Source organism: Anomaloglossus baeobatrachus, chromosome 9 (assembly GCF_048569485.1).
Source record: "Anomaloglossus baeobatrachus isolate aAnoBae1 chromosome 9, aAnoBae1.hap1, whole genome shotgun sequence".
Taxonomy (NCBI): domain Eukaryota; kingdom Metazoa; phylum Chordata; class Amphibia; order Anura; family Aromobatidae; genus Anomaloglossus; species Anomaloglossus baeobatrachus.
Window position 1 is genome coordinate 36,036,442 of NC_134361.1, and position 103,896 is coordinate 36,140,337.

General features: G+C 50.9%; 1 protein-coding gene across 1 annotated transcript; it reads left to right on the forward strand.

The window, feature by feature from the left end:
- The first annotated feature begins 23,924 nt into the window (after positions 1-23,924).
- On the forward strand, positions 23,925-93,937 carry NOP53 (NOP53 ribosome biogenesis factor). Its single transcript, XM_075324845.1, has 12 exons — positions 23,925-24,148; positions 25,663-25,727; positions 25,978-26,074; positions 35,331-35,527; positions 35,626-35,696; positions 36,246-36,341; positions 55,395-55,499; positions 56,437-56,601; positions 88,740-88,915; positions 90,351-90,417; positions 90,576-90,652; positions 93,874-93,937. Exons 1-12 carry the CDS (start codon positions 23,937-23,939, stop codon positions 93,935-93,937), a joined length of 1,392 nt encoding a protein of 463 aa, XP_075180960.1. The 5' UTR covers positions 23,925-23,936.
- The last annotated feature ends 9,959 nt before the right edge of the window (positions 93,938-103,896 follow it).

Below are 103,896 nucleotides of genomic sequence, written 5' to 3' on the forward strand. Positions count from 1 at the left end.
TGAGTATACTGGTGGAGGACATTATACTATTTGTAGGACTATGGAGGGTGCATCACAATATAAGGACTATGGGGGTTGCCTTATAATATATAGAGGACTATGGGAGTGCATTATAATATATGGAGGACTATTGGGTGCATTATAATATATGGAGGACCATGGGGGTGCATTATAATATATTGAGGACTATGGTGTACATTACAATATATGGAGGACTATGGGGGTGCATTATAATATATGGAGGACTATGGTGTGCATTATAATATATGGAGGACTATTGGGTGCATTATAATATATGGAGGACTATTGGGTGCATTATAATATATGGAGGACCATGGGGGTGCATTATAATATATTGAGGACTATGGTGTACATTACAATATATGGAGGACTATGGGGGTGCATTATAATATATGGAGGACTATGGTGTGCATTATAATATATGGAGGACTATTGGGTGCATTATAATATATGGAGGACTATTGGGTGCATTATAATATATGGAGGACTATGGTGTGCATTATAATATATGGAGGACTATGAGGTGCATTATAATATATGGAGGACTATGAGGTGCATTATAATATATGGAGGACTATGGGGTGCAGTATAATATATGGAGGACTATGGGGTGCATTATAATATATGGAGGACTATGAGGTGCATTATAATATATGGAGGACTATTGGGTGCATTATAATATATGGAGAACTATGGGGTGCATTATAATATATGGAGGACTATGGGGTGCATTATAATATATGGAGAACTATGGGGTGCATTATAATATATGGAGGACTATTTGTAGGTGCATTATAATATATGGAGGACTATGGGGTGCATTATAATATATGGAGGACTATGGGGTGCATTATAATATATGTTGGACTATGGGGTGAATTATAATATATAGAGGACTATGGGGTGCATTATAATATATTGAGGACTATGGTGTACATTACAATATATGGAGGACTATGGGGGTGCATTATAATATATGGAGGACTATGGTGTGCATTATAATATATGGAGGACTATGGGGTGCATTATAATATATGGAGGACTATGGGGTGCAGTATAATATATGGAGGACTATGAGGTGCATTATAATATATGGAGGACTATGGGGTGCAGTATAATATATGGAGGACTATGGGGTGCATTATAATATATGGAGGACTATGAGGTGCATTATAATATATGGAGGACTATTGGGTGCATTATAATATATGGAGAACTATGGGGTGCATTATAATATATGGAGGACTATGGGGTGCATTATAATATATGGAGAACTATGGGGTGCATTATAATATATGGAGGACTATTTGTAGGTGCATTATAATATATGGAGGACTATGGGGTGCATTATAATATATGGAGGACTATGGGGTGCATTATAATATATGTTGGACTATGGGGTGAATTATAATATATAGAGGACTTTGGGGTGCATTATAATATATGGAGGACTATGGGGTGCATTATACTATATGGAGGACTATGGGGTGCATTATAATATATGGAGGACTATGGGGGTGCATTATTATATATGGAGGACTATGGGGTGCATTATAATATATGGAGGACTATTTGTAGATGCATTATAATATATGGAGGACTATGGGGTGCATTATAGTATATGGAGGACTATGGGGTGCATTATAATATATGTTGGACTATGGGGTGCATTATAATATATGGAGGACTATGGGGTGCATTATAATATATGGAGGACTATGTGGAGGTGCATTATAATATATGGAGGACTATGGGGGTGCATTATTATATATGGAGGACTATGAGGTGCATTATAATATATGGAGAACTATTGGGTGCATTATAAAATATGGAGGACTATTTGTAGGTGCATTATAATATATGGAGGACTATGAGGTGCATTATATTATATGGAGGACTATGAGGTTCATTATAATATATGGAGGACTATGGGGTGCATTATATTATATGGGGGACTATGGGGTGCATTATAATATATGGAGGACTATGGGGTACCTTATAATATATGGAGGACTATGGGGGTGCATTATTATATATGGGGGACTATGGGGGTGCATTATAATATATGGAGGACTATGAGGTTCATTATAATATATGGAGGACTATGGGGTGCATTATATTATATGGGAGACTATGGGGTGCATTATAATATATGGAGGACTATGGGGTGCATTATAATATATGGAGGACTATGAGGGTGCATTATTATATATGGAGGACTATGAGGTGCATTATAATATATGGAGGACTATTGGGTGCATTATAATATATGGAGGACTATGGGGGTGCATAATACTATATGGAGGACAATGCAGGGACAGTTATATTATATGGAAGGCAATGTGAGGGCCAGGAAAATATTTGGAGGGATAAAAGGGAACCTTTATATTATTTAGAGGGCTATTTGAGGGCTGTGTTGGGGGCCATTATACAGTGTAAAGAGGGCTATTATAGTGTATGTAGGTTCATTATACTGCATTGAGGGCTGTGTTGGGGTCACAGTTGGGGATCATACTGTGTTGGGGTCACCAAACTTTACTGGGGTAGTTCAGGGAGGTACAGTAGGGTCATTACTCTGCGTGTGAAGGAATTCACTGTGGGGTATCATACAGCGTTTGTGGGGCACTTTTGTTGGCATCATACTTCATGGCTGCAATGCAAGGGGAATCTCGGGGCTTCAATATGAGAAAAATGACTTTGTAAGGGCTGTAGAGTTGTGAGATATGCTCTTATGTGATCCAGCTGAATATATATTTTTTTGTGCTGGGTGGGTGTGCAAATTGCAACTTCTGCTATGGGGCCCCATGGTATCTATGTACGCCCCTGTATAGAGATATTGCAGACTTGTCATTTTAGACTGGACAACCCCTTTAAGTAAAAGAAAAACGTTACCATAAGTGGACAACCTTTTTAATTGCTATGTAGCTGCAAACTATTGCTGCCAAATGGATGATCCATATGGGAACTCGTAAAAAAATATAATCAAATACTCAATGTGTATGTGGCACCCCTGAGGCTCTGGTCGCCACAGGGTACTGCACTCCAATTAGGGTGTAGTACTGATCATGGATTCGGGGGAGAAGTTCCTTCCCTCGCCGACCACACAAGCTTCCAGAGCCAAGTGGTACCTAGGATTCCGGGTCCTTGGTCACGGTCAGACTCAAGGGAATCCACGCTACTGGCATAGGGAACAGTACTCTACCTAGTACGGAAGGGACTCTAAGTGCTTCAAGCCACAGGTACCCACACTACAAAGCGCAGGAAGGAAGGTCCCAAAGACTACTGGACTGGTTCTGACCTCCCACGGATCCGGGATCAGCTAGAGCCTATCACGGTGGTGACCGGTACTCTGGGGCTGGCGACTGAAGTTGTGAGTAAAGACATCTTGATCCCGCAGTGACTGTGTCGGCTTGTCCTTCCTGGCGTCGCCACCCCGCGTTTAGGCGCCAACCACAATTTATTTCCCTCATCATCCACCCGGGGCCTGCTCCGCCTGTGGGGAGCGACACCATCCCCGCTGCCATAACACCTGCCCCGGTGAAGAATTCAGCAGCGGCGGCTATATACCACAGGAGGCGTCACGACAAACTTTCCCCAATCACCCTGCTTCCCCTTCGTTTTCTGCATGCCTCGAGGCAACGGAACCGGGCAAGGCCACCCATGACATCGCCTGACCCGACCTGCGACTGCCCGGCAACGAGTAGGTTAACCACCTGCCATGTGGGGCACTACATGTGCACGTGGCCTTAATGGGGAAACTAAATTAGGCCACGTGCACACATTGAGTATTTGGTGAGTTGTTACCTCAGGATTTGTAGCCAAAACCAGGACTGGGTGAAAAATGGAGAAGTGGTGCCCGTGTTTCTATTATACTTTTCATATGATTGTTCCACTCCTGGTTTTGGCTACAAAAAAACCCCAAAACATTACTATGTCCTATACTGCCTGAATGTATTCCACAAGGACATAAGTTTTCTATACAACTGCCGATCAAGGGTTTTGACAATCTGTAAATATGGATAGTCCCTCTGACGTTGATTGCACATCGTACCCCAATAGTCCGGCTTCATTTTAGGGTCCGTTGTACCTCAGTGCACTGATACAGAGCCACTCCCGGATGCCAGCAGCACATACTGTTACTGAAATCTCTGTTTCTTGCTGATTTTTCCGTTCCAGCCCCGGAATATCGCTGTGTTTTTCTAAGGAATAACATGTTCTATAACTTTGGCAGCGATCTCGTGAATCAGAGTATGACTCACACTCTCCATAAGGAAAACTCTCCACAGCAGGTAGCAAAAGGGGGCTCCCTAGCTCAAATAATACTGTCCAAAAATGCATATACTGTATAGTAAAATCCTTTTCTTTTTTGCAAATTTTTTTCCCATTTTTGGTAAAGATAAGCGATAACAGAGTCACGAATGAAGCGAACAGATCATCCAGATTTTCCTGACAAATTGTCTGAGAGTCTATACACACCAATTTTTTTTCCAGGAATTTTTTGAGCGGGTCCTCTCCAAAAAAAGAGCCTTTTCATTTCTATGTAAAAATAACTCGATGTTCATGTGTTCAGGCTTTTCAGAGTCTCTTAACAGCTTCAGGTTTCCAAAAACGCCAAGTGGTGGAAAAAAAAAGGGACTCGATCATTCTTCAGGCATTTCCCGCTATGGAGACGCTCCAAACTTTACAATAATAGGCAATGGTAGGGCTGCCAACTTCACTTTTTTTTATTTTTTTTGGACAGAATGTAAAAAAAAATCACGGAGAGATAACATTTTTTATGGACATATTGAAAATCTTAAATAAACCATTATGATAAGTGATTCATGTCTACAGCCCATCATTCTGATATGTAGACGTTAGCTGCATTCACTGTAAACTGATCAGAATTACGGTCAAAATAATCTGTATAAGTTTATTCAGCTTTAAAAAAAAAATCACGGAAGTCTTAATTTTTTTTACAGACAGGACAAAAAAGTGACTTATTTTTATGGTCTGTCCTGGAATTTTTGGATGGTTGACGACCCAGCTCAATGATAAGGCTAAATTGAAGAAGCCATAGCCTCTTTGCCTGTTTTGTAAGCATTTCCAAACGAAAACATGCTAACATTTCCTTCATTGATCAATTGATGTCAAAAACTGTCTGAAAACTGCCCAAAAAACAGCAAAAAAATGCTCATTAACAACGTGGACAAAAAAACACCATGAAACGCCCCAAAAAAATAGCAACAAAAACACTTACAAAAAACGTCAGGATAATACAGTGATGATGTTTAAAAAAAATGGCTTCCGCTTGAAAACCTTGTCGCTTTCTCCCACAGGTTACATCTTGTGTTGGAATGGATTTACTTTCTTTCAATGCTGAAAGGGTTACAGACTCTTTCCTTTGTGTCTGAGATTACTCATAAGCCTTTATCATAGCTGCAGCATCTTGTCATCATGCCCTTCTGCTATATTTACCCAATCCTGGCTTTACTCCATGCCGGTGATAAAACTTCTATATTGACAACTTTGAAGGAGCCTCTCTCTGAAGTAGCTGAGGTGTTTTAGTTGCAGCTGTAAAGTTTCCTGCTGGAACTTAAGAGTGTTGTTTGTCGTGTATTTCCCCACTCCATATGTCTTACTTTCCTTGTGTTGTTTTATTGTAGTAGTGGAACTAGTGTCTTGCTGGTACTCACTAGTCAAGGTAAGTTCAGGGTCAGCGAGGCCCTAAGAACCTGACGGCGTACGGGGGGGGGGGAGGACCCATCCAGGGATGTTAGGAAGCTCAGAGATCAGTCACAGGTGAGTATAAGGTGGTGACCCCCCCTCCCTATCGCCATTGCCTTCCTCTATATCTTCCCTGTGTGTTGCACCGCACGCCGGGTGGTCCCTCAACCTAGCGTGACAGCGCTTGTACTTAGATTATATGCCCAATTCTTTTCTCTGACAGAGAGGTACACATGAAAGTAGAGAGACTTATCCAATATTAATCTTGCCAATGATGATACTCAGACCGTTTTTTTGCATACCTGAAAAATCATTGGAGAGGGAACGAGTCATAACACTTTTGAAAAATTGAAAACTAATTGAAAAATTAGACAGACTTCATACAGAAAAACTGGATATTTTTCATCCATATGCCAGAGAGCCACAGGGCATAAAGGAGGATGCTTTGCACAAAACCTAACAGAGCTGCACTCTGCATTGCGTACATGAAGCTGTGCAGTATATGGAACCGTGTATTACAGTATCCAGATATTTTGTCTCAACATGTTCAAGTAACAGTTATTATTTTTGAGGAACGTTTTCGCGCACAGACGTGCTGGGACAAGGGAGAGGATTAGCGATCAGTAGATGGCACAGATCATAATTTACGCTTATTATATACTGGGCTACATCCACCCTGAACATATCATCTGAAGACCAGACACTTTAGAAGTTCTATTTACCAAGCATTGAGCTTGGACCTCAGTATTTCTCCAAAATTGGCTTTTTGTTGAATTTTGCCTAATGAAAATATTTCCGATGATGGCCTACGGACACACAGAGTAGGTCTCATATTCTCGGGAGCTTCCGATACTAGATGTGGATGACCTAGCCCATCCCTATATTTCATTTTCTTTAATGGCTGGGCTGCCGTGTAATATTGCAGAAAATATATGGTGCAATAATGATTATAGGTAATGTTGGTCATAAGAGCGGGTGCAAACTGATTTGCAAGCTTAATGTTGCTGTGTGGCCCTAGCCTATACCAGCATAAGGAGCAGTCACCATTGGTGTCACTGTCACGCGTTTTAGGTTAAAGGGAACCTGCCACCAGTTTTATGACCTATAAACTGCGGCCTTCACCAGTGGGCTCTTATATACATCATTCTAACATGCTGTATAGAACATAAAAAACACTTTATAATACTTACCTAGAAGGTCGCTCCGGTGCTGTCTGGCCAGATGGGCAGCGCTGTTCTCCGGGACCAACGCCTCCTCTTTCGGCCATCTTGGTCCTCCATCTTCTGAAGCCGGGTTCATGACGTGTCTACATCATACACAGTCGCTGGCACTGAGGTCCCGCGTAGACGCACTTTGATCTGCCCTGCTTAGAGCAGATCAAAGTATTGTAGTGCGCCTGCGCAGGACCTCAATACCGGCCTGTGTGTATGACGTAGACGCCTCATGCACCCAGGCTTCAGAAGACGGAGGACCAAGATGGCTGAAAGAGGAGGTGCTGGTACTGGGGAACGGCGCTACCCATCTGGCCAGACAGCACCGGAGCGACCTTCTAGGTGAGTATTATAAAGTGTTTTTTATGTTCTACACAGCGGCCTGCGCTCTTATATACAGCATGTTAGATTACTGTATATATGAGCCCACTGGTGGTGGCCGCAGCTTATAGGCCATAAAACTGGTGACAGGTTTCCTTTAAAGCTACACAGTGACATCAAATAGGATCACAGGGCAATCCTGGGGGTAAGGCGACCACAAAAATTTTGTAAAAGGTTAGGACTGATTGTAATTTCTTGGAATTTGCTTGGAAAATGTTGGAAAAATAGTTTCATCTGGATTTAACTGAGCTGCAGTAACAGACGCAACCACTACAATGCGTATAGCATTGAGTCTGGAGCACTGCCACCCTTCTGGATCTGCGGGGGTACATGGCCTGCACTTCTTACCTTGACAGTCTGGAAATTGTGAATAGAGAATTACAGCCGGATAAGTAAATAACGACATTTCACGCTGTGATCGTATTCTGTGACTGAAGAACAGTTTTTGTCGTTGTGAGAATGGATTTCAATGTAGTCTCTCATACAGTCCTTAGCAAAAGAAAACCCAAAACCCCACCCGCTCCTGCCAGGGCTGCCCCAGATTCCACAGCGAAGTGCAAGTATGCCAGGTCATGGGATCAGCAGATTAGTGAGGAGGAATGAGACAGCGGCCTGCCATGTCTCCAAAACAAGAAAACAGTGTCATAGGAATATTGAAAACCAAGCAGGGGTTACAGGTTTCTGGAGAAATCAGGTATTCTGTAAATTTCTGTATTTTGAAAAGAGAAAACTAAAATCTCAAACTATTATCTGGCCAGCTGAGTCAGCCCAGTAATGATGCCTCCCGCTGGTAGCAGGCCAGATTTATCAGTTAGGCCGGAGTCACACTTGCGAGAGACTCGCGCAAGTCTGGCATCGCATCACCCGGCACGGCTGCACACTATCCTGACAGGAGCGTCTCAGCTACGTAGAAATACATGCAGCCGACCCGCTCCTATCAGCAGAGCATGTGGCCGTGCCGGGTGATGCGATGCCAGACTTGCGCAAGTCTCTCGCAAGTGTGACTGCAGCCTTAGGGGTGCTTTACACGCTGCGACATAGCTAGCATCGGCTAGCGATGTCGCGTGCGATAGCACCCGTCCCCGTCGGTGGCACGATATGTGGTGATCGCTGCCGTAGCGAACATTACCGCTACGGCAGCGGCACACGCACATACCTGCTCTGTGACGTCGCTGTGACCGGCGAACCGCCTCCTTTCTAAGGGGGGAGGTTCGTTCAGCGTCACAGCGACGTCACTGAACCGCTGCCCAATAGAAAAGGAGGGGAGGAGATGAGCAGCCGGAACATGCCGCCCACCTCCTTCCTTCCTCCTTTTCCGGTTCACACAGGTAAGGAGATGTTTGTCGTTCCAGCGGCATCACACATAGCGCTGTGTGCTGCAGCAGGAATGACAAACAACATCGTTACTGCAGCAGCAACGATATTTGGGAAGAGGGGGCATGTCACCGATGAGCGATTTTGAACGTTTTTGCGACGATTCAAAATCGCTCATAGGTGTCACACGCAACGACATCGCTAAAGCGGCCGGATGTGCGTCACAAATTCCGTGATCCCAACGACATCGCTTTAGTGATCTCGTAGCGTGTAAAGCGGCCTTTAGGTGAACTTTTTTACACCACATTGGCAGCCATATTGCTGGTCAGACTTAGGCTGCTGTAATTTGGCTATATATATATATATATATATATATATATATATATATTTATGTGTGTGTGTGGTGTTGTGCAGTGGGGGGAGGTGTGCACCCCCCATCGTGCTCCATCCCCCATGCTGCGCACCCCCCATCGTGCTCCATCCCCCATGCTGCGCACTCCCCATCGTGCTCCATCCCCCATGCTGCGCACCCCCCATCGTGCTCCATCCCCTATGCTGCTCACCCCCCATCGTGCTCCATCCCCCATGCTGCGCACCCCCCATCGTGCTCCATACCCCATGCTGCGCACCCCCCATCGTGCTCCATCCCCCATGCTGCGCACTCCCCATCTTGCTCCATCCCCCATGCTGCGCACCCCCCATCGTGCTACATCCCCCATGCTGCGCACCCCCCATCGTGCTACATCCCCCATGCTGCGCACGCCCCATCGTGCGCCATCCCCCATGCTGCGCACCCCCCATCGTGCTCCATCCCCCATGCTGCGCACCCCCCATCGTGCTCCATCCCCCATGCTGCGCACTCCCCATCGTGCTACATCCCCCATGCTGCACACCCCCCATCGTGCGTGCTACATCCCCCATGCTGCGCACTCCCCATCGTGTTCCATCCCCCATGCTGCGCACTCCCCATCGTGCTCCATCCCCCATGCTGCGCACCCCCCATCGTGCTCCATCCTATATGCTGCGCACTCCCCATCGTGCTCCATCCCCCATGCTGCTGCACACTCCCCATCGTGCTCCATCCCCCATGCTGCGCACTCCCCATCGTGCTCCATCCCCCATGCTGCGCACTCCCCATCGTGCTACATCCCCCATGCTGCGCACTCCCCATCGTGCTACATCCCCCATGCTGCGCACCTCCCATCGTGCTACATCCCCCATGCTGCGCACCCCCCATCGTGCTCCATCCCCCATGCTGCGCACCCCCCATCGTGCTCCATCCCCCATGCTGCGCACCCCCCATCGTGCTCCATCCCCCATGCTGCGCACCCCCATCGTGCTCCATCCCCCATGCTGCGCACCCCCCATCGTGCTCCATCCCCCATGCTGCGCACCCCCCATCGTGCTCCATCCCCCATGCTGCGCACTCCCCATCGTGCTCCATCCCCCATGCTGCGCACTCCCCATCGTGCTACATCCCCCATGCTGCGCACTCTCCATCGTGCTACATCCCCCATGCTGCGCACCCCCCATCGTGCTCCATCCCCCATGCTGCGCACCCCCCATCGTGCTCCATCCCCCATGCTGCGCACCCCCCATCGTGCTCCATCCCCCATGCTGCGCACCCCCATCGTGCTCCATCACTCATGCTGCGCACCCCCCATCGTGCTCCATCCCCCATGCTGCGCACCCCCCATCGTGCTCCATCCCCCATGCTGCGCACTCCCCATCGTGCTCCATCCCCCATGCTGCGCACTCCCCATCATGCTCCATCCCCCATGCTGCGCACCTCCCATCGTGCTACATCCCCCATGCTGCGCACCCCCCATCGTGCTACATCCCCATGCTGCGCACCTCATCGTGCTCCATCCTCCATGCTGTGCACTCCCCATCGTGCTCCATCCCCCATGCTATAATAGTTCTCCTATTATACTCAGAGAGGAGTATAATAGGAGGACTATAATAGGAGGAGTAGTCCTGGGGGGAGAGGAGTATAATGCCGGCTCCCTGCACATGTGTACTGGGAGCCGGTGTACGCTGGTAACTATGATACACATCGGGTAACTAAGGGACCTTAGTTACCCGATGTGTATAATGGTTACCAGCGTTCACCGGCTCCGTCACGATCCTAGCATCGCAAGGTTATGTCTGGCGCTGCTGGGATCGTGACGGAGCCGGTGTACACTGGTAACTATGGTACACATCGGGTAACCAAGGGACCTTAGTTACCCGATGTGTATAATGGTTACCAGCGTACACCGGCTCCGTCATGATCCCAGCAGCGCAAGGTTATGTCTGGCGATGCGTGCGGAGGGCCGGGGCGAGCGGCCAATCCATGCGGAGGGCGGGGCCAGGCCGAGGCGAGCAACCAATCCATGGGGGGGCGGGGCAAGGCCGCTGGGGAGCCGGTGTACACTGGTAACTATGATACACATCGGGTAACTAAGGGACCTTAGTTACCCGATGTGTATAATGGTTACCAGCGTTCACCGGCTCCGTCACGATCCCAGCAGCGCAAGGTTATGTCTGGCGATGCATGCGGAGGGCCGGGGCGAGCGGCCAATCCATGCGGAGGGCGGGGCCAGGCCGAGGCGAGCGACCAATCCGTGGTGGGGGGCGGGACAAGGCCGCTGGGGAGCCGGTGTACACTGGTAACTATGATACACATCGGGTAACTAAGGGACCTTAGTTACCCGATGTGTATAATGGTTACCAGCGTTCACCGGCTCCGTCACGATCCCACCAGCGCAAGGTTATGTCTGGCGATGCGTGCGGAGGGCCGGGGCGAGTGGCCAATCCGTGTGGGGGGGCGGGGCCAGGCCGAGGCGAGCTACCAATCCGTGGGGGGGGGGGGCGGGGCCAGGCCGAGGCAGCGGCCAATCAGACGCTTGTCACCGTAAGGACACAATTTTGGAGCAAGACAGACAGACAGACAGAGACAGAATAAGGCAATTATATATATAGATATATATATATATATATACATACATACATTTGCACTTACTGTATCTGTACCAGTCACACAGAAATCCTTGTTGCCACCCTCCGGGCTTGATGTCTACACCAGGTGGGGCGGAGCCAGGTGGTTGACTCCGCCCACCGCAGAGTTCACAGGCCTGGAGGCGGGAAAACATGGCAGTTGGGGTTGCAGTTGTAGAGGGAGTGAGAGTGGAAGGAGAGGAGAAAGGACACGCACAGGCGGACCTGGGACCAGGCCCGCCAGTGGGACTGATAGTGTCTGGGTCGGAGCCCAGGCACCTCCAGCAAGGTCGGCAGACGGTGGTGGCCGTCTGCAGGAGTTGGGAGTATGGTCAGTGGAACCGTAGGACCGGGGTCGGGCGGTGGCCCGCCGGTACTGAACCGGGGAGCCGATTGGAAGCCAAGCACCATGCAGGGTACTCAGACCCAGACTAGGCTAGTAGCCGCCCTGATAGTCATATTCACTGATTGCGGTCTGGACCTTAGGGGTTCATTCCCACCCAAGTCCCGATTGAAGGCAACAACCCAACCTTCCAGGATAAGTGCCACCGCCAAGGGCAAGAGATTCAAAGGGCCAGCGTCTGTGGGCAAACGGGCTCCTACGACACTTACACGCCGGGGAGCGGACTACCAGTGTCCAGGCACAGGAGTCGACATCTACATAACACAGGTGCAGGGAAACGACAGCCATCACCAACCCCTCCAGGGAGAACACTGCAGCCGGCTGCGGGCCCCGTCCATTCTGCCGTTTGGTTTACCAGAGACTCCGTTATCTTGTGTCAGAGTGAGTACACCAGTGCCTTCGGGCCGCGCACCGCACTGCACCCGCGTCCAGTACGCCCACGCTCCCTCGCCCCCAGCACCTTTCCCGCGGGCCCCCGGGACCATCGCCCCTGCCCACGGAGGGGTTAACACCGAGCTGCATAACACCGTCCCCGGGAGGCCTAGTCAACGGCAGCGGTGGTGTCCATCTTACAATCACCACAACCCGTGGGTGGCGTCACGAACTTTACCAATTCCACCAACCAACCACCCGAACCCCTGCGTGCATCGCCACTACCCCCTTTCAGAGCGGTGTGACCCCCGGGTCCGTGAGAGGCTCGAGCCACCGCCTGCAGTACGCGAGCACGGACCCGAGCGGCTCAGCGGCCGCAGCTGAGGCCGCGGGGCGGTACACATCAACTATCGGTAGACCAGGGCTTATGGCCATGGGCTGAAAGATTGTTCATCCACCAGCCGTCATGCTTAAAGAGATTGTCCCCTACTTTTACATTGATGACCTATCCTTAGGGGTTATTCCCATCTTAATAAAAGATGTCTCTTTTCTTCTTTGCATATACAGTGTGTCCACCCATATCCTGTCCACCGCCATTAACTTGAGAATGGCGGCAGCTATAGGCATAGAAGTGGTGTCTAGGTATAGTAAAGTAGCCATGCGCTACGCAATGAAATCACCTATAGCGCCACCTGGTGGAAAACAACAGAGTTAGCATTTTTATCTCGAAAACGGAACGAGATAGAGAAAAAGCGTGAATTACAAAGTTGTAGGTCATCATCAATTCAATACGAATCGACACCTTACATACAGAAATGCTATGATATGATATATATATGCCTATAGCTGCTGCCGTTCTCAAGTTAATGGTGGTGGACAGGATATGGGTGGACACACTGTATTACAAGTGCTAGCCATCCTGTCTCTTTTCTTCTTTGCGTCTTAATAAAAGGGTATTGTTAGATACTGATTGTAACTACAAGTTATTGTACAATATATTGCTTATTATAATCTTCAGCCGTTCTTAAGATATTGGCACTTCTCTTTTGTTTACAGTTCGTTGCCTTGGAGACCGTCCACCACTGCTACACAGCAGATTGGGTGCAGCGCTTACATGCTCTTTTCTATTGAGCTTGTAGTGACTGTTTTGAAGGTTCGCGCTCTTACCTCCTTATCCCGTCCAGCTTCAGCATAGTGCTTACAAAGTAGACAGCAGCAGTGGTCGGTTTCCCAGGGACCAAGCTGTTATCAAAACAAAACAAAAAAAAGGTGTTAGTATATCAAGAATACCTGCAACCAAATCTGCATGTTCTGGCAGGGAAAACGCTGAGACAAAAATACGCAATTTTGCTGCTTTTTTTAATGTGTTGGTTTTTTTTATTGCTTTCAATGCTGAAAACGCAGCCAAAAACGCACAAACAGTTGAGATACTGCGAACATTTTCTGCAACCAAATCTACAAGGGAAAAATATCCTGAATGTGTGCACTGCGCTTCAGGATTCTCATAGACTTTGTTAGCAAAAGGATTTTCTTGCAGATTTGTGAAAATCTGTAATCAAACTTCCAGCAAAAAAAATGTGGAAAAAACGTAACGTGTGCACACAGCCACACATCACTGGAACTATGCTCTCTGCCACTACATCATGCTGCTCTTAGATTACCTGCTGGCAGAGTCCCTTTAATATCAGGATTATATGGACATTCTGACATGGATTTTCAAAGTAAGTACACCAGCCTCATCAGTGGGAAATGTTCTATTTAATAATGCATGCAGCTTGTCTTGTGAAATCTGGTAACAGATCTGCTGTAATCAGCGAGAAGTCTTCAGTGTAGGAGGAGAAAAAGGGGTTAAACCCGCGCAATCCGCCAAATAAGATGTAGAGATGTTGATAGATTAATCTCTCTTTTATTCCATAGGTCTACGCGTTTCGAGGTATAGAGACCTCTTCCTCAGGACCAGAAATGTTGATTTTCTGGTCCTGAGGAAGAGGTCTCTATACCTCGAAACGCGTAGACCTATGGAATAAAAGAGTGAATAATCTATCAACATCTCTACATCTTATTTGGCGGATTGCGCGGGTTTAACCCCTTTTTCTCCTCCTACACTGAAGACTTCAGCACGTGGGGCCGCGGAAGCCATTATCCTATGCTATCTATGGTGGTTGTGACCCTTCAAAACCACATTTGGTGAGTGTATTAATCTATATACTAACCTGTTACTTATCTGGTAAAACCCTATCAGCGCTTCTGTTTTCTAGCACTTTTAATCAGCGAGAAAAAAAGAAACATTTTATGAGTCCAAAGCTGTCAACAATTTCTTGCTATTTAATCTGAGAACTGCATAATGTAGGGGCAGAGACCCTGATTCCAGAGATGCATCACTTACTGGACTGCTTGGTGTAGTTTCACTACAATCGGTGTTTTATCAGCAGAAGATTATCAGTGCAGGACTGATTGTCACATGCCAATTCAGCTAATCTGCCATGAAAGAGCCTAAACCTCTATCCTCCCGATTTATACACCCAGGTTTGACAGCTCCAGATTTCCAATGTACATAACACTTCATAATGCCGCCCTCGCCTGCTGAATCCGTCATATACACTCCTAGGAGATCTTTCATCCCGCTATTCACCGCTTCCCCCCATTGTCCTCCTCGGCATTTTTTCTGAGTGTGTAATTATTGGTGAGTCCTGTGCATTTAATTCCAGAGATTTTCTATGGGCATAACCTAGTGGTGACCCCTACGTGCCTGGGTGTGCCCCATATATAAGGGTGGGGGGGGGGATGGTTAAGGAAACCCTGAGTAAGTGTAAAGATTGCAGGGGGGGGGAGGTGTTATTTGCGCAGAGAGGAATGTTCATATATGGCCCAAATCTGGAGAACTTCACACACTCCTCACTGTAGTCATGCAACACTTGGCCTCTACATTCAGTGCAGTAACTCTTTATATGCCGCATCTGACTGCAACCAGATGTCCTCTCAATGGTGTATGAGAACAGGTAGCGTATACTGTATATACAATTAAAGAGAAACTAACAAAAAAAAGCTTTGTGTTGTAACTTTTTATGCTCTGTTGACTCAAGTATCTCTGGGTTGTGTCCTAGTAATAGATGCTGCAGTCAGCGGGTGATTATCCCAAAATTCATTACTCCTGTCCCTTTGATATTGATCTCCATTGTTGGCGTCTGGGTATACTCTTTTGGATTTAAAGGGGTTTTCAAGATTTATATATTGATGACCTGTCCTTACATCATCAATATCAGATCAGTGAGGAAGTGACACTCGGCGCCTCGACCGATCAGCAATGAAAAAGACTTTCTAATGTGAACAGGTGCAAAGTGAGCATGAAACATAGTAACAAAAAGGAGACAGTTGCACTTTGTAGCGCTAAAATATGTGAATATTGGAATATAGACTACTATGAAAAACATATGTGTCAAGCTGCCACCAGGGGGAGCCGGAGCTCTGCAGCAGAAGACACTACACGGAGCAACAAGAACCAGGAAGTAGATACACAGTGTGTGCTCGTACACTGCCTCACAGCACAGCTGGGGAGCAGAGCTGTGTGGTGTGCGAGGAATGGTCAGGCAGGTCGGGTCAAGCACAGTACAGGCAGAAGGAGGACCGGAGGAAAGAGTAGAGGTCAGGCCGAGGTCAGTACCAGAGGAAGCAACCGAGTTGGGAAGTAGCAGAGGGGACAGAGAAATGGGGGGACGACTAGGGGACGGAACACAGACAGGACATGGGGGCACAGGCACAGACGGATCAGGATAACACTTACAGGACCAGCACTCACAGGCAAAGCAGCGCTAAGCTTATAGCCGGCGCTGGTTCACTGGAGATGTCAGTTTTTAAAGCATCTAAGCTCCAGAAGTGAGGCCCGGGAGAAGGCTCCGCCCCCTAGCCATGTGGACACGGAAGCGGAACCGTGACAATATGAAAATTGAGATACTTAGCACACAAAAATGGCCAGGTTTATGTGAGCCCAACAGCCAACCTCTTACTGTTGGGTTCCTATCAATTTTCTACCGATCAGCAGTTACCAACTTACAGCCGGATGTAAACAATGTAGGGAGCAGAACACCAAAACTCTGAACCCTTGTGTAGTGGCTGCTCCTATACAAGTAAATGGGGGCTGCACTACCTAACGTGCCCACTACACAGTATGTGGAGCTATGCTCTTCTAGCTCCTCTCACTTTTGGTGGGGTGCTAGCTCCTCTCACTTTTGGTGGGATGCTAGCTCCTCTCACTTTTGGTGGGATGCTAGCTCCTCTCACTTTTGGTGGGGTGCACAAAGTCGGACCCACTCTGATCTGGTATTGAAGACCTGTCCTAAGTACAGCTTATCAATTAGTCCTGGATAACCCCTTTAAGGGCCTGGTTACAATATCCATTTTTATAGCAATAACCTAGGTTTACGAACCATCTAGTCTTATACATGAAATCCATGCAAGAGATTGGAGAGATATGTAAGGGGAGAGGTGAGCCAGGCAGCCACTTATCTTCCTCCCTCCATATATCTCATTTTAGATACATTTACAGGATATCCGATATATGTATATAGGGATATGGTCAGTAGCTTAGGCTATTAATGGGCGGCATGTGGCTCAGTGGTTAGCACTGCAGTCTTGTAGTGCTGGGGTTCTGGGTTTAAATCCCATCAAGGACAACATCTGCAAGGAGTTTGTATGTTCTCCCTGTGCTTGCATGGACATCCTCTAATATTCCAAAGACATACTGATAGGGAATTTAGATTGTGAGCGCGAATGGGGAAAGTGGTGTGGAATTAATGGTGCTGTATAAGTGAGTAAATATTATTATATTATTGATTCATCAGGCAGTTTTCTTTCCTAAAACCCTGTTTGAAATGGCACAAGAATCTTAACTTATAGTTGTGCGAAACCTTAGCTTCTTCTGGTGTTTCAATGGTGCTCCTAGCCAGCTCTGCAAAAGAGGGCAGACTTTAGACAGGAGGACCATTACAGACAATGTGAACATAATTTATGCCAAAAAAGTGTCAAAATTAATCTAGAAATGTACTACACGTGCCTGGCTTTATACATTACTGTGGGTAAATGTTGCTCTAAATTAATTAAGATGTGCATACTTGTAAATGAATATTGGTGTATTCTTCTCCAGCGCACCCTTCACCAATGCCAGGTGAATTGGAGCCAAAGAGCAGGACACATATGTAGCCACCTCTCCGTCAGTCTCCCCCTGCTTTGCCTGGGAAAATAAGGGTCAAGGTACCCCAATCTCTCAATAAATGGGACCTACGGTAATTTACAAATAATAATAATAATAATATTTATTCATTTATATAGCACTACAATTCCACAGCACTTTACATACATTGGCAACACTGTCCCCATTAGGGCTCACAATCGAAATTCCCTATCGGTATGGTCTTTGGAAGGAAAAAGGAGGAGATCCATACAAACACGGGGAGAACATACAAACTCCTTGCAGATGTTGTCCTTGGTGGGATTTGAACCCAGGACCCCAGCGCTGCAAGACAGCAGTGCTAACCACTGAGCCACCGTGCAGTTCTAACCACTGAGCCACCGTGCAGTGCTAACCACTGAGCCACAGCGCAGTTCTAACCACTGAGGCACCGCACAGTGCTAACCACTGAGCCACCGTGCAGTGCTAACCACTGAGCCACCATGCCGCCTGTATATAACATTTTCCTTACTATTGTAGATAGAAAAGTTCCTCTAAAAATAATATTACAATGCAATGGTGCACCCTCCTAACCAATATTGCATAGTATGAGTGTACACTGTGGAACATATCAATCACTAGAGGGGGGACATTTTTTATCTTGGAGAAGCAGAGCAGGTGCGCCCCATATAAAGTAAAAAGTTAGAAATGGAAATTGCACATTTTTTCCTTGGATAAGGTACAAGCGCCCTCTACTGCCAAGAGTTAGGACTGAACCATTGGCACCAAAATCAGATGTGGGTGTAACAGGGGTTGTAAAGGAATTTGTTTTTTGGATCACAGATCTTCGGGCATGCCCTATCAGGAACAAGAAGAAGAAACAAATATAGAATAGTTCACAGGAGACGAGACCCGAGGAGGTGAAATGTGTTACTTAATATCACTCGGGGTCAGAAGAAACTTTTGTTTTCATTTGGCAAGAAAAAGATTGTTGGAGCAGTTAGCAATTGTTATAGCGCCCTCTGCTGGACTATGAGCTGAAACCAATAAGAGATGGTAGAAAGAAGCCGATAAAATAAGAATTTGGCTAATAAGTCACGTTATAATCCACGCAATGTATGGGAAATGATATATGTAGCAGAAAAGATACCTAAGGGCCTCGAAAGGACTTACAGGTGTCACCATTGTCTCATCCATAAGGCTGCTTTCACACATCCGGTTTTTGCTGAGCGGCCCAATCCGGCTCAAAAACCTATGCAACAGATGTGGCGAAAAAAACGCACCCTTTGCATAAGTTTTTACATGCGGCCGCAGGGAGCAGTGGCTCCCCAGAGAAGCTGTCTAGGTTGCAGGTGGTGGTCTGGACCTAGAGGAGTCAGACCCCCGGTCGCAGGGGATTGAGGCAAGGTGCCTGGACCTGATAAAGTGAACGGTCAGCAGCCTGGTCCTATCACCGGTCCGGGACCGAAGGCACGGCGGGTACACGGACCCTAGATCGGGGAGAAGCTTTCAGGCAACCCGGCAATTAACCTGCGGAGAGCGGAGCCTTTATGGACTGTTTCCACTAGCTCCAGAAGCAGGGCACTAGCGCAACGATGGGGATAGGGCCTTCCATTTAAGAAGCCCACAATACTCCCAAGCGTGAGCCCTGAGAGCAGACTCACACACTTAGCCACAGTTGGGTGCGGGGCCCGGCAAGTTCCAGACTACTGGGTCACTACAGTGAATCTAAACTTTGTGCCAGGAGGCAGGTCACGGATCACCAGGCAGCACTGCGGGGGACGGGACTCGGACGAGCTCCCCGAGAGAGGCAGTGGCACCTAGAGACTTGGTTTACCCGGTTGTCAGCGTCTGCTTATTAGCTGAGTGAGTACATGAGTAATCCCCCCCCGTCACGGCACCCAGTATCATCTTCCAGAGCCCCGGGGCCTACCCCTACCCATGGAGGGCAACGACACTTGGTTGCCCCATTCCATCACCCCGGGTACTCGCAACGGCGGTATCCCCAATTACCGCACACCACGGGTGGCGTCACGAACTATAACTCCCCTGTAAATATCCCCATTACTTTAGAGTATAGCCCCTAAGCCCCCCGGGTCCGGAGACCCTCGATCCACGAACGGACACCACCCCCGGATCCGAGCGGTTCGATCCGCTGCTGGGGCGGCACAAATGGATTCTCAAAAAAACAAACAACACATAGATGTCCTCCGAGTTGATTCCCTGGGCTGTCTACTTTTCAAGTACTGAAAGCTAGAAGCTTGGAAAACCTCCATCATTTTTTGGCATATGAAAAAAATGGGTGACACATGGCTGGTAAAAACAGACACACAGACCAAAAAGGGATGAAAATCGTTTTTTGGGGGTTTTTGAGGACATGAAAAAAAACAAAACATCGACAAACGTATGAATTTGTGTTTACCAATATTGCAACTGGCAACTTAGTGACATTTCAACCCCATGCCCGTCCTGCTCAGGAGTCCCCCTATTCCACATGAGACTGTCCATTTGTGGGTGGGGTTGTTTACCATCCTCCCACTCCCCTTTTTAAAGCTCCGCTGTGTCTATTTTTTTCAGCCCTCGAGGGGTGCTTTTGAGTCCCTTGCACCCGATCTTATACTTACCCTCAGGTGTTTTTGGGGACACCTCTCCGGTCGCACGGCACCATATTGTGCCTGTAACTTCGGATGGGCCAAAAGTCAGAAGTTCCGTCACAAGCTCTCAGTGCAAGTCTATGACAGCCAGAACGAGACTCTCATAGACTTGTTTTGAGTTATAAACTCCAGCTGCTCCATGAAATACTGTAGGGGAAGAAAAAAACGGAGGGAGGTCAAAATGAGCCCAAAAACTCCAAATATACTGGAGGTCTGAGGCAGGAATAAGTAGTATAAGAATAGTCCTGTAGTGTCAGGTACAGAATGCTACTAGGTAAAAAGTTTTTTTAGGGGAGGAGGAGCCCTTAAAAAAACCTTTTCTTTAGGCCCCTTTCACATGTACATGAAAATCACGCACGTTTTTCATGGATGTGTCAAAGGTGCGTTTTGCCCTCCGTGAGCCGTGTTTATGGCTCATGTGTGTTCTCCGTGTGTTATCCGTGATAACAGACGGAGAACGGGAACTTTCTCCTCACCTGTCCCTGGCGTCGCTGTCCGTGGTGCTGATCTTCGGTCTCCGGTCCTACCGACTCCCCGCTGCTGCTGCTTCCGGCCGCAGTGGAGTGAATATGCAATGAGCATAATGAGCGGGGGTCGGAAGCAAGTGACAGCAGCGGCAGAGACAGCAGGGCTGGAGAAGGTGAGGAAAGATTTGTTTTTTTTTCTCTCGCAGATACATGTGTTTTCTCCGGTACGTGTCACACGGAACACATCCGTGTGGTCCGTTTGCATTTCGTGTGACACCCGTGATACCGGAGAGAAAACATGGACATGTCTATGTGTGGAGCACATGGGCACACATATGCTCCACACGTACGCACGGTCCATGGCAGAATATGCACGTGAGCGCAGACCTATAGATTTTAATGGGTCTACGTGTGCCCGTGTCTCCGGTACGTGAGGAAACGGACCAAACACATACCGGAGGCACAGACGTGTGAAAGAGGCCTTACAAATGGTGCAGCACTTTATATCCTCTAATAGGACTGTACGTACAGGACAATTCTTATACTATTTATTCCTGTCTGGGTCCTCCATTATATCTGGAGTATTTGGACTGATTTTGACCTCCCTCCGTTTTTTTCTTCCCCTACAGTACATTCCCCTAATGAAACCTCACAACAGAGACAAAAACGCTTTTTTGAAGGGATACCACTCTTTTTTGGATAACAGTACAGTATAGGAATACACTTGCATACGGGAGTCCACACATGGGGCATGGTAGGGGTTGCACTATACAGCCACCTCCATTGGTGCCTATGAAATCTATGGAATTTTGAATTGCTCCATCTTGAACTGGATGCGATCTACACAATTCTGTTGTTCCTGCCATTGTTTACACTAATGGGTTTATGCATGATATTCTCAGCCTGACAACTGTGTGTTTATAGGAAGACTTACACCCTATTGATTACTATGTAATTTTCCTCATAACATAGGCCTCCATCACATTGAAGACTATATCAGAACTGACAGAGACAAACCTGGGTGCAGCGCACATACGAGGAGTATTGTACATAAGCCATACCCCTCCTCAGACCTCCATGGATATTGTTTAGGAATCCATCTGTACGGGATGTACTTCAATGATGATGGCAGTCTTGTGTATTGAGCCTATTAAGTAGTGTGGTGACAGCAACGGTGTCCGCCGGTGTCAGTGTGTGCGGCTTGTGTCTGCAGTCACATCTGCCGAAGAGGAGCCTGCAGTGACGAGAGGTGAAGGATTGCAGGGGTCTGCACATTTTATAAAAGAACACTGTGTATAGTAGTGGAAAATGTATTTCAGAATTTTATTTATACAGGTAAATATTGAACGCGTCACCACTTTTCTAAGGAAATATATTTGTAAAGGTGCTATTGACATGAATTTCTCACCAGATGTTGGTAACAACCCATCCAATCCACACAGGCAAAGAAATCAAACCATAGATGTCCATAAATTAAGTTATGTGTAATAATGAGGGAAAAAGTATTGTACAAACTTACTGAAATGTATTTAATACTTTGTACAAATGACTTGGTCGGTGATGAAGCTTCCAGACGCCTCCTGTATGGAGAAACCTCTTGCCTGCATTGCTCAGGTGGGATTTTGGGCCATTCTTACACAAAAACACTGTTCACATCCTGAAGGTCCCATGGGCTCCCTCTTTGGACTCGGAGCTTTAGTTTCTTCCATACATTTTGGGTTTTTTTTACTTTCTTTCAAATTCTCTATTTGTTTTACTTTCCTTTTATTTTGCCATACTCTAGAATTTTTAAAGGGATTTTTTTATATAAAAAAAAAAAGTGAAAAAAATCCCTGTTAATATATATATTTATATATAAATATATATATGTAAATATATATATATATATATTTATACTTATATATAAATATATATATATTTAAAGGGATTTTTTCACTTTTATATATATATATATATATATATATATATATATATATATATATATATATATATATATATATATATATATATATATATATAAAAAAAAGTGAAAAAAATCCCTTTAAATATATATATATATATATATATATATATATATATATAAATATATATATATATATATATATATTTAAAGGGATTTTTTTCACACACACACATATATATATATATATATATATATATATATATATATATGTGTGTGTGTGTGAAAAAAATCCCTTTAAATATATATATAATATATAAGTATAAATATATATATATTTATATATAAATATATATTTAAAGGGATTTTTTACACACACACACATATACATATATATATATATACATATATATATATACATATATATATATATATATATACATATATATATATATATATATATATATACACATATATATATATATATATATATGTGTATGTGTGTGTGAAAAAAATCCCTTTAAAAATTCTAGAGTATGGCAAAATAAAAGGAAAGTAAAACAAATAGAAAATGTGAAAGAAACTAAAAAAAAAATACACATCCGACATGTTTACGTGTTTTGTTGTGAGACATCTATTTTGGGTTTGTGCCGCCCCATGCCTGGGATATTCAGGATTTTTTCCGGAAAAATCCGGACATTGACTTATATGATTCCTGTGGTAAAAAATGCTAACGTTTTTTTTTATTATTATTTTTTTTCCCTCTTTTACCTGTTTGCGACTTTTTATCACTTATTTTGTGTTAATGTTTCCCCTCTCTGTGTAATTTATGCACTTTTTTGTGACATTTTAGCACCGGAAACGCAAAAATAGAGAACTTTTTATTTCATGCAAAATTCATGAACCATTTTGAAGAGTTTGGCGCAAAATAAGTCAATGAATGCCACAAGACAAAACAATAAAGCTAAAACAACCCCACAAATGGTGATTTGAGGCCTCATATGTATATTGAAATGACGCCATTAACTAAAATAAATATACAATTTGTCTCAAGAACACGTTTGGCTGCAGTTATAGGAAAATGAAAAGATATTTGGATTTTGGGTTGCAGTGAGGAGGGAAAGCCGCATGGCTGAGGGGTTACCTCATCGCGTGGATCTCCATGGAGACTGACCTGTAAAACCACATGCAGCGCTATAATCGCCTAATGGACTAGTCCACTCTGGGAGAGGGGGGGAGATGCCACCCCCTGCTAACAAGACATATACTCGTCTCCTGTACAAAGATGGCCGCCATCCCGCTTCAAACGCCTGCGCGGTGACGCATTTCCGGTCCGTAAGTCAGCTCAGTCTTTTAACTCCAATATGGCGGCTGCCACAACGTGCGACGGAGGCGGCGTGGAGATGTCCTCGGATTTTTTGGGGTTCACTGCCTTTTCCAAGAGCGGGGAGAAGAAGGACGGGCCGAAGAGGAAGAGGGTGAACAGGAACAAGAAGAAGAACTGGAAGAAGCACAGCGATGTCCGCGACGTGGAGGAGTTCTTGGACGACGTGCGGCTGCAGGAGAGGACGGTCGGGTGAGGAGGGGGACGATGGCAGGGGCTGGAGAACTAAAACTCCCAGACGTGGAGGAAGGGGCACGGCATGCTGGGAGTTGTAGTTCCATCTTTTTGGGGGGGATACAGCTCACTTATACCCCTCTCCCCCCCCCTATTAAAGGGAACCTGTCACCACTTTTTTGGCCTATAAGCTGCGGCCACCACCACCGGGCTCTTATATGCAGCATTCTAACATGCTGTATATAAGAGCCCAGGCCGGGGGTATAACATAAAAATCACTTTATAATACTTAACAGTCGTGCTGCGGTGGAATTAAATCACGGAGGCATCTCCGTTCTCCGGTGCCGGCGCCGCCTCTTTCGGCCATCTTCGTTTTCCTTCTTCTGAAGCCGCGGTGCATGACGCGTCCGATGTCATCCACACTCGCCGGCATTCAGGTCCTGCGCAGGACAGATCAAAGTATTGTAGTGCGCCTGCGCAGGACCGGCAAGTGTGTATGATGTAGACACGTCGTGCACCCAAGCTTCAGCAAGAGGACTAAGATGGACGAAAGGGGAGGCAACGGAGACTCTGTGACTTAATTCCACCGCAGCGACCGTTGGGTGAGTATTATAAATGTGTTTTTTATGTTCTCACATAAGCCTTGGTTCTTATATACAGCATATTAGAATGCCGTATATAAGAGCCCGGTGGTGGTGGCCGCAGCTTATAGGGCAAAAAACGTGGTGACCGGTTCCCTTTCTCTTTGCCTACCAGGATCGTCTATAGTCCCGTGGGCGGTCCCAGACTCAGGAGTCACACAGCCTCACTCATTTCCTGACTTAAAGGGAGTTGTCATCTTTTGGGGACTTTTTTTTTTGGCTAAAAACAAATTTTTGCTATTGGGGTTCATGAAAAGATGTTGCACTGTCTGAGACTGAGCTAACTGTGTCTCCATCAGTTCATTTGGACCAGGATATTTATTTATTTTTTTGTGCGTAGTGAGCAGATGGTTTATATATATATTATTTACAATTTTTTTTTTTTAGGTTTTTATGAGCATAAAAATATATTTCTTGTTTTTAGTCTCCCACCCACCCAAAAAAATGATTTGAGGTGTTTTTGTTCCTGCACCAGCACCCTGCATGGTTTAAAAACCAGCTAATGAGGAATGCACTGTGCTTGTGGGCAGTCAGTCTAGTGGAAGCCCCGCCCCCCGGACTCTTTGTAGCACCCACTACTTCAGACCCATGTCCCCTGGTCTAGAGTTACACATGACTGGATGTGTCACCCAGATTGAATGGAGCTCTAGTAAGAAGCTCTCGCCGGTCCTGTAGCTATAATCACTAGGATGGCGGGGGGCAGCTGTGTTGTCTTGGATGAATCGGCGCGGTCATTCAGTTTGATAGCCGGACACTCGCATCGACTGACTTGTGAGAGTTCCTACCCCCGGAGTCCCCCTTTATGAGCGCTCGTCACTTCTGCCTTCCTGTACTCTATACTCTGTCAGTCGTCTGCATTATGTCTGATCTGGTGTCTTCTCTCTCACCCAGGGGTCTGCTGTCCGAAAAGGCCAACGAAAATCTGTTCTTTGTGGACACCGGCAAAAAAAAGAAAGGTGAGAGGTCACTACTGGGGGGCCACTCCTATGTTAATGGATCGTTCCCCCCCCCCCCTTTTATTGGCCGGCTTGGTGTAAGCATGAGTAACAGAACAATTAAAAGCATTGAGCTTCATGGATCGTCCTGCTTTATCAGAACCACCGTTAATGAGCTGACACCCTGCTCCAGGTGACATCTACACTAGACATTACTGACATACACATCATCAGTTTGGTGAGAATTGAACGTTCATTATTTCTTTTGCAGCCCCTAAACCGGATCCCAGAAAGCTGAAGAGGCGCAACAAACCTCTAAGGATCGACCTCAATCTGCGGCCGGACTCCAAAGTACCAGTCCCTAAAGAGTGAGTATTGCTACTGAACCTGCCATTATTACTTGCAGTATTAAAGGGAACCAAACATCATGTTTTCTTTGTCGCTCCATTGGGAGACCCAGACAATTGGGTGTCTAGCTTCTGCCTCCGGAGGCCACACAAAGTATTACACTAAAAGTGTAAAGCCCCTCCCCTTCTGCCTATACACCCCCCGTGCTCCCACGGGCTCCTCAGTTTTTATGCTTTGTGCGAAGGAGGCTGACATCCACGCATAGCTCCACAGCTTGGTCAGCAGCAGTAAGGTGCAGCCAGTGCAGTACTGGCACTATCGGGCACAGGCTGTACATACCGTTAGTGGGCAGCTCGGGTGTTTAGGCTGTGAAATCCAGCTTTATAAAGTTTGAAAATTCGTGCACATTTTGATTGACGTGTGCAACCTCTCTGCTAATGTCCGGGCGTGTTATGGACGTTTATCCCCCCCCCGCCTGTTCCTCCCTCTCACTGGCCGTATGTAAATTTCTCTCCAGAAACTTGGCGCCTGCGCATAGCACTTATCTCCGGCGTCATGTTTCTGAAGCCCGCTGTACTTAGTATTTTGCAGGAGAGGGCAGCGCATGCGCCCTCGCTGCTTCAGATCCCGTTGTGACTGCGGGATCGTGCGTGGTCACAACAGGACTGCAGAACAGCTGATGAAAGGACGCGATTACCTGCAGCTACAACACCGTTCCAGCACAGCAGCCGCCTGGGACGCCACAGGAAAAAGCCGACAGCAGGATTCTTCTCACTGTCCCGCTGGTATGTTTTGGAGGAGGAGGAGCTAATCGCGTCCTCCCATCAGCTGTTCTGCAGTCCTGTTGTGACCACGCGCGCTCCCGCGGTCACAACGGGATCTGAAGTGACGGCGCATGCGCCGCCCCCTCCTGCAAAATACTAAGTACAGCGGGCTTCAGAAACATGACACTGGAGATGAGCGCTATGCACAGGTGCCAACCCCGGCGCCATGTTTCTGGAGAGAGAAATTTACATACGGCCAGTGAGAGGGAGGAACAGGTGGCGGGGGGGGGGGGGGGGTGGGTAGGGAGGATACACGTGCGTAACACGCCCGGACATTAGGAGAGAGGTGCACACGTCAATCAAAATGTGCACGAAATTTCAAACTTTATAAAGTTGGATTTGGCTGCCTAAACACCCGAGCTGCCCCCTGATGGTATGTACACACTGTGCCTGATAGTGCCAGAACTGCACTGGCTGCAGCTTATATAGGAAAATCCTGATGTTTGGTTCCCTTTAAGGCCTCTTTCACACATCCGTTTTTTCCCCATCAGTCACAATCCATTTTGTGACTGATGCGACGGATCCGTTGGGGATTGTGGTACAACTGATGCAACGGATCCTGTATAAAAATAACACTCAGTCATAGTGTTTTGTTTTTTTTTTTTTTTATTATGCCAAAGGTTAGTTGGTATTGAAAACCTATATAATCCCATCCCAGAGAGAGACTTTGTTTCTGACCAGAGTGGTTTTTACACATCTGAGCATGCCCTGTTACAAAAAGACGGATTCCGTCACTGGAATCCATCATTTGATGGATTGCGACGGATCCAGTGCCCATAGGCTTGCATTCTAGCAAACGATGGATCAGTCGCTGTCCCGTTTTTTTTTTTTTTTTTTGTTTTTTTTTCAACGCACACAAAAAAAAGTTCCTGTGGACGTCAGCCGGACAAACCTTTTTTTGATGGATCCGTTGCACGACAGCTGAAACGTGAGGTCATCCGTCGCTAATACAAGTCAATACGAAAAAAACGGATCCAGCGCTGGATCAGTCTTATTTTTTATTTTTATTTTTTTTCCACAAAACGACTGATGGCCTAAACTGTTCCCATTCCAGGACTGGAAGCAAAGTTTCTTTCAATACTAATTATTCCATGTCTCGCCTGTCACTGGATTACGTAGCTGTGCACTGTGCCTCTTTGTCCACTAGGCGGCAGTGTCGGATAACCTGATGCAATCATGGACCAGGCTGCAGTATTCTGCGGTGATTTGGGTTGGGGCTGCAGCGAGTTTCTACAATCTTTTATATGGGAAAAAAAAAAAGTCAAAGGTGAACATGGCAAAATCTCTGATCATGCTTGAAATGTTATGAGCGCTAGTGGCGGGAGGAAAAAGAAAGCAAATTGGGACCGTATCGCCCAGCCTGCTTACGGGCTCCACTTTTAAGCTCCTAATATCACAAGATGAGTGATAAATGCATGATGCCTTGGGGTCAAAACAATGTGACCCCCACCCCCCAATAGTCGAAGAATGGCCGTTCTGTGTATGAATGCAGAGGTGGCTGTGTAGTACTTGGTTGGTAAGGAGCCCCTTACACAATGGTTGGAGAAGCGCACGTGTGATCCTCTGTTTTTGTGATTGACTTGGTCCCAGCATTTGCACATTTATCACCCATCTTGCGGCTTTATGTCCTCTCAGGGGTCTGCCATTTTATGTTCAATCTATTTTTATTGTAAACATATCATATTATACATATACAGCATGTAAAACTGAATGACTGACATGTCAAACTTTTTATAAATTGCATAGTAAAGAAATCATGTTTTCTCCATCTGTCTCTATCTCAATTTGACTGAATAGTGAACACTTTACAACTATAGTCCTCAATAGACCTCTTCAACTTGGATTCCAACGAGAACCCAGGAAAAGGGAAGGAGAAGAGAAGAGAGAGAGAAGAAAAAAGGAAAGAAAGGGGGGGAGAAGGGAGGGAATTAGAAGGGGAAGTGGGGGGGAGGTAGGTAGGTAGCAGCGTGAGTAAGCTGGGAAGACGAAGGCAGACACACAAGGGAAATGGTGGGTAGTTTGATTTTATTAGGGTGGGGGAGGGGCACTCTCTATCGTATGAGAATCAGGTGATCCTACATTCTTGTCCGGTTCACCCTGACCATGCTTTACTCCACCAATCTAATAAGATGTTATGGCTCCGTCAAAACAGTTTAACAAAATCTGGAGAATCGTTAAATAGGATCCATTCTCCCCAGGTCCTGCAAAATTTGTCTCTAGTGCCCGCAATGTCGGCAGAGAGCTCCTCCATCCTACATATGTTTGCCATTTCAGAGTACCACTCCGAGATGGGAGGTATCGTGGAGGACTTCCAGTACCTAGGTATGACGGAGCGCGCCGCCGCCAGGCAGAAGCGGAGTATGTCTCTCTTATGATAAGCGATTGAGTGTGGTAACATAGAGAGGAGGGCTATCTTGGGGCAGTTATTCACTGCTTTCCCAGTTATAAGCTGATAATTAGCAAGAACCTTTCCCCAAAACTGTTTTATTCCATCACACTCCCACCAGATATGCGTCATGGTACCGACATCTTGCCCACATCTCCAGCACATCGCAGACACTGAAGGGAATATAATATGTAGTTTAGACGGAAACTGGTACCAACGTGTCAAAATCTTAAAATTTTTCTCCTCTGCAGAGCACGTGACTGACAATTTATGAGTAAATAAGAAACATTTCTTCCACTCATCGGGAGAGAAGTGTTGCTTCAGCTCCTTTTCCCAAGCTAATTGGTAGCCTCGTTTGCCTGAGACCCCAACTCTGATAAGAATACCGTACAGAAGGGAGATTGTGTGTTCAGGCGGGATATTTTTAGTAAACAGTTCCTCAAAGGCACTACAAGTGCCTCGGACTCGATCAACTGTTCTCCCTGGAGAGACAAATGCCCGTAGTTGGAGAAACTCCAACCATTGTGAACCTCTAGACGGAAGCTGTGTCCGAAAGGTTTGGAATGAGGGTAATTTACCATCAATCAGTATGTGCCCCAAGCGGATGTCTTCCTCCGCCCTCCAGCCGAAGTAGCTTCTCTGTTTATATCCAGGGTGAAATGATGGAGTATGAAATAAGGAAGCGAGGGGACTAACTGACTGTGGAGGCGACATTTTTTTGGATACTATGTGACTAACTTTGAGCGTTTCTTTGATAAAATTTGAAAGCATCCCCACGCTAGGAAGATCTGAAGGAGGTATCCAAGGGAGGTGTTTGAGAGGAATCTCCATTCCTTCTTGCTCTACCCGTATCCATTGCTTAGAGTCACTGTTGAAATGCCAGTCTAATATACGGGTCAAGGCTGCAGCCTGCATGTAGACTCTGAAATTAGGAAGGCCTGCTCCTCCACACTCCCTTGGAAGGGTAAGAGTGCGTAAGTTGATTCTTGGTTTAATTTTACCCCATATGAATCTGATAATAGCAGATTGAAGGGTACGAAAAAAACTACTGGGAGGAGAAATGGGGATGGTTTGAAAGTAGTACAAAAAGCGTGGCAGGATATCCATTTTAATGACATTCATCCTGCCCATCCAAGATAATTTCAGTCCCCCGTAAGACTTTAAGTTCTTGATTGTACCTTCTAGTAGTGGTAAGTGATTAAGTGTATATAGTTTGGAGAGGTCCGCTGGGATTGAAATACCCAAATATTTAATGGCCGAAGGTCTCCATTTGAATGGGAAGTTAGACATTGCCCGGGAAACTTCAGTTTGGGTCAAAGAGATATTTAAGGCTTCTGATTTTGACAGATTAACTTTAAAGTTACTAAGGAGGCCGAATCGTTCGAATTCCATCATTATAGACGGGATCGATATATGAGGTTGAGAGATGTATAACAGGAGATCATCTGCATATAATGCAATTTTATGATTGGCATCCCCGATCTTGAGTCCTTTGATATTACTATTCCCCCTGAGAGCGTTAGCTAAGTGTTCCATGATGACTACATACAAAAGCGGGGATAAGGGGCAGCCTTGTCTGGTCCCGTTTCGTACAGCGAAGGAGGAGGATAAAGCCCCATTAACCCTGACCTTAGCGGTTGGGTTGTCATATAAAGCGCCAATTTTCTGTATAAATCGGGGTCCCAGTCCCAACTGACCCAATGCTGCCCTCAGAAATCCCCAATGGACTCTGTCAAAGGCTTTCTCAGCATCGATGGCTAGGAGACCCAGCGGGATCGAATTGCTTTTAGCTTTAGCAATAAGAGACAAAGTTTTAATTGTATTGTCTCTTGCTTCACGGCCTTTGACAAACCCCACCTGGTCTGTGTTAATAACGGAGGGCAGGAAAGGGGACAATCTATCAGCCAAAATCTTAGAGTAGAGTTTTAGGTCCACGTTTAATAATGAGATAGGGCGATAGCTTGCAGCTAATAATGGGTCTTTCCCCGGTTTGGGGATCACGCTAATGTGTGCTTCCAGAGACTGAGGGGTTAGCCTTGTGTCTTCATCAATAGAATTAAATGTTTTGGCCATTATCGGGGCTAATTGGTCCTTAAATAATTTGTAAAAAGCTGGGGTGAACCCATCGGGGCCAGGGGATTTACCTGATGGAGTAATTTGAATTGCGTTACAGATTTCGGATTCTGATATATCCTCCTCTAGGATCTCTATAACATTGCTATCTAGGGAAGGCAAGGCTGTCTCCTGTATATATCTCCCGATTCTATCTGCTAGGTCAGTGGGTGGGAGCTCCGCATATTGCCCTTTAATATTATATAGGTCTTCGTAGTAGGACCGAAAGACCTCCAGGATCTCTGTTGGATCATATGTTTTGTCTCCTTTGGTGTTGATACATGGAATGTATGAGGTGTTGGCCCGGGGGTGCAGCAGTCGTGCCAAAGGACGACCACATTTGTCAGATGAATTATAATAAAAATTTTTGACTCTCTCTCTATGGTAGAGAAATTTCTGGTCCAATAGGGTTTTTAGGTTAGTTCGTTTAAGGACAAGGTCAGCCAGAACTGTGGGGGTACGTGTCAGTTTATGTGTATTTTCCAGCTCATGTATCTGTGTTAACAAGTTATCAATCTCTTCAGCTCTTTCCCTCTTGATCCTAGAGCCGTGCTTAATCAGTATTCCACGTAAGACACACTTCAAGGTCTCCCATTGGGTAGGCTGAGAAGTTGGGTCAGAACTATGGACTTGCGTAAAGGAGTCAATTGAATCTCTCAACTCCGTTAGGCAGAGATTGTCTTTGAGTAAATTGTTGTTTAACCTCCAGGTCCATGAGCGCTGGGGGAGGGAGGGTACCTGAAGGGAAAGGTAGACTGGGGCATGGTCGGACCAAAAGATTTCCCCTATCTCTGTAATGGGATGCCAAGCCAACGCTCCGTGGCTTACCAGAAAAAGGTCTATCCTGCTGTATGAGTTGTGTGGTGGGGAATAATATGTGTAGTCCTTACCTTGGGGGTTAAGGATTCTCCATACATCAATCAGTCGGAGGGCGTGAAAAGTCCGCTTTAGGGCACTAAGTTCCCTAGTGCGGACACTGCTGCGTCCAGAGGAGGAGTCCATGGCTGGGTCTAGAGTAAAATTGAAGTCACCGCCGACCACCAATGTCCCCTCTGCAAAATCAGATAGCTGCGTCAGAAGGGCCCTACAGGTAGAAATCTGATTAGTGTTAGGTAAGTACCAGTTTGCGATTGTAAACATCGAATTTGCGACCTTCAGTTTAAGAAATATATAGCGACCCTGCTCGTCTATACAGGAGTCGACTATGGTGTGCACTAAGTGTTTATGAAGTGCTATCGATACTCCTTTAGATCTGGCCTCTGGGTTAACACTGTGAAACCATACTGGATAAAATCTATCTCGTAGTATGGGTACATGATCCTTCTTAAAATGCGTCTCCTGTAATAGAAGAATCTGAACCTTTTTTTTGTGCATAGAATACAGGACCTGTGAACGCTTTTGAGGAGTATTAAAACCCCGTATGTTAATAGAGCAAAAATTGAGGGTGGTCATGTTGGTCCAGGGGCTTGAAAGCGTGAAGGGATCCGGGAAAGATAGGGGAAGGGAGACAGAGAGAAGTGGGCAAAGATAAAAAAGGGGAAGGAGAGAACGGGGAGAGAGAAGGAGGAGAGGAAGAGAAAGAGAAAAAGAAGACAGAGAGAAGAGGAGAAAAAAAAAAAAAAGGGGGGGGAAAGGGGGGGTTACTTCAGGAATATAAGAGAAAAAGGGAAGATGTAGAAGATTCGAGAAAGCACAATACCAAACAAAGGACTAGTTATACAAATAACCTATCTATGAAATTTTACTCTTAGAGTGAGCAAAGGTTAACCGTGAACAATTGGGGGCCAGTGTGTTCTACACCTGCCTGCAGCGTGTAGAGCCCCAAGGGAACGTGAACTTTCAACGGAGGCATGCTCCCCGCCGGACCGGCCCCCGGCCCAACTCAGTTATATATGTGAACTTTAATGTACCCAACCCATCGATCCTAAAACACTATAAACTCTATATAGATATGAAATCAAAATTATCAATCCCATCTTTAGGAATAATGGTGCGTGACAACGCCTGCACAGACCAAAGTGCCCTAAATGGCAAAACCATCGTTCTCTCCCCACATTTCAGTGGATCCCATTTGAGGCAGTCCAGGGACTCTCAGTCTCCACTTGGTGATGGTGCTCCAGTCTTTACTCCACTCCGCCGCCGCGGGCCCCGGTCTCTCTTACGGACCCGCTGCGACCGAGGAGCCTGTGCCTCCACCCCTGGAACCCCGTGGACGTATGGCCATTCGGAAGCATTTATATGCACCACGGGTATCCCAAGGGCCACACAGAAATCCGGGATATCTCTTGGAGACTGTAACACATGTGAGGAACCGCCATGCCGGACTTGCAATTTAAAGGGGAAACCCCATGAGTAGAGGATGTTTCTCTGTCTCAGGGCATCTAATACGGGCCTTAGAACCCTGCGCTTTTGTAATGTGTGCCGAGATAGGTCCTGCAGCAAATGAATCGGCGTATTCTTGAATAAAATGGGATCCTTCTGCCGTGCCTTTCTCAGGATTTCATCTTTTATCTTGTATTTATGGACTTTGCATATTATGTCTCGTGGACTAGAACCTTCAACTGGTTTAGGGCCCAGAGATCTGTGTGCCCTGTCTAATTCCAAACGGGAGTCCCGTGGAAGGCCCAATATAGAATTAAAAAGGTGCCGCAGTGACTCATCTATATCTTGGGGGGCGAGGGTTTCTGGGATGCCCCTTACCCTAATGTTATTTCGCCTTCCTCTGTTTTCCAACTCATCAAGCAGATCTGTTAAATGTTCTATCTGTTGGGCTTGTGTAGATAATGCTGTTGCCTGTGCCTTCAGTTGCAGTGAGATAGATGTAGTGCAGGATTCAGACGCCGTCACCCGTTCTGACAGTTGTTGCACCTCCCCCCTGATTGAAGCCGATTCTGCTCTGTAAGAGGCTTCTAGTCTGGAGATGTAGTTTTCCATTTCCTCTCTAGTGGGGATGGTCCTTATTCTGGCTTTAAGGTCATCCCACACACAGTCCTCTTGCATTCCTTCCTGTATACTCCCATCCCCCTGACCAGACTGTGATGGTCTGAACACAGCAGGGACTGAGCCTTTTTCTGGGGAGGAGGGTGTCTCCACTGTCAGGGCACTGCTTTGTATGGGTGACAGTGACCTATGGACTGAGGGGAATCCCATCTCTGATTGTGTGTAGTGCTGTTTACTTTGAGACATTGAGGGATGATCAGGAGCAGGTGTAGCAGTCCCAGCGTTAGCTTCCACACAGTGCTTAGCAGTGTTCAGGCAGCTAGGGAGCTCACATACAGCAGCGTGTGAGAGTGGAATGTCAGTGGGGCTGGGGATTTGAATGTCCCGCCTGTTCACAGGGATCTCCACGGGGCTTGCATTGTTCAGAAATCCCTGCTGCAGCTGCGAGGTAACCTGATGCCTCTCACCCTCTGCCTGATTTTCTGTACCACCAACCTCTGTGTCTGCGATGCCTGTCATCCCTGTGCTGTGATGAGGAGCACGCTCTCCACGTGTGCCTGCCGCCATTTCAGGTAAGGAGGGGGCCCCCTGATGTTGCTGTCTCGTGCGTGCTCCAGCCTCCCGGTTCACTCCACTCTGCTCCTGGGAGCCTCCGTCTCCCAGCGATGTCCCCTGGGCACGTTCTGTGTGGAAACCAAAGTGCAGGGAAGGCCCTGCAGATTCTTCAGCGGCCGCCATGTTAAGCTCCATCTGTGGCAGGCCCTGTCCGGAAGAGCTTCTCAGGAACCTGGTAATACTTTCTGAGGGAGGCACCGGTGAGTCCACCATTATCCCCCCGCCGGTCCCCTTCTTTTTGGCCGGCATTTGTGGCTGCAATGCTGGGTGGGTATGCAGAATGGAGCCTAAAGCCAGTCCAAGCGTGGGAGAGAGATCACACAGCGTCCTCACTCCTCCATTGCCAGGCCACGCCCCCAGGGGTCTGCCATTTTACTGACGTCTTCGATCTCTCCGCAGCGTTTCATCGCACCAGGTGCCCAATGGACGGAAGCTGAGAAGGAAACAGGAGCGAGAGGGGCAGCTGGCAAAGAAGGGGGTCCTGCCTCGTGCGGACAGACTTCTCCTGGCACAAGTAGACAGACCTATCCCGACACACACAGACGAGGCCAACAATAACCCAAGCAGAGGCTTCTTTGACCTATGGGGGGAGAGAAGTAAGCCGGATCACTGGTTGTTACGATCCAGCCATTCACTGTGTATCATATTAACTTTTTTTTTTTTTTTTTTTTTTTTTTTTTCCCGCCCTTCATAGATCCCTTGGATTCCGCATCTCAAGGAAAAGACCCCTGGTATTTAGAACAGACCAAGAAGAGTCGTGTGAAGGTGAGCTTGGTCTGAACAGTGCGTCGTTCCTGTTATTCCTCCCAACCAGTTCTAAAATTTGTGGGGGGTTTTTACGGTGTAAAGACGCTTGTCCCATTCAAAAAAATAAATGGTCTTCTAGGACGCTCAGCCTGTGGTTGATCTTCATGGTAGCTATGGGGGACGTCAACAGACCACCAGCTGATGGTATTCCATAGTTTCACCATGATCACAGGGTGCAGAGGGGCCTTGGTCATTGAACGTGCTGGCATTCATGCCATTTAAATGCTGTGGTGAGTTATAACAGCAGCATCTAAATGGTTAACAGATGGAGTTGAGCTAGACACAGATGCTGGCTATGAAATATGGAGGGAGCTCGGCTCCTGAGCCTGTTCCCGGATGTCTATTCACGTGCTGAATGCATAGGTTATAGCTCCACTGTCTGCTCGTTCTGCACAGGGAGAAATTTGCAGCAGATCTCTATGTAATTACATACATCACGTGTGGACGCACGTTTTACTGTCTGTGACTCTTGTTTGCTGTTGCACTTAACCACATCTGTCTCCTCAGCGGCCGGAAAGACTCAACAAAAAGCCATCCGAGCTTCCAGCCATTGACATTGCAGCTCCTGGGGCCTCCTATAACCCGACCTACGAATCGCACCAGGTCAGCAACATCAATCCTGGTTAAATATGTTTCTATTTGTAATTTGCGGTGATAATTTGGCTTATTCTTTGCTTCATTGTGTGTGTGTGTGTGTGTGTGTATATATATTTATTATTTATTATTATTATTAATAATAATTATTATTATTATTATTATTATTATTATTATTATTATTATTATTATTATTATTATTATTATTATTATTATTATTATTATTATTATTATTATTATTAAAAAAAAATATATATATATATATATATATATATATATATATATATATATATATATATATATATATATATATATATATATATATATATATATATATATATATGCGCCACTTGATCTTTAATCATTAAGGGCAGGTTCACACTGGTTGGATTTGACACCCCTTTTTGTGTATCCTGAAATCTGACCACAATCCTCGTCTCCCAAATACATGTAAGGCCTAAAACACGTGCATTTTCTTTGTCGCTTCATTGGGAGACCCAGACAATTGGGTGTATAGCTTCTGCCTCCGGAGGCCACACAAAGTATTACACTTTAAAAAGTGTAACCCCTCCCATCTGCCTATACACCCTCCCGTGCATCACGGGCTCCTCAGTTTTAGGCTTTGTGTGGAAGGAGGCACACATCCACTCATGCATTCTCATTTTAGTTAATCGGTTGGAAGAAAAGTGGGGCCCCCGGCATGTTCCCTTCTCACCCCACTACGTCGGCGGTGCTGTTAAGGTTGAGGTACCCATTGCGGGTACAGAGGCTGGAGCCTCATGCCGTCTCCTTCACCATCCCTTAGCGGCTCTGGGAGAAGTGGGATCCTATGCGGTCATCCATTCACTGGGACCGTGCTCCCTCCGCAGCCCCTGTGGGAATCTGCCGGACAGGAGTTGATTTATCCTCAGGGACCGGGCCCTGCATCACTAAGGTACTCTGTAACCCCATCGGGGATGTGCATGGAGCGCCTTCATGCCGGACGCTGCAGCAGCTGCTTATTTGTGACGGCCGGCGGACTTCCGCGCCGACCGCGCCTGTTTGTCGGCCGCGGTCTTAAATTTAGTCCCCGGCTTCAATTGCGGCCTAGTAGACAGGCCCGGGGGTGGGAGTTTTGCTATCAGGGGTAAGGGCAGGACTGCCGACCTGACGTCGGTTGTGAGGGCCGGAGCATCCTGTATGTTTCCTCCCCCCTCACTGATTACTGTGGGGACTCCAGATTCCCGCACTTTTCTAGCGCCGCCCACGGCCCCACTCCTCCCCAGAGAGCTCCGGCAGCCATTTTTTTGGCATTCTGCCTGTGGAGGATTTCCAGGAAAGAGCTCTGCAACTCTGGGAGACCTAAGGCAGGGAATCTGGAGGACACACACTCCGCTTTTTAGCGATCGGTAAGCCACACCGGTAACCCGGTGCTGGTCCCCTTAGGGTGCCGGAATAGATACTATATATATATATTTTTATATATTTCTGTTTGGTCGGGCTGTATACCCTTTCCCATATACCCTCAGTGATCACTCTCCTAGGAGACAACAGCATGTCGTCCACAAGGAGCAAGGGTGCCAAGGCACAGGGTTTTTCTTTGTCGCTCCATTGGGAGACCCAGACAATTGGGTGTATAGCTATTGCCTCTGGAGGCCACACAAAGTATTACACTCAAAAGTGTAAGGCCCCTCCCCTTCTGGCTATACACCCCCAGTGGGATCACTGGCTCACCAGTTTTGTGCTTTGTGCGAAGGAGGCAACACATCCACGCATAGCTCCACTTTTTAGTCAGCAGCAGCTGCTGACTATGTCGGATGGAAGAAAAGAGGACACATATAGTGTCCCCAGCATGCTCCCTTCTCACCCCACTGTATGTCGGAGGTGTTTGTAAGGTTGAGGTGCCCATTGCGGGTACGGCGGCAGGAGCCCACATGCTGATTCCTTCCCCATCCCTTTTTACAGGGCTCTGGGTGAAGTGGGATTTACCGGTCTCCAGGCACTGAGACCGTGCTCCATCTACAGCCCCTGGAGAAGATGCTGGATGGAGCGGAGTACATCAGGGACATGGCCCTGCTTCCTCAAGGTACTCTGTGTCCCCGTGCATTTGGCGCTCACACCGCAGCATGCTGGGTGTTGTAGTGCGCCGGGGGACATCAGCGCTGCGGCGCCTGTGCCATGGCCTCATTCAGCTTCGCTGAAGCAGGCTCACTTATGGGAACTGGTCGCGCCGGCCGCTGGGACTGCGGCGCGGCTGGCACTTGTAGTGCGCCGGGGACTTCAGCGCGGCCTGCGCTTTTACGGCGGCCGCGCTGATAACTAGAGTCCCCGGCTTTTGCGGCCTGCTTCCGTTCGTTCCCGCCCCCAGACCTGCCAGTCAGGAGAGGGGCGGGACGCTGGCCACTTCCAGGAATCGGTCGCGCCGGCCGCTGGCAGCGGCGCGGCTGGCACTTGTGGTGCGCCGGGGACTTCAGCGCGGCCCGCGCTTTTACGGCGGCCGCGCTGATAACTAGAGTCCCCGGCTTTTGCGGCCTGCTTCCGTTCGTTCCCGCCCCCAGACCTGCCAGTCAGGAGAGGGGCGGGACGCTGGCCACTTCTATGAATCGGTCGCGCCGGCCGCTGGAACTGCGGCGCGGCTGGCACTTGTGGTGCGCCGGGGACTTCAGCGCGGCCCGCGCTTTTACGGCGGCCGCGCTGTTAACTCGAGTCCCCGGCTTCTGGGCCTAGTCTCCCTTCGTTACCGCCCACAGCCCTGACAGTCAGGGTAGGGGCGTGACGCTGCATAGAGCAGCGCTGAGAGCTGGGGTATGTTTTGCATACTCCACCCCTCTCACTGTGTGCACTGTGAATCCGGATTCCCGCACTTTCTCAGGCACGCCCACGGCTTCCTTCTCTACAAGGACGCTGGCAGCCATTAGTGTCAGTTTCTGTACGATACAGAGACAAGTGTGGAAGACCCTGGCATTCTGATAGTCACACAATCGCTGTAACAGGCGTTAAGCAGCACCTGTGGTGCTAACCCCACTAGTGCAGAAGTGCACTTATAGATATGCTTGTACTATATACATTGCACTGTTTGGTCGCACGTTGTATATACCCTCCTGGATTATGCGGAGGAGTTATCAGCATATTCTCTGTGTAAAACAAAGGTGCAGAACCACATGTTTTTCTATACAGCTGGTACAGCATGTACGGCTATACGGCCGGCAGGTTACATAGACTCCCATTATATGCACTAATGGCCAGGGGATGAGGACGGTGTCTGCAGTATTTACTGACAGTTTTTCTGAGACTATGGCTATGATACTAGAAGCCTAGCAGTCCGGACATGTCTCTCACAATATGGGCACTGTTGAATCATTGATCCATGGCCCCCCTCAGTGTGAATAACTAACAGCTCCGGGAATGTCACACGCATCCCAGAGTCACGGCTCTGCACGGACGTCAGTCCCAGACAGCCTAAGTGGGCTCGCTATGAGCGGCCTCGGTTTCATCAGGGTCCTAACAGAAGGACTCGCTGTGTAATGAGGCGGAAGTAGCGGCTCAGGATTCTGATCCTGAGACCGCTCTCAATCTGGATACACCTGATTGTGACGCCATAGTAAATAATCTTATAGCGTCCATCTATAGAATGTGGGTTATTTCTCACAGCTCCTCCAGTGGAGGAGTCAGCTTCACGTATTTTTCTGGACCACTCTGCCTTCAGAGAGGCAGTCCAGGAACACCACGCTTATCCAGATATGCGCTTCTCCAAACGGCTTAGGATACACGTTATCCCTGTCCCCTGACTTGGTCAAGGACTGGACCCAATGTCCCGAGCGGCATCCTCCAATCTCCAGGCTTGTAGCTAGATCCATAGTTGCAGTGGGAGATGGAACTGCAAACTCAAAGATGCCACTGACAGACAGATGGATCTCTGGTCGAAAGCCATCTATGAGGCTGTCGGCGTTGGCTCCGGCATTCTCTCCCTTGGGGCACTCCAAGCTATTTCAGCTTGTCTTACACAGATTGACACGGTTACACGTACATCTGTGCCGCAGGTGGCATCCTTAACCTCTCAAATGTCTGCATTTGTTTCTTACGCGATTCAGGTTGTCCTGGACTCTGCGAACCGTGCGGCGGTAGCCTCCGCTACTCCGTGTTTTTAAGCAGAGCCTGGTCTACTCGTTAAGTGAATGGAAGGCAGATCTGCTTCCAAAAAAGGTTGCCTAACCAGTTGCCTTTTTCTGCTGACCGACTGTTTGGTGAGCGTTGGATGTAACCATTAAACAGTCCAGGGGTAAGGATTCATCCTTTCCTCAGCCCGGACACAACAAACCCCAACAGAGCAAGAGGCAGTCGGGGTTTTCGGCCTTTTCGAGGCTCGGGCAGGTCCCATTTTTCCTCGTCCAATGTGGACTCAAAAGGATCAGAGGAGCTAAGATTCTTAGCGGGCTCAGTCTCGCCCAAAAAAAGCGACAGTCTGAAAACCCGCTTCCAAGGCGGCTTCCTCATGACTTGCGGCCTCGGTCGGTAGCAGGCTCTCCCGCCTTGGCGATATTTAGCTGCCATAGGTCAATGACCATTGAGTGTGAGACATTCTGTCTCACGGGTACAGGATAGAGCTCACTTCTCGTCCCCCAACTCGATTCTTCAGAATTTCTCCACCTCCCGGCCGGGCCGCTGCTCTTCTGCAAACAGGGTGCACTCTATAGGCAGAAAGAGTGATGACCCCCGTTCCTCTTCAGGAACAAGGTCACGGTTTACCCCAAATTCTTTGCGGTACCTATAACAACGGGCCGTTCCGTCCCGTTCTGGATCTAAAAATGCTCAGCAAGCTCGTGGACACCAGGCGGTTCCGGATGGAATCCCTCCGCCATGTCATCGCCTCAAGGTCCCAAGGATATTTCCTAGCATCGTTAGGCATCAAGGATGCTTATCCACACGTGCCGATTGATCCAGAGCACTAGCGTTTCTACGCTTCGTTATAGGAGACGAACACCTTCTGTTCGTAGCTCTACCTTCCGGCTAGCGACAGTCCAACTGGTCTTCGCCAAGGTCAGGGCAGCAGTAGTCACAGTCCTGCACTCTCAGGGTCACTCTGTGGTCCCGTATTTAGACGATCTACTTGTCAAGGCACTCTCTTAGGAAACATGCCAACACTGCCCGAACGTTGCGCTGGAGACTCTCTAGAGTTTTGGGTGGATCATCAACTTTTTAAAGTCAGATCCGACCCCGACCCTATCGATAACATATCTAGGCATAGAGTTTCTTACTCTCTCAGCGATAGTGAAGCTGCCGCTAGACAAACAGCATTCACTACGGGCTGCAAGCTCTTCTTTAAGAACCAGTCGCACACATTGAGACGCCTCATGCACTTCCTACGTAAGATGGTAGCAATGGAGGCAGTTCCTTTCGCGCAGTTTTACTGCGTCCACTACAATGGGACATTCTCCGCCAATGGGACAAGGAGTCGACGTCCCTCAACAGAGTCGTCGTTCTTTCTCAGGCGGCCAAGGAATCTCTACGGTGGTGGCTTCTTCTCACCTCTTGGTCAAAAAGAAGGTCCTTCCTATCCCCGTCCTGGGCGATAGTTACGACAGACGCGAGTCTATCAGGGTGGGGAGCAGTTTTTCTCCACTACAGCGCTCAGGGTACGTGGACTCAGCAAGAGTCCACTCTTCAGATCAATGTTCTTGAACACAGAGCAGTGTATCTTGCCCTACAAACCTTCCAACAGCGGCTGGAAAGCAAGCATATCCGACTTCAGTCGGACAGCTCCACAGCGGTGGCATACATCAACCACCAAGGAAGAACGTGCAACCGGCAAGCCTTCCAGGAAGTCCGGCAGGTTCTGATGTGGGTGGATGACACGGCATCCACCATATCCACAATTCACATCCCAAGTGTGGAAACTAGGAAGCTGACTTCCTAAGTCGCTGAGGTGTGGCCGAAAGAGTATGGTCTCCTCACCCGGACGGGTTTCAGGAGATCTGGCGCCGCTGACAGAGGCCGGACGTCGATCTAATGGCGTCACGGCACAACAACAATGTGCCAGCTTCATGGCACGGTTTCACAATCATCGAGCTCTGGCGGCAAACGCCTTAGTTCAGCATTGGTCGCAGTTCCAGCTCCCTTAGGTACCACCTCTGGCATTGTTGCCCAGAGTACTGCGCTAGATCAAGACCGACTGCGGCCGCGCCATCCTCGTCGCTACAAATTGGCCGAGGATGTTGTGGTACTCGGTTCTGTGGTGCCTCACGGTAGGCTAACCGGGGGCACTACCAGACCAATCAGACTGGCTGTCTCAAGGGCCATTCTTCCATTTGAATTCTACGGCCCTCAACCGGATGGTGTGGCATTGAGTCCTGGAACCTAGTGTCGTCAGGATTACCTCTGGACGTGGTTGCCACCATGAGACAGGCTAGCATACCAACGTCCGCCAAGATTGACCACAGGACGTGGAAGATGTTCTTATCTCGGTGCTCGGCGCAGGGTGTTTCTCCCTGGCCGGTTGCATCGTCTATGTTTCCTTCCTTCCTGCAATCTAGGTAGGAAAATGGGTTGTCGCTCAGTTCCCTTTAGGGACAAGTCTCAGCGCGATCTGTATTTTTTCAGAAACGACGATTTCCTCAGGTACGCACGTTCCTACGGGGAGTTTGTCTTCTCAGCACTCCGTACAAGCGGCCGTTAGAGCCTTGAGATCTGAACAAGGTTCTAATTGCTCTCCAGATGCCGCCTTTCGAGCCTTTGAAGGATGTCTCCCTTCCCGTTTTTCACGGGAAGTGGCCTTCTAGTAACGGTCTCGTCTCTTAGGAGAGTTTCCGAGCTAGCAACGCTCTCATACAAACTCCCTTCCTGGTCCTTCACCAGGACAGGGTAGTTCTGCGTCCGGTTCCGGAATTTCTCCCTAAGGTGGTATCCCATTTTCATATCAATCAGGATATCACCTCACCTTCTTTGTGTCCTCGTCCAGTCCATCAATTTCAGAAAGATTTGCATCTGTTGGTTCTGGTGAGAGCACTCAGGTTCTACTTCCCGCATGGCGCTCCTGCGCCACCCGGATGCACTCTTTGTCCTTGTCGCTGGTCGGCGTAAACAGTCGCAAGCTTCCAGATCCACCCTGGCTCGGGGGATCGAGGAACCAATTCTTGAAACCTACAGTTCTACTGGGCTTCTGGTTCTCTCAAGGCCGAAGGCCCATTCTACCAGAGCCGTGGGTGCATCCTGGGCATTACGGCACCAGGCTACGGCTCAGCAGGTGTGTCAGGCACCCACCTGGTCGAGTCTACTTACTTTTACCAAGCATTATCAGATGCATACCTACGCTTCGGCAGACGCCAGCCTAGGTAGATAAGTCATTCAGGCGGCGGTTGGCCACCTGTAGGAGAGGGCCGTTTGACGGCCCTATCATGAGGTATTCTTTTACCCACCCAGGGATTGCTTTTGGACATCCCAATTGTCTGGGTCTCCCAATGGAGCGACAAAGAAGAAGGGAATTTTGTTTACTTACCGTAAATTCCTTTTCTTCTAGCTCCAATTGGGAGACCCAGCACCCGCCCTGTTTTCTCGGGGTTTTTCTGTTTTTTCGGGTACACATGTTGTTCATGTGGTATGGTTCAGTTCTCCGATGTTTCCTCGGATTGAATTGGTCTTTAAACCAGTTATTGGCTTTCCTCCTTCTTGCTTTGGCACTAAAACTGGTGAGCCAGTGATCCCACTGGGGGTGTATAGCCAGAAGGGGAGGGGCCTTACACTTTTAAGTGTAATACTTTGTGTGGCCTCCAGAGGCAATAGCTATACACCCAATTGTCTGGGTCTCCCAATTGGAGCTAGAAGAAAAGGAATTTACGGTAAGTAAACAAAATTCCCTTCTTTTGCAACCTGTACCTCTTGTGGGGCTATGTTACCTGCGGGTTCCACCTACCCTCACTGTGAGCAATGCTCAACCCCTGTTTTGCTTGCTCAGCCGGAGCCTCGGTCACTAGTGGGCCCCTCGGCTCAGGTAGAACCCCTTGCTCCCCCTGTCCAGGCGGCAGGGACAGAGTTTGCAGTTTTTGCTGAGAAACTCTGAGTCACTCTCACAATCCATGGCTCAGTCTATGGACAAATGGTCTGCCAAGCTGCTTGAAGCTTTGCAGTCCAGACCGGTCCTTACACAGGCCCCGGCCCCTGTTGGATCGTCGCCTCCAGGCCCCTCTGTCCGCGCCGCAGCATGTTCCCAGGGGGGGCCCTAGGTCTCATGTGGAGGACTCCGGCCCGGACCACAGTCCCAGACCGGCTAAGCGGGCCCGCTGGGAATCTTCCCCGACTTCTTCACGCTGCTCGGGTTCCCAGCTTGAGGACTCTCTGGAGGACGAGGCGGACGTCGCAGCTCAGGGCTCTGACCCTGACGTTGCCCTCAATCTTGATACACCTGAAGGGGACGCCTTAGTAAATGACCTTATCTCGTCCATCAACCAGGTGTTAGATATATCTCCCCCGCCGCCACCTGTAGAGGAGTCGGCGTCTCAGCAGGAGAAACACCAGTTTCGGTTCCCTAAACGTACACGGAGTGCGTTTTTCGATCACTCTAACTTCAGAGATGCTGTCCAGAAGCCCAGAGCGGTTCCGGACAAGCGCTTTACTAAGTGCCTTACTGACACACGTTACCCCTTCCCCTCTGACGTAGTTAAGGGTTGGGCTCAATGTCCCAAGGTGGATCCTCCAGTCTCTAGATTGGCGGCTAGATCTGTGGTATCGGTTGCAGATGGCTCATCGCTAAAGGATGCCACTGACAGGCAGATAGAGCTCCTGGTGAAATCCATCTATGAAGCCACGGGCGCGTCTTTTGCCCCGGCTTTTGCAGCCGTGTGGGCACTCCAAGCTATCTCAGCTTGTCTGGCTGAGATTACTGCGGTCACACGTAATTCTGCTCCGCAGGTTGCGTCTTTGACTTCTCAGGCGTCAGCCTTTTTCTTCCTACGCCATGAACGCAGTTCTAGACTCTGCTAGCCGTACAGCGGTGGCATCCGCTAACTCTGTGGCAGTCCGCAGGGCCATGTGGCTGCGCGAATGGAAGGCAGACTCGGCTTCCAAGAGGTTCTTAACCGGTTTGCCGTTTTCTGGCGACCGCTTGTTTGGCGAACGATTGGATGAGATTATTAAGGAATCCAAGGGAAAGGACTCCTCCTTACCCCAGTCCAAACCGAAGAGACCTCAGCAACGGAAAATACAATCGAGGTTTCGGTCCTTTCGTCCCTCCGCCAAGCCCCAATCCTCTTCGTCCAGCAGGCCGGAGAAAGGCCAGAGGAACTCCTATGCGTGGCGGTCCAAGTCACGCCCCCAAAAGGCCGCAGGAGGCACTGCTTCCAAGGCGGCCTCCTCATGACTCTCGGCATCCCCGAACCGCATCCTCGGTCGGTGGCAGGCTCTCCCGCTTTTGCTACGCCTGGTGGCCACATGTGCAAGACCGATGGGTGAGAGACATTCTGTCTCACGGTTACAGGATAGAGTTCAGCTCTCGTCCCCCGACTCGTTTCTTCAGAACCTCCCCGCCCCCCGCTCAGGCCGATGCACTTTTTCAGGCGGTGGACGCTCTGAAGACAGAAGGAGTTGTGATCCCTGTTCCCCCCCCAGGAACATGGTCGCGGCTTTTACTCCAACTTGTTTGTGGTGCCAAAGAAGGACGGCTCGTTCCGTCCCGTTCTGGACCTCAAACTGCTCAACAGACATGTGAGCACCAGACGGTTTCGGATGGAATCTCTCCGCTCGGTCATCGCTTCGATGTCACAAGGAGACTTCCTAGCATCGATCGACATCAAGGATGCTTATCTCCATGTGCCGATCGCACCCGAACATCAACGCTTTTTGCGTTTCGCCATCGGGGACGAACACCTTCAGTTCGTGGCTTTGCCTTTCGGCCTGGCGACAGCCCCAAGGGTGTTCACCAAGGTCATGGCATCTGTTGTGGCGGTCCTACACTCTCTCAGGGCTACTCGGTGATTCCCTACTTAGACGATCTTCTGGTCAGGGCACCCTCTCAGATGGCGTGTCAAAACAGTCTTTCCGTCGCTCTGGCGACTCTCCAGCAGTTCGGGTGGATCATCAACTTCCCAAAATCCAAGTTGACACCGACCCAATCACTGACGTACCTTGGGATGGAGTTTCATACTCAGTCAGCGGTAGTCATGCTACCGCTGGACAAACAGCTTTCGCTGCAGGCAGGGGTGCAATCTCTTCTTCGGGGTCAGTCACACCCCTTGAGGCGCCTCATGCACTTCCTGGGGAAGATGGTGGCAGCGATGGAGGCAGTGCCCTTCGCGCAATTCCATCTGCGGCCACTCCAGTGGGACATTCTCCGCAAATGGGACAGGAGGTCGGCTTCCCTCGACAGGAACGTCTCTTTCCCTTGCAACCAAGACGTCTCTTCAGTGGTGGCTCCTTCCCAACTCTCTGTCGCAGGGAAAATCCTTCCTACCCCCCACCTGGGCTGTGGTCACCACGGACGCGAGCCTGTCAGGGTGGGGGGCGGTTTTTCTCCATCACAGGGCTCAGGGAACCTGGACTCCGATAGTCATCCTTTCAGATCAATATTCTGGAGATAAGGGCAGTGTATCTAGCCCTATTGGCCTTTCATCGGTGGCTGGAGGGCAGGCAGATCCGTATCCAGTCGGACAACGCCACTGCCGTTGCATACATCAACCACCAAGGCGGCACTCGCAGTCGTCAAGCCTTCCAGGAAGTCCGATGGATTCTGCAGTGGGTGGAAGCCACAGCTTCCACCATCTCCGCAGTTCACATCCCGGGCGTAGAAAACTGGGAAGCAGATTTTCTCAGTCGACAGGGCATGGACGCGGGGGAATGGTCTCTTCACCCAGACGTGTTTCGAGAGATCTGTCACCGCTGGGGAACGCCGGACGTCGATCTCATGGCGTCACGGCACAACAACAAAGTCCCGGCATTCATGGCCCGGTCTCAAGATCACAGAGCTCTGGCGGCGGACGCATTAGTTCAGGATTGGTCGCAGTTTCGACTGCCCTATGTATTTCCTCCTCTGGCGATGCTGCCCAGAGTGCTGCGCAAAATCAGGTCCGACTGTCGTCGCGCCATTCTCGTCGCCCCAGATTGGCCGAGGCGGTCGTGGTACCCGGATCTGTGGCATCTCACGGTGGGTCAACCGTGGGCGCTCCCAGACCGCCCAGACTTGCTGTCACAAGGGCCGTTTTTCCATCTGAATTCTGCGGCCCTCAACATGACTGTGTGGCCATTGAGTCCTGGCTCCTAGCGTCCTCAGGGTTATCTCAAGATGTCATTGCCACCATGAGACAGGCCAGGAAACCAACGTCCGCCAAGATCTATCACAGGTCTTGGAGGATCTTCTTATCCTGGTGCTCTGATAATGGTTTTACTCCGTGGCCCTTTGCCTTACCCACTTTTCTTTCATTCCTTCAATCCGGAATGGACAAGGGTTTGTCTCTCGGCTCTCAAGGGACAAGTATCAGCACTATCCGTATTTTTTCAAAGGCGTCTAGCCAGGCTTCCGCAGGTCCGCACGTTCCTGCAGGGAGTTTGCCACATAGTCCCACCTTACAAGCGTCCGCTGGAACCCTGGGACCTTAACAGGGTGCTAACGGCTCTTCAGAAACCACCTTTCGAGCCGCTGCGGGATGTCTCTTTATCACGTCTTTCGCAGAAGGTGGCATTTCTAGTGGCAGTTACATCGCTCCGTAGAGTGTCGGAGCTGGCAGCGCTGTCATGCAAATCCCCTTCCTGGTTTTTCACCAGGATAAGGTGGTTCTGCGTCCGGTCCCGGAATTTCTCCCTAAGGTGGTATCTCCTTTTCATCTCAATCAGGATATCTCCTTACCTTCATTTTGCCCTCATCCAATTCACCAATGTGAAAAGGATTTGCACTCATTAGATCTGGTGAGAGCACTCCGGCTCTACGTGTCTCGCACGGCGCCCCTGCGCCGTTCAGATGCCCTCTTTGTCCTTGTCGCTGGCCAGCGTAAGGGTTCGCAGGCTTCCAAGTCAACCTTGGCTCGGTGGATCAAGGAACCGATTCTTGAAGCCTACCGTTCTTCTGGGCTTCCGCTTCCTTTGGGGCTGAAAGCCCATTCTACCAGAGCCGTGGGTGCGTCCTGGGCATTGCGGCACCAGGCTACGGCTCAGCAGGTGTGTCAGGCAGCTACCTGGTCTAGTCTGCACACTTTCACGAAACACTATCAGGTGCATACCTATGCTTTGGCAGACGCCAGTCTAGGTAGGAGAGTCCTTCAGGCGGCGGTTGCCCACCTGTAAGAGGGGGTCGTTTTCGTCTTTTTTTATCGAGGTATTCTTTTACCCACCCAGGGACTGCTTTTGGACGTCCCAATTGTCTGGGTCTCCCAATGGAGCGACAAAGAAGGGAATTTTGTTTACTTACCGGAAATTCCTTTTCTTCTAGCTCCTATTGGGAGACCCAGCACCCGCCCCTGTTCCCTTCGGGCTGTTGTTCTTTTGTGTACACATGTTGTTCATGTTGAATTGTTCTTTTGGTTCATGGTTTCAGTTCTCCGAACATCCTTCGGATTGAATTTACCTTAGACCAATTTATAAGTTTCCTCCTTCCTGCTTTTGCACCAAAACTGATGAGCCCGTGATGCACGGGGGGTGTATAGGCAGAGGGGAGGGGTTACACTTTTTAAAGTGTAATACTTTGTGTGGCCTCCGGAGGCAGAAGCTATACACCCAATTGTCTGGGTCTCCCAATAGGAGCTAGAAGAAAAGGAATTTACGGTAAGTAACAAAATTCCCTTCTTTCGGGTCCGTGTTCCGTTTTTGATGTCCGTTTCTCCGGTGCGTGTGACATCCGTGTGATGGCGTATGCTCGCCGTGCGTGTGTGTTGAATGTCCGTGTATGCGTGAGATACGTACGTGTCATGTCCGTTTGTCTTGATCCGTTTCACCATATCAAAAAAAAAACACACAGATGGTACGGAAAGCACACTTTAATGCTATGTGTCATGTACGTGCAGGCAGACCCATTGATTTCTTTATCGTTCCTATGGGAGACCCAGACCATGGGTGTATAGCTACTGCCTCCGGAGGACACACAAAGTTACTACACTCAAAACGTGTAGCTCCTCCCTCCTAGCATATACACCCCCTGCTAGCCAGACCTAGCCAGTTTCATGCTTTGTGTCAGGAGGATCACACACACATGCATCCTTTTTTTGATTTTTCATTTTTTTTTTAAAGATTTGGAAGAAAAGCGGGTCCACTGGACCCCCGGCATGTCCCTTCACACCCCCCTGGCGGCGGTGCTGTTAAGGTTGACTTCAGGGCAGAAATCCCTTCATGCCGCGCTCCTTCAACATCCCTTAGGGGCTCTGGCTTGAAGTTAGAGCCAACACGGTTCTCACTGCCTTGCAGGAGACCGGCCTCCATCCGCAGCCCTTGTGCAGGACCCTGCTGGACGGAGCACTGGACCCCCACCCCACCAGGGACTGGACCCTGCGTCTCAAAGCTAAGTATAGAGACGTTATTTAAGGGTCCTTCTGCAATGTGGGGCACTTTTATTGGTGGGACAGTGATTTTCTTTGATAACGCTGCTTTTTAATGTGTTTCCGGCCGGTTCCACAGTTTTTACTGAGAACCGCGCCGATGATGCCTGATTGTCGGCCGCGTGCATAACTCTAGGCCCCGGCTTCAGCCGCGGCCTAGTTTCGTTTTGTTCCCCTGCATGTCAGCCATGCAGGGGGACACTGCAGCGCCGACCGCCGGCCGCCCTGCACAGGGGGGGACACTCCTTCTTGAGGAGATGATTCCCTCCCCTGTACATCTCCTTAGCCCTCCGTTCCCGCTCCTGGGTTAACCCCCGCCCCCCCCCCTCACTCTGGCGCCATTTTCTCAGCGTTCTTAGTACGCTGATCGGCGCTGGCTGCTCTGCAGTGCAGAGGGGGTGGATATCTGGCTGGGGGTCCAGGCTTGGAACCCGGGGGGGCACTCACAATAGCGGCCTGATAAGTCACAACCTCTGGTTGTGCACTTTTATACACTATCAGGGCATTCTGAAGGGGTTAATTCTTTATTACAGAACCTCTTCCTCAGCAGCATGTCTCTCTAGGAGCAAAGCTCCAAGGCTGTAATATTGCCTGAACCGGCATAGATCATACTGTAATGGTTCTTATGTGGTGGTGCCTCAGCCTGGAGTCTTCCCCAGGCTGAACCCCTGTCTTGGGTATTCTAGACAGAGCCCCCCACCTCTGCAGCAGGTCTCACAGAGCGAGGCTGCAGGCTGTTTTTATTATCCACTGCTGGTAGTCTCGTACGGCTGTACCGAGCTCCTAACCACTGTGGCCCCTCAGCTTGGGGGCTCATTCATGGTCCCCCCAGCTGCTCCGGGTTCGGTGGCTGACCCCTGGGGGAATCTGTTTTCCAGGGGTCGGCTGTCCCGGCATCTGCTGAGCATGCAGCCCCCTTCTCAGGGCGTTTTCTGCTTGCTCAGCAAAGCTCACAGACCCCGTCCTCCTGACAGGGAGACGCAGGGTCCCCTGTCCTCCCCGTCCCGCAGCTCCGTTACGAGCTGACTCACTGGACGAGGAGGATGTCTCTACCAGGGGCTCGGACGCTACTTTAGGTACTTGATCCGTCCGTAGGTGACGCGGATGCGGATGATTGGATTGTGTCCATTATTCTATTGGGCCTCCATCCGCCTGTATCAGGGCAGTATTCCCCGCTGGCAGAAATGCATCAGTATACCTTTAACAAGACGAAGAGTGTGTTCCTTAACCACTCCAGTTTTCAGCCCGCTGCGTCCAAGCCCACAGCCTGTCCTGCAGATCCCACAGCGGGGTTCTGCTGCCTGTCTTCCCTCCCATCGGAGGTGATCAAGGAGTGTACTCATTCGCCAAGGGTGGCCACTCCGGTGTCTAGACTTTTAGCCCGGATAGTTGTATCAGTGGCTGACGGCACCTCTATAAGGATCCCACGGTACATTAATTTTGTACTGGACCTCAATCCGCCGGAGTTACCTTATCTAGGTGAACACAACGTGTATTCCTTAACCACTCCAGTTTTCAGGCCCCTGTGACCAGCCCAGAGTCCGCTCTGACAGTCGCTTCCTATGAAGCGTGATTCTGAGGACTGTTTTTCCCATGTCCAATGGTAGTCAAGAGGTGGGCTCATTCACCTCAGGTGGCTCAGCCCGGACCGTTATGTCAGTGGCTGATGACTCCTCAGAGGAGAGGCATTCCCTCATAGGGACTCTATGCCCAAGACGGTTGCCTGAACTTCCAGACTTCAGTCTTTTCATCCTCTGCCAAGTCTGCCATGCGGGACACCGCACGGCGGTGGTTTTGACTACTTTCCTCGCTATCCGCAGGCTCCTGTTCGGAAATGGAAGGCAGATGCCTCTATGGAGGTTCCTTCCTGGGCTCCCCTTTGGGGGGACCAGTCTCTTCGAAACCAACTGGATGACATTTAGGACACTCTCGGAGGGGAGAGCTCTTCCTTGCCACCAACAGGGTACCTGTCCAGGGCAGGAATCAGTTGAGGTTTCGGTGGTTCCGTTCCTCCATCTGATCGTCCTCTAGCTCGGCCTAGGTTCACAGAACCAATTGGCTTGAAGCTGCGTCTTCAGAAGACCGCAGGAGATGCTGCCACTCAGTCAGCTTCCTCCGGGCTATCTAGCCGCCAACCTTCTCCTGGTCGGTGGCAGGTTCTCTCCACTTGGCGACGTATGGTTCTAACACGTCTCCGTTCAGTGGGGGCGGGATTATATCTCCCATGGCTACGGGATGGAATTCTGTCCACCCGCCAAACAGATTTTTTTTCTGTCACCTCCTTCCGGCTCCCGACTAGGAACGGTTCTGAGATTTTTGTTTAAATCTATGTCTAGTCCCCGAACAGGGCGGTGCCTTCCGACCTGGATCTTAGCTTTTCAAGCATGGTCAGGTGTGGCGTTTTCACATGGACTCTCAGTCTTGTTCCGTGTGTTTTTTTTCACCGGATCAATCAAGAACCCAAGGAGATTCCCTAGCAGCCATCGGCATTGGAGATACCTTTCTGCAGGGGTCAATCGCAGTTTCACACCAGCGTTGACTACGTTTTGCCATCGGAGTGGTCCAATTTGTGGCTCTTCCCTTAGGGTTAGCCACGGCCCCTCGAGTATTCTCATGGGGCTGCTGTGATTAGGGTCCTGCACCCCTAGGGATTGGCAGTGATCGTTTGTCCTGGACGGCCTTCTTCGGGGCTTCATCCAGTGCAGACTCTTAGCAGAGTACTTCGCTTACTCTCGCCACTCTAACCTATTCGGGTGGCTTGTCATTCTGTTCAAGTCCACTCTGAATTCGAACCAGAGGTTCTCAGGGACGCAATTCGAGACTCTGTCGGCTCTTGTGAAGCCGCTCTTAGTCGTTCAGTAGTCTCTCCGCTGGCGGTCGACGTCATTCTATCAGACACCAAATACAGGTGCTGGTCGGACGGTGGCGTCAATGGAAGCGATTCCTTGCCCAGTTTCTCCTGCGTCCTCAGACTGGATGTTTCCCGTTGTACACGCGAACTCCCTCCTTCCACGGGGTGGTGGTTTTGCCACTGACCGGGGGCTCGTTTGCAGTGGTGGTTTCGGCCACTCTGTCTCGGGGACGCTCCTTCCTGCCCCCGTCCCGGGTGATCCTCACCAGGGTGCTGGTCTTTCCGCCTTGGGAGCAGTATATCCCCACCGCGGAGCGCAGGGCGCTTGGACTCTGTCCGAATCAGCCCTCTAGATCAATGGGCTGGAAATCAGAGCTGTATTCTAGCTCTCTAAGCCTTCACCATCTTTGGGCGGCTAGGCACATTCGAGTTCAGTCGGATAACGTGACAGCGTTTTCCTACATCATCTTCCAGAGCGGGACACTCAGCCGCCTGGCAATCTTAGCGCCTCAACATCCTTCAGTGGACAAGGGACTCCTAGTCCACCGTAGCCGCAGCCCACATCCTATGTCAAGACTGCGAGGCAAACTATTTCAGCTGTCCAACCGTGGTCCACAATCCTCAGGTTTTGCAGTAGACACACTGGTTCATATTTGATCCCAGCTTCGTCTCTACCTCTTGCCCAGAGTCCTGCGCAAGATCAGTAAAAAAGGGGGCCGTCGGGTCATTCTCTTACTCCAGACTGACCCAGGCAGGCTTGGTATCCTGACCTGCTCCTTTTGTCCGTTGGGTTGCCATGGCATCTTCCGGACCGTTCAGACTTTTTCTCAATGGTCCGGTTTTTCCGTCAGAATTCTGGATTCTCAGATTGACGGCGTAGCTATTGAGTCCTGGATCTTGGCGACTTCTGGTATCCTTCCTGAAGTTGTCTTCCGCTATGACTCGAGCTCCAAGGTGTCCTTGGACCTTTTTAGCCTTGCCGACCCTCCTGTCCCTTCCACAGTCCGGTCTACAGCTAGGACTATCCCTCATTAACGGACAGGTCTCTGCTCTGTCAGTATCTGCCAGCGGCGTATTGTCCGGCTGGCTCCGGTGCGCCCCTTTAAGGGCGCGTCTCACATCGTTCCGCCTTTCCGGCGGCCTATGGAGCCTTGGGACCTTAATCCGGTCCTCCCGGTTCCCGGAAACCCCCCTTTGCGCCTCTTAGGAAGGTTTCTTTGTTTCATCTCTCACAGAAAGTAGTCTTTCTAGTGGCTATAATTTCCCGCCAGGGAGTTCTGGCTGCACTCTCTGAGTAACCCCCTTCTTGGTCTTTTGCATCAAGACAAGGTGGTCTCCGTCCGATTCCGGACTTTTTTCCCTAAGGTGGTTATAGCTTCCACCTTATCCGGGGCAATTTTCCTGCCTTCATTTTGTCCGGCTCCTGTTCATCGCTTTGAGGAAGCGTTGCATATCCTGGATCTGGTGCGGGCCCCCCGGATCTATGTGTCTCGCACCGCCGTTATTAGGCGGTGCATCTCTCTCTCTGGTACTGACTGCTAGTCAGCGTAGCGGTCTCGGTATCTAAGCCGACCCTGGTTCGTTGGCTTAGGTCGGCCATTTCCGAGGCCTACAAGTGTACTCAAGTGCCTTCCCCGCCGGGGATCAGAGCACATTTGATCAGACCTGTCGGTGCCTTTTGGGCTTTCAGGCACCAGGCTACGGCTCAGTAGGTCTGTCAGACTGCAGCTCGAATTAGTCTGCATACTTTTTCGAAGCTCTATCCAAGGCATGCTCTTGCTTTGGCAGACGCGGGCTTCGGCAGACGCATCTTTCAGGCGTCTGTCGCCCATTTGTGAAGTTGGGTTTTCCTGCTTCTCAGTTGTCTGTTTATTCCCACCCATGGACTGCTTTAGGACGTCCCATGGTCTGGGTCTCCCATAGGAACGATAAAGAAAAAGAGAATTTTGTTACTTACCGTAAATTCTTTTTCTTAGTTCCGTCATGGGAGACCCAGCACCCTCCCTATGCCTGTTGGCAGGTTTCTTGTTCCGTGTGTCTTCACCGGCTGTTATTGTTGTAGACAGAGGTTCCGGTTCTGCCGGATTTTACTCCGTCTCTTCTTGTGGGTGGATGTCCTCCTTCAGCTTTTGCACTAAACTGGCTAGCAGGGGGTGTATATGCTAGGAGGGAGGAGCTACACGTTTTGAGTGTAGTAACTTTGTGTGTCCTCCGGAGGCAGTAGCTATACACCCATGGTCTGGGTCTCCCATGACGGAACTATAAGAAAAAGAATTTACGGTAAGTAACAAAATTCTCTTTTTTAGTGGGTCCGTGTCTGCGTGATGCCGGAGAAATGCGGATATGTCAGCCGTGTTAAACGCACACACTTACAATCCACATGGATACACGTTCCATGTGGCTTTACGTGTGTGTGCCTGTTACCATGGGTGCTCGTGCCGCCGGTACGTGTAAAAACGTACCAAACGTGTACCGGTGGCACTGATGTGTGTTGCAGGCCTAAATGGGGTTTCTGCACCTACCAGAACGCAGAGGATAAGGCCTATCGGTTGCCAACGAGTCTTAACCTTGTACTGATCCACACAGGGATAGACCCAGATTTCGGCCACGGAGATTACGTGACTGATGTTTTGGACCTGTGTGAAAATGAATAAGTTTAGTTCTGCACATACAGCGTCTGCCCGGCTACCAAAGCAAAAGTCTTTAGTTCTCATGTCTTACCCCCAGGATCTGCTGCTGAAGGCTCACGAGGTGGAAGTGAAAAAGCTGAAGGAGGAGAAGAAGCTGGAGCGGCAGCTGAAGTTTCCCACCAAGGATCAAGCTCCCACCGAGGTATGTGTATATGTTTCAGTATATCTACCAGTTAGCCTCTTAAGGGTGCAGAAATTTTGGTTTTGGAGGAGTTAGGTTTTTTGCATCCCATACTGTCAGGGTGACACACCAGCACCCTGCTATTATAGTTGTAAAACCTCTTAAATGCATCGGTCAATAAATAACTGACATCTAAGGAGTTGTCGGCTTTTGCCATCCCTTTTATAGTGTTAAAGCCGCTTTACACGCTGCGTACCCGCCCCCCATCGTTTGTGCGTCACGGGCAAATCGCTGCCCGTGGCGCACAAAATCTCCCGGACCAGTCACACTACTTACCTGCTTAGTGAGGTCGCTGTGACCGGCGAACCGCCTCCTTTCTAAGGGGGCGGTTTGTGCGGCGTCACAGCGACATCACTAAGCGGCCGCCCAATTGAAGCGGAGATGAGCGGGACGTAACATCCCGTCCACCTCCTTCCTTCCTCATTGCCGGTGGACGCAGGTAAGGAGATGTTCGTCGCTCCTGCGGCGTCACACATAGCGATGTATACTGCCGCAGGAACGAGGAACCACATCGTACCTGCAGCAGCAACTATTTTTGGGAATAGGGGAGCATATTAACGATTTTGCGACCATTTTCGATCGCACCTAGGTATCACACGCAACAACATCGCTAACGCAGCCGGATGTGCGTCATGAATTCCGTGACCCCCCCCAACGACATCACTTTAGCGATGTCGCTGCGTGTAAAGCGGCCTTTAGACGATATCTCTCTGCTGCCAGTGCCAGAAATGTGGTGCAGGGGCAGCAATCCAAGGGGTACTGAGAGCTCATGATATTAATGTGTATTGGGGGTATCCAATGTATTTTATTGGGTGTAAGAGAATCCCAGATAACTTCTGTCTGTCGTATGGATGATCTGTCCATTACTAATAATCCTTTCTTGTCTCTGCTCCATCAGGAAAGCCGGTTACGGGAGCTAATCGAGGGTCTAGTGGAGGAGTCCGATGATGACAATCCTACAGGGGGTGAAGGGGAACTCGGGGAGCAGAAGACGGTATCCCTGCATCAGAGAGAGCGCAAGACAGAACGACAGAGGAAGAAGGAGAAGGAAGCCAAAATCCTGGTGAGACCCTAACTCTGGTTAAGGGCGTTTCTGATTTGATAATGGGAGTTTTAAGGAAGTTTTTCAGGATTTTGCCTCATTGGGGTTCATGCACCCAATGCTTTCACTGTAAGGCTACGTTCCCACAAACCGGGCACGGGGTATTCTAGAGTCCATGTCATTCCTCTTGACGAGACTCGTAGTGTTCTCCGTAGAAGAATGCAGCGTCCGTGCCCACGATCAGGATCTGGGAGGAGCGGATTTTTTTTCTCTTTATTCTCGGCGGGAGAAATTCTCGACTCTGCAAGCATAAATTGACATGCTGCGGCTCTGAAAGCTGCACCACATGTCAGTTTATGCTGCGGGGGAAAAAAAAAGCACAGTGAACAGGAGATTTGTAGAAATCCCATCCACTGCGCTTGTACTGCACAACGCCACGCTTTGGATGCAGCGGAAACTGGGTGCGTCTATAACGCTTCTAATCCTGATCGTGGGCACGTACCCTCACATACATGAAATAGAGCTAAAATAAATAAGTGGTGAAAGTGCATTTCTCCCCCCTGCACTGTAAATACTATTCAGTCGTTGGAGCCAAAGACTTGAAGCAGATACGAGGTGACCCAACCATGCTACAGGCTGTTCACTAGTTTATACAGTACAAGTGAAAACAAAAAAACCTCCCCACCGGTGTTTCCTGAAGTGACGACGTCTTCTGCTTGGAAAAACTCAGCGTAGACAAACACATCTAAGACGTTGTGCACAAACCCATAAAGGGAACCTGTCCCCAGATTTGGGGCCTATAAGCTGCGGCCACCACCACCGGGCTCTTATATATAGTATTCTAACATGCTGTATATAAGAGCCCAGGCCGCTGTGTAGAACGTAAACACTTTAGAATACTCACCTAGAAGGTTGCTCTGGTGCACACAGGGTGTCCTCCTTCTGAAGCCTTGGTGCATGACGTAGGACGAGTCATGCACACGAGTCGGCACTGAGGTCCTGCGCAGGCGCACTACAATACTTTGATCTGCCATGAGCAGGATAGATCAAAGTGCACCTGCGCAGGACCTCAATGCTAGCTCGTGTGCATGACGTAGGACGAGTCATGCACCAAGGCTTCAGAAGAGAGAAGACCAAGATGGCTGAAAGGAGGCGCCGGTCCCGGAGAACCAAGACACCCATCCGACTGTTGTGCACCGGAGCGACCTTCTAGGTGAGTATTATAAAGTGTTTGTTATACCCCCAGCCTGAGTTCTTATATACAGCATGTTAGAATACTATATATAAGAGCCCGTTGGTGGTGGCCGCAGCTTATAGGCCCCAAATCTGGTGACGGGTTCCCTTTTTAAGACTATAAATGTGATTTATTTATTTTTTCTGACTCCCCACTGATAAAGGTTAAGACGTACGATGCAGACCTTCTCTACTAGACCCTTCTGCTATCATATATTTTTATTTTATTTTCCTCCTTTTCATTCTGGTTGTAAATTTTCTGTCCTCGCCCGGGGTCCTGTGACCTCCACCCCCCACAGTTAAGCAGTGATGCCCTTCTCAGAGACTGTAAATCCCTGCCTGATAATTCATTGCCACCTGGGCATGCGGCCAATGCCGGCTTAATTCTGCCTCCCCCATCAAGGTGTTTCCCTCCACTTTGCCGCTTATACTGTATTATTATTTTTTTTTTTTATTTTGTTTCCTCGGTGGATTTTTCTTAAATTAATATTTAATCTGCTTTAGTTTGGCAGTAGGAAGAGCGTGATGGGCAGGTGAGGAGCTCATCAGGTATGGATCTCCTGAGATTTATTAAGCTTTCTGTCCGTTGCTGACTTTTCATGGGGCGTTGGACAATCTGATCCCGCGCAGATCTCCAGAGCACGTCACAATCTGCTGCCAAAGGGAAGTAAATCCCGTAATGCAGTAAATGAGAAGAATCATTGCTCTTAAGGCCCCGTCACACTAAGCAACATCGCTGCTAACGAACAACTTTCTTCGGCGCTCCATTGGGAGACCCAGACGATTGGGTGTACAGCACTGCCTCCGGAGGCCACACAAAGCAATTACACTCAAAAGTGTAAGGCCCCTCCCCTTCTGGCTATACACCCCCAGTGGGATCACTGGCTCACCAGTTTTCTGCTTTGTGCGAAGGAGGTCAGACATCCACGCATAGCTCCACTGTTTAGTCAGCAGTAGCTGCTGACTATGTCGGATGGAAGAAAAGAGGGCCCATATGGGGCCCCCAGCATGCTCCCTTCTTACCCCACTTGTGGTTTGTAAGGTTGAGGTACCCATTGCGGGTACAGAGGCTGGAGCCCACATGCTGTTTTCCTTCCCCATCCCCCTGAGGGGCTCTGAGGAAGTGGGATCTTACCGGCCCCCAAGCCCTGAGGCCGGGCTCCATCCACAGACCCAGTGAACCTGCTGGATACGGAGCTGAGTACCGTTCAGGGACAAGGCCCTGCAACTTTCAGGTACTCTGTGTCCCCGTACAGACACGCACGCACACGCCAGACTTGCTGGGTGTGTTAGTGCGCCGGGGACAGTAGCGCGCCACGCTGGGGTTTGAGTCACAGCAGCTTAGCTGTGTGACTTCATGTGCTGGGAACTACCGCGCCGGCCACTCTCGGAGCGGCGGCGCGGCTGGGACTTGTAGTGCGCCGGGGACTTAGCGCCGACCGCACTTTTACGGCGGCGGCGCTTATAAATTTAGTCCCCGGCTTTTGCGGCCTAGCTCCGCTTCGTTCCCGCCCCCTCCCTGTCAATCAGGGAATGGGACAGACGCTGTGCAATCGTCAGCGCCGAGGGCTGGAGCCTTATTTACATGCTCCAGCCCTCTCACTAGGCACAGTGGGACGCAGGTTTCCCGCTTTTGGTCTGTGCACGCCCAGGGCCCGCCCCCCCCTCCACAGGACGCCGGCAGCCATTCCTGCATGCAGTCTGGCTGGAGGACGGACACAGGCTCTGGGAGACCCAGACTAGGGATTTCTGGCGACCACACACCCGCGTTTAGCGGGCGGTAAGCAGCACATTAGTGCTGGCCCCACTAGTGCCACAGTGTGTATTGGTGTACTTTTTCCTGTACCATATATATATATATATATATATATATATATATATATATATATATATATATATATATATATATATATATATATATATATATATATATATATATATATATATATATATATATATATATATATATATATATATATATATATATATATATATATATATATATATATACTGCACTGTACGGTCGCTTCTTGGCTGTATACCCCTATATTGCTCTGAGGAGACAGCAACATGTCATCCACAAAACGCAAGGGTGCCAAGGCACGGGCTGTATACACTGCTTGTACAGCATGTGGGGCTAATCTACCAGCAGGCTCCAACGACCCTCATTGTGTGCAATGTTCAGTCCCAGTGGCACTTCGTCAGCCAGAGCCTATGGTGGTGGTAGCCCAGGCAGAGACGCCTGTGAACCCTGCCCCGGTGACGGGGACAGAATTTGCAGTCTTTGCTGATAAAATGTCTGTAACTATGACAAAAATCCTGGAGACCTTGCAGTCCAGGCCAGTTGCTCAGACCATGGACACTGCTGTGTCTATGTTCCCCGGTCCCCCTCAGTTGGAACTAATCCGTACTTCAAGGGGGTCCCAGGCATCACAGGCTGACGGCTCTGACTCTGATGACAGTCCCAGGCCGCCTAAGCGAGCTCGCTGGGAGAGACCCTCCACGTCGTCACGCGGGTCAGGGTCTCTGCGAGAAGGGTCTCTATATGATGAGACAGAGGTGGGTGATCAGGAGTCTGGTCCTGACACCGCACTCAATTTGGATACGCCAGATGGTGACGCCATGGTAAATGACCTTATAGCGGCCATCAATAGGCTGTTGGATATTTCTCCCCCAGCCCCTTCTGCAGAGGAGGCAGCTGCCCAGCAGGAGAAATTCCATTTCCTGTATCCCAAGCGGAAATTGAGTACCTTTCTGGACCACTCTGACTTCAGAGAATCAATCCAGAAACACCATGCTTATCCGGACAAGCGTTTTTCCAAACGTCTGAAGGATACACGTTATCCCTTTCCCCCTGACGTGGTCAAACGCTGGACCCAGTGTCCAAAAGTGGACCCTCCAATATCCAGGCTTGCAGCTAGATCCATAGTTGCAGTGGAGGATGGGGCTTCACTTAAAGATGCCAATGACAGACAGATGGACCTTTGGTTGAAATCTGTCTATGAAGCTATTGGCGCGTCGTTTGCTCCAGCATTCGCGGCCGTGTGGGCGCTCCAAGCTATTTCAGCTGGTCTGGCACAGGTGGACTCTTTCTTAAGTCCAGCAGTGCCGCAAGTGGCGTCCTTAACTACGCAAATGTCTGCGTTTGCGACCTACGCTATCAATGCGGTGCTAGACTCTACGAGCCGTACCTCAATGGCATCCGCCAACTCTGTAGTTTTGCGCAGAGCCTTGTGGTTAAAGGAATGGAAAGCAGATTCTGCTTCTAAAAAATGTTTAACCAGCTTGCCATTATCTGGAGACAGACTGTTTGGTGAGCAATTGGCGGAAATCATTAAACAGTCCAAAGGTAAGGACTCTTCCTTACCCCAGCCCAGATCAAGCAAACCTCAACAGAGGAAGTGGCAGTCAAAGTTTCGGTCCTTTCGAGGCTCGGGCAAGCCCCAATTCTCCTCGTCCAAAGGGACTCAGAAAGAGCAAAGGGGCTCTGATTCCTGGCGGGCTCACTCACGCCCCAAGAAAGCAACCGGAGGTACCGCTTCCAAGGCGGCTGCCTCATGACTTTCGGCCGCATCCTCGGTCGGTGGCAGGCTCTCCCACTTTTGCGACATTTGGCTGCCACAGGTCAAAGACCGGTGGGTAACAGACATTTTGTCTCACGGGTACAGGATAGAGTTCAGTTCTCGTCCTCCGCCTCGGTTCTTCAGAACTTCCCCACATTCCGACCGAGCAGATGCCCTTCTGCAGGCGGTGCATTCTCTAAGAGCAGAAGGAGTGGTGGTCCCTGTTCCTCTTCGGGAACAAGGACAAGGTTTTTACTCCAATCTCTTTGTGGTGCCAAAAAAGGACGGCTCATTCCGTCCTGTTCTGGACCTAAAACTGCTCAACAAGCATGTGAACGCCAGGCGGTTCCGGATGGAATCCCTCCGCTCAGTCATTGCCTCAATGTCTCAAGGAGATTTCCTAGCATCAATAGACATCAAAGATGCTTATCTCCACGTGCCGATTGCTACAGAGCACCAACGCTTTCTACGCTTCGTGATAGGAGACGACCATCTTCAGTTCGTTGCTCTGCCATTTGGTCTGGCGACAGCCCCACGGGTGTTCACCAAGGTCATGGCGGCAGTGGTAGCAGTCTTGCACTCTCAGGGACACTCTGTGATCCCTTACTTGGACGATCTACTGGTCAAGGCACCCTCTCAGGAGGCATGCCAACTCAGCCTGACCGTTGCACTGGAGACTCTCCAGAAGTTCGGGTGGATCATCAACTTCTCAAAGTCAAATCTGTTACCGACCCAATCACTGACGTATCTTGGCATGGAGTTTCATACTCTCTCAGCGATAGTGAAGCTTCCGCTGGACAAGCAGCGGTCACTACAGACTGGGGTGCAGGCTCTCCTTCAAAGTCAGTCGCACTCCTTAAGACGCCTCATGCACTTCCTCGGGAAGATGGTGGCGGCAATGGAGGCGGTTCCGTTTGCGCAGTTTCATCTGCGCCCACTTCAATGGGACATTCTCCGCCAATGGGACGGGAAGTCAACATCCCTGGACAGGAAAGTCTCCCTTTCCCAGACGGCCAAGGACTCTCTGCAGTGGTGGCTTCTTCCCACCTCATTATCACAAGGAAGATCCTTCCTACCACCGTCCTGGGCGGTGGTCACGACAGACGCGAGTCTGTCAGGATGGGGAGCAGTTTTTCTCCAACACAGGGCTCAGGGTACGTGGACCCAGCAGGAGTCCACCCTTCAGATCAATGTTCTGGAAATCAGAGCAGTGTATCTTGCCCTACTAGCCTTCCAGCAGTGGCTGGAAGGAAAGCAGATCCGAATTCAGTCGGACAACTCCACAGCGGTGGCATACATCAACCACCAAGGGGGTACACGCAGTCGGCAAGCCTTCCAGGAAGTCCGGCGGATTCTGATGTGGGTGGAAGCCACGGCCTCCACCATATCCGCAGTTCACATCCCCGGCGTAGAAAACTGGGAAGCAGACTTCCTCAGTCGCCAGGGCATGGACGCAGGGGAATGGTCCCTTCACCCGGACGTGTTTCAGGAAATCTGTCGCCGCTGGGGAAGGCCGGACGTCGACTTAATGGCGTCCCGGCACAACAACAAGGTCCCAACCTTCATGGCACGGTCTCGCGATCACAGAGCCCTGGCGGCAGACGCCTTAGTGCAAGATTGGTCGCAGTTCCGGCTCCCTTATGTGTTTCCACCTCTGGCACTCTTGCCCAGGGTGCTACGCAAGATCAGATCCGACTGCAGCCGCGTCATTCTCGTCGCCCCAGACTGGCCGAGGAGGTCGTGGTACCCGGATCTGTGGCATCTCACGGTCGGCCAACCGTGGGCACTACCAGACCGACCAGACTTGCTGTCCCAAGGGCCGTTTTTCCATCGGAATTCTGCGGCCCTGAACCTGACTGTGTGGCCATTGAGTCCTGGATCCTAGCGTCTTCAGGATTATCCCAAGGGGTCGTTGCCACCATGAGACAGGCTAGGAAGCCCACGTCCGCTAAGATCTACCACAGAACGTGGAGGATATTCTTATCCTGGTGCTCTGCTCAGGGAGTGTCTCCCTGGCCATTTGCATTGCCTACATTTCTTTCTTTCCTGCAATCTGGGTTAGAAAAAGGTTTGTCGCTCGGCTCCCTTAAAGGGCAAGTCTCGGCGCTATCCGTCTTTTTTCAGAAGCGTCTAGCACGACTTTCTAAGGTACGCACGTTCCTGCAGGGGGTTTGTCATATCGTACCCCCGTACAAGCGGCCGTTAGATCCATGGGATCTGAACAGGGTACTGGTTGCCCTCCAGAAGCCGCCTTTCGAGCCTCTGAGGGAGGTTTCACTTTCTAGACTATCACAGAAAGTGGCTTTTCTGGTAGCGATCACATCTCTTCGGAGAGTGTCTGAGCTAGCAGCGCTGTCATCCAAGGCTCCCTTCCTGGTTTTCCACCAGGACAAGGTAGTGCTGCGACCCATTCAGGAGTTTCTCCCGAAGGTGGTATCCTCTTTTCATCTTAATCAGGATATCTCTTTGCCTTCTTTTTGTCCTCATGCAGTTCATCGCTATGAGAAGGATTTACATTTGTTAGATCTGGTGAGAGCACTCAGAATCTACATTTCCCGCACGGCGCCCCTGCGCCGTTCGGATGCACTCTTTGTCCTTGTCGCTGGTAAGCGCAAAGGGTCGCAGGCTTCCAAGGCCACCCTGGCTCGATGGATCAAAGAACCAATTCTTGAAGCCTACCGTTCTGCTGGGCTTCCGGTTCCATCAGGGCTGAAGGCCCATTCTACCAGAGCCGTGGGTGCGTCCTGGGCATTACGACACCAGGCTACGGCTCAACAGGTGTGCCAGGCAGCTACCTGGTCGAGTCTGCACACTTTCACCAAACATTATCAGGTGCATACCTATGCTTCGGCGGACGCCAGCCTAGGTAGAAGAGTCCTGCAGGCGGCAGTTGCCTCCCAGTAGGGGAGGGCTGTCTTTGCAGCTCTAACATGAGGTATTTCTTTACCCACCCAGGGACAGCTTTTGGACGTCCCAATCGTCTGGGTCTCCCAATGGAGCGCCGAAGAAGAAGGGAATTTTGTTACTTACCGTAAATTCCTTTTCTTCTAGCTCCTATTGGGAGACCCAGCACCCGCCCTGTTGTCCTTCGGGATTTTTGGTTGTTTTTCGGGTACACATGTTGTTCATGTTGAATGGTTTTCAGTTCTCCGATGTTACTTCGGAGTGAATTTGTTTAAACCAGTTATTGGCTTTCCTCCTTCTTGCTTTTGCACTAAAACTGGTGAGCCAGTGATCCCACTGGGGGTGTATAGCCAGAAGGGGAGGGGCCTTACACTTTTGAGTGTAATTGCTTTGTGTGGCCTCCGGAGGCAGTGCTGTACACCCAATCGTCTGGGTCTCCCAATAGGAGCTAGAAGAAAAGGAATTTACGGTAAGTAACAAAATTCCCTTCTTTGTGACGTTGTTAGCGATGTTGCTGTGTGTTACATCCAGCAACAACCTGGCCCCTGCTGTGAGGTCGTTGGTTGTTGCTGAATGTCCTGGGCCATTTTTTAGTTGTTGCTGTCCCGCTGTGAAGCACAGATCGCTGTGTGTGACAGCGAGACAGCAACAACTAAATGTGCAGGCAGCAGGAGCCGGCTTCTGCGGAGGCTGGTAACCAATGTAAACATCGGGTAACCAAGAAGCCCTGTCCTTGGTTACCCGATATTTACCTTTATCAGCCTCCTCCGCTCTCACTGTCAGTGCCGGCTCCTGCTCTGTGCACATGTAGCTGCAGCACACATCGGGTTAATTAACCCGATGTGTGCTGTAACTAGGAGAGCAGGGAGCCAGCGCTCAGTGTGCGCTGCTCCCTGCTCTCTGCACGTGTAGCTCCGTGCGGTGGTAACCAAGGTAAATATCGGGTTGGTTACCCGATATTTACCTTAGTTACCAAGCGCAGCATCTTCCACGCGGCGCTGGGGGCTGGTCACTGGTTGCTGGTGAGCTCACCAGCAACTTGTGTAGCGACGCTCCAGCGATCCCTGCCAGGTCAGGTTGCTGGTGGGATCGCTGGAGCGTCGCAGTGTGACATCTCACCAGCAACCTCCTAGCAACTTACCAGCGATCCCTATCGTTGTTGGGATCGCTGGTAAGTTGCTTAGTGTGACTGGACCTTTAGTGTGGATGAGATCTGTCCTGGATCACGGGCGATCTGCTCAGTGAGGGGGATGAGAACTGTACCCTAGGGGTGTATTCACACCTGGATTTTTCTTTTAGCAAAATCTGAACTGGCCTTGCAGTCATCCATGCACTTGCTGCAGGAAAGCGCCGCTGCACATGCATGGAATGAGCTTATTATATTAGGCTGCATGTGAATTCGCTCCTAATAAATAGTGATCATCCTGGTGAGAAGATTCAGATACAACAGTGAACGTTTCCATCCAGAGACATTTACTCCAGATGCTGGTCTTAGTTACGTCTTCTCCTTGGCTCAAACATTTACAGCAGCTATGGGTTGGCATAGTGTCTCTGTGTCTGTCTCTGTGTCTGTCTCTGTGTCTGTCTCTGTGTCTGTCTCTGTGTCTGTCTCTGTGTCTGTCTCTGTGTCTGTCTCTGTGTCTGTCTCTGTGTCTGTCTCTGTGTCTGTCTCTGTGTCTGTCTCTGTGTCTGTCTCTGTGTCTGTCTCTGTGTCTGTCTCTGTGTCTGTCTCTGTGTCTGTCTCTGTGTCTGTCTCTGTGTCTGTCTCTGTGTCTGTCTCTGTGTCTGTCTCTGTGTCTGTCTCTGTGTCTGTCTCTGTGTCTGTCTCTGTGTCTGTCTCTGTGTCTGTCTCTGTGTCTGTCTCTGTGTCTGTCTCTGTGTCTGTCTCTGTGTCTGTCTCTGTGTCTGTCTCTGTGTCTGTCTCTGTGTCTGTCTCTGTGTGTCTGTCTCTGTGTGTCTGTCTCTGTGTGTCTGTCTCTGTGTGTCTGTCTCTGTGTGTCTGTCTCTGTGTGTCTGTCTCTGTGTGTCTGTCTCTGTGTGTCTGTCTCTGTGTGTCTGTCTCTGTGTGTCTGTCTCTGTGTGTCTGTCTCTGTGTGTCTGTCTCTGTGTGTCTGTCTCTGTGTGTCTGTCTCTGTGTGTCTGTCTCTGTGTGTCTGTCTCTGTGTGTCTGTCTCTGTGTGTCTGTCTCTGTGTGTCTGTCTCTGTGTGTCTGTCTCTGTGTGTCTGTCTCTGTGTGTCTGTCTCTGTGTGTCTGTCTCTGTGTGTCTGTCTCTGTGTGTCTGTCTCTGTGTGTCTGTCTCTGTGTGTCTGTCTCTGTGTGTCTGTCTCTGTGTGTCTGTCTCTGTGTGTCTGTCTCTGTGTGTCTGTCTCTGTGTGTCTGTCTCTGTGTGTCTGTCTCTGTGTGTCTGTCTCTGTGTGTCTGTCTCTGTGTGTCTGTCTCTGTGTGTCTGTCTCTGTGTGTCTGTCTCTGTGTGTCTGTCTCTGTGTGTCTGTCTCTGTGTGTCTGTCTCTGTGTGTCTGTCTCTGTGTGTCTGTCTCTGTGTGTCTGTCTCTGTGTGTCTGTCTCTGTGTGTCTGTCTCTGTGTGTCTGTCTCTGTGTGTCTGTCTCTGTGTGTCTGTCTCTGTGTGTCTGTCTCTGTGTGTCTGTGTGTCTGTGTGTCTGTCTCTGTGTGTCTGTCTCTGTGTGTCTGTGTGTCTGTGTGTCTGTGTGTCTGTGTGTCTGTGTGTCTGTGTGTCTGTGTGTCTGTGTGTCTGTGTGTCTGTGTGTCTGTGTGTCTGTGTGTCTGTGTGTCTGTGTGTCTGTGTGTCTGTGTGTCTGTGTGTCTGTGTGTCTGTGTGTCTGTGTGTCTGTGTGTCTGTGTGTCTGTGTGTCTGTGTGTCTGTGTGTCTGTGTGTCTGTGTGTCTGTGTGTCTGTGTGTCTGTGTGTCTGTGTGTCTGTGTGTCTGTGTGTCTGTGTGTCTGTGTGTCTGTGTGTCTGTGTGTCTGTGTGTCTGTGTGTCTGTGTGTCTGTGTGTCTGTGTGTCTGTGTGTCTGTGTGTCTGTGTGTCTGTGTGTCTGTGTGTCTGTGTGTCTGTGTGTCTGTGTGTCTGTGTGTCTGTGTGTCTGTGTGTCTGTGTGTCTGTGTGTCTGTGTGTCTGTGTGTCTGTGTGTCTGTGTGTCTGTGTGTCTGTGTGTCTGTGTGTCTGTGTGTCTGTGTGTCTGTGTGTCTGTGTGTCTGTGTGTCTGTGTGTCTGTGTGTCTGTGTGTCTGTGTGTCTGTGTGTCTGTGTGTCTGTGTGTCTGTGTGTCTGTGTGTCTGTGTGTCTGTGTGTCTGTGTGTCTGTGTGTCTGTGTGTCTGTGTGTCTGTGTGTCTGTGTGTCTGTGTGTCTGTGTGTCTGTGTGTCTGTGTGTCTGTGTGTCTGTGTGTCTGTGTGTCTGTGTGTCTGTGTGTCTGTGTGTCTGTGTGTCTGTGTGTCTGTGTGTCTGTGTGTCTGTGTGTCTGTGTGTCTGTGTGTCTGTGTGTCTGTGTGTCTGTGTGTCTGTGTGTCTGTGTGTCTGTGTGTCTGTGTGTCTGTGTGTCTGTGTGTCTGTGTGTCTGTGTGTCTGTGTGTCTGTGTGTCTGTGTGTCTGTGTGTCTGTGTGTCTGTGTGTCTGTGTGTCTGTGTGTCTGTGTGTCTGTGTGTCTGTGTGTCTGTGTGTCTGTGTGTCTCTGTGTGTCTGTGTGTGTCTGTCCTTTTTTTTTTATTTTGTGGAGTGCAGAGAAAAGGGCACAATAGGGTTGTAAATGTTTGCACAGCATGGGCTCTGTCATGTCCATGTAGATGACACAAAGCCGCTGAGTCCGGTGATCTGCTGTAGTCAAGATGTCACTGCTACTGCTGTATAAAGGCCATGGGTGGAGAGCGGGCGCAGCTGCGGATAATTAATGCCGGTCTCGGTATATTTTTAGAGTATGCCAGTGCAATATTAAAAAAAAAAAAACCTCTTTGAGCCAGACAATTTTTTTAATTTATGCTTCTATTTTTTATTTTCCTCCTTGCAAGTCTTTTTTGTTTTTTACTGCTTTTCTTCATCGTTCCTTATGGGAGACCCAGACCATGGGTGTATAGCTTCTGCCTCCGGAGGACACACAAAGTACTACACTAAAAAGTGTAGCTCCTCCCTCCGAGCTTATACACCCCCTGGATAACCAAATCTAGCCAGTTCAATGCTTTGTGTTCAGGAGGCACACATCCACACATGCATTCTCATATGATTTTTGATTTTAAAGAGTTGGAAGAAAAGCGGGTCCAAGCTGGACTCCCGGCATGTCCCTTCTCACCCCACTGTGTCGGCGGTGTTGTTAAGGTTGATTTCAAGGCTGGAGCCTTTCATGCCGCGCTCCTTCACCATCCCTCAGGCTCTGGCTTGAAGTGGGAGCCATCACGGTTCTCACTGCTTTGCAGGAGACCGGTCTCCATCCGCAGCCCTTTCAGGACCCTGCCGGACGGAGCACTCATCCCTCAGGGACCTGGCCCTGCGTCTCATAAGCTAAGTATTGAGACGTTATTGAGGGGTCCCTTGTACATTTATTGTGGGGAGAGTGTGTTCTTTAACTTTGCTGTGATTTCCGGACGGTTCTCTGGTTTTCACCTGAGAACCGCGCCGAGGGTGCCTGCTCGTCGGCCGCATGGTAAAATTTAGGCCCCGGCTTCGGTTGCGGCCTACTTTCGTTTTCACTGCCCCTGCATGTCAGTCATGCAGGGGGACAGTGCGGCGCCGCCCACCGGCCGTTCAGCTCAGGGGAGGACACTCCTCTCTGAGGAGATGTTTCCCTCCCCTGGATATCTCCTTGGCCCTCCGGTTCCCGCTCTTGGACTAGGCCCCGCCCCCCCCTCCTCCCTCCGGCGCAATTTTATCAGCGTTCTCACACTGATCGGCGCTGGCTGCTGCATCTCTGCAACCTGTCTGGGGGTCCGAGCTGTGGAATCCGGAGGGCACACAAAACGGTCTGGTAAGCCACAACCTCTGGTTGTGGACTTTCTTATACACTCTCTGGGGGTCATTCTGAAGGAGTGTGTTCTTTACTGCAGAGCCTCCACCTCAGCAGCATGTCTCTCACTAGGAGCAAGGCTGCAAGGCTGTACTCAATATGCACTGCATGTAAGCTCGTACTGCCTGAACCGAGCACATATCCACATTGTGATGCCTGCTCTAACATGGTGGTGCCTCAGCCTGGAGTCTCCCCAGGGGTCCCTCCGGCTGCTCCAGCCCCGGTGGCTGAACCCCCGGCTTGGGTAGAAGCCTTAGAAAACGATATCTCCCAGTCCTTTGCCGACTCCATGGGACAGCTGTCCCGGACTCTGCTGAGCATGCATCAGCCCCCTTCTCAGGGCGCCTCTGCTGCTTCGGCTCGCTCTGCAGAGCTCACAGAGGATTCTTCATCTGCTCCCAGACCCCGTCCTCCTAAAAGGAGACGCAGGGTCCCCTCTCCTTCCTCGTCCCGCGGCTCCGATTCACGAGCCGACTCGCAGGACGAGGAGGATGTCTTTACTGAGGGCTCGAACGCTTCCTCCATGTGCCCCATTGATCTGACCGAGGGTGATGCGGATGTTAGTGATTTGATTGCGTCCATTAATTCCGTACTGGACCTCAATCCGCCAGTATCAGAGGAGCAACCTTCTCTGGCAGAAAAGCACCAGTTTACCTTGCCTAAGAGAGTAAAGAGTGTGTTCTTTAACCACTCCAGTTTTCAAACCACTGTGTCCCAAGCCCAGGGCCTGTCCTGACAAACGCTTCCCAAAGCGTGGTTCTGATGACCGTTATCCTTTTCCACCAGAGGTGGTCAAGGAGTGGGCTCTCTCACCAAAAGTAGACCCTCCGGTGTCTAGACTCTCAGCCCGGACAGTTGTATCTGTAGCTGATGGCACCTCCCTTAAGGATCCCACTGACCGCCAGGTTGACCTCCTGGCCAAGTCTGTCTATGAGGCGGCAGGGGCCTCGTTCTCCCCATCCTTTGCAGCAGTGTGGGCTCTCAAAGCCATCTCTGCTTCCCTAGAGGAGATGCATTCCCTCACTAGGGACTCTATGCCTGAATTGGTTGCCCTACCTTCCCAGGCTTCAGCCTTTTCAGCCTACGCCATGTCTGCCATGCTGGAGGCTTCTCACCGCACTGCGGTGGCCTCCGCTAATTCCCTCGCTATCCGCAGGATTTTGTGGCTGCGAGAGTGGAAGGCAGATGCTTCTTCAAAGAAGTACCTTGCTGGGCTCCCATTTGCTGGGTCCAGGCTGTTCGGTGAACAACTGGATGAAATTATTAAGGAGGCTACTGGCGGGAAGAGTACTTCCTTGCCACAGACTAAACCCAGGAAACCTGTCCAGGGCAGGAACCAGTCGAGGTTTCGTTCCTTTCGTTCCTCTAACTGGGCGGCCTCTAAGCCCTCGGCCTCGTCCACTAACTCAGCCAAGGACCAGAAGCCCACCTGGCGCAAGAAGCCGCGTCAACAAAGGTCCGCAGGAGCTGCTGCCACCAAGGCAGCCTCCTCTTGACTATCTGGCCGAGCCAGCAACGTCCTTGGTCGGTGGCAGGCTCTCCCACTTTGGCGACGTGTGGTTTCAACACGTCTCCGATCAGTGGGTGCGGGATATCATCTCCCACGGCTACAGGATAGAGTTCTCTTCCGGCCCGCCAAACAGATTTTTTCTGTCCACTCCCCCCTGCTCCAAGGCCGCCGCCTTCTATCAGGCCGTGGCATCCTTACGGCCCGACGGAGTAATTGTATCGGTTCTCGCCAGGGAACGGTTCAGAGGTTTTTACTGAAATCTCTTCCTAGTCCCCAAAAAGGACGGTTCCTTCCGGCCCATCCTGGATCTCAAGCTTCTCAACAAGCATGTTCAGGTGCGGCATTTTCGCATGGAGTCTCTGCGATCAGTCATTGCCTCAATGACCCAAGGAGATTTCCTGGCATCCATCGACATCAGAGATGCCTATCTGCATGTGCCAATTGCAGTTTCACACCAGCGTTGGCTACGTTTTGCAATCGGAGAGGAACATTTCCAATTCGTGGCTCTCCCCTTCGGGTTAGCCACGGCCCCTCGAGTATTTACCAAGGTCATGGCAGCAGTGGTTGCGGTTCTGCACCTCCAGGGGTTGGCAGTGATTCCTTACCTGGACGACCTTCTTGTCAAGGCTTCATCCAGTGCAGACTGTCAGTGGAGTGTCTCGCTCACTCTCGCCACTCTTGTTCTATTCGGGTGGCTTGTCAATCTGCCCAAGTCCACTCTGACCCCGACCCAAAAACTTACGTACCTAGGGATGCAATTCGAGACTCTGCCGGCACTTGTGAAGCTGCCCTTAGTCAAACAGCAGTCCCTCCAGCTGGCGGTGCGCTCTCTGTTGAGGCCCCGCCGTCATTCCATCAGGCACCTCATGCAGGTGCTGGGTCAGATGGTGGCGTCAATGGAAGCGGTTCCCTTTGCCCAGTTCCATCTGCGCCCTCTGCAGCTGGACATTCTCTGCTGTTGGGACAAGCGGACTTCATCCTTGCACAAGTTGGTGGCTCTGTCGCCACAGACCAAGAGCTCTCTTCAGTGGTGGCTTCGGCTCCTCTGTCTCAGGGACGCTCCTTCCTGATCCCGTCCTGGGTGATCCTCACCACGGATGCCAGTCTATCCGGCTGGGGAGCAGTATTTCTCCACCACCGAGCACAGGGCACTTGGACTCCGTCCGAATCAGCCCTCTCGATCAATGTGCTGGAAATCAGAGCTGTGCTTCTAGCTCTCGTAGCCTTTCACCACCTGTTGGCGGGCAAGCACATTCGAGTCCAGTCAGACAACGCGACAGCAGTTGCCTACATCAATCACCAGGGCGGGACTCGCAGCCGCCTGGCAATGTTGGAGGTTCAACGCATCCTTCAGTGGACGGAGGACTCCAGGTCCACCATATCCGCAGTCCACATCCCAGGCGTAGAAAACTGGGAGGCAGATTATCTCAGCCGTCAAACAGTGGACAGCGGCGAGTGGGCTCTGCATCCGGCAGTGTTCCGGTCGATCTGCCGCAAGTGGGGCACTCCGGAAGTGGATCTAATGGCATCCCGGCACAACAACAAGGTCCCGGTTTACGTGGCCCGCTCCCACGATCCTCAGGCCTTTGCAGCGGACGCGCTGGTTCAGGATTGGTCCCAGTTCCGTCTGTCTTACGTGTTTCCCCCTCTAGGTCTCTTGCCCAGAGTCCTGCGCAAGATCAGAATGGAGGGCCGTCGGGTCATACTCATTGCTCCAGACTGGCCCAGGCGAGCTTGGTACCCAGACCTGCTCCGTCTGTCCGTAGAGGTGCCGTGGCATCTCCCGGACCGCCCAGACCTTCTCTCACAAGGTCCGTTTTCCCGCCAGAATTCTGCGGCTCTCAGATTGACGGCGTGGCTCTTGAGTCCTGGATCCTGACGGCTTCAGGCATTCCTGCCGAAGTCATCTCCACTATGACTCAGGCTCGGAAGTCTTCCTCGGCCAAGATTTACCACAGGACTTGGAGAATTTTCCTGTCCTGGTGTCGTACTTCCGGGCATGCCCCTTGGCCTTTTTCCTTACCGACCATCCTGTCCTTTCTACAGTCCGGTCTGCAGCTAGGACTATCCCTCAATTCCCTTAAGGGACAGGTCTCGGCGCTGTCAGTGTTGTTCCAGCGGCGTATCGCCCGACTGGCCCAGGTGCGCACCTTCCTGCAGGGCGCATCTCACATCATTCCACCTTACCGGCGGCCTTTGGATCCCTGGGACCTTAATCTGGTTCTCACGGCCTTACAGAAACCCCCCTTTTGAGTATCTTAGGGAGGTTTCTTTGTTTCGACTTTCACAGAAGGTCGTTTTTCTGGTGGCCATAACTTCTCTCAGGAGAGTCTCTGATTTGGCTGCGCTCTCTTCGGAGTCACCTTTTTTGGTTTTTCACCAAGACAAGGTGGTTCTCCGTCCGACTCCGGACTTTCTCCCTAAGGTGGTGTCTCCTTTCCACCTTAACCAGGACATTTCATTTCCTTCCTTTTGTCCGGCTCCTGTGCATCGCTTTGAGAAAGCGTTGCATACTTTAGATCTGGTGCGGGCGCTCTGGATCTATGTGTCACGCACCGCTGTTCTTAGGCGGTGCACCTCTCTTTTTGTGCTGACCACAGGTCAGCGCAAGGGTCTTTCGGCTTCTAAACCGACCCTAGCTCGTTGGATTAGGTCGGCCATATCCGATGCCTACCAGTGCACTCAGGTGCCTCCCCCGCCGGGGATCAAGGCGCATTCGACCAGAGCTGTCGGTGCCTCTTGGGCTTTCAGGCACCAGGCTACGGCTCAGCAGGTCTGTCAGGCTGCCACTTGGTCTAGTCTGCACACCTTTTCGAAGCACTACCAAGTGCATGCTCATGCTTCGGCAGATGCGAGCTTGGGCAGACGCATCCTTCAGGCGGCTGTCGCCCATTTGTGAAGTTAGGTTTTGCCTACTTCTCAGTTTTCTGTTTATTTCCCACCCATGGACTGCTTTGAGACGTCCCATGGTCTGGGTCTCCAATAAGGAACGATGAAGAAAAAGAGAATTTTGTTTACTTACCGTAAATTCTTTTTCTTATAGTTCCGACATGGGAGACCCAGCACCCTCCCTGTTGCCTGTTGGCAGTTTTCTTGTTCCGTGTGTTTTCACCGGCTGTTGTTGTAGACAGAGGTTCCGGTTGTTCCGGGTTTTGCTCTGTCTCTACTTGTGGGTGGATGTCCTCATTCAGCTTTTGCACTAAACTGGCTAGATTTGGTTATCCAGGGGGTGTATATGCTCGGAGGGAGGAGCTACACTTTTTAGTGTAGTACTTTGTGTGTCCTCCAGAGGCAGAAGCTATACACCCATGGTCTGGGTCTCCCATGTCGGAACTATAAGAAAAAATTTACGGTAAGTAAACAAAATTCTCTTTCTTTATCGTTCCTATGGGAGACCCAGACATTGGGTGTATAGCTTCTGCCTCCGGAGGACACACAAAGTACTACACTAAAAAGTGTAGCTCCTCCCTCTGAGCTTATACACCCCCTGGAGAACCAGATCTAGCCAGTTTATCGCTTTGTGTTCAGGAGGCATACATCCACACATGCATTCTCATCTGATTTTTCATTTTTGGAAAGATTTTGAAGAAAAGCTGGTCCAAGCCTGGACCCCCGGCATGTCCCTTCTCACCCCACTGTGTCGGCGGTGCTGTTAAGGTTGATTTACAAGGCTGGAGCCTTACATGCCGTGCTCCTTCACCATCCCTCCTGGGCTCTGGCTTGAAGTGGGAGCCAGCACGGTTCTCCATGCTTGGCAGGAGCCCGGTCTCCATCCGCAGCCCTTCAGGATCCTGCTGGACCGGAGCATTCATCCCCAGGGACTTGGAACCCTTTGTCTCAGCAAGCTAAGTACCTGAGACGTTTAATACTGGGGGTCCCTGTACTTTATTGTTGTTGGGAGAGTGTGCTGAGTGAGTTTTATGACATTTCCGGCGGGTTCTCTGGCTGTCGCCTGAGAACCGCGCCGATGGTGCCTGCGCGCCGGCCGCACCGCTCAAATTTAGGCCCCGGCTTCGCCGGAGGCCTACTTTCGGTTTCACTGCCCTCGCATGTCATTCATGCAGAGTGACAGCGCGGCTCCGCCCAGCGGCCGTTCTGCACAGGGGAGGGACACTCCTCACTGGGTACATGTCTCCTCCCCTGTAGGTCTCTAATGGTCCTCCAGATCCCGCTCTCAGTGAGTCCCGCCCCCTCTCTTCGCTCCGGCGGCCATCTTCTCAGCGTTTTTCCCTGCGATGAGCACTGGTCTGCAGCATCCCTGCTGAGGTGCTTGGGGGTCCGGGCTTCTGGATCTGGAGGGCACACAACACCGCTCCAGCGGTCTGGTAAGCCACAACCTCTGGTTGTGGACCTCTGTATATACTCTCTGGGGGTCATTCTGGCAGAGCCCCCACTCCAGCAGCATGTCTCACACGAGGAGCAAGGCTCCAAAGCTGTATTCAGTATGCACTGCATGTAAGCTCCTACTGCCTGAACCGAGCACCTATCCACATTGTGATGCCTGCTCTAACCTGACGATGCCTCAGCCTGGAATCGCACCCCCAGTGGTCTCTCCGGCTGCTCCGGCTCCTGTGGCTGAACCCCCGGCTTGGGTAGAATCCTTATCTAGGTCTATCTCCCAGTCTTTTGCCGACTACATGGGACAGCTGTCCAGGACTTTGCTGAACATGCATCAGCCCCCTTCACAGGGTGCCTCTGCTGCTAGGGCTCTCTCAGCGGAGCTCACAGAGAATTCTTCATCTGGTCCCAGACCCCGTCCTCCTAAAAGGAGACGCAGGGCTCCCTCCCCTTCCTCGTCTCGCGGCTCTACTTCTGAAGCTGACTCGCCGGACGGGGAGGATGCCTTTACAAGGGGCTCGGAGGCTACCTCCATGTGCCCCATTGATCTGTCCGAAGGTGACTCAGATGTTAGTGATTTGATTGCGTCCATTAATTCTGTACTGGACCTCAATCCGCCAGTATCAGAGGAGCAACCCTCTCTGGCAGAAAAGCACCAGTTTACCTTGCCTAAGAGGACAAAGAGTGTTCTTTAACCACTCCAGTTTTCAGGCCGCTGTGACCAAGCCTAGGGCCTGTCCTGACAAACGCTTCCCAAAGCGTGGTTCTGTTGACAGTTTTCCCTTTCCACCTGAGGTGGTCAAGGAGTGGGCTCATTCACCAAAGGTAGACCCTCCGGTGTCTAGTCTCTCAGCCCGGACCGTTGTATCAGTGGCTGATGGCACCTCTCTTAAGGATTCCACTGACCGCCAGGTTGACCTTCTGGCCAAATCTGTATATGAGGCAGCAGGGGCCTCGTTCTCTCCATCTTTTGCAGTAGTGTGGGCTCTCAAAGCCATCTCTGCTTCATTGGAGGAGATGCATACCCTCGCCAGGGAATCTATGCCCGAAATGGTTGCCTTAACTTCCCAAGCTTCCGCTTTTTCATCCTATGCCATGTCTGCCATGCTGGAGGCTTCTCACCGCACTGCGGTGGCTTCGGCTACTTCCCTCGCTATCCGCAGGATCTTGTGGCTTCGAGAGTGGAAGGCAGATGCTTCTTCAAAGAAGTACCTTGCTGGACTCCCTTTTGGAACAACTGGATGAAATTATTAAGGAAGCTACTGGCGGGAAGAGTACTTCCATGCCACAAACCAAAACCAGGAAACCTGTCCAGGGTAGGAACCAGTCGAGGTTTCGTTCCTTTCGTTCCTCCAACTGGTCGTCCTCTAAGCCCTCGGCCTCGTCCACTAACTCAGCCAAGGACCAAAAATCCAACTGGCGCACAAAGGCGCGTCCACAGAAGACCGCAGGAGCTGCTGCCACTAAGGCAGCCTCCTCTTGACTATCTGTCCGCGCCAGCAACGTCCTTAGTCGGTGGCAGGCTCTCCCACTTTGGCGACGCGTGGTTTCAACACGTCTCCGATCAGTGGGTGCGGGATGTCATCTCCCACGGCTACAGGATAGAATTCTGTTCCAGCCCGCCAAACAGATTTTTTTCTGTCAACTCCCACCTGTTCCAAGGCCGCCGCCTTCGCTCAGGCCGTGGCATCCTTGCAGGCCAACGGAGTAATTGTACCGGTTCCCGCCCGGGAACGGTTCAGAGGTTTCTACTCAAATCTTTTCCTAGTCCCCAAAAAGGACTGTTCCTTCCGGCCCATCCTGGATCTCAAGCTTCTCAACAAGCATGTTCAGGTGCGGCATTTTCGCATGGAATCTCTGCGGTCAGTCATTGCCTCAATGACCCAAGGGGATTTCCTGGCATCCATCGACATCAGAGATGCCTATCTGCATGTGCCAATTGCAGTTTCACACCAGCGTTGGCTACGTTTTGCAATCGGAGAGGAACATTTCCAATTCGTGGCTCTCCCCTTCGGGTTAGCCACGGCCCCTCGGGTATTCACCAAGGTCATGGCAGCAGTGATTGCGGTTCTGCACCTCCAGGGGTTGGCAGTGATTCCTTACCTGGACGACCTTCTAGTCAAGGCTTCATCCAGCGCAGACTGTCAGTGGAGTGTCTCGCTCACTCTCGCCACTCTAGCCCAATTCGGGTGGCTGGTCAATCTTCCCAAATCAACTCTGACTCCGACCCAGAGGCTCACGTACCTAGGGATGCAGTTCGAGACTCTGCCGGCACTTGTGAAGTTGCCCTTGATCAAACAGCAGTCCCTCCAGTTAGCGGTGCGCTCTCTGCTGAGACTCCGCCGTTATTTCATCAGGCACCTGATGCAGGTGCTGGGTCAGATGGTGGCGTCAATGGAGGCTGTTCCCTTTGCCCAATTCCATCTGCGTCCTCTGCAGCTGGACATTCTCCGCTGTTGGGACAAGCAGCCTTCCTCCTTGCACAGGTTAGTGGCTCTGTCGCCACAGACTAGGAGCTCTCTTCAGTGGTGGCTTTGGCCCCTCTCTCTGTCTCAGGGACGCTCCTTCCTGGCTCCGTCCTGGGTGATCCTCACCACGGATGCCAGTCTATCCGGCTGGGGAGCGGTATGTCTCCACCACCGAGCTCAGGGCACTTGGACTCCGTCCGAGTCAGCCCTCTCGATCAATGTGCTGGAAACCAGAGCCGTGCTCCTGGCTCTCCTAGCTTTTCACCACCTATTGGCGGGCAAGCACATCCGAGTCCAGTCAGACAACGCGACAGCGGTTGCCTACATCAATCACCAGGGCGGGACACGCAGCCACCTGGCAATGTTGGAGGTACAACGCATCCTTCAATGGACGGAGGACTCCAAGTCCACCATATCCGCAGTCCACATCCCAGGGGTGGAAAACTGGGAGGCAGATTATCTCAGCCGTCAAACCGTGGACAGTGGAGAGTGGTCCCTGCATCCGGCAGTGTTTCAGTCAATCTGCCGCAAGTGGGGCACTCTGGACGTGGACCTAATGGCATCCCGTCACAACAACAAGGTTCCGATTTACGTGGCTCGCTCCCACGATCCTCAGGCCTTCGCAGCGGACGCTCTGGTCCAGGACTGGTCCCAGTTTCGTCTGTCCTACGTGTTTCTCCCTCTAGCTCTCTTGCCCAGAGTCCTGCGCAAGATCAGAATGGAGGGCCGTCGGGTCATACTCATTGCTCCGGACTGGCCCAGGCGAGCTTGGTATCTAGACCTGCTCCATCTGTCCGTAGAGGTGCCGTGGCATCTTCCGGACCGTCCAGACCTTCTCTCACAAGGTCCGTTTTTCCGCCAGAATTCTGCGGCTCTCAGATTGACGGCGTGGCTCTTGAGTCCTGGATCTTGACGGCTTCTGGTATTCCTCCTGAAGTCATCTCCACTATGACTCGGGCCCGGAAGTCTTCCTCGGCCAAGATCTATCACAGGACTTGGAACATTTTCCTGTCCTGGTGTAGCTCTTCCGGCCATCCTACTTGGCCTTTTTCCTTGCCGACCCTTCTGTCTTTTCTACAGTCCGGTCTGCAGCTGGGACTGTCCCTCAACTCTCTCAAGGGACAAGTCTCGGCTCTGTCAGTGCTGTTCCAGCAGCGTATCGCCCGGCTGGCTCAGGTCCGCACCTTTTATGCAAGGTGCGTCTCACATCATTCCGCCTTAACGGCGGCCCTTGGATCCCTGGGACCTCAATTTGGTTCTCACGGTTTTGCAGAAACCCCCCTTTGAGCCTCTTAGGGAGGTTTCTTTGTTTCGTCTTTCACAGAAAGTGGTCTTTCTAGTGGCCATAACTTCTCTCAGGAGAGTCTCTGATTTGGCTGCGCTCTCTTCGGAGTCACCTTTTGTTTTTTCATCAAGACAAGGTGGTTCTACGTCCGACTCCGGACTTTCTCCCTAAGGTGGTTTCTCCTTTCCACCTTAACCAGGACATTACCCTACTTTCCTATTGTCCGGCTCCTGTTCATCGCTTTGAAAAAGCGTTGCATACTCTGGATCTGGTGCGTGCTCTCCGGATCTATGTGTCTCGCACCGCTGCTCTTAGGCGGTGCGCCTCTCTTTTTGTGCTAACCACAGGTCGGCGTAAAGGCCTCTGTGTCTAAGCCGACCTTAGCCCGTTGGATTAGGTCGACCATTTCGGATGCCTACCAGTGTTCTCAGGTGCCTCCCCCGCCGGGGATCAAGGCACACTCGACCAGAGCTGTCGGTGCCTCTTGGGCTTTTAGGCACCAGGCTACGGCTCAGCAAGTCTGTCAGGCTGCCACTTGGACTAGCCTGCATACCTTTTCAAAGCACTACCAAGTGCATGCTCATGCTTCGGCAGATGCGAGCTTGGGCAGACGCATCCTTCAGGCGGCTGTCGCCCATTTGTGAAGTTAGGCTCCGCCTACTTCTTAGTTTTTCTGTTTATTCCCACCCATGGACAGCTTTGAGACGTCCCAATGTCTGGGTCTCCCATAGGAACGATAAAGAAAAAGAGAATTTTGTTTACTTACCGTAAATTCTTTTTCTTATAGTTCCGTATTGGGAGACCCAGCTCCCTCCCTGTTGCCTGTTGGCAGTTTCTTGTTCCGCGTGTTATCACCGGCTGTTGTCGTGGACAGATTCTCAGGTTGTTCCGGTTCTTGCTCTGTCTTTTCTTGTGGGTGGCTATTCTCCTTCAGCTTTTGCACTAAACTGGCTAGATCTGGTTCTCCAGGGGGTGTATAAGCTCAGAGGGAGGAGCTACACTTTTGAGTGTAGTACTTTGTGTGTCCTCTGGAGGCAGAAGCTATACACACAATGTCTGGGTCTCCCAATACGGAACTATAAGAAAAAGAATTTACGGTAAGTAAACAATTCTCTTTTTTTCCTTCCCTCTTTCGCCCGCTCTATTCCTTCCCTCTTTCGCCCGCTCTATTCCTTCCCTCTTTCGCCCGCTCTATTCCTTCCCTCTGTCGCCCGCTCTATTCCTTCCCTCTGTCGCCCGCTCTATTCCTTCCCTCTGTCGCCCGCTCTATTCCTTCCCTCTTTCGCCCGCTCTATTCCTCCTTCCCTCGTTCGCCCGCTCTATTCCTCCTTCCCTCGTTCGCCCGCTCTATTCCTCCTTCCCTCGTTCGCCCGCTCTATTCCTCCTTCCCTCGTTCGCCCGCTCTATTCCTCCTTCCCTCGTTCGCCCGCTCTATTCCTCCTTCCCTCGTTCGCCCGCTCTATTCCTCCTTCCCTCGTTCGCCCGCTCTATTCCTCCTTCCCTCGTTCGCCCGCTCTATTCCTCCTTCCCTCGTTCGCCCGCTCTATTCCTCCTTCCCTCGTTCGCCCGCTCTATTCCTCCTTCCCTCGTTCGCCCGCTCTATTCCTCCTTCCCTCGTTCGCCCGCTCTATTCCTCCTTCCCTCGTTCGCCCGCTCTATTCCTCCTTCCCTCGTTCGCCCGCTCTATTCCTCCTTCCCTCGTTCGCCCGCTCTATTCCTCCTTCCCTCGTTCGCCCGCTCTATTCCTCCTTCCCTCGTTCGCCCGCTCTATTCCTCCTTCCCTCGTTCGCCCGCTCTATTCCTCCTTCCCTCGTTCGCCCGCTCTATTCCTCCTTCCCTCGTTCGCCCGCTCTATTCCTCCTTCCCTCGTTCGCCCGCTCTATTCCTCCTTCCCTCGTTCGCCCGCTCTATTCCTCCTTCCCTCGTTCGCCCGCTCTATTCCTCCTTCCCTCGTTCGCCCGCTCTATTCCTCCTTCCCTCGTTCGCCCGCTCTATTCCTCCTTCCCTCGTTCGCCCGCTCTATTCCTCCTTCCCTCGTTCGCCCGCTCTATTCCTCCTTCCCTCGTTCGCCCGCTCTATTCCTCCTTCCCTCGTTCGCCCGCTCTATTCCTCCTTCCCTCGTTCGCCCGCTCTATTCCTCCTTCCCTCGTTCGCCCGCTCTATTCCTCCTTCCCTCGTTCGCCCGCTCTATTCCTCCTTCCCTCGTTCGCCCGCTCTATTCCTCCTTCCCTCGTTCGCCCGCTCTTTCTTTGTCGCTCCATTGGGAGACCCAGACAATTGGGTGTATAGCTTCTGCCTCCGGAGGCCACACAAAGTCCCTCCCCTCTGCCTATACACCCTCCCGTGCATCACGGGCCCATCAGTTTTATGCTTTGTGTTGAAGGAGGCACACATTCACGCAAGCTCCACATTTAGTCAGCAGTAGCTGCTGATTTTATCGGATGGAAGAAAAGAGGGCCCCCACAGGGCCCCCGGCATGCTCCCTTCTCACCCCACTAAGGTCGGCGGTGCTGTTAAGGTTGAGGTACCCATTGCGGGTACAAAGGCTGGAGCCACATGCCGTTTTTCCTTCCCCATCCCTTAGAGGCTCTGGGAGAAGTGGGATCCTAACCGGTCACCATGCACTGGGACCGGGCTCCCTCCGCAGCCCCTGGGGGAATCTGACGGACAGGAGACTGGGTATCATCAGGGACAGGCCCTGCTTCTAAGAGGTACTCTGTGTCCCCTTGGGGACGGCGCATGGAGCGCCTGTGTAACAGACGCTGCAGCGGCTGCTGTTTTTTTGTGACGCCGGGACTACCGCGCCGACCGCGCCTGTTTGCCGGCCGCGTTATTAAATTTAGTCCCCGGCTTCTGCGGCCTAGTACCATAACTCCCGCCCCCGGGCCTGCCAGTCAGGGGTAAGGGCGGGACGCTCGACTAGACGTCGGCAGTGAGGGCTGGAGCATACTTAGGTATCCTCCTCCCCCCTCACTGAGCACTGAGGGGCACCAGATTCCCGCACTTTATTAGTCACCGCCCACGGCTCCCTCCTCCCCTGAGAACTCTGGCAGCCATTGTTACAATCACTTCTGCCGGTGGAGGAATTCAGAACGAGCTCTACAGCTCTGGGAGGCCCAGGCGGGGAATCTGCTGGTCACACAACCGCTTTGGGCGGTCGGTAAGCCGCACCGGTTAAGGTGCTGGCCCCCTTGGGTGCCGAAGTGAGCAAGGGTGCCAAGGCACAGGCTTATTTTGCAACCTGTACCTCTTGTGCGGCTATGTTACCTGCAGGTTCCACCTACCCTCACTGTGTGCAATGCTCGGCCCCTGTGGCACTCACTCAGCCGGAGCCTCGGGCACTGGTGGGACCCTCGGCTCAGGTAGAACCGCCGGCTTCCACTGTCCAGGTGGCAGGGACAGAGTTTGCAGTTTTGGCTGAGAAACTCTCTGAGTCGCTTTCACAATCCATGGCTCAGTCTATGGACAGATGGTCTGCTAAGATACTAGAAGCCTTGCAGTCCAGACCGGTATCACAGGCCCAGGGCAGTTCATCACCCCCAGGCCCCCCTCGGTCGGCGCAGCAAAGTGCTCCTGGGGTGACACCTAGGTCCCACGGTGAGGACTCCGACACGGACCGCAGTCCCAGACCGCCTAAGCGGGCTCGCTGGGAACCTTCCTCGCCTTCATCACGGTGCTCAGGGTTTCAGCATGAGGACTCTCTGGAGGATGAAGCGGAGGTCGCAGCTCAGGGCTCTGACCCTGACGTTACTCTCAATCTTGATACACCTGAAGGGGACGCCATAGTAAATGACCTTATAGCGTCCATCAACCAGGTGCTAGAACTTTCTCCTCCAACTCCACCTATAGAGGAGTCCGCTTCACAGCAGGAGAAACACCAGTTTAGGTTTCCCAAACGTACACGGAGTGCGTTTTCGATCACTCGAACTTCAGAGAAGCACAGAGCATTTCCGGACAAGCACTTTACTAAGCGCCTTAATGACACACGTTACCCCTTCCCCCCCTGACGTAGTTAAGGGTTGGGCTCAGTGTCCCAAGGTGGATCCTCCAGTCTCTAGACTGGCGGCTAGATCCGTAGTATCAGTGGCAGATGGCTCATCGCTCAAGGATGCCACTGACAGGCAAATGGAGCTCCTGATGAAATCCATCTATGAAGCCATAGGCGCGTCTTTTGCTCCGGCATTCGCAGCCGTGTGGGCACTCCAAGCTATCTCAGCTTGTCTGTCTGAGATTAATGCGGTCACACGTACCTCTACTCCGCAGGTTGTGTCTTTGACTTCTCAGGCGTCGGCTTTTTCGTCCTACGCCATGAACGCCGTCCTGGACTCTGCGAGCCATACAGCGGTAGCATCTGCCAATTCGGTGGCAGTCCGCAGGGCCATGTGGCTACGCGAATGGAAGGCAGACTCTGCTTCCAAGAAGTTCTTAACCGGTTTGCCATTTTCTGGCGACCGTTTGTTTGGCGAGCAATTGGACGAAATTATTAAACAATCCAAGGGAAAGGACTCGTCCTTACCCCAGTCCAAACCAAACAGGCCTCAGCAGCGAAAGATACAACCCAGGTTTCGGTCCTTTCGGCCCTCAGCCAAGCCCCATTCCTCCACGTCCAACAGGTCAGAGAAGGGCCAGAGGAACTCTTCTGCATGGCGGTGTAAGTCACATCCTAAAAAGACCGCCGGAGGAGCCGCCCCAAAGGCGGCCTCAAGACTTTCGGCCTCCCCAAACCGCATCCTCGGTCGGTGGCAGGCTCTCCCGCTTTTGCGACGCCTGGTGGCCACATGTCCAAGACCGATGGGTGAGAGACATTCTGTCTCACGGTTACAGGATAGAGCTCAGTTCTCGTCCTCCGACTCGTTTCTTCAGAACATCTCCGCCCCCCGAGCGAGCCGATGCACTTTTTCAGGCGGTGAACACTCTGAAGGCAGAAGGAGTTGTGATCCCCGTTCCCCTTCAAGAACGTGGTCGCGGTTTTTACTCCAACTTGTTCGTGGTGCCAAAAAAGGACGGATCATTCCGTCCCGTTCTGGACCTCAAACTGCTCAACAGACACGTGAGAACCAGACGGTTCCGGATGGAATCTCTCCGCTCTGTCATCGCCTCGATGTCCCAAGGAGACTTCCTAGCATCAATCGACATCAGGGATGCTTATCTCCATGTGCCGATTGCACCAGAGCATCAACGCTTCCTGCGTTTCGCCATCGGGGACGAACACCTTCAGTTCGTGGCACTGCCTTTCGGCCTGGCGACAGCCCCACGGGTCTCACCAAGGTCATGGCAGCAATGGTGGCGGTCCTACACTCTCAGGGACACTCGGTGATCCCTTACTTAGACGATCTTCTAGTCAAGGCACCCTCCCGGGGGGCATGTCAACACAGCCTGACCATTGCTCTGGAGACTCTCCAGAGGTTCGGGTGGATCATCAATTTCCCAAAGTCAAAATTGACACCGACCCAATCACTGACTTACCTCGGGATGGAGTTTCATACTCTCTCAGCGATAGTGAAGCTTCCTCTGGACAAACAGCGTTCGCTGCAGACAGGGGTGCACTCTCTCCTTCGGGCCCAGTCACACCCCTTGAGGCGCCTCATGCACTTCCTAGGGAAGATGGTGGCAGCAATGGAGGCAGTTCCCTTTGCGCAGTTTCATCTGCGTCCACTTCAATGGGACATTCTCCGCAAATGGGACAGGAGGTCGACGTCCCTAGACAGGAACGTCTTTCACTGGCAGCCAAAACCTCTCTTCAATGGTGGCTTCTTCCCACTTCTTTGTCGAAGGGAAAATCCTTCCTGCCCCCATCCTGGGCTGTGGTCACGACGGACGCGAGTCTGTCAGGGTGGGGAGCGGTCTTCCTCCACCACAGGGCTCAGGGAACCTGGACTCCGACAGAGTCCTCCCTTCAGATCAAGGTTCTGGAAATAAGGGCAGTGTATCTAGCCCTAAGGGCGTTCCAGCGGTGGCTGGAGGGCAGGCAGATCCGAATACAGTCGGACAACGCCACGGCGGTCGCGTACATCAACCACCAGGGCGGCACACGCAGTCGTCAAGCCTTCCAAGAAGTTCGGCGGATTCTGCTGTGGGCGGAAGCCACAGCCTCCACCATCTCCGCAGTTCACATCCCGGGCGTAGAAAACTGGGAAGCAGACTTTCTCAGTCGCCAGGGCATGGACGCAGGGGAATGGTCTCTTCACCCGGACGTGTTTCAAGAGATCTGTTGCCGCTGGGGAATGCCGGACGTCGACCTCATGGCGTCTCGGCACAACAACAAAGTCCCGGCATTCATGGCACTGTCTCAAGATCACAGAGCTCTGGCGGCGGACGCATTAGTTCAGGATTGGTCGCAGTTTCGACTGCCTTATGTATTTCCTCCTCTGGCACTACTGCCCAGAGTGTTACGCAAGATCAGGTCCGACTGCCGCCGCGCCATCCTCGTCGCTCCAGACTGGCCGAGGAGGTCGTGGTACCCGGATCTGTGGCACCTCACGGTGGGTCAACCGTGGGCACTCCCAGACCGACCAGACTTGCTGTCTCAAGGGCCATTTTTCCATCTGAATTCTGCGGCCCTCAACCTGACTGTGTGGCCATTGAGTCCTGGCTCCTAGCGTCCTCAGGGTTATCTCTATCACGCCTTTCGCAGAAGGTGGCCTTCCTTGTGGCAGTCACATCACTTCGGAGAGTGTCTGAGCTAGCAGCGCTGTCATGCAAAGCCCCCTTCCTGGTGTTTCACCAGGATAAGGTGGTTCTGCGTCCGGTCCCGGAATTTCTCCATAAGTTGGTATCCCTTTTCATCTCAATCAGGATATCTCCTTACCTTCTTTTTGCCCTCATCCAGTTCACCAATGTGAAAAGGATGTGCACTTGCTAGATCTGGTGAGAGCACTCTGGCTCTACATTTCTCGCACGGCGCCCCTGCGCCGTTCTGATGCGCTCTTTGTCCTTGTCGCTGGCCAGCGTAAGGGGTCGCAGGCTTCCAAGTCAACCTTGGCTCGGTGGATCAAGGAACCGATTCTTGAAGCCTACCGTTCTTCTGGGCTTCCGATTCCTTCACGGCTGAAAGCCCATTCTACCAGAGCCGTAGGTGCATCCTGGGCACTGCGGCACCAGGCTACGGCTCAGCAGGTGTGTCAGGCGGCTACCTGGTCGAGTCTGCACACTTTCACGAAACACTATCAGGTGCAGGCCTATGCTTCGGCAGATGCCAGCCTAGGTAGGCGAGTCCTTCAGGCGGCAGTTGCCCACCTGTAAGAGGGGGCCGTTTTCGGCTCTTTTTATCGAGGTATTCTTTTACCCACCCAGGGACTGCTTTTGGACGTCCCAATTGTCTGGGTCTCCCAATGGAGCGACAAAGAAGGGAATTTTGTTTACTTACCGTAAATTCCTTTTCTTCTAGCTCCTATTGGGAGACCCAGCACCCGCCCCTGTTCCCTTCGGGCTGTTTGTTCTTTTGTGTACACATGTTGTTCATGTTGAATTGTTCTTTTGGGTCATGGTTTCAGTTCTCCGAACATCCTTCGGATTGAATTTACCTTAGACCAATTTATAAGTTTCCTCCTTCCTGCTTTGGCACCAAAACTGATGGGCCCGTGATGCACGGGAGGGTGTATAGGCAGAGGGGAGGGGTTACACTTTTTAAAGTGTAATACTTTGTGTGGCCTCCGGAGGCAGAAGCTATACACCCAATTGTCTGGGTCTCCCAATAGGAGCTAGAAGAAAAGGAATTTACGGTAAGTAAACAAAATTCCCTTCTTTCCTCCTTCCCTCGTTCGCCCGCTCTTTTCCTCCTTCCCTCGTTCGCCCGCTCTTTTCCTCCTTCCCTCGTTCGCCCGCTCTTTTCCTCCTTCCCTCGTTCGCCCGCTCTTTTCCTCCTTCCCTCGTTCGCCCGCTCTTTTCCTCCTTCCCTCGTTCGCCCGCTCTTTTCCTCCTTCCCTCGTTCGCCCGCTCTTTTCCTCCTTCCCTCGTTCGCCCGCTCTTTTCCTCCTTCCCTCGTTCGCCCGCTCTTTTCCTCCTTCCCTCGTTCGCCCGCTCTTTTCCTCCTTCCCTCGTTCGCCCGCTCTTTTCCTCCTTCCCTCGTTCGCCCGCTCTTTTCCTCCTTCCCTCGTTCGCCCGCTCTTTTCCTCCTTCCCTCGTTCTCCCGCTCTTTTCCTCCTTCCCTCGTTCGCCCGCTCTTTTCCTCCTTCCCTCGTTCGCCCGCTCTTTTCCTCCTTCCCTCGTTCGCCCGCTCTTTTCCTCCTTCCCTCGTTCGCCCGCTCTTTTCCTCCTTCCCTCGTTCGCCCGCTCTTTTCCTTTCCTTTCCAGTATACTTGGTCCCTCAGCTGCCGTGCCGAGCCATCAGCACCCGCATACAAAGCCAGCACCTTCCCTGTGTGGAATGGGTTCAGTACTGTGCAGACAGTCCATTACCTTCCAGATCTGCTGCTCTTGATCTGACATTTGCAGCCCGTTTATAAGGCGCTGACTTTACCTTCTTGTGCTGCGGAGGAGCTAAAGGAAAGGCCATGCAGTTTGCAGTTCACAGGCGCACGGCTTGTGCAGTTGAAGCGCATAGTTTTTAGACCTGTACAGGCTGTGATTAAAGGCACCATTGCAAAACAATGTTCTTTGTAAAACTGTTTTTGTGAGCATGGCACAGGCTGCTGTACGTGGGATCCCTCCGTGTGCCCCCCCACCGGGAGCCCCTCGTCTGCCGGCACATTGCCTTCCTACCCCGTGATGAGATCCATCCTTGCGCTGTGATCTTTCCTGCATTTCGTGCTGGGAATGTGATGCAAACTTTGGGTGCTCTGGGGTTATGGTCTGTTTCCATCCCCGGGGTCTGAGGGTAGGAAGCAGTTGCCAGTTCCCATGCGTTCTTCCAGCCTTTTGCAGAGGGGGAAAAAATCCCTGTAATTAGCAAAGGCTTAATAAGAGCGGTTATTAAAGGGAACCTGTCAGGTGCAATATACAGTATACGCAGACCCACGAGCAGTTCTGGGTGCATATTACTAATCCCTGCCTAACCGTCCCTGTATACACTGGCATAGATAAAAAAAATCTTTAGAAAAAGTACAGTATTTCTAAAGATCCTTTGATATGCTAAAGAGCGCAGGGACTAGTCACAAGGGCGTTACTTCCCCTGACTAGTCCGCCCTCCTCTTAGCATGGCAGCACGCCCACAGGGGCATACTAACATGCTATTCAATATAGAATCACCAGCGGTGACGTGCGTACCTGTCTCTGCTGTTTAGAAGTTCCCAGCACTTTGGTTATGCACAGTATGAAGCTAGGTGGGTGTACGTGTCCCGAATTCAGTGAGGTCTAATGTGCATGACCGGAAGTGCCAAGGACGTCTGAACAGCGGAGACAATGAACGCAGGTACGCACGCCACCGCTGCTGATGCTGCATTAAGTATCGTGTTAGTACACCCCCTTTGGGCATGCTATTATGCTAAGAGGACAGACTAGTCGGGGGAAGTTATGCCCTTGGGACTAGTCGCTGGCCTCATTAGCATATGCAAAAAGATCTTTAGAAATACTTTTTCTACAGATCTCTTTATCTATGCTACTAGATGCAAAGATTAGCAATATGCACCCAGAACTGCTCATGGTTCTAAGTGCATATTGCACCTGACGACGGGTTCCCTTTAAATCTGTCTTCATGATTTTTTTTCTCCCACATCAGAGTGGGTCTGATGTTCCCGGTGGCCATTTATGACTTTCGGAATACCCCTTTTAAAGAAAACCTGCTAAGCCCCCCCCCCCCCCCCCCCCAATCTGGTGGCATCTCTGCATGCTGTCCTTTTAGTTACAGGGGGACCCTCCTTCCCTTTTTCTGCTCAGCAGGAAATCTCAATATGACTCTGATCTTTACAGAAAGCCCGCCAAGATGCCGAGAAAACGGAGAGACTGCGGCGACAGACTTTGTTCCAGCTGAAATCCATCCAGACTTCCCTGAAGTCCAGACAAGATGAGCTCGCAAATCGCAAGAAACTGCGGGGAGAGAAACAGAAGGCGAAGGCCTTACAGCCCAAGAGGCTCGGACGTCTGAAGTAAGTGGGGTCGGTGATTTTCTATAGGGGGGCAAAGCGACTGATAAGGAACAGCAGTCATTATCCATGCCAGATCCATCCACTCCTGCAAATATCGAAATTGAATTATTTCTCCAAGCCCTATTTAGATGAATTGACCCGTAGCGGCCAATGTTAATCCGATGCACCTGATTTTTGCTATGATGAATGGGACTTTTTCCATCCCCCCCCCCCCCCCCCCCCCCCCCAATGACAGCACCAGCAGCGAGAGAGTCCGCCCATCCAGGACAGTAAACCCCACTAAAATAAAAGGGCGGTACTGGTTCTCCATATCAGTTTTGGGTTTCCTGTCCTAGATGGGAGACCTCACGCTGGACGGTGTTGGGTGTCCCAGGGCTGACCCGGCGTTGGAAGAAGTGCTTAGGGCCGTTTCACACATCCGGCTTTTCGTTGATTACTCCAATACAGTGTGATACAATGGCAGCGCGGCAACTTCCGGGTCACATGACAGCATGTGACCCGAGCTTGTCATGCTGCCATTGTACTGTATCCTACTGTACTGGAGTACGTCGGAACCGGCAATCCGACGAAAAGCCGCATGTGTGAAATGGCCCTTACCTGGCCAAGACGTTGCGGTACTTGGCCCTGGAATCACCTCCCCAGAACCTAGTGTTGCTGCGGTGGTGGGTGCGGACATTGTAGGGCCGGACGGTGTCCTCTGTCCTGTCACCCCCGAGCCTGCGTCCGCGCATGGCTTCCACTCTACATGGTGAGCCCTGTCATGAAGGAAAGGTGTTAATGTCAGGTGGTTTTCCTAGACCGCAAGATTGATAGCCAACTGGTCCATGATGGTGGCCCCACCTCTCCACTCCCAATTTTATCCAACTGGCTTAAGGGGCTATGACACATGTGGCCATATTGTCCACTTATTTCTCTAACAAGCATGTAATGGTTGCGGTATTATGCTTCGTGTAATGGGGCACGGCCACCAAGTCGATGAATCTGTTCTTGGTAAACAAGAACCTCTTGAGTTGACATTGACGTCAGGACCTCCCTACCCTTTCCTACAATATGACATTGCTTGGCCCCTATTAGGGGAGTCGGCCAAAACCAGTAGACTGATATCTATGGGGACCTCACTGCAGTTGACATGTGAGCCCCTGATTACTTTGCAATACTAGTGCATGTGATCCAGTGCGGCGCTGCTACTGGATTGACGTCAGCAATTCTTTTCGAATCAGCCCCTTCAATGCTGTGGGGTCAGGACTCTGCCCGGTGATGAGACGCATCCTTGCGCTGCGAGTATTTTCGGCTTTGCTGGAAATGTGATGCCAACACTGGGTGCCCCGGAGCTGGGTGCGTCACCCTACTCTGGGGTCTGAGGGCAGAGGACTGCGCGTCCTACAAGACGCAGGGTCTTATGTGGACACTTTATGATATAAACTCTTATTTACAGGTATCAGGAACCCGACATTGACATCCTGCTGAGCGACGAGCTGACGGATTCACTACGGAAATTAAAGGTAAGCCGGGGTTTAGGCCATTTAGGACGACATTTCTCTAGGCTTAAACTTTGCTGTATATTTTGGGAGCGGGGACTTTGGAAGCAGATTATCTTTTGTCAGGATTTGATCTGTTTATTAAACCGCTGGAATAACAGGAGATTGTTGTCTGCTTACAGCCGGAGGGGAGCGTCACCAAAGACCGGTTTAAGAGTTTCCAGAAGAGAAACCTCATCGAACCAAGGGAGCGTGCAAAGTAAGTGATGGGGGGCGGGGGCGCCCATCAGCTGTGTAAGTCCCTGCCTAATGGTTATTAGTTTGTTTATTACTTTTACATTGATGGCCCAACCTTAGGATAGGTCATCAATGTCTGATCAGTTGAGGTCTGACACTTCACACCCCCGCCGATCTGTTGTTCTCGGTGGCGGCAGCAGGTGACCGGACACGCTCCGTTCCGGAGCTGCTCCGTCTTCTGATAGCGGCCGGGTACTGCACATCCACCTCCCATTCAGAACAATAGGAGGCGGATGTGGAGTATGCGGCCGTGGCCACTATCAGAAGACTAAGCAGCTCCAGGACTGAGCATTTCCAGACTCCTGCTGCCGGCACAGAGGACAGCTGATCGTGGTGCCAATCTGACATTGATCACCTAGCCTAAGGGGCTCTTTGCACCCTACGACATCGCAGCTGCGATGTCGATGGGGGTAAAATCGAAAGTGACGCACATCCGGCGTCTCAGTCGATATCGTAGCGTGTAAATCTTTTTTGATACGATTAACGAGCGGAAAAAGCGTCGTTATCGTATCATTGGTGTAGCCTCCGGCATTTCCATGAATTGGGGAATACCGATGGTACGATGTTGTTCCTGCGGCAGCACACATCGCTGTGTGTGAAGCCGCAGGAGCGAGGAACATCTCCTTCCTGCGGCTCACGCCGGCTATGCGGCAGGATGGAGGTGGGCAGGATGTTTACGTCCCGCTCATCTCCGACCCTCCGCTTCTATTGGCCGCCTGCTGTGTGACGTCTCTATGACGCCGCACGACCCGCTTCCTTAAGGAGGCGGGGCGACGTCGCAGGGCAGGTGAGTGCATGTGAAGCTGCCGTAGCGATATCGTTCGCTACGGCAGCTATCACAAGAGATCGCATCTGGGGCGGGGACTATCGCACTCAGCATTGCTAGCATCGGCTTGCGATGTCGTAGTGTGCAAAGTGCCCCGAAGGATAGGTCATCAATGTAAAAGTGGACAACCTCCTTCAGCTGGGAGTGTTCATTGCATGTAATAATGTTGGTCTTGCAAGGTAAATCCTGACATGGCAGATTCAGCCTCTCATATCTGCGGCAATGTATGGTATAGAATACCAATCCATATATTGGACAACTTCTGCTCATCACGTTGCATATTTTTAGATACACAAAAATGTCACGCAAAGTGTAGAAAAGGACTCTTAACGTAAACCCCTTCCTAATGTGTCGTATTACACATCGGGTGTCGGTATAAGGAATGGGCTCTGAGCTGGGAAATGCGGAGTGCTACAAAGCCGGCTATTCCTGGAACATAAGCAACAGAATTTTGCTCGGAATGCAGCTTTTTAAAGGGAACCTGTCACCAGAATTTTCGCCATGAAACTAAAGGAATCCCCTTGTGCAGCTCCTGGGCCGGATTCTAGAAAGGTTCCTCTTGCTACTGGCCCCCCTTTCAGACCTACATAAACACATCATAAAATATTACCTTTTGGTATGCTAATGAGCTTTGCTGGCCACGGGGGCGGGCTGTATTTCTGTATTTCTTCCGTTATTCCCCCTCCTGCCGCTGTTCGCCGTCCCACTGTGTTGATTTACATAGATGTGGCCGCCGCCCTCATGTTATGCAGTGCTCCTGAGGTCTCGCGCATGCGCAGTGGCACTGAGCGCTGTTCAAATCGCGAGCGCCGGTGATTAAATTGCGCAGGCGCGAGATTATGGCTGGCGCTGTGAATGTCATCAAGTACCCGCCCATAATCTCGTGCCCGCGCTTTTCCCTCTGCCTCCACCGTTCTGCCCTAGCGCTGGCCACATCATCCACGTTACCTATTACCGCGGGCACGAGATTATGGGCGGGTACTTGGATGACGCTGGTGATGACAATCACAGCGCTGCCCATAATCTCGCGCCTGCGCAATTACATCACCGGCGCTCGCGATTTGAACAGTGCTCAGTCCCGCGATAGTGCCACTGGGCATGCGCGAGACTTCAGGAGCCTTGCGTAACATGAGGGCGGCGGCCTCATCTATGTAAATCAACACAGGGGGACGGCGAACAGTGGCAGGAGGGGGAATAACGGAAGACATAAGGGGAAAGATAAATAAGGAAACAAGCAGGCGGGAAGATGCACTGAAGGGTTTGGCCTCTCCATGATGCACGGAGCGCCTGTACTTTGTATAGTCATTCTGTGCTGACAATGGCATTTTAAAATGGTTTAAAGGGACTGTCAATCATTGACTGAAGCTAGTGAGGCCATTACTGGTAGAGGACACCATCGTAGGGGTCCCGTGGGTTGTTTTGGCAGCTGTGGTGGCCCCTGACAACCTTAGCTGACCCCTTGGCCCTGGCTGGGATTCATAGTAGGTTTGTTTTTTGTTTTTGTTTTTTTTGACTATCTACTGGCATAGGTCACATGTTAATTGCAGCAGATATTGGAGATGGATACTAAGCAATTTTAAGCTTTTGTGCTTGTCGTGAAGAGGTTAAACTGCTTTCACACATCCGTTTTTTTGCCGTGCGGCACAATCCGGAAAGAACGGATCCAGCTTGTGTTGCCGCCGGATCCGTTCTTTCCCCCATAGACTTGTATTGGCGCCGGATTGTGCCGCATGGTCTTGCGTTGCATCCAGCTTTTGCCAAATTTGGCTTAAATAGGTGATCCGGCGGCCGGATGGAACGCTGCTTGCTGTTTGTCTCCGGCGAAAAAACGTATGGCGGCATGCGTTACAATGAAAGCCTATGGGCGCTGGATCCGCCATCATCCGGCATATGATGGAATCCAAAGACTGATGTGATTTTTTTTTTTTTTTTTTTAACTGCACGTGCTCAGTAGCACAACGGATCCATCAAAAAACAGATGCAATGGATCCGTCTTTTGCCGGTTTGTGCCGGACGGCAAAAAACGGATGTGTGAAAGCAGCCTAAATGGGCTGACTCTTTGGCAGTCTACAATTTTAAATATATTTTTGCATACCGAAAGTGTTTGTTGATGAGAATAGCCCTTCTCCTTCTGCAACAGCGCCTCTCTCCTCCAGGGGTTCTGTCTGGTATTGCGGCTCAGCCCTCTAGTGAACGCGGTTGCGCTACAATAGATGCCATTTGTTGGCAAGCACAAGCTCCTCGCTCATTGAGATGCGTTTTTCTGATCTTGTACTTGCTAAGCCTTTTCTTTAAGTCCCAAAGAATGTAAAGTTTGTGTTTTCTTGAGATCCGACCTATTTGTTTTATTTCTGCAGATTCAAGAGAAAACTGAAGGTCAAATACGTGGAGAAACGCGCGTTCAGAGAATCTCGTAAGTGAAAGCGGGTCTTGAGTAAGGGCACGTTAATGCGTCCAGTCTAGTTTATTCATCCGGCAAGAATGGAAGATCCCTTTTTAATGTCAAATTTTATTTATTTATTTTTTTTTTTTTTAATCCATTTTCAAGAATGCAAACCCTCACTTTATCTGTTCTTGATGGATTCTCACACTTCAATGATTTCCCAACGCTTTAGCTGAGTGGGATGGACGCGTTCAGACCATAGCAGTGTCTGTGCTTGAACATGTGTTTTTTTTTTTTTGTTTTTTTTTGTTTTTTTTTTTTCTTCCCGTGACCTTCCACGCTGCTAATCTCCTTCTAGCCAGGACCTCAGTCCTACAACCCGACCGTGCTAACCGCCAGGGTTGAGCAACACTATTCACCGGACTGTAGTCCGTGGCTGTCAGACTGGAGCCCTGTGGGCTGCCTCGTATTTGCTGGCATTCCCGCTGATTTCTTTTAATTAGTCTGCCTGACACAAGGAAGCATGGATGTCATGTTAGGCCTTCTAATCGCGCAGGTAGGGGCATGGGTCAGTGGACATGGCAGTACGAGTACGATGCTGTTTTTTGTGTGTGTGTGTGTGTGTGTGTGTGTGTGTGTGTGTGTGTGTGTGTGTGTGTGTGTGTGTGTGTGTGTGTGTGTGTGTGTGTGTATAATAATTAATAATATAATAATAAATAATTAATATATGTCTAATCACTGAGCAAATGTTAAAATGTACAATTGCTGCATATCAGAAGATGTCCTGAACTCTGGAGCACTACAAACACAATAAGCAGCTATGCATTGGAAAACCCTTTTGTTATGAAAAGAGTATTGATTAAATCTGCAAAACTGCACTGCGCTTGTGTCTGGGGGGGGGCGCCTTTTTTTTCGGCGCTTGTGTCTGGGGGGGCGCCTCTAGCGGCGCTTGTGTCAGGGGGGGCGCCTTTAGCGGCGCTTGTGTCAGGGGGGGGCGCCTTTAGCGGCGCTTGTGTCAGGGGGGGCGCCTTTAGCGGCGCTTGTGTCTGGGGGGGGGGCGCCTCTTTTCGGCGCTTGTGTCTGGGGGGGGGCGCCTCTTTTCGGCGCTTGTGTCAGGGGGGGGCGCCTTTAGCGGCGCTTGTGTCGGGGGGGGCGCCTTTAGCGGCGCTTGTGTCAGGGGGGGGCGCCTTTAGCGGCGCTTGTGTCAGGGGGGCGCCTTTAGCGGCGCTTGTGTCTGGGGGGGGCGCTTTTTTTCAGCGCTGGTGTCTTGGGGGGGCGCCCTTTAGCGACGCTGGTGTCTTGGGGGGGGGGGGGGCGCCTTTAGCGGCGCCGTATCTGGTCTTTAAACAGTCCTAAATGATGCCCCAGTTGGCATCCATCCAGGGCTCAAGTTCTCTTCCAAATTTTATATATCTTTCATAAGACGGGATAAAACAAAGTCAAGGATTTCACTCATTGCAAAAAATAAAGCGTGAAATCGGCTTGTACAGCGGAGATTTTACTGCGGATTTGCAGCCATCTCCATCACATCTGAACAGACTTTTAGCAGCTTATAAAGCTCAATGTTGCTGACTAGATTAACACTTTGTGGGATCTTGAAGATTCATTTTAAATGCATGACGTAAATACCCCCTAGGCGAAGCTGGAGGAGGTGGATTTAGAGCTGCGGGAGACGTCACCTGTCCTTGTATATTGTTTCTTGCAGTTTTTGGTTTTTTTTTAATTCTGTTTCCTTCGATCAGGGCCTGACGTGGACACGATCCTCACACCCAGGGCTGGATCCTCGGGGCTTTCCTCCGAAACCTCACAGTGCCGGCGTCTCCTGTCTCCCGTCGCTTCACGTGCAGCCGGCTCATTATGCCTATTGGATTAACAGGATTCATCAGGTCACGGCCATCACTTCCATGTTTTATCCAGATTGAATTATTTCACCTCGGCCTCTGTGTGCGGAGTCTCCTGGTATACGATCTGTACATCATTCCATTACCAGACGCTGTAACACAATTATGGGTTTCCCCACACCGTCTATTCCGTGCAGCGAGAATGACGGGGGTCTCTGTACGTGACGGAAGCCGGCGCTGGTACACAACTGCAAGATCATGAAACGCGTGGCTGACATCGAGCGGCCGCTCCTTATACGTCAGATGATGTTGCCTTTTGCAAGGACTTTAATATGTAATTCCTGTGCTAATAAATATCTATTTTGGAGTTTGATGTCCTTTTTTCTTCAGAAATATAGCCATGCGAGGGATTTATTTTTTTTTCAGAATGATTTGTAGTTTAGACACTTCTGTACAATAGTATGTCCACCCATATCCTGTCCACCGCCATTAACTTGAGAACGGCAGCAGCTATAGCATAGAAGTGGTGTCTAGGTATAGTAAAGTATCCATGCGCTATGCAATGAAACCACCTATAGCGCCACCTGGTGGAAAACTACGGAGTTAGCATTTTTATCTCAAACGGAACGAGAGCGAAAAAAAGTGAATTAAAATTGTAGGGTATCATCAATATGAATCAACACCTTGCATACAGAAATGCTATATATTATATTATTATTATTATTATTATATGAAACCCATGGACCCCCCCCCCCCCAAAAAACATTGAATGCTGGTCATGCATATGGCGCTCATTTAACTTTGATGCTCGGAGTGGCCCCTGTCAGCTGCAATGCACATCTGGCCTCTGCACAGCATACTGTATCTTGCTGCGCGTTGTGCAATATGGTAGGTGACACGTTTGCACAAGCATCTGTGATACGTCGTCGTAGGTCCTGCAATGTTGGTGGAGGGGTCGCATACACCTGCTGTTTGATGTGCCCTCACAGAAAGAAGTCCAATGGGGTCAGGTCAGGTGAGCGTGGAGGCCACTCCACACAGCCACCATACCCAATGACTTGTAGGAAGGTCTCCATGAGGTATCGCTTCACGTCCGCAGCCTTGTGAGTGTTACACCTTCTAATCATAGCATTTCTGTATGTAAGGTGTCGATTCCTATTGAATTGATGATGCCCTACAACTTTGTAATTCACTTTTTTTCTCTCTCATGTTCTGTTTTCGAGATAAAAATGCTAACTCTGTTGTATTCCACCAGGTAGCGCTATAGGTGGTCTCATTGTGTAGCGCATGGCTACTTTTACTATACCTAGACACCACTTCTATGCCTATAGCTGCCGCCGTTCTCAAGTTAATGGCGGTGGACAGGATATGGGTGGACACACTGTATATTGTAAAAAGGTGAAAGGAAATTCCAAGTATGGTGCAATACTCTCCACCATTGTTTTTGCTTTAGGTACTCGCTGTCTGATCAATACGACTTGGCAACATGATTCTTCTGTATTGGCACAAGGAAACGGGACAAAGTTCCTGCAGTGGATCTAATCTGCGTAAATCGCCCAGTTTTGCTGTAGTGTCCCTACCGTTTCTCCACAAGAATCCCCTACCATACAGGAGTTATGTGGTTGAGAGTTTGCTTCTTTTAGTTTTTAGGATTCATTTCGTGGGCGTATAAACTACAACGGATCAGTTCTCAGAATCCTGATAGGGCGGTCACATCCGGATTTGGAGCCTTCCACCCAGACTCCTCTTTTGACTACTCTTGCCTTGTGCAACTTTGTGTATGTATAACTCTGCGACAATGATGTTACAACAGGTCGGCTATTCCAAAAAAGAGGCAGGGGACCCAAAAAAAACAAAATCGGCAGTAAAGGGGCACTGCGAAAAAAAGATTCAAAGGTCCTGGTGGGCAGGAGGTACATTTTCAGAACTGCCTGGCAACTACAGAATGCTGACCTGCCCCTCAAACCGGGGTGTGGGGAATATATTTGCTCTTCTTTTATACAAGGAAACTAATAATGAATGAGTTTCTAAATACTCAGATTTGTGATACTTGTAACAAGTACGGTCCAATACCCGCGTATGCATTCCAAATAGTGTATGCAATAAGTCAATGGGGAATACTCGCTATGTAACAACCTGAATGCAATACTGCTCATGCGAGTAGCGAATAGTAAGACATTCGGGTTACTCGTTACATTGGTATGTTAAACCATCCACTCCACCTTCCCATGAACTGAATGAAATCTCCCCTTTGCTTTGCTGTGTGTGCCAATACCTGGTATGTTAAACCATCCACGCTACTGACCTGTTCTCTCTTTGCTTCAATATCTCCCTGGCATGCTCCAACTTCTCACTGTGACCCCCCCCCATGACCCCCCCCCCCCCCCCTTCGTTCCCCACCTTGTTCCCCACCTTCCTTTTATGACCTTTGTTTATTCTGCCTATGTGATGCTGCATCTGGCTTCTTTGCATGATCAAGAGGTCCTTGCTGCACCCCACCCCTTCGCAGCTGATTGCACTTGTATGTTTATATTGGGGCAACTAAAAAGTCTGCACAAGACTTTTCATCTATACCAATACAAATCTGCACCATATAAGTATGATGCAATGACTGCCCCCTCTGATCCCTAAACCCAGTAATGAACTATTAATCTCTCCCTCCATCCTCCCCACCCATCTCACCTTCCCCTCACACACACGACCATCTCATGGCCTCTCCTGCTCCCACCTACTAACACTCCTCACTGCTGGGGATATCTCTCCTAATCCTGGTCCTCCTCACCACATCCCTATTGTCACTTCATTCAAACCCTCATCCACAACCTATCACAAATTTCCGCAACCTCTCTAACCTCATACCCAGCCCCCCGCTCCCCCAGTCCCATTAACAGGAGCTCTATGGAACGCTCGCTCTGTCTGCAACAAACTATCCTACATCCATGATCTTTTCATCACTAATAAACTTTCCATCTTGCCATCATAGAAACCTGGCTCACCCCCTCTGACACTGCCTCTCCTGGCTCACCCCCTCTGACACTGCCTCTCCTGGCTCACCCCCTCTGACACTGCCTCTCCTGGCTCACCCCCTCTGACACTGCCTCTCCTGGCTCACCCCCTCTGGACACTGCCTCTCCTGGCTCACCCCCTCTGACACTGCCTCTCCTGGCTCACCCCCTCTGACACTGCCTCTCCTGGCTCACCCCCCTCTGACACTGCCTCTCCTGGCTCACCCCCTCTGACACTGCCTCTCCTGGCTCACCCCCTCTGACACTGCCTCTCCTGGCTCACCCCCTCTGACACTGCCTCTCCTGGGCTCACCCCCCCTCTGACACTGCCTCTCCTGGCTCACCCCCCTCTGACACTGCCTCTCCTGGCTCACCCCCCTCTGACACTGCCTCTCCTGGCTCACCCCCTCTGACACTGCCTCTCCTGGCTCACCCCCTCTGACACTGCCTCTCCTGGCTCACCCCCTCTGACACTGCCTCTCCTGGCTCACCCCCTCTGACACTGCCTCCTCCTGGCTCACCCCCTCTGACACTGCCTCTCCTGCTCACCCCCCTCTGACACTGCCTCTCCTGGCTCACCCCCCTCTGACACTGCCTCTCCTGGCTCACCCCCTCTGACACTGCCTCTCCTGGCTCACCCCCTCTGACACTGCCTCTCCTGGCTCACCCCCTCTGACACTGCCTCTCCTGGCTCACCCCCCTCTGACACTGCCTCTCCTGCCTCTCCTGCCTCACCCCCTCTGACACTGCCTCTCCTGGCTCACCCCCCTCTGACACTGCCTCTCCTGGCTCACCCCCTCTGACACTGCCTCTCTGGCTCACCCCCTCTGACACTGCCCTCTCCTGGCTCACCCCTTCTGACACTGCCTCTCCTGCCTCACCCCTTCTGACACTGCCTCTCCTGCCTCACCCCTTCTGACACTGCCTCTCCTGCCTCACCCCTTCTGACACTGCCTCTCCTGCCTCACCCCCTTCTGACACTGCCTCCTGCCTCACCCCCTTCTGACACTGCCTCTCCTGCCTCTCCCCCTTCTGACACTGCCCTCTCCTGACACTGCCTCTCCTGCCTCTCCCCCTTCTGACACTGCCTCTCCTGCCTCTCCCCCTTCTGACACTGCCTCTCCTGCCTCTCCCCCTTCTGACACTGCCTCTCCTGCCTCTCCCCCTTCTGACACTGCCTCTCCTGCCTCTCCCCCTTCTGACACTGCCTCTCCTGCCTCTCCCCCTTCTGACACTGTCTCTCTGCCTCTCCCCCTTCTGACACTGCCTCTCCTGCCTCTCCCCCTTCTGACACTGCCTCTCCTGCTGCACTTTCTTATGGTAGTCTCCAACTCTCTCACACCCCCCCCCCCGCCCCAGTAACGAGCATGGTGGAGGAGTTGGTTTGCTCCTGTCCGACCAATCCTCCTTTACACCAATTCCACTACCACCCTGTGTTACTCTTCCCTCTTTTGAGGTGCGCTCCGTACGCACCTACGCCCCCTCCAACCTTCAGCTGGCTGTCATTTACCGCCCTCCAGGGCCAGCCACTGCCTTTTTTTTTTTTTCTTTTTCACCACCTGGCTACTATATTTCCTTTCCACTGACATCCCCACCATCATCATGGGTGATTTCAACATCCCCATTGACACTTCCCACTCATCTGTCTCCAAACTTCTGACACTCGCTTCCTCCTTCGGCCTCACCCGATGGTCTTCTGCAGCTACTCACAAAGATGGCCACACGCTGGACCTCATCTTCACTCGCCTCTGTTCCCTATCTATACTCTCTAACTCGCTTCTCCCCCTGTCTGACCACAACCTACTCACATTCTCCTCCCTCTCTTCTCAAAGTAGGCAACTCCCCCCCCACCCCCCAGAAACTTTCATACCCTCGCAGAGATATCAAACACCTTGATTTACACGCACTTTCTCGGTCCCCTTCTCCCTCTCACAGACATTGCATTTCTACATGATGCAGATGATGCTGCAACTTTATACAACACTACAATCTCTGCAGCCCTTGAATCAACTGCCCCCACACCCACACCCCCCACACGCCCCACACGCCCACACACGCCCACACGCCCACACACGCCCCCACACACACACACACGCCCCCACACACACACGCCCCCACACACACACACGCCCCCACACACACACGCCCCCACACACACACACGCCCCCACACACACACACGCCCCCACACACACACACACGCCCCCACACACACACACACACACACGCCCCCACACACACACGCCCCCACACACGCACACGCCCCCCACACGCACACGCCCCCACACGCACACGCCCCCACACGCACACGCCCCCACACGCACACGCCCCCACACGCACACGCCCCCACACGCACACGCCCCCACACGCACAACGCCCCCACACGCACACGCCCCCACACGCACACGCCCCCCCCACACACGCACACGCCCCCCCACACACGCACACGCCCCCCCACACACGCACAACGCCCCCCCACACACGCACACGCCCCCCCACACACGCACACGCCCCCCCACACACGCACACGCCCCCCCACACACGCACACGCCCCCCCACACACGCACACGCCCCCCCACACACGCACACGCCCCCCCCACACACGCACACGCCCCCCCCACACGCACACGCCCCCCCCCACACGCACACGCCCCCCCCCACACGCACACGCCCCCCCCCCACACACACACGCCCCCCCCCACACACACACACACACGCCCCCCCACACACACACACACGCACACGCCCCCCCACACACACACACACACGCCCCCCCACACACACACACGCCCCCCCCACACACACACACACGCCCCCCCCACACACACACACACGCCCCCCCCACACACACACACACGCCCCCCCCCCACACACACACACACACACGCCCCCCCCCCCCACACACACACACGCCCCCCCCACACACACACACACGCCCCCCCCACACACACACACACACGCCCCCCCCCCACACACACACACACACGCCCCCCCACACACACGCCCCCCCACACACACACGCCCCTGTCACAAACCACCGGGGGGGTCACTCAGAAATCCCCCGCGCTGGCTACCAGTACGTCACAATCGGGGGGTAACAAGTGGGGGTCACCCCTCCTTTATACCTCCCGACCGACAGACAGAGCACGTGACGCGCTCTCTAGCGCCCCTCTTATAGTCAGGCCAATTATGGAATTGCCCGACAATAAGCAAGGAGGCCGCTATACTACTTATGCCGATTATTGAAGGGTCCCCGGTGAGAGTAAGGTATATATTCCCCCGACCTCCGCGGGCGGAATATATAAAATCTCCCCGAATCTCACTGGCCTCCCTACAATAATCCTTGGCACAATTCGCTGCCACCAACCGATTTACGGTAACTATTAGCCGAACACACAGACGTGGGATTCAAGATCGAGATAACAGAACAGCCCAAGATTAATTATATAATTTAATCAGCCTAAAGCACACTAGAAACTACAATATATACAATAGGGAATCTACAGAATATACATATGTCAGAGTACAGTTACAATCAAAGCATGGGTTACAAACAGGCATACACAGTTCCAGCAGTTACCTTGTTGCGTCTGGCCACAGGGGGGCGCTGTAGACCAGGTTTCCAGGAACTCCCTCACAGGTCTTTCCCAACCAGGCCCCCGAGCAGAAGAACACTGGAAAATGGCCGAAGTAGGGTTATCAACCTGGGCAATCCAGGTCCCCTCCTACCTTACGTGACCTCACAGGGAAGCACTGCTCCACCCCTGGCTGGAGTTATGGACAAAATCCACAACATGGAATATGGCCATAACTTGGCCTGGGAGCGTCGTAGGCGGACGCCAATGCTCTCATTGTGACAGTTATGAATTTAGCTACAGAACGAGGGGACTCATGACCTGTCTGCCAGTTCCCCATTGGCTGATATCACGCCTGGGGCATTTCCCAATGTCCTACTCCCATAAAAAGGGGGTGCCGGCATCGTCCACATGCGGAGACACCATTTTTATGGTTGCCATATTTATCGGAAATATGGCTTGCGAGATATGAACCATTTTTTACTGGAGTCGTTCTGTCTGGCTATTCCATAGCCTTGCTAATGAGATACAACTCTTGTTACAGGGTGACGGCAGGGAGTCATCCTGTGTCCATTGTTCCCACACCACCTCATTTCCATATCACAGGACATGGCCATGGAGGTGTAACACCTTCAACAGATGCTGGACATTGAGAACAAGAAGGGAGGGGGCACTGCCAGGGAGTGATGAGAGATTATGACTGGAGTCATAATTCATCTTCATATCCCGGGATTTGCCTCACACCTCCCCCCTTTTGAGGGCGCTAGGGGGCAGCACACTCCGGTGTTCCCCGTGCGCCCGTCCGCGACCTCTCCTTGTCGGGACAGCCCGTCTGCGTTACCGTGGTCACGGCCCCTTTTGTGGCGAATGGTGAAGTTGTATTGCTGGAGCGCAAGGCTCCATCGCAACAATCGCCCATTCGTCCCAGAGACGGTGTGCAACCAGCTGAGGGGATTGTGGTCCGTCTCCACGATGAAGTGGCGCCCGTATAGATAGGGTTGCAGACGCTGCAGGGCCCACACTATGGCCAGGCACTCCTTCTCCATCGTGGAATAGGCAACTTCCCTTGGTAACAGCTTCCTGCTCAGGTACAAGACTGGGTGCTCTTGGCTCGCAGAGTCCACCTGGCTGAGCACCGCACCGAGGCCGAAGTCACTGGCGTCGGTCTGTACTACAAACGGCCGCGTGAAGTCGGCTGCCTGTAGCACGGGCGGGCTGGACAGGGCGTCCTTTAGGGCCTGGAAGGCTGTCTCGCAGTCCATTGTCCAATCGACTGCAGAGGGCAGCTTCTTCTTGGTGAGGTCCGTCAAGGGCTTTGCCAGGCTACTATAGCGTGGAACAAACCTCCTATAGTACCCGGCGGTCCCCAAGAAGGACATCACCTGCTTCTTGGTCCTGGGGGTGGGCCAGGATGCGATGGCCTCCACTTTCTCAGGCTCGGGCTTCAGTGTTCTCCCGCCTACCCGGTGACCGAGGTACTGGACCTCGCTCATGGCCAGCTGACACTTTCCCGGCTTGATGGTCAAACCTGCCCGGTGGATCCGCCTGAGCACCTGTGCTAGATGCTCTAGGTGGTC

Bases quoted from the DNA above. Each gene is read 5' to 3' on its own strand.
- NOP53 (XM_075324845.1), top strand. From the start codon at position 23,937: ATGGCGGCTGCCACAACGTGCGACGGAGGCGGCGTGGAGATGTCCTCG. The intron at 26,075-35,330 runs GTGAGTATTGCT...ATCTCTCCGCAG, and splicing joins AAAGTACCAGTCCCTAAAGA to CGTTTCATCGCACCAGGTGC. The intron at 35,528-35,625 runs GTAAGCCGGATC...CGCCCTTCATAG, and splicing joins TGACCTATGGGGGGAGAGAA to ATCCCTTGGATTCCGCATCT.